This window comes from Carettochelys insculpta, chromosome 8 (genome assembly GCF_033958435.1).
Source record: "Carettochelys insculpta isolate YL-2023 chromosome 8, ASM3395843v1, whole genome shotgun sequence".
NCBI lineage: Eukaryota > Metazoa > Chordata > Testudines > Carettochelyidae > Carettochelys > Carettochelys insculpta.
In genome coordinates this window covers 9,978,169-10,122,347 of record NC_134144.1, presented here as the reverse complement: position 1 = coordinate 10,122,347, position 144,179 = coordinate 9,978,169, and the positions used below count along the sequence as shown (strand labels likewise).

Genomic DNA, 144,179 nt, shown 5'->3' with positions numbered 1-144,179 from the left:
ATGGGGAGGAAACTGTTTGCAATGGAAAATTTTCAAGTTTTCATTGAAAAGAAAAAGGCTTTGGAAGAAAAGAGAAAATTTTCATTTTTTTTCCACTTTTTATTTAAAAAAAAATTCCAGTAAAGAAAACCCAAATTTCTCCTCATCTTCAGAGCTTAGTCTTGTACAAACACACTGTAAGAAAGAGCTTCTATGTCAAGTGTTTACAGTGGAAACAAAGGATGGGAGAATGGGAATAATACTACAGTAGTCACATCTTACGGGTGTGTAAATGAGGCCCAGAGAAACGTCTTGTCCAAGGTGACCCAAGAAATTTGGCGGCAGAACCAACAGTATTCAGAACTCTTGAGTCCTCACTCTCCAGCACCAAACCATTCTGACTCTTTTAAGCACAACAACCAATCAGCAATATCTCAGGGCCTCCCCCATCACCGCATCACATTCTCAATGGGTTTTAAAATTGGCCTTTGCTACCCTTTTTCCAGCTCACATCCATGTAATTTTATTGTAAGTTTGTCTTCATCACCAGCCAGTCAATCCTCGCTCCTGTGTTTGGTTGATGAAGCTCAGCCCCAAAAGGTGTCAGAATGACTGACGCCCAGGGTTTCCCTAGAGCACAGCCCTTCCAGGATCAGGCATTAATTTACAGTGAGACACATCTGTCATCAGCTCGGCAGCAGAAGGTGGAACTAATTAACGCTAATTAGGAATGCGACTCCCCAAACTTACACTTGCTTTCAGGTGTAACTTGTAAGTCTTTGCCTTTCGTTTGTAAACTGTCTTTGGAACACTCAGGGTCAGGAGCAGCCACATACAGCCCATCATCACAATGGGGCCTCAAACCACCAAGGCTTGATCATAAACAATGTGTAGCCTTTCATATGCCAGATTTATCCCCGTTCCAAACGCATCCAGTGCGGTTGCCCCTGCAGATGGCGCTGCACCACAGGAAGAGATACCTCTGTGAGCTGTAAGAAGCGTATTTTAAAATGAACCCATGGCAATAGCACGAGTACTTAGATGTTCCCAGCAAATGCTTCTTTTCAGATTCAGAGTTGCTGTAAGGTCCTGAAAACGTAAGGAGGAATTTGAGCTGCTGACGTTTAGGGTCTTTCCAGATGTAAGAGTCAGAGGTGTGTTAACCAGCAATTCACTTTAAAAGATGCAAAAATAGACGAGTTGTCCAATATCAGAGAGGTAGCCTTGTTAGTCTGTAGCTTTGAGAACAACAAGAAGTCTTGTGACACCTTATAGACAAACACATATTTTGGAGCATAAGCTTTCGTGGGCAAAGATGCATCTGATGAAGTGGGTCTTTGCCCATGGAAGCTTTTGCTCCAAAATATCTGTTAGTCTATAAGGTGCCACAGGACTTCTTGTTGTTCTCGAATTGTCCAATGTTTAATTAGCAGGTTTCTTGGTAGCCACTCAAGGTCCTTCGTTAACCTTTATATTAAAACCAGTGCTGGGCTATGAGGCTATATCCCTGCCATTGCATTCCTGTCATAACGGTGTCTTTCTTCTGTTGTTACATTGATGCCTCACCTGCTGTGCCGGGTACAAAGACCATTGAAGGCTATGGGGAAGCGGTCCCATGCCGCGCTCCGAAGCAGACCCTTTGCCCAAGTGCTCTCAGTGCATTTAGGCTCATCCTGGCAAGAGTCAACCATGGGCCCTAAAAGCCAGGGCCGCAGGAAATTGATTGGCAATTGTGTTATGCAGAGGTTTTTGTTTCCTCTCCAGCTGTGCTTACGGATCTTTTTTCATTTATTTCCTGTGCCTGCCAGAGAATCCTTACGTACATTGGAGCACTGCACTGACGACTGTATTAGGCAAGAGCTACTAAGTCAACCACAGTCTACCGATGGAATTGTAAAGGAAACCCAACTCCCTAACCTTAACATCTCTCTTCCAATGCCCCTCCTCCATTTGGTTCCAGAACCCTTTACATGGCTTTGTCTTGTATTCCTTTGTTGCATTTTCTTTGATTCTGTTGAGTTCTCAGTGGCATGGGGATATATTTTGATCTCATTTACGGTGGTGTAAGCCAGGTATAATGCCATTGAAACTGGTGGGGTTGCTTTTGATTTACATCTGTGTAAGTGAATCAAAATTGGGCCTAGTGTCCCCAGCTTAATTTAAATATAGAAGATTGAGATTTCTTTATTTTTCTTTTGGTCCCTAAGATAAATGTGACACTCAGGTTCTTTCTTTTCGACAGGTTTCAGAGCCAAATTTTGCTCATCTTACGTACGCACTGAAGTCATTTATTTGTCATTTGTAATTATGATCACTTTGTTATAACAGAGTGACCAAAATTTGACCGATGGAATTTGACAATATAGTCCATCATAGGCCATTGTGAATACATAAGTGGCATGAACAAACTACAGGCCCAAGCATATTATACTCCATTTTTATCCAAGAAGCCTCATTTTAATGCTCCATGCTATATGAATTGGTACAGCCCAGAGGCTACCAACAAGTTCCCAATATGGCCCTTGTTGAGTACATATAAGCTGTTGGCACAGTACACAATCATACAATGTGCAGCCCATTTACAGAAAATGGAAAAAAATCATTTCTCGAGAGTTAAGGTTACCATATTTGAACTTTCAGACGAGGGGATGCCCCTGAAAGCCGTATCAGTATCTACCAACTCACGTTGCATGAATGTACAAGAAATATTATAGCACACTAATACAACGGGAGTTGGTAGGTATGATACAGAGACACTCTCTCTCAGGGCATCCTCTTTTTTGAAAGTTCAAATGTGGTAACTCTGTTGAGAGTTTGTGGAAAAACATCTCTCTCCATTCTCCAGAGCTGGTCAACAGCTAATTCCTATGAAACCAGTTGGTCAACAAAGTCCACTCATCTCTTATTTATTTGCATAACCCAGTAGTCCCCCCCGCAAGTGAAAAGCTGAGGTTGCGCCTCCTCCAGTGCCCTGGATCTGAACACGTCAGGCTTTGGATCCAGACTTTGCACAGAGCATCAGCTGTTGGAAACCAGCGGAGCTGCATTGCTTTCAGTGGAGTGATGTGGTTTTACATGAGCGGAGGATCTGGCTCTTTGTGACTCAGGCCCATCTGGTTCAAACTCCCGCTTTGCTCAGCTGCTTGTGAGACCTGCTCTTGGAAGTTGGGCCAGAATAGCGAAGGGCTGAAAGGATCTGGGGACTAAACTGCCCTGAGTCAATTTTGGGTTCTCCAGCTTGTGTGGTGCTCCAAGGCAGTAGCGCAATTTAGGAGTGTGCTCTCACCTCCGAACTTCTGCTCAGTGGTGTTGACAGCCACCGCGGGCCCCGGGGCAAGGTGGGAGGGGAGATTCGGCTCTCCAACCCCTGGAAGGGGCGGGGCCAAGAGTGAAGAGGCGGGGCTTCAGGCAGTCAGCCCTTCCCTACCCACTGCATACAGAGCAGTAGCACAGCGCTCCGCAGTGTGTCAAAGGGGTCTGGAGCTCCGGCTTCTTCCACTGCTACTGAAGCAGCAGCTGGTGTAAGGGCTGGGGCTGGGGCTGGGGCTGGAAGCCGTGGTCTGATGTGTACGCATGTGCGCACACATACACACACACACACACACAAACCCACTGGGACAGGAGAGGGCCTGGGAGTCGCAGGCCAGACCACCCTGCCCTTGGAGGATAGGTGGGGAGGACGGGGGTGCTGGGAGCTGTGGCCCTAACTGACGCCTTCCCCAGGGACAGGCTGAGGAGCCAGGAGCTGCAGACCAAGCAGTCCCTACCCCACTCCCCGGGGACAGGTGGGGTGGGTGAGAGCCTTGGCCCAACCTCCCCGCCCAGGGACAGGCAGAGGACTGGGAGCTATAGCCCAAAACACCCACCTCGGACGACAGGTGCAGGGGTTGGAGCCATGGCCTGACCCGCTCCCCCACCCCCAGGGACAGGCAGAGGAACCAGGAGCTTTGACTCTACCTCTGTCCCCAAGGCCACCATGGGAGTCCCCAGCAAGCCCCTCCATGCCTCCCAGCCCCATGCCCTGAGCTCTCTACCCCCTCCCACACCCCACTCTAAGCCCCATCACATACCCAACCCACACCCACTATCATTTCCCCTCACTCCTTGCTCAGTCCTCCACCCCTTACCTCTGCCCCCACAACTCTCACAGCCTCTGCCATCACACCTGCACCCCACTCCCTGGCTATGGCCCCCCCACACCTAATCCCCTGCCCCGAGTCCCCCCATAACCCACCTCCTCCACCCCACTCCCTTCCCTGAGGCCCGCCACTTAAATAAAACCTGAGGCTGCTCTTAAAATAAACACAAACATTGCCCTTTTAATGTAAAAATAAGATGACTTCAATTAAGGCCCCAAACAAGGCCTGGTACAGCTGCTGGTGCAGGTTGGTAACTGCCTGGTCCAGCCTGAGGGGTCAGGGTGCAGATATGTTCAAACGGTGATTTTTTTTATACAGCTGTCCTGGGTCTACAATTCCCGCTAATATTGCCAAGATGTCGAAGAACAGATGGGGAATGTGAGCGCGTTCTGGCTGGCGGGGAGAGGGACTGAAGGAAGGAATGGGACACGGGAGTCAGAGGTTGAATATGAGGAGACTCACCCAGCATCAAGAGTGGGTTTGGGTGACAGCCCTGGTGATTATTAGCTCTAAGAGACCAGTGTACAGCTCCGTGTGACAGAAAAGCCTCTACAACTGGGCATCCTGCCCCTTTAAGGGCCAGGAGGTCTTGGGCCAGCCAGCTCTGCTCAATTAGCTCTGCCCTGTTGCACTTGGGCAGGGTGTGGGACTTAAAAGGAGGAAGAAGCTGGGGGAGGCCTGAGGGGGCAAGAGCTGGAATTTGGGTGAGGGAGGGAGTCTAGGTTTGTTGAGAAAATGAGCTGGAGGAGGCCTATTCTGGGGCTGCCTTGGGGAGAGGCAGCAAGAGAGAGGTGGAGGGAAGTTTAGCATGAGTGCTGGCTGAGGCCTGCTGAAAGGCTATGATAGGAGACAGAGCTGACCAAGAGGGGAAGGAATTGGGGGGTAGACAATGAAGTGGGTTGTTGCTGCTGAGAGCCCACCAGTGAGGAAGGCAGCTGAACGTAGTAGGACTGAGAACTCATGTGTGAGGATGTTGTGTTAAACTTGGACTCTGTTGGCCTGAAGCAGGCAGCGCTATTTAAAATGGGTTGGGTGTAGCATATACTTATGGGGAAACTGAGGCCATAATTAGCAAGCTGGTATCACAATCCTCCTCTTTGCTCTATTTGCTGACTGCACAGAGTTCAGGCTTTCAAGATTTTTAAGGCACTGTCTCAGTGTGAGGCAGCTAGGGCATTTTTTCTAGAACTCCTACAACTTAGCAAGAGTCTGCAGTTTAATTAATGTAAAAGCTGTCTCCTCCTACACTAATCCTGACCTGCATCCATGCAAAGTAATGAAATGGGATTCACTACTGAATACAGCCTTACTTTCTTCAGCAACTGCTCATGATACTGATCTGGGATAATTAAAGCATGCTTGCATGCCTATTTTAAAGGGAGATTGAATTATTAGCATTAACATGAGCTATTGCTGCTCATTGGGAAGTGAACGCCTGGGCAGGCCAGTTCCCTCTTACACGTCTAATTAAAAAGCTCTGTGAATAGGTCCCAGGTAACAAACCCTAGTGCTAGCAGGATATGAGTCCATGGAGTAAATGGTTGCATGATAGCTTTGCCACAGAACTGCATAATTTAGCATTGCATCTCTCTCACCAGGCAGGTATCAGATTAGTCACACAACAGAAATCAAGCCAATTTCCTTTTGCCTTGTATACTTACAGAATCCCATAAATTTTACAAACTCTTGTTAGTACTTTTAATCTCCAAAACGTGACCTAAAGATATGCCTTATATGTAAGCAACAGGAAATCAATAAGGGCTCTGGCAAGGGGGCAAACACAGTAAGAGTTAATAGCAATTATTCATGAAAAGTAATCCAAATATTTAAATTGAAGTCCAGTATTTGTGGGCTTGTGAATGCTCAACCCTGTCTTATTGAGTAAGACCAGAATATTACTCATTTTTTGTGACCCTGAATTATCAAAGACATGCCAGGCAAACAGCCAAGGTAAAACAAGTTCAATAATAATCTATACTTAAAGTTAATCTGATGGTTATTACACCACATCCAGGATGACTGGGGGAAGGTTAGATTCTCTAGCCCTGGTAACTGCTTGAGTTAGTGACTTGTTTTAGTGCGTGAAAAACATTATAAAATAAAACGTGTTATCTTGCAGGCAGGAACAAGGTATGAACTATTAGCAGTTGTAAAATTGTAAGGAATGGCCAAATATAGGGAAGAGTGTTAATGTGGAATATGGAACCCAAAGACTGTACTTGTTAAAACAGGCAGTAAAAAGTATCTGGTGCCAGGAAAGCAGCAGATTGCCATTGTGCATTCTATGAGACTAGGACCTCTGTTCTAGTCAAAGGACTCCAAGGGATGCAGAATCCTAAACATGGGGGATAAGGGAGAGACTTATCAATAGCCCACCTACTCCAGTATTTCTCCTATGGCATATTTAATGTGCAGTTGAGTCACAAAAGCCCCAGGTTGAGGGGTTTCTTCTTCCACAATCTCCCACAGTGAGTGGCTGTTCTTACAGCTCAGTCTATGGGCTCTCAGTCTAGAGGGTAGGACTGTGCCTGCAGTGGCGGGGGGCTGAGCCTTCTTCCCTTTCCTTGTGGCTGGATCGATAAGAACTGGGAGATCCCAGAACTTTCTTCTCTTATAACCAGCGAACCTGGTACGTGAAAAGCTGCAAAACACTGGCTTAATCCACTTCACAGTAAGGGTGTTTTCCTTGATAGTTATCTTAAATGTTCTGATTGCACAAGCTGGGGCTTTGGCTCTTCAAGTCTGTACAGTGCTTCAAAAATTGGAAGCACCTCCTTGGACCTGACACCCAGTAGCACGACTGAGGCTAAGCTGGCATTGTCTTTCCCTCCTAGCCTGTGCTCAGGAATCAATGGGGTAGAATGCTGTGAGATTTACACATCTTGCTGATCTGGCCATTTCATGCCTGGGTAGATCATGCATAAGGGCCTGTGCTCAGGGGCCATTTAGATGCATTGTAGCTGGGATGGCTGATACCCTCTGTGCCCTAGAAAGGAAGACAGCCGAGTAGTTTCTTAGTCTGTAAACTCTTTGGGGCATGAGCATCATTTTCTCTTGCTTTTGTACAGCACCTAGCACATAGTTCATGCATAGGGATCTTAGCCCTGAAATCAGGAATAACAGCTTTGAAACATGTCAGCTGTCTACCATTGATTTCAAGCACAAGAAGCTATTTCTATATTTTCTAGTACATATTATGGATCACCAATTGTATTATTTGCATTACAAGGGCACATAGATTGGGGCAGTCTTGGGCTGGGCATTGTGCCAACACATAGCACAAGAAAGTCCCTGCTTTTAGAAGAGCTTATCAAACTGCACAAGGCAGACAATGGATGAGAGGGAAAACAAACAAGGAAACTGACTTGCCCAGAGGTGACTGTCCAAGGTTGGATTAACCCATGGGTCTCCCGAGTCTTGATCCAGGAGTCTACTTTTTAGACAACTCCACCTGCCTGTCATTAATAGCAAGTTTTTAAATGCAGTCACAAATAAAGCATAAGATCTTTACAACCAGATGTTTATGACAGTTTTTAGGAGCAACTAATAGTACCGGTGGTGTGGAGAGCTTTTGGAATATCTTGGTATCCCCATATGAATCTCTCTTTTTGGAGGTCTTTGTGTTTAACAGTTCTCTCACTTAGTATTTTTAGCCCCTTCTCATATCATTGTTACACAAGAAAACCATGACAAGCTCTTGCAATAGCCATGAGAGGGGAGTGTAGTAAATAAACACTATTTAAAAGGCACATTTCCAACTCAGGAGCTTAGACTTCCAGACAGAAAGTGCGGGAGGTCTTATACTCAAACTTGTGTGTAGCATTGTTCAACATAGCTTTTGCCTTAGTCTCAGGATTCAGAAAAAGATGTCTTGTCATAGTGCTGTGTGAAATCCTGCACCACTCTATGTAAAATCTGCCCTGACACTTAAACCACGTTTTAAACCACACAGAGTTCAGCATAACCCACAATGAACTTTATCATCATCCTGGGCCAGGAACAGACTGTAACAAGCCAGCTAGCAGGTTTGGCATCCTCCAGGACTGGTGCCTTCTTGGGGGCTCTTCCCTGAAGAACAGTGATTTCTAAACACACCAAGATGAGCTCTAAAATAGAAACTGCTTAAGTTTAAGATGAAAATTCAGGTTGAGAAAGAAAGACAGCCCGTTTTTTATTAAATTGATTTTAATTCCATTTTAATTTAACTCAGACATTATTGAGCAAAACTTCTGATATTTATCAAACCGGACAACTTTATAAATGTGACTATATTTTTTAAATGGACAGGAGCACTTGGTTTTGTTTATGGGTGGGCTTTTTGCAGGCAAATGTACTTTGAATATTGAGGAAGTGGTAACAAAATAGCTAATTCTAGACTTTGTTTTTAAATAGTGAAAGCAGGGTAGTGCTTGTACCGAGAACAGGCAGCGTGGTGATGTTAAACCTGGTATAACAACAAACTCAGAATGTTAATCTACTGCTCACAGGGCTGAGTTTGGTTCCGAGTAACTCGTGACCCCATGTCTCAGTGCGGTGTGAGCTGGGGGCTCCATGGGAACCCACCAATCAAACTACCATTTGAGGGAGAGCGCCTTCTATCCTTAGTTAATCCCCTGATTAAAGGAACTAGGACAACGGAGTGACAGGAAGCTCTTTCCATACTAACAGAGAGGAAGCCGTGCTAGTCTATACACTATCAAAACAAAAAGCAGTCACGTAGCACTTTATAACCTATTTTGCTAGTCTTTAAAGTGCTACTTGACTGCTTTTTCTCCTTCCATATGTTTCTCAGAGGAATGGCTGTCACACATGCCAGTTTAGGGGGAATGGAACAGGGCACTCAAGACCTGACCAGTACCCACAGAAGTCCAGGGAAGCCTTCTACTCATTAGAGTGGGCCCTCATTGATTCTCCACAGGTCCGTGGCATGGCTCTAAAGGAACCAAGGACAAATAAATTGTAACCTGAATATTGTTTGATGTCACCCCCACATAAATGTCCCATGCAGGTAAATTGCTCTAACTCCTTTCAAGAAAGTGAGACAGTATCCAAAATGTTGATTCCCATTTAGCAATGAAAAAGACAGCATCTGCTGTCCTGCACAAAGCTTTCTTACCTCACACCATAGGCTCTCTGTCCTCCAAAGCAAAACTATCTAAAATATCATCCAGCAACGTGTCTCCCTTGGAAAGCAGCAGACACAAAAACGTAATGATAGAAACACTGTGTACACTGGGGTGTTCCTGATAGCTGTTCCATACAGTCACTCAGCTACTAACATAATGACCCACCTGCAGTTTCTGTTCATAGAAACTTAACACTCGCATGATGTTTGTTCCATTTTTACATTATGCAATAGGCCTCCAGCCAGAGGCATTATTCCTCTGTGTAATAAATAAGTGTTCCCCTGCCCAAGAGCCTACAATATGAGGGGAAAGAGACAACAGGGAACAATAACAAACAGACAGGGGGCAATAAACCAAAGGCTGCTGCAATTATAGAATGACTAAAACCTTGTAGCCCTGGTTTTGACCTTGTTTATATCCACTGTAAAGCAGAAATAAGGCTGCAAATGTGACTGTCCTTCAAGTGACTAGCTCAGACTTGATTCTGATTTTACACTGCAGTACCTGCCAGCCCTAAAACCAGAGCCATGACATTGCCTTGTGTTCACAGCAAATTGCAGGTGAAACCATTAGAGGGTTTCTTAAACTTTTTGAGACCATGGGGAAAAAAAAACATATTTGCAGCAAAACCAAAATGAAATAATTTAATCCGGCATCAGAGCAATGAAGAAGTAATATTGTATCTAGTTTCCATAACAGAAAATATGTACTATTGGTGTATGATTAAAAACAATGTCAGCTGCTCGCGGCAGGCCTGCGAGTTGTTCACGGAACACCTGTGTTCTCTGCAGAACACAGTTTAAGAAACACTGTCCTTTAGAACCATGGAGAGCCGCACCAGTCATACATGCTAGGCAAACAGTAGGTTACAGGATGAGATGTGATCTGCTTATTTGGTTGAGTAAGTATTGGAAGGCTTAAGGGGATAGAAAAGTCCCTTTCTGATAATGACTCACGCAGGGATTTCCCCTTGTTTTAGTACTTGCTAACTGAGTTTTTTCCTTCTTTCCCGATCTGCTTTGCTGCTAAGAGATTGCTTGTTATAACCCAGAATCAAAAAAAGGCCCAGTCCTCTCAGCATGGAGCTGAGTCATGAAGTGCTGAGCACTCTGGGGGGAGGCGAGAGCACTCAGCACTGCCTACAAACCAGCCTTTTGGAAAGAAAATCCCTTGTTACAGTGCAGAGCTGCACGCAGGAGCCATTTGCTGTGTGTAACAAATATATCAGTCTACAAAATCCAGGAACTACACCACATATTCAGGAGTGCCGTCTTTTAGCAGTTTGTTAAAAATTTGTGTGTATATGTACAGCTACTGCTGTCTCATAACAGTGTCACTACTTACAGACCTAGGGCCAAATTCAGAGCCGACCTCTAAGTTAAACACCCAGAAGATAATGTAGACTCTCTTTCTCATAGCGTGACTCCCTTAGACCTATTGAGAGCCATTCTAGCCAGAGTAACGTACTCTGAACTGCAGAAGATAAGCAATTCTAGCTACTGCAATTGCATAACTGGAATCGACTTATCTAAAATTGACTTAACCTGGCCGTCCTCACAGATGGAGGCTGATGGGAGAAACTCTCTCATTGATCTCCCTTACTCCTCATGATATTGAAAACTACAGGGGTCAACTGTTGACCCCGGATAGTTCTCTTTCACATGTGCCTAGTCAGTGCGTGAAATGGAACTCCAAAAGTTTGACCCTCACCAGGTCGATCTTCTGGGTAGTGAAGACCTACCCTTAGAGGCAGAGAGGAGTTAGAGGAAGGTGTGGGTTATGGTGGGATGGAGCCTAGCTTAATTTACGGTTTCTTTTGGCAGCTTGGCTTGTAACTTAACATCAACTTAGAGCCACTCACACCCACTGCTGATGTCAAAGGGTGTGTAAAGAGGGTCCAAATTTACTGTATGGGGGAGAATAGCATGACTCTAACCTACCCATATTCACCACTACCAAATATAAAGGACTACTTAATACGTAATACCCAACTCTTCCATCAGCGCTTTCAGCGGCAGATCTGAAAGTGCTTTACAAAGCACCTTAGTACAGCGATCCTTGTTTTAGAGATGGGGAAGCCGAGACAAAAAGGTGCCCTGTCTTGGCCAAGCTTACCCAGTAATAGTCCACCTCCAGAGCTGGGAATATAACTTCTGAGTCCCAGCCTGTTGCTCTGTTCACTGGGTTACGCTTCTCTGAAGAGAAACCAAAAGTAAAATGGAGAAATTATTGGAAACACAAAGCCAAGCATTATGCAGCATAAAAAATAACCCAGTCCCCCATCATTTGAAGCTTCCTTCTCTGTAGTGATTGTATTTCTTACTGAGGCCTGATTGCTCCAAAAGGCCCAGGCACAATGGGACTTCAATGGGAACTCGTGGGTGTTTGGCACTTCTGAAAATCAGGTGGCTTACTTATGCAGCTTGCTAAGATTTAGGTGTCTAATTTTAACCCTCGCTTCTGTGTTTCAAGTTCTTGGCTTGTTGCTCCCTATCTCATACACAATGGTTGGAGTCTTGGGGGCAGCCTGAGAATAAGGGAGCAGATTTTAAGAACAATAAACATGACATTAGGAAGTAGAACATCTTTTAAAAACGTTGGCCACCAGACCAAATAATTCAGTAAAGCGACATCTGTGATTTTGATAACAGCACAAAATGGACAATTTCCTCCATGGTCAAAATAAACATGCCCACTACATTTCCAATTAATAGCTATAACATAATTCACCAGCCTCACTTTCCAGACTTAACAAAGCCATGAAGAAACACAATAATGCACAAACATCACAACTATGCTGTATAGGTATGTTTTATGGTCTTGGTCCTGCCCTCATTATAGACCGTGTCAAACCCCACAATGACTTCAAGGGAAGCAGGATTGGTCCCACTATATCTTTCCCTAATTTCCTGCTTTCCCTGCAAATCTATCACTACCATCTTTTGCCACCAGTGATTGTTCTTTTTTATTTCCTCTCTCCAGGCAGACTGTGTCTGCTTATTGATCTGCTAAAGGCAGCACAGAAGTCTCTGTGGCTTTTTATCTTCAGTTACCCTTCATAGAACATCTGCTTACAGTCCTGTAGTCATCTGCATCTTTGAAAACAACTAACAACACTTCTACAGATTTGTCTGAATCACGTTTAAAATAGTGACTGCTGCACTTCTCAAAATGCTCCTGTCCCATTGGTAGAAAGCACACTAAAACAGTAGTTATCCAACCATACGCTCAAGCAAACGCAGGAAGAGAGAACACCCTTTCCAACAGGGCGAGAGCACATAATGGTGTATTGAAAACACAGCTGTGTGTTTCATCCTGGATTGTCAACCGTATGTTGTGTGTAAGTATTGTAAGGTTGTGACTTCCCTGCCATTCTCCTCTTTTTAAATGGAAATCTGGTGGGTTCTGGGATGGCTAGATTCCAGGGGGAAGGGAGGGGAGCGTATTTATTTATTTCTGTTGACGTAGCTCCTGAGAGCTCTCCACTGAAGTGAGGGCCCAATTGTACAAGGCACCTACATACATGTACCACACAACCAGTCCATGACCCAGAGAGCTCATGGCTGAGGGTACAGATGATATGTAGCTGGAGAATAAGCTGACCTGTGGTGGAGAGAGGATGGGAAGGCAAGACGCTAGCTGAGACAGGTGCATTGACCAGAGTCAGAGTCCTACTGAGCTACATAGTCAGTCACCAATGGAGGATACCAGTTTTTTATTTGCGTGTGCATGTTCTAAGAGCTAAAAAGGCCATACTGGCTAGTTCTGCATATGGCATGGAAGAGTGCGCCTTCCGAACTCAGTCCTGCTTCCACGGGATGTGTGAAGCTAGTGCTGACAAAAGAGGGAAACAAGTAGCAGAGGCTGGTGTTCCTCTGGGTGCAGGCACAATTCCAGGTTTTCTTTTTTGCGTTGCTCCCAGACGCCCAGAAATTAGACATGGATATGGAGACTTAGTCACCTAATGCAGCTGACGTCACAGAAGAAGCCAGCGGTGGAGCCAGGTATAGAGCTTGGGCCTCCCAGTCCAGTGTTACACCTGCTAAACGGTGTGGCCTCCCTTTACTATGCTATGATCTTTCCAGTGGTACTTTGACCTCTCACTGGTTCATGTGTTCCTAACATACTGTGTCTCATGGTTAGCCTGCCAACTCATTGGGGCAGGGCCTGGCTTTTTAATGTAAAGTATTGCATTTATACAGCCCCGATCCCTAACTGCAGTACAGCAATGGAGGGCAGTCAGCCTTTAGCCCCACCCCAGCTGTGGTACTCCCCCACCCATTCCCCCAGCCCTCAGAGCCATGCAGAACAGCACTCTGGTGATACTGGAAAGCGTCTCAGAGTCTGGCCCCCACCACTGCTACTGTGGCAGCGGCTGGAGCCCAGGCCCATTTGTATTACTGAGCCCTGGGGCAACTGAGCCCTTTACCCTCCTCCCTATTGATGGGCCTGCTGCAGTACAAACAAATAATATGATTTTAGACTCATAAACTTCTTTCTTGCTTCTGTTTTGTGAGAAGAGCAATGTGAGGGGGTCATATCTGAGCATCCTACAATTTGATTTGGAAGGTTTTTGAAATACATCAATCACCTCCATTCCACAGGAAGGCTGAAAGGTGTCCTATGGATGCTTGTATCCGCCAAGTTGTTGTTGCTAAGTTAAACCCAACATGTTAAAAGTGCAGGGAAGAGAATTAGAGCTTGTATTAAAATTGCCTGAGGGGTTTTGGACTGGTTCATAAAAATAGCTGCTTCCAAAATCTGACAAACAAATTCAATACCAAATAGTTTCTAGCACCCCCATCTATTTGAACCAATGTGATATTAATAGAACGCACACCAGCAGGGAGTGGGAGAAATCAATGTGTTCTCAGTCACATAAGGGACTGACTAAATGACTCACAAATGCAAAAATAAATAAATGGCTCCCCAAGATCATCTGAAACTATATTACACGGGCTGAAACAACTTGGAGTTTTAACTGTAAGCCAACATGTTAAATTCAATCCGTTCTCTCCAAGGCCATAGATAGACTGAGTGATCAATCTTTATTACATAGAGTCTTCCCCCCTCATCTTTGTGTTACCATTTTTCTTGTTACTAAACACCTTTGTTCATTTTCCTGAGCCTCCTTCACCCGAATAGCTGAATTTCAGATTTAACAATAAACATTTAGAGAAGTAAGTGGGTGTGTGAACGAGCAATGGAAATCTTAAAATAATAGAGGCTCGTTAATACTTTCTGCTCTTCTGTCAGTGGATAAATATTGTATTTTAGTTTTCACAAATGGTGTTGTATAGCTGGCTTCAGACCATTAAAAGTCTCCCTCTGCCCTTATATATTTGGCAAACAGGTATTCTCCCTTCCTCCCAGGAGAAATGTCAGGAGGACATAGCAATTAACTTTCCAGTTCCTGCAATCAGAATGCTAATCACATCCTTAGCAACTGCTCGGTCACCAGGACACTAGCACCATCCCTACCTCAAATCCTTTCTTAATCCATTCTCATAGTTACTTTGGCCAGAGCAGAGGTCGTGTACACTTGTGATATGCTGCCAAACAATTCCATCAATCTCCCATTCTGCAAAGTCAGACCCCCATTGCAAAGGAAAGCAAGCTGGAAGGCTTAAAAGGCAGCCATTAACTGAGAACACAGGCTGTTTGCTTCCCAGACGCTGTGTGTAAATGACAGCCTGAATGTTACACTACAGCCTCTCTGCTCTAATAGCCTTAAATGTGATGCTAATGAACTTTGTCTTTCAACTCCATTGAACTTCATTATACTGTAAATACCGCTTGTGTAAGATCTTCTAGTGAAATAGCTCCAAAAACAATAACAATGCAATCAATAAAGAACTATGATCTGAAAAACAACCCAACTGGATTCATTTCTCAGTAATGTTTGCCCTGTGAAGAGTAGAGACAAACCACAGAAGATATAGTAGAAGAATTATAGGTGCCACGATACACAAGGGTACCAAACAATCCATCTGCAACGTGCTGTCAAGGGACCAAAATTTTAGTCCTGTTGAAGTTCGGTGAGTGTTGCCCTTGGCTTTTGTGTCACTAAGATATGAGCTGGCAGCTTTACAAAGGGTTCAGGTTCACTCAGCAGTTCTCATTGGGCCACAGTTTGCCCTCAGATGGGCTGCTGTCAATCCAGAGAACGACAAGAAGTCCTGTGGCACCTTAAAGACTAACAGATATTTTGGAGCATAAATTTTCATGGGCAAAGACCCGCTGCATCTGATGAAGTGGGTCTTTGGCCACGAAATCTTATGCTTCAAAATCTGTTAGTCTATAAGGTGCCACAGGACTTCTTGTTCTTCTCGAGGATACAGACTAACACGGCTACCTCTCTGATACTTATCAATCCAGAGTAACTAGTAGAAGCAGTCTCAGAAGGGTGGTGATGTTAGTCTGTAGCTTCACAAAAAAACTCAAAACAAAACAAACAAACAGTCCTGTAGGACCTTAAAGCTGAACAATTTCATTTGTCAGTTCATGAGCTTTGGTGGGTGAGACCCACTTCATCAGATTTTTACTCCAAAAATCTGAAGTGGGCCTTACCCGCAAAAGCTCATTACCTATCAGATAAAATTGTTAGCCTTTAACGTGCTACAGAACTGCTTTGTATGTTTTGTAATATACGCAGGTGAAACTGAATGGAGTTTGAACCTCTTCTCAGCCTGTAACGAACAATCTGCCAGACCTGGTGGACGTACTGTAACGAGGATTCATTCATTGGCTATTTGGAGTCAAATTCACCACTTTGCTCTAGCAGCTTTGAGCCACCCAGCAACACAAAGCATTCCGTTCAAGAGAGATTGTGAGTGATGACTTTGCATTGACAGAGCACTATAAAACAGCCAGGGGTTGTTCATGCATTTAGTTTTTTAAATGGCAAAACTACAGTCCTGCCATGGATCCTTTTCCCAATGGTCAGCAAGTATAAAGAGAGGGAAATTATAGTCAGGAGGAGGCGAATGTATCTGGCCTATTCAGAGGATGTGAGAGCCATTTCATGTGTCTACCTCCAGCTACTGGAGATACAAGGAGACACTGGGGAGCAGGTGATTCCAAATCTCCCTCTGGAGAAGCTGGTATTGGCCCCAGTTGGAGACAGCTTACCGAACGAGCAGGTTTGGCCCAGTATAGCAATTTCTGTGCTCAGATTTGGAGAGCACAGATGAGACAGATCTGCGTGGTAATGACTAAGCATCAGATAAATGCCAGGCTTCAAAACGAGCTGCAGAGTGGACACTTTCTGTAATGGCAGCATTTACTCTATCTTTCTAATTGGAGGATATAAATTCTCCATTTTCCTAATTGATTCTTCTAACAAAGATGCACTGAGTGCTGTATACAGCTCGCCGATTGCTGGGCAAACATTATTGCAGTGTCAATATTTGCTCTTTTTCCTAGAGCTATCACTGTCTGAGAGGCTATAATCCATTTGGGATAATGCTACAGTAGTTTTGTGTCTAATATATACGCAAAGCATCTGGGAAATCAACTTACCATTGCATATACCTTGCTGGAGATACCCTAAAGGCGTCTGAATTTTCAGAGGGTGAGGGCTTAGAATTCATACTCACTTTAAGGCCCCTTTACCCTGCCAGAGAGAGGCTACAAAATCACTATCATCTTCTCATGCCCCATTTCCATCTGCTCTGACTGTTCCATCCACTTGAGGTATTTTGTCGTGATTTTGGTAAACTCTTTAGAGCAGGGACTGTCTCTGACTATAGTCTCAGAGAGGTAGTCGTATTAATCTCTAACGGAGATCTCCACCTTCATTTGTCTCTCTTGGCACTACTGTAACATAAACAGATGATGAATGTACCCCAAATCTTTAGTCAGATGTACAGGTTCATTTGCCTGGGAGACAAGGGGAATAAGCAATACACCCAAACCCAGTCTGGTTACATTGCAGAGGGAATTAAGATGATAGTGGATGGAAGTTTCCTATTAAACAGGATGAGGATGAAGCTACGTTCTGCTTCAGCCATGGTTAAATGAGACGTACCAGTTCCTAAAGGTTTTTTAAAAAAAAATACATGGCAGAACCATGCAACTCTAGCGCATGAGCAGTAAACATCCTGCTGCTGCTGGTGGTCTTCCCAAGGCATGGAAAATTCTTATGATTGCAAGTTTGGCCAGGTTGTTTAAATTTGATCCTAAACTTCACACAAACCACAGCATGAGATCTCCATGAATTTATCCTACCTGTAATAGAGTATTTTTGATATGTTGTCTTGGACACACCCCTTTGGAGTAATACGTCTGGATTGTTTCACTGGTTCCTTGCATACACATAATTGTGCTTCAGATGATGCTACAGGTTCACATCACATCTCATAGAGCTGGAAGGGACCTGGAGAGGTCATCAAATCCAGTCCCCTGCCCTCACAGCAGGACCTATCACCATCCCTGGCAGATTTTTTTTGAATCTAACTTTCCCCAGACCTTTGAAAGGCCCCTTCAAGGATTGAACTCACAACCGTGTGCTTATGAGGCCACTCCTCGAACCACTGAGTCCAGCACCCTCTCATCCAGCACCATCCATGGTCTGGCATGATTTAGTTATCTGGATGTCCCCTTATCATAGGTGTGGCCAAATTTCCTGTGGCCCCATAATGTTTGTGTACAGCCACCAGTCCTGGCTCTCAGAGTTCTGTGCTGTTCTTTAGATCTAACCTTTAAATGTCTTCTCAGAGCCCAGTAAGCAGTAGAAGTGTTGGTAATGCTGCTAGACAATATTGACCTCCTGTGGTCTGGCAAAATCTCTTGTCTGGAACCAGTCAGGAATGCTGGAGTAGAGAGGTTCAACCTGAATGCCCCATTTGCCAGATAATTGCTGTAATTTATGGTAACAAAATGGGTAGGGAGTCCCTGCTGTGTCTGGAAGGAAGCCAGAACTAAAGCACATTCCAAGAAGCAAATGTTAGACCCAAATATAGGAGTAGACGTTGTTTGAACAGTGATCATTTGTTACAGATGTACAGTGCAAGAGAGACATTCATACCGGGGTCTTTGCACAGCTCGCTCTGAACTTAGAAGCTGCAGTACTGAAAATATAGGGCCATTTGGCAAAGTGTGTGTGTGTGTGCGGGGGGGCTCCGTGCTCCCGGAAGGGGCAGGGGTTTGGGTGGAAGGGGCACGGCTGGGGGCAGTCAGCCCTCAGCGTTGCCTGCAGAGCACTGTGCCACGCACCCTGGCCCCCTGCCAGCCCTTAGAGATGCCCAAGACACGGCAAGTAGTGCTTCTATGGTGATTTAAAGGGCCCGGGGGCTCCAGCCTTGGGCTCTTTTGAATTGTCGGGCCCCAAGGTAACTGTCCCTCTCCCTCCCCTACTCCATTGGCAGGCTTGGATTCACCTCAGATTATTCACAATTGCTGCTTTACAAACTGTTATGGTTTTTTTTCAGCCTCTTCTTTGTTCCAAAGGGGAGAATTCGGCCTTCTGTGTGCAAAAGGGAAAAAAGGAAGAAAAAGCATTTTCCCCTGGGCAGCTGAAATGGGTCAGTCTTCTCTGCAATCCCATTGGAGCGGAAACCCTCTATCCCATATCCATTTCTCCTGACACACGTGAAAATCTAAGTTGCGTGAGTGAAACCCCACCCAGAAGGGCTGGGTCAAAATCCAAAGTGTGGATCTGAGTTTTGCCAAATCTCTGCAAAAATTCATATTTTTACATGAAAAGGTGCCAAGATCCTGCTACCTGAGAACTCGCCTTGCCAATTAAAATAATTGTGATGCAGTGGTCAGTGTGGGCTACAAGTCCTTCTCATTGTCCAATCTGCTGTAGCTATGAGTCTTATATACCCCCAGCCCCTCACAGCTGGAGTACATTAATTTATGCTATAACCACTCTAGAGTGTTGGCAAAGATGATGGCCATCATAGTGGAACCAGGCAACTTTCGTTTGTTCTTTGCTTCTGCCAAATCTTCCTCTTACAGTAAACTGATGGTCTAGTAGTAACCAAGAAAATAATATGAATTGCAAATAAAGACCGTTAGCCAGTCGATAAGCTCTTTTTGAGTCATTAAATATTCTCTTTTGCAGCCCTCTTCCCTATCAGGTCATTTTCCGCTATGTGTTCATCTAGGTCTTGCTGCAGTTGATTATGCTTCTAGGAGCAACCCTCGCAGATCTGTCTCTGGGACAAATTCTGATCGGACACCAGTTTTACACTACTGTAGCTACATGGAATTCCAGGGGTTGCTTCCTGGTTTACACCAGGATAAATGAGCTCAGAATAAGGCCCAGATGGATGGTTGACTTTTCTCTCATCTCAGACTTGAATAATGAAGAAATTGCAAAGAATTTGAGAGCTAAACTAGAATCCTGCATCACCATTATTGTTTTAATGTGCTTTCCTTTAACTCTGGAAGCCCTAATATAAGAGATTCACAGCCTGCTTATCTTTGCTACTAAGGCCCCTTTACATCACTCTGTAATTTGAAGCAATTGGTAAATTGATGTAATTTGTCATTTATACCCATTTTAAAGCCCTTTATGCTGCCAGAGCAATGTGAAAAAGGCCTTTGTGTAAATGAGAATCAGGCCCTTAATGACTATTTTGTAGCACCAAATGCTTGTAAGCAAAAATGAGTGCATAAAATTATGGTCTGCTCTGAATCGCTTTCATTGACTTTGTAAAGTCAGAAACATAAGTACCAGCTCTTGTGCAACAGACACTGCCTGCTGAATTCCTCAGTGGCATGGGGAAATCGCAGCAAAATGCTACCCAGCTGCAAGAAAGATTAGAATCATAGAACACTAGAACTGGAAGGGACCTCAAGAGGTCATCGAGTCCAGTTCCCTGCCTTCTTGGCATGGACAAAACACCATATAGACCATCCCTGATATGTATCTGTCTAACCTGCTTTTAAATATCTCCAGGGATGGAGATTCCACAACCTCCCTAGGTAACTTACTCCTGTGTTTCACCTTCCTGACGGTTAGGAAGGTTTTCCTAATGTCTAATCTAAACCTCCCTTACTTCAATTTAAGCCCACTGCTCCTTGTCCTACCCTCAGCTGTCATGTAGGAGCCCAACTGGAGCATGCTCCATGCAAACAGAATCAGAGAATTTAGATGTAAAACTCGTACTGAGTTCATCTGAACTGTAATTTGAGAAGCTTATACTGTGGCCCCTAGAGTGTCCACAAAGTGCATGTTGGTGATAGCAGTTACCTGAGGGATCCCAGCCTATCTTGCTCTGGAAGGGAGGACATCACCCTTCTGCTAAACATATGCTGGCACCTGGGCTTCCTAGTAAATGACAAAAAGTCAACCTTAGTCCCAGTGTAGAGGATTGAATTCATCAGTGCAATGATAGATTCAACCACAGCTTGGGCATCATTCCCTCAGGACGGGTTTGAGGTTCTAACAGCCCTCGTAACACAGGTCTCTGCCACTTTGCTGGCCATGGCCAGGGCCTGTCTCCACATCCTGGGCCACATGGCAGCATGCACATATGTGAACAAAAAGCAGTCAAGTAGCACTTTAAAGACTAGCAAAATGGTTTATTAGGTGAGCTTTCGTGGGACAGACCCACTTCTTCAGACCATAGCCAGACCAGAAGTCCCACGAAAGCTCACCTAATAAACCATTTTGCTAGTCTTTAAAGTGCTACTTGACTGCTTTTTGTTTTGATGGTGTATAGACTAGCACGGCTTCCTCTTTGTTACTATTGCACATATGTGGTGCACCTTACCAGGTTCAGAATATTCCTCTGGCTGCTGTGGCTAGCTTCATTCTAGTTGCCAGTCACACACTTCTTGGAGCAGGTAGTTACCATCCTGGCACATGTTCTCCAATCCCTGACCTGGTAGATTGCACTGGAGAACGTCTTGTCAGGCATAGCCTTTTGGTTGGCATGGCTCTCCATCAATCTGGTATCCAATGCCTCAGACTGGGGCTGGAGAGCGCCTTTTGGCATGCTTCAAAAGCAGGGAGAGAGGGCTCCACTCGAAGCAAGCTTTCATATAAATATCAAGGAGCTTAAAGCAGTACAAAGGAGGTGTTCCTCCCTCACCTGTCAGGCAGAGTGGTCAGAGTCCTCAGGAACATCTCGGCCATTATGTTCTACAACAACAGGCAGGAGAGCAGGGGCCTTCCGTGGCCCTGTGCCAGGAGGTGATCTAGCTCGGGGACTTCTGTGTTCATCACAACACTTCCTTGGAGGCTCAGCATCTGCTGGAAGTCAGGAACACCACTGCAGATCACCTGATCCCGTCTCATGAGTGGGCTCTTTGCCTGAAGGTGGCTTCTGCTCTCTTTTGAGAGTTCAGCTCCATGGCTGACTTCTGAGAGACAATCCTCTTCTCCTCAGGTGAGACAGGTTCTCTCAGAAAGCTGAAAACACTCCACCAGGTCTCTCACCCTTCCATTCACCAATTCATGGTCATTCGGTGTTTTCACAGGACATGACAGCTTGAGTCCTGAAAGGTCCTGAGAGGGTCCCAGCCTTCTACCTCGGGACCTTAGCTTGGTCCTTTCTAGGCTGATAGGGCCTCTCTTCAAGCTGATGGACTTCTGCCTCCTCTGGTGCCTATGGGCTAAGGTGGCTTTCTTAGGGGCAATTACAGGAAGGATTTTTTATTTTATTCAGCATTTTTAATTCAAAAAGTTGACTATCAAAAGCGTGTATGTTGCGGGGCGGGGGTAGACTCTTTATCACCTCTCTCTTCTCCTTTTTCCACTGACAAGGTAGAGAGGGAACATTATCTTCTCATCCCTGCGCTTCTCTTCTCATTTTCTAAGCTGCATCTACGTGACCATGTGGGTGAAACTGGAAGCGTTTCAGAGAAAGCTACCCTGTCAGTCTTGAGCTGAAGCTGACATTCAAACATTTTCAAAATAAATTATTTTAACCCGAAACAATTTTCAGAAACAATTTTTTTTCGGGTTTCGGTTTTGATTTTTTAATTTGACACCAGCATGGCAGTTTCCTTAGTTCCATTAACAACTAATTGAATAGCCCCATTCCCTCAGTTCTTGAATGTGCATGCACTCCAAACTCCCTTGAGGTGATTCTCTCAGTGCCTCACTCCGCTTGAGAATCTACATGAAACCTGAATTCCAGGACAGCATCACACGGCTTCAGGTTTTGCTGGAAAGATTTCACACATCTTCACTGCAGGGGGCATTAGTGACCCACAAGCGGAGAGGAAAAGCACTCAGAGTCAAGTGAATTCAAAAACACACCACAGACATTGTGATGCTCGGAAGAAAAATCTCCGTCACTATTGCCACACGGAAATATGTGGAATAAAAGTATGTTCCGCAGCATGCTAGAGCATTTACTATACATAAACTGGGAAGGATTCGCTTTTCATCCGTAAATGTTGACAAACGTCCATTTCCTAATACACACCCAATGAGATGAAAAGATAGGTCTACTGATGGTGATTGAAATGTGCAGAGAGGCAAAATAAGAAAAATGCTGCTTGAGATGGTCATTAAATAATTGTCTGATGCCCTCCTGGCTTCTTGCAAATATGAAAATGTAAATTGAAAACATTTTTGGGGGGTGGGGAATGTTTAAAAAACAAATTTTATGCAATTGAAAATGTAAAGCAATAAAAGTAGGAAAAAATGCCTAATATAAACATCAATATTATCCACTGAAAGTATTTTAAAAAATGAATTATGCCAACTCTAGCCATAAGACATAATTTTTGGAGGAAATTCAGCATACTAGGTCACTGTCACCCAAAGGAAAAGTACTTGGACGATGAAGTTAATTTGTTACATTATTAATGCTGAGCCCTGGTGCAGTCCCCGAAGACAATACCGCTTGCTGTCTCCAGCTGTTCTTATTAAAAATCAGAATCATGCAGAAGAGTGGAGTCCTCATAAGAACATACTGCTTTTGGGACCAGAATCATGGCTGCAGAGATTTGAGTTGTATTATCTGTTCTTTGTTGTTATTTTATGACCAAAAAAAAAAAAAATCTGGAAGAGCTTAGCATGGAGCGGGAAAGTCTCAATATTCAGCACCAAGAATTGAGGGCCTGGTTTAAAAATCAATTGAAATAAGTTGAAGATTTTCTATAGATTTTTTTTTCAGCGGGCTTTGGATCAGATGCAAGGTTAGCAACATTTCTTAGACAGAAGCTCTGCATCTGATTTGCACCTGACAACTGCGTGCTGTGTCGAGCAGGACATTAATTGAGCTTCTCTCCCCTTCTCCTTGGAGATGGTTTCGCTGTCCCTCCCCATCCCACTCTCGCCCCCTAAAAAAGCTCAACAGAGTAATAGCAGCCAAAGTATTCTGCCTCCCACTGCCTCTCTCATACCTATGTGGAATGCCTATGTGACGTATTGCTGCCCAGCATGCTCTAGGAAAGAGAAGGATTGAAGCACATAGTGATGTGCTCAAGCACTCCCAAGGCAAGGATTTTAGCACCCACATGTTGCTGAAAGCGACTCCTCACAGATGCACCTTCTTTACTGCCAAGACAAGAGGCATTACTGTGGCTAAAACTTTGCATGGAAGCAGAGTTCATCATTTGTTTCCGGTGCAGACTGAGATGCGTGAAGGCTGTAAAAACTTTGTTAAAGGTTACAGCTACACAGGGACATCAAAGCTAGGCTAAGGAAACATGATTATACATTTGTAAAGAATTATAAAGGTGTTGTTTTGACATTCAAAATTAATTCTTAAAATACCTTGGTTAAACGGATACTGATCCCCATGTTGTACCTGCCAAGGCTGCGTAGCAGATGGGTGACAGGAGTCGGGCTTGAAACCCAAGAGCCACAATATCAGTCGACTGCTCCCGGCTGTTGGCAGCTTTTGCGTGGCAAGGCGAGTGGGACTGTCTGTACAGCTTGGGACAGCGTGCTAGGCACTCGTGAAACACCCTGCCCAGCAAAGCTTTTCGATGGGCTGTAACAAGTGATGGTAATAAACAATAGAGAGCATGAAATGGGGAAGGATCAGGGTTACTGAGCTACAGTATTTGCCTTGCCTGATGGTTCCATTAAAGTTAATCTTATTTTATGGTAAATTAACTTGCTTCTCTAGTCAACAAAGAAGTGGGTGATTAAGAGGGACATGAAGGAAGCCATGGCTTGTGGAAGGGTGTTGCATGCATGGAAGAACTCTTAGGTGAGTGGGGTGTCACTCTCCTCTGTGTATTTATATGGCCCTCATCTCGATAGCATGTGAACCCCTCAGGTTATGCCATGTGATACCTCTGTGAGATAAGAGAGATTATCTCCATTTTCCCAGGGGGAAACTGAGGCAGATGAATTTCCCAAGGTCATACAGGAAGTCTCTGGCATAGCAGAAAATTGTTTCTAACTCATAAATCCTAAACTAGGGAGGATGGTCTGGCTGGTTTTTACGTTAGTCAGCAAGAAGGAGTGGGAGAATGAGACTGGAAACAAGGCTAGAGACGGTGTTGCCCTCTTACCTGGATTAATGTCTTCCAGGATGACATTTTGATGCTGTGAGCTTGCTCTGTGAAACCATAAGATTTTCATCTGTCCTGCCCTGTAAATGTTAGGGCAGGTGGCTGTCTCAGAGGAAAGCCATTATAAGGACTTGCATGACCACTTCACCAGACTGAATGTAGACTAAGAAGGTAGTGGCCACCTATAAACTGATAGCTGATTGGTGTCCTACCTCACATCAAATGGATTGGTAACTCCAGTCTATGTCTTAGGCCAGGTCTATAGTAGACCTTAAAGTCGATTATAGATATGGAATTCCAGCTATGGCAATGGCGTACTTGGAACTGACTTATCTACGATCAACCTACCTGACCTCATTGAAGGAGGTCGAAGGGAGAAACTCTCTGGTCAACCTCCCCGACTCCTTGTGTGATTGAGGAGTACAGAGGTCGGCTGTCAACCCCAGCTAGCTCGATTTCGCACATCTCTACTAGGCTCACGAAAACAAACTCCAGATCAACCCTGGCCAGGTCGATCTAGCAGGCAGTGTAGATGAACCCTTAGACCTTGTTTCTGTCCACCTCCGACTGTGGTAGTGTTTAAGGTGCACTTAACTACATGCCATGGCAAAAGATAGGCTGTGGCCATGCTCATGGCTTTGCTGTCATGCTAGTGAAAGGCTCTTGCTCAGGGAGGCAGAGCAGAAAATCAATGGCAGCTTTCTGCAGCCAGAGCCTTTCCTTGCTGGCAAGAAAACCCTGTGCGTGATCTTTCATCTTTAATTTTTGCTTCGTTCCTCGACTTGGATGAACAAGTGTAAAAAAATCCAGAAGTCGTTATAATCAGCGCTGTGTCTATTTTGCTATGAAAATAGCATGTCCTGTGTTGAAAACATTCTGGACAGCCTGCTTTGGCACAAACTCATATGCAATTTACATGTAGCTGTTGACTTCTTTTAATCTATTCCTGTCAGCTTCCTCCTGGTTTCTTTACCAACTCAAAATTAAGCCATTTAGAAACGGGGAGGGGAACCCTTTTGACACATGGCCTTGCTGCCAGCAATTTACTGATTAATTAGGGATATGTTTGCCCCTTGGTACGTGCATGATTCCTGCTAACATCAAAGGGAGAACAGCCCCCTTAGGCTGACAGAGCAGCAAGGGCCCTGGGGCTGCTTCTGCCTCTGGACAACATATTGCGTTGCCTCCGGATGTTTTGTTCGCCCGCCCATTGTTGATCATTTCTCACACTTCCTCCTGCTCCTCTCTCCTCATTGCCTCTTAACTTAAAGCTGAAGGCAAAGAAAGAGGCAGTCCTAGGCCTGAACCTGTGGCCTGGCACAGCAATCTGACAGCGGGTCCATGGCATGGATGCATAAGCAGCATTGCTGGGTAGTGTGCCAGGCTGCATAAGGAGCACGACAACCCTGGCAGGACAGGTACTTAGGGCAATAGCTACTCCCTGTGGTTCTGCTCCCCACTCCCGCCCCTGGTGTGCTCCCTCTCACACAATGTTCACCAGCAAAAGGCCAACGCATTATTGTCACTTCTACAAATAACCACAAGCCCGAAGCCAGGTCTGTGCAGGCTGCTCGTGTCGGTGCATGTCAGTCTCTTCGGTGGGGACTACTTTAACTGGTGTGCCAGGCTGCACTGCTGCATAGACCAACTCTGGCCTTTTGTAAAGAGCTTCTGCCCAATGCGGAAGGTCAGCATACAGCAGCACCGACAGCTGCTGCGGGCCCAGGGGCAAGGGGGGATGGGGAGCCAGCTCCCCGGGGCCAGAAGGACGGAGTTTAGAGGTGCCCCCCATTCAATCAGAGCCGCGCCGCTCTGTGGCTTTTTGAAGGGCCTGGGGGCAACTGGGCTTTTTGCCCCATCCTCATCGGCTGGACTCTGTGTGTCAGCGAGAACTCCCTCCTCTTGTCCAGCAGAAACCGTCAGCTCAGGCCCAAGGAGACTATTTCCTGGCATGTTTATGAGTATTTAGTAACAGCCCCTACACACACACACACCTACCTTATTGTACTCAGGTCTCCAGAACTGAAGACAGTTGTGTTTCTACTCAAGTAACTCTTTTGGGTACTTTTTCCACCTCTGCCTCTCCCACCTCGTCTTTGATTGTCTGAGGGGAGCGATTTAGCATGTCATTTTATCTGCCTTTTGCACAGGCTCTGCTACATGAGGTTCTGCCAAATGGTGCCCTTAACTGGCACTCTAGGTGCCGTCCAGTCAGGAACACACAAAAAATCCTTCCAGCCGTAGTGGGGGAAGGGGATGCAAATGAGCCGTCTCTCTTAATCACTGGCTTACGCTGTGCCAAGCTTCCTGCCTCCTCTTCCTGCCCCTACTCTCCAAGAATCACAGGAAATTAGATTTCTAACATGGAAACTCCCCCTCTTCCCACAAACCCCCCACCCCCACCCCCAGTCCTTAGCAAAGAAAATTGTAAACATTTCCACCCAGGAGAGGCAGCGCCACTTGGCTCGTTCGGAAAGCAAGTGTCTTCATCGAGAAGGGATTTCTGAGCAACTGAAGTATTTAACTCACTACTCTGAACTCTAGTTATTGTGAGAACGAAGGAAAAGGTGAGCACTTCAGCATGGTGAGCGAGAGACAGAGAGAGAGAGAAATGTTCAGGAGGAAGGGAGAGAATATTGACAGTTGTATCACCAACCCCATAGCGGGAGCAAGGCTGGTCAAACGGTTAAAATATCAGACCGGTCCCAGGGTTCAGTTTTTAGCACTACCTTAGATTTCCTGTCAGGCCTCAAGCAGTCCCCTTAATCCACACTGTGCCTCAGTTTCCCATTGAATGGAGAGGGATGCATTCCCTTTCTCAAATGGGTGTTGTGTGGGCCATGTCAATTAGTGACTGTGAGGTACTTAGATCCTGTGATGATGATGAGGGCCATGTTTAGGCACAGCTGGATAGTGTAGCTGAGTCTTGATAAGGAAGTTCCTGCCAGTTATGTCTGGTTACCCAGGCTCTTAGAAGAACTCACCATTCATTAACGGCCCATTGATGTGCACTCCAGATCTCTTCATGCTGACTCACCAATGCATCATTATCTTCAGTAAGCTGTGGAGACTGAGGGGACAGCTCCACTTGTGGGAGATAGGTCCGGTCAGGGTTAACCTTCCTGGGTTCAATTTTATGCACTTAGTAGGGACACGCAAAATAGAACGATCAGGGGTCGGCCCCTGTACTCCTCATTAGCGTGAGAAGTAATGGAGAGTTTCTTCTCAGTGAGCACAGCCAGATAAGTCGATCCTAGGTAAGTGGATTCCAGCTACACAATTGTTGTAGCTGCAAATGTGTATCTAGGATCGACTTTCAGGTCTAGTGTAGACCAGGTCACTGTGCCCATTGTTTCTTGGTACCCCATCTCCTCCCTGTACTTTTAAACTTGAAGAAAACAGCCTAGTCAGCTTGTTCTTTCTCCTGGCAATATAAAACCCCGAACAAAGAAAAGTCTTGTGGTGTCTTAAAGACTAACAAATTTAGCTGTGATGAGGTTTTGTAGGCTGGAACCCACTTGTTCAGATGCACCTGATGTTGTTTTAGCTGAAGCAGACTACATGGCTAAAATTCACTCAACAACAGCAAAGAATGAGTGGTTTTATATTGAGATGAATTCAAGAGATAAGTTGGGTGAGTTACTATCAGTTACTGGGCCAACTTCTGCTAGTAAAAGTGACAAGCTTTCAAGCTGTCCAGAGCTTTGTGGATCTCCAATGCTTGTTTCTCTCACCAATAGATGTGGTCCAATAAGTGGTAGGATCTCACCTACTTTGTCTCTCAAATATCCTGAGACCTACATGACCACAACAGAGCAAACAAGAAAAACAGAAGACCGAGCAAATCATTATACTCTGTTCACCTTAGAGTACAATGATGACTGAGCTTATCTGAGTCTTGTATGCAGATGGAGTTGTTTGGGAGCCATCAGCTTGAATTTGTATGGAAAAACAAAAGGAACACTACCTCCTCTTGAGTGCCTACAGCGAGATGAGTCTGGGTTATATTCCAGCAGCATGGTTTTCCCACAGTGCTGTTTTGTTTTTCTGATTACTAGGACATCTTTATCTTCCCTTTTGCAGATTAGCTCGGGTATAGCAAGACCTCTTCCTGTGTCCTCTGCTAGCCCTCTCATCACCGGGTCAGAGGAAGGCATTGGTGAGAAATTTGTATTTGGCCTTTCAGAGAGATTCTGTTACTCAAGACCCTTTTTACAAAGATTTTTTTGACTCTCACCTCTGCCCAGGTTTTCTACTTCCATAACAGGTCACAGTTTTTGGAGCATAGGAAGCCACCTATTTTCAGATAGCCTTCGCGGGCATCCAAAAATACATTTACCTCAGTTTTGAAATAGTGCTTCATTTAGCACCCTCCAGCTCCAGTACTCATGTGCCCCTATTATCTGAGTGGCTGAGCATCTCACAGTCTTAACTGAATTGGTCCTCACAATATCTTTTGAGGAAGGGCAGTGCTAGTATCACCATTTTCCTGGAGGGAAACTGAGTCACAGAAAGACTTAAATGACGTTCCAAGGTCCCAGAGGGAGTGTCTAATGTGGGGAAGGGGGGCGCTGACTGAATGTTGGTTTTCTGATTTCAAGGCTCCTACTCTAACCACTGGACTATACATCCCTTTGAGTGTGTACACTGCACTGGACTGTGGGTTAGTCTAGTAAGGCCTAGGTAAAAAAATCACCACAGCTGTCTTCTTCACCTTACGCTGCATGTATACCGCTGTAGCACCACAGACTTAAAGGTGTTTCCCTTGATTTACACCAGCATGTTTCACAGGTAATTGTGCCACCACATGTTGGCTTTGTCATTAAAGTGATTTCCAACAATGTCCTTTTTTTTGGGGAGAGCTTTTCCTAATGTATCTGAATTGTTCCTCTCAGACCCCTGGGATAGTTAGGTGGTGCTGTATCCTGAGTAGCAAGGGCCAGTACTAAAGTTCAGAAACTTTATAATGAGCCCCAGAGCAGGTGAGACCTGCCTGGTTTGAACTTTCAGCCTGGAGTCAACATTCTGTGTAGCTCTGGGAATGTACTCTGAGTCTGAGGCTACACCTCCACACGCCACAGGAATAGGGAGTGATTTAAGGCTTGGGATAGGCTCCACCGACAACCCAGGTGCAATGCAGCAGCTTCTGGTGTGTGTCATCCTGTTTCTGAGTGCATTTTTGAGGAAGAAAAACAAACCTTGAGGAGCTGTGAATTCAAGTTAAACAAAAAGGTTAATTACACCCACTACAACCTGCGCCACTATAATTTGGCTGCTCCCAACCAGTGTAAGCAATAAAAGAATTTGAGGCCATGTGTTTGGGTACTAAAGAAGGCTCTTTGCAAAGAGGAACCCAACTACAGGTTGAACCTCTCTAGTCTGGCAGTTTCTCATCTGGCAACATCCATAATCTGGTATGGTTTTAGTTCGCTGGCTGTCCACTTAGCATGGGTGTGGCCAAGTTTCCTGTGGGCCCATAAAGTTTGTTTCCAGCCACCATTCCTGGTGTTCAGTCCTGTTCTGTGCTGTTATTTAGCTGTAATTTAACCCGAAATGTCTGCTAAGAGCCCAGTAAGCAGTGGAAGTGTTGGTAACATGCTAGACAATATTGACCTCCTGTGCTCTGGCAAATTCTCTCATTTGGCACCGGTGAGGTCCTGAGGGTGCCAGACTAGAGAGGTTCAACCTGCACCTGGCTTGTGACAAAAGCGCGTTACAGGGAAATGACGCAAATGCACAACCCCCATGACTTCTCCCTGCAGTGTGGTCTGTTCCTGTCTCTGCCATACATGCTAATGCTGGGTCAGCAGATTTGGCTGGAAAGAGAACTGACTTCAGTGTGAAAGGCCTTTGGAAAGCCAGGGGAAGGGTGGTCAAATTTTCATTCAAAAATTTTTTATTTTCTCTTTTTAAATCTTCATTTTTGCCAATGGTTTAAAAACTGGGTTAAAACATTTGAATTGCTCCAAAACATTTTGTTTCGGTGGGAAAGCCTCTGACTGGAAAACGGTAGAAAAAAGTGATGGAAAAGGGTAGCAGCTCACTGTTTCCCATTTTTAGTTTCTTGTTTTCTTTTGTAAAAAAAAATCTAATTTTCCCCCACCAGCTCTAGACTAATTTCTGTCTAGAAAACAAAAGCAAACTGGCAGCCTTCTATGACATGGCCTATTCTTACACTATTGGACTGATGGCTTGGAAGAAGCTGAGGCTAGTTCTACATTAACTCTGAAGATTGACCCGCTCAGGATCAATCTTCTGGGGCTCGATTTTGCATGTCTGGTAGGGACATGAAAAATTGACCCCTCAGGGGTTGCCGTTGACTCCTGTACTCCTCGCAAGACGCAAGGAGCAAGAAATTCTCCCGTCGACTTCGTTCAGAAAGGACAGCCAAGTAAGCCGAGCACAGATATGTTGATTCTAGTTATGTAATTCCTAGTTCTATAATTGCCATCAATTTTCTTTTGCCTAGTGTAGACACAGCCTGAACTGATTCAGGAGATTAGATTCCTTTAGCCTACAGGAGAGGGCCAGCCTTACCACTTCTCCTCTCTCCACATCCCATTCCAGCTGATGTGCCTTGGAGGAGTATTTGGCAGGAGGGTATCACTTCTCCCCAGGCGTGGGGCAAGGGAAGACTGTCCCCAGCATCAATGGATGCAGATTTTTGTTTTACATTACCAGAAGCCAATACTGATATTTGCCCCTCTGCAGGAGGAGCACTGGCAGCCAAAGCTGTTGAAGGAGCTTGTTCTTTTTCTGCTGGTTGAGCAGTTTGAGGGGGAAGATGTTTCTTTATATGATCAACTTTCCTGGCCTTAAGCCCAGGGGAGCATGTGACTGCTATTCTTGTAGCCTCTTAAGAGGAAACAAAACATGATAAGGGAAAGGTTAGAATTTTTTGACATTTCCTAGAGAACAAAAAGATTAAAATGTTTACCTGTAAGTGAGAATTCTGTGTCTAGTCAAAGGGTTGGCTCAGCCCTTTACCACAGGCTAGGCAGGCAGAAGTCAGTCAAATTCACTAAAGGTTTTAGTTTGGTGATGATGGTTGCACTTATCCCAAACCTTCCACAGCCTCCATGGAGAGAGAGTGATTAAGGGTGTAAAATTTGTATGAAAGATGCTATAAAATGTCTATTATGTGGTTCCATGTGAAATAGTCTTAAGTTTGACATCATGCCAAAAATACCTGGCTGAAAAGCTTGTCCAGTTATAATAAGGTAGAGATATTTATTAGGTTATAATTCTAGCACTATACATAATTATTTCAAATACGTATATGGAATGTTAACCACATAGTAAACGGTGTGAAGAAAAATTGGTTTCTGTTGCTGCAGAAGGCAGAACAGGAGACCATGGGTTAAAACTATGGCACAGTAGATTTAGATTAAATCTCAGGGAAAACTTCCTAGCTGTGAGAACAGCAAGACAATGGAACAGCTGCCTGGGGAAGTCATGGAATCTCCTTCACCTGAGACTTTCAAAAAAGAGGCTAGATAGCCATCTGTCTTGGATAATTTAGACACAACAAATCGTGTATCATAGAAGGAGGTCAGATTATGTGACTCTTACTGTCCCTTCTTGCCCTGTGTTTCTATGATTGTGTGTGTTTGCGGTCGTAGTATATAAAGCTACACTTAATAATGTTCCAGACAAAACGACCATTTTCAGGCCAAACACATTCTACTGTTTATTACACATATTACATTCTTAAATAAAAATGCATCACATAACATTTTTGCATAGATATCTTACAATATACCAATTTAAAAAAGAATTATGAAACAGACCAGTAACAAAAATAAATTTTTCTTCATTAATAATTTTGTAACATTAACATACCACCATCATATAATACAAATAATATTTTTTAAATCTTAAGACTTTTTGTACAGCAAAAAAACTGACAAAGTAATATATTTATATATTTATATATATATTTATAAAAAGCTTAAAAAAAATAAAAATGTCAAAAAAAGGCAGAACCGAGGGCTACAAGATTGGGTACTTCTGTGATATATTAGAAATACCAGAGTAGGCCTGAGAGAATGTGACCGAGGGCATCTTCAAATGCACTTGTTACACACATCTGGCTAAAGAAAAATTATAGTGCAAAATGAATGTCCTTCAAGCTATGTTGTTTGCAGGTTGTTTTTGTTTCAAATGGGGAACACTCAGATTTGTTTGTTGAAGGAAAGACTGAGCTAGCTGCAAGCAAACAAGCACTTCAACAAAGGAGAACAGAAAAGTAAACTTAGCTATAAAAGAAAAAGTATCTTGGCCTTATTCTCTTTCCCGTTGAAATGAGCAGGCTTTGTTTTAAGTGAGAAGTTACAGCAGTTCACCGGGACTGATTTTCAAAATCAATCTAGTTAAATTGGAGGCAGCCTCAAACATAAATGCACCTGAAATAGCTTACCTATTTCTTACATTGGTTAAGCTCAATCAGTTAGAAGTTACCAGTGCAAACTAAACAGAGGCTAAGTGCACCAGGGTGGGGGCTTTTTTTCAAAATACTTTAACTAGCTTGATTTAATAAAACTGATGGAACTTCTCTGGTAGAAACAAGGTCTCAGCAATAAAGTAGTGTTTAAACCAGTGTTTTAAGCTACTCTCTGTGCCTGTAGGGCTCATGCTGCAAACTACAGGAGAGATGTGTTACAATATAAACTAAGGAGCATTACCCTCAACCCCCAAATCTTTCCCCCCAGCTAACAGGCCTTTCTGGGACTGTTAGTTTTTATTTTTCTCTGCAGTCCAAAGATAAAAACTACAAATGTCATCTCTCTCCATTCTGTGTCACTCTCCGGATGTAGTCTGCAACCTATTAGCTCTTAATACACAGCAACATACACGGTTGAAAATTTCCTATGCAAGCCCAGGCTATTTCTAAAATGCACTGGCAATGGTCAGTGCTCTCCCCAAATCAAAGGCCACAGTTGGCTACCACACTGAAAAAGTGAGTAGCTCCGTTTATCCTTTCACATAGATATGTGCTCTACACACACATCTAGAGAGAAGGGGGTAAAACCTGTTTTCTGGCAGTATGCAGAAGATGGAATCAAAAACCACTTAAATGCTTTTCCATTTGAAAATTATGAACAGTCCACCTTTTATTTTTTACATAACATATGCTATTAATCTGTTTTAAGGAAAACAGAAAACACAAAAGTCCTGTTTGAAAATATCTGCTGCTTAATGTTTAGGTAAGTTCACTTTTGATATGGTACAGAAGGCAGCCAGTCTCCACATTTTTGAGTATAACTGACCTCTTTCTCGAAGAAAGGAGAAGAGTTTCACTACATGAAAGAGATCTGTGGGCAGCTCCTGCAGTTCTTACATGGGCAAAACATGAGATGTGGCTAAGAAAGGTCGCAGAATTTGTCATGTTATTGTTGATGTAGTTGGAAGAGTAACCACAATAGCTTGATTGTGAAATCATCATTCTGAGAGACCAGAAATAATGCTAGTCAGGGAAGACAAGACTCCTCGGTAAATGGGTATGAAATTTTATGATGAAGATTTTAATGCTTGGTTTTTTTCAAGCCAGTACGGAATAGAATTATTTTCATATTCTTTTTCAAATATATGTTCTACCGGAAACCACCACCATTTATTTTAAGGGACTGGTGGGTTAGAGGTTTTGCCCACAAACATGAAGACTTAAAAGTACAAAATTATATTGCCTGGGGATGCCAAAACATGTTGTGGCACGAATAAAAGCGTGATTTTAAAAGCCCTTAGGCTTTGGGGTGGTTAGCCTTGTGAAAGTGGAATTATTTACACGCTTTTTCTCCTCCATATGTTTTTATACTTTGACGCATGTAAGGTGGAGGGGAAAAAGGAAGCAGTTGAACAAGCTTGATTTGTTTCTTAAATTGCAAAGCACGGTTATGCTCCCTTCAGTACATAGAGAAGCCATGTTCCCAACATGGGGACAACCTTTGCGTTAAAATCTGCTAAAGGAATGAAAATTGCCCAAACCAGGGCACAATGAGAGAGAGTGAGAGCACCTCAGAGTTCACCCATAGTGATCAAGTCACGGAGAAGACGCATTTAGTCACTAACCACCGTACTCATCCATTGATTTTAGGCAGGACAGCAACAGTTCAGTGTTGCTTGTAATTGAAACACAGCATCCTGAAAGCAGAGAACTGACGCCTGCTTTTACATTCCAATTCACCCTTTTCATTCCTATCTGGGTGTCAAGCAAAATGTTGCTTTCCTTGGGGGAAAAAAAAGGTCAGATTCCAGTGAAGCCTTCAGCCAGTGAGAAAAAAAAACAACAGTATTCTCAAGTGCATGCGCACAGTGACGTAAGTGACATTAGTTCTATGGCAATTTAATTCCAGCGTGTCAGGCAAGGTACCAAGGCACAGGGACGGGCCGCATGGTACAGTAATGTCTGTTGATGGACCTGGCAGGAGGTTGGGGCTAAGGGGGAGCCCCTCAGAGATAAAGCCATAATTACATACTCATTGGTCACCAACCCAATTGCAATTGACTGGCTGATCCTGGCACCTCTGCCAACCAATCACAATCTCCCCGGCTGCTAAAAGTCCAGTGGCGCAGCAGGGCTCGGGCAGGCTGCCTGCACGCCATGGCCCCTCTCAGCCCCTGGAAGCGGCCAACTGCTGGCACATCTCTGAGCGCCTGGGAGAGGGAGGGTGCAGCAGTGGCTCTGTGTGCTGCCTGCCTCCCCAGCCCCAACACTGTCTCCACAGCTCCCCTTGACCGATTTCCAGGAGCAATGCTGTCTCCTTCACTCTAGGGGCATGCAGAGAAGAGCCAGCACCACGGGACCACAGCATGTAGGCAGCCTGCCCGAGCCCTCCTGTGCCACCACTGCTGAGCTGCCTGGGGTAAGTGCCTCTGGGCCAGGGCCAACACCTCACAGCCTCTCCTGAACTCCAGCCTCCTGCGGCAGGTCAGAATCCCTTCCTGCACCAAACCCCCTCGCACAGAGAAACTAATATCACAGCTGTTCTATGATAAGAAGTTGGGCATTTTGAATTAACTGTAGCCTCCGTGTATTAAGCGTGACAGGTAACCACAGAATGACTTTCTGGTATAGTGTTGCTAGGCTCCATGCCATACTGGTGATCGTTTTGCTTCAAACTAGGGGAAAGACTTGCATACCGGGTCCCCACACAACCCAAGAGCCCCAGGCCCCAGGCGGACGTCATCCAGTGCTGCTGACCGCCTTACAGGACTTCAGAACTTTCTTCTTTTCCAAGAGCTCTCTCCTGATGGGAAAGTCCCTTGGAATTTAATAAAGGGGAACCAACAGAGGTCTGTAGGACACTTCGTGGCCTGACTCTGTATCCTGTTACACAAAGCTAAGTGTGTGAAGGATCAATCGCACAGAGCGAAATGCTGGGCACCCGTAAAGACTGGGAGTCTTGGCACTGAGCTAGGAGCTCATCAATGGAATGTAAGAGCCAATCATCTCTCTCTTTTGTTTTCTGAACATTCTGTAGTAGGGGATGTAATTCTCTAGGTCAGCTGACAGAATGCTGGTCCCTGGAGTAAAGCCCCTCTGGGGTAGTGAACTGGAGCATATGCTAGGCGCTCCCTCGAACTACTGGAAGTTGCTGGCATTCTGTATATTATATGTATACTTTTGGGGGTTATCTCTATTACAAAAAAGAAGTGAGGGCCTACACTGTAAAGTGACTGAAAAAATGGCACTGTGGACCTCCATGCTTGATATGGGAACAGTAGGTGCTGGGGCTGCAGCTCACAAAGGAGACCCTTAAGAAGGAAGGAAACCAACTTGCACGTCAGATGTCCAGCTGAATTATGAAACAACTGGTTTTTACATCTTCACCAAGAAAAATGGCTATGGAATTACTGAGACACTAAACAGAGCCAGGTTATGAAACTTTAACACACTTTTTGAAGCAGAACCCCCTTAAGGTGTAGGTGCTGCTTTGTTACCCCAGGGAAAGTCCAGAATAACTCAGGTACCCCAGTATCCTAGTGTATGAAATGCATCCTGATTGCTCTTCACCAGGCTAATGCTACATCATGATACAGAGCAACCCAGGTCTGCCTCCTCTATGCCCTTTTTCTACCAGTCGGTAGGCATCAGTTTGTGTGGGACTTTTCTCAATTTGTTCCCACAACACAGTTTTCCCAATGATCTTGGAAGCTATGTCTGGTCATTTTCTATAGTTTCTGTTCTGCAAAAGGGCACAGATTTATCCTGATGGGAAACATGAAAGCCTTCCCTTTAGGGCTCTTTTGTAAAATGGCTAGATACCTTGGTTCCCAGTGACAGCACTTTCATGGCTGGCATACCAAAGCAGCCTTACAGAGAGGATCAGCCCTTTCCCATTTTTCACAGGTCCCAGGTAGTTTCTTTACAAGGTGGATGAAGTGAATGCACATGTAGCAGAAAAAAAACCATGGGCTAAGACCTTTACAAGTGCTTAATGAATTTAAGTGCTTCAGATTTTGAGTGCTCAACTTAAAAGGGGAGCCGTTTTTTTCTACAAAGTGCTGAGCACCAATGCATGGAAATCAGACCCAATTAAAGTTGTCTCAGGCTGAGCAACCAAAATCCCTAGTCACTTTTGAAAAATCTTAACAATGACCAAACAATTCACTTTATGCATTGTCCTCTATGATACCAGAGCAAGTACAATTAAATGCTATTAAATGACTGACAGTGCACCGATCTGAGACACAATATGCGCAGATTACAAATGTCCGTGACAAACGTCAGTGATAGTCCTGAAAAACAAAATTTCTCTTTCAAAGTTAGAGGCCCATTATAGAAAGGACTCAACTGAGAAACTGTGGTCTTGATTTGGATTCTAAATCCATTTCCTGTGGGTCCGGGGAGTTTTGATCCAGGATTTTGCTTAACACCTGTCTGCAGAAATAGGAGTTTCCAAATATTTTGGAAACTTGTGATAGTTATCAAAAGGGCTCTTGTTTGCTATATATCAAGTGAAAAGTCAACAAGACCTCAAGTGACACGAGGAAGCACATATTTTTCTCTTTTCAATTTTTTTCCTTCATTTTTAAAATACTGCCTTACACTTAAATGGCCTTAATATTAAAGTCTTCTGGACTATTAGTAGCATTTACAGAGGTGGCAGTCCCTAGAGTTTTGAACAGAACTTTTAGGCAGGTTCATTGCCAATGACTCCTGTAGTGACAGGCATGTGTGCTCATACTGTAGGATTGCACGGGAATGAAGTTTTAAGCTTTTCTGTATTTTTATCTAATGCACCGAATGGACGTTCTACAGTTTCACGCAGCTGAGCTACAACTATCCTCGAACTCCCATGAGGCATCCTGGTCAGATGTCCCACAGATTCAAACACAAGTTGGGTTGAAGGCCCTCAGAACCCAGTTGAACTCCTGGATGGAATTGCCATAAGATGTATTCATATACAGAAGTAGAGAACTATGAGATTGTCAGCAAGCAGTGCTCCAGTAAATTATTTTTAATAGTATAGTTAGTTTTAAATCTTTGGACTAAAACTCAATTTTTCTCCACTGTTACATTATTGCCCCCCCCCAAAAGATGGTCAGATTTTGGTCCGTATCGCATGCCATATGGGCCAGATATCATATTCCTCTTTCCCCCAAAGTGTCCAACTGACAGTCATTGTAACAAACTATGAGCAAAATAAGCATCTTTCAGGTAGGTTCAATCTCTGACTGGAACAAAGGTTACACGAAAGCTGAAAAGGTAAGGGCCTATGACTCCAGCGGCTGCCCTTACATTCACAGCTATGGATTTTCCTTAAGAGTTCAGTTTTGCATCCCAAAAGGGAAATATTTAACAGTCAATGAGTCAAAACAGTCAAAAGAGGGCAGTTGGCTAGTACAGTATAAAAGAGCAGCAACCATTTGTGGACCACAAATCATTTTGTTTCACTTCTAGATTTGTCGTACAGGGAGGGTCCCAGAATATACAAAATACACAATCTGTCCTAATGACCGCCCCACCTGCTTGCATAGGCCATTTTATATGGTCCTAAAGGCAGTCTTTGGAGTTAGGGCCAGTGCTAACTTGCTATAAATGCAAGTTGTATTTATATATATATTATGTTTTTTTTACAGGAAATTTAGTTCACTTTGAGCCAAAATGGTCAAGTTATCTACAGGATTCAAGGTGAGTGGAAGGACTCCATTGATCCTTGATGGTATAGACTGGAGGTCAAATTGGACCTATGCTACCAATACTTTAGATCAATCTAGACATGGAAAATCTTCAGTGCTCTGCATAAAAGCCAACCCTTCATTCACCCTTTAAATATTCTTACAATTTTAATAGGAATGGCCTATACAATCACCTTGGTGAATGGGAAAGGAGGACCAGGATCTTTCCTTTAAAAGATTAATGCAGAATGAAGCCACTTTATTTGGAAGAGGTTCCCACTTTCCCACTGCGGTACTAGAGGAGTATTTTTGGCTTTTTTATTTATTTATTTATTTATTTTTTGTAAGATGCTTAACCAAAAGTTGGGTTTTAAAATTAAATGTTTGCAAGTAAGTGTTCTTTTGACAAATAAAAGTCAATGTTTTAAATTGGTCAATAGAACAACAAGAACACGCAACACAATTTGTCAATCACTGTGGGTTGTAGCCAACATGCTTACGTGGTGCTGAAAGAAAGCTGTAGTCATGGCTGATTGGCCAGTCCAAGACAGGTAAGCAGGTGAAGAACATGAGTTCTGAAGATCACTTGTTCATGGAGAAAAGATAAAATGTCTAAGCTACCACATGAGCTTTTCAAGTTTTCATCAGACAAACAAGAAGTCCCAGCTATAGAAATAAGATGATGGCTATGGAGATATAGCATGGTGTTCTTAGGGAGTCTGTTTGGCTGCTTAACAGTCATGTCTGCTGCTTCCATAGTGCCTACCAGTGCATATGGCGTGCAATAGCCAGAAAAATAGTAATATAAAAAATCCCAAACAAAAATATTGTCCATCATGAAGTCTACATAAACTCAGGCCAAACAGATGATGTATGTGTCACAGGTGTTACTCCACAGTCAACTGCCATTAAGGCCATTGGTATTGACTTAAAAGGATCTTAATAGCTCAGTTCTAGGAAGAACCAAAACCAGGATAGATCAGTGTTAGAGAAGTTTGATGTGTTGAGCATTAGGAACTCTCAGATAAAGAAAAAAAAGGAACCAAGAGGTTAATTTTGGCTACCAAACTGGGATTTGGTTTTCTAGGTCATTATTCCCCCACGCTATCCATTAAAAAAGAAAAGTTAGTGCTACAAATAGGCAACTTCAAGACGACATATTCTTCTACGGAGTTGCATTGAGAAGCAAGTTAAATAAGCCCCTCCTACTTGCTGTCCACTTGCAGAGAAGTCACTTCCGTTTTACTTTGATTTCCACTGGCAGTAGCAGGAAACAAATCCAAGAGCAATGAAGCACTGTAAGCAATTATTCTATCTTACTCACTTCACCTCCACCCCGTTTCCTCTCCTGCATCTTCTTGCATCCAGCTGGGGCAAGGCATAAAGAAGAGACATATGTATTTAAGTACAATTGGGTGCATGACAGTGTGAGTGTGTGGTGGTCTGTGTACAGAGGTTTACAGATGATGTTCTCTTCTTCTGCAAGGCAGCAGCTTGCAACTGAGTTCCACCCTTCGTGTCACATCTTTTAGCTCAACGCTCATCAATACCAAGCTGACTGATTTTAGGTATTCATATGTGTCTCTTCATGTGGAGGGCAAGATGGTCAGACCTGGAAAAACATCTGCAAAAAAAACCAAAAAAAAAAACACCAAAAAAAAAAGAGTTTTAGCAAAAAGGACCATCTGCTCCTCTACCATCCTGTACAAGAACAATGTTCACACATTTACAGCAGCTCTTTGGACCATGCCATATGTGGCCACAAAGCCAAGATAACTTCTCTTCCACCATTCAAAATAAACAGCTATGTTGGCTCAGCCATTACCAGGCTATTCTCCCCTCACCCCAACCAAACCAGAGTTCTACAATTAGAAACTGGTGAATGGGCAAGATAACTCATTAACCAAGTAGTTGTACCGGCTGAACCTCTCTAATCCAGAACTCTCTGGTCTGGCAACATCCGTAATCCAACATGATTTTAGTTAGCCAGATGAACACTTATCATGGGTGTAGCCAAGCTTCCTGCAGTTCCATAAAATTTGTTTACAGCCACCAGTCCTGGCTCTCAGTGTTCTGTGCTGTTATTAGGTATAATTTATTCCTAATGTATTCTAAGAGCCCAGTAAGGAGTGGAAGTGTTAGTAATGTGCTAGATAATATTGCTCTCCCGGGGTCTGGCAAATTCTCTTGTTCAGCACCAATCAGGTCCTGAGGGTTCTGGACCAGAGAGGTTCAACCTGTAGTAATAAAATTAAATTTTACATATTATGTAGGTACGATCAGATTTCTCAAGTGCTCAGCACTCCTAAGTATGGCCAGATATACAAAAGACCTCAGCACTGACACTTGGGTATCAAAATAAGAGTCCAGATATGAGGGTTGAGTGACTCATTTTGGTGTATGAATGGAAGCAGAGCTTTGCTGAAAATCTGGCCCATAAACCCTTCTGTTTACAAGGAGTGCTCTGCTAATACTGATGAAGTTTAGTCTCATAACATTCCTGAGAGGAAGCCAGGTTTCATCCCCTTGAGGACACTGAGGCACATTGAGATATGGAATTTGCTCGAGTTCCCACAAGAAATTTGTCAAATCACACTACAGAATCTGGGTCTTGGGATTCCCAGTTCTAGGTTTTATCACCAAGGCCATCTTATTTTTATTCCACTCTGGGTCAACAAAACTTGTTGGAACTGGAGTTTTGTTGGCACTGGTACAAATATAGATGCATGTTAGTGCTGATGAACGTTTCTTACAATTAGAGCCCTAGAGGATGAAAACTTCTCTCCAATCGCAACATTAACACAACACTTTGCTCCACCAAAGTGTATTCATTGTGACAGAACTTTTGAAAACAATGGGCAGCTTTTTCTTCATGGCCATTTGACCCTTCTGATACAATTTCCAATGAAGAGAGACCACTAGTGGCAAATGTGATATGAACCTACAAGGAACTGGAATGAGCGCCACAGCTCATTTCACACAGGCCCCCTAAATGGCACATTATACAAAGCAGCCATAGGCCAAGATTTGCAGAAGTGATTCATTTTAAAGAGGACTGCTTCCCTATCTTCTGAAAAATGAAGCCCCTTTAAGATGTGGCCGGTTGGGAATTCAAAACCTGAAGTGCCCAAAACTGCTCAGAACCTTTGAAAATCCCGGCCTTCACTCTTGTCACCCTACCCTGTGAGACACTTGCTTAGGTATAGTTAGCAATAATAAAAAGAATCCACCACAAATCACATTGGTTGCTTGTTGCCAGAACTCCCAGCTCTTCATGATCTTAGCCCCACGTACAGGCCACTTCCAGAATTAACGTGTCTTTGATGCTTTGAAACTTCATCCCCTGCCGTACAAAGCTACTTTACAAATAAACAATGGGACACACCTTTTATTTAAAAAAAAAAGGAAAAGCATGTTGTTAGACTGCGCACAGATTTATGCTGAATAAATGATGATTAGTAGTTGAATTGTTTGCCTTTCCCAATAAGAAGCAGGTAAGAAGAGTCAGAGATTGTTTTTTTAAAAACGTTGAAAGAAAAACATCCAGATTAATGGGTCCCATATGCACCATGAGCACAAAGCAAAGAAAGAATAATCAAAATCAGAGGAGAAAGGCTTGGCAGTGCACAGAGCCTGCCCTTTTGCCATTATTCTCTGAGTCTAGGTGTGCCTAGCACTACTTTAATGTGGGAGTGAGCAAATATGATGAATATTTGTAAGACCCCCCTTCCCGTATGGAGCCAGATCTTCAGCTGGCGCAAATCAGTACAGCTCCAGTGTAACGAGGGATGCTGTGTTGATTCATACAAGCTGAGGATCTCGTCTGTGTGTGTTTACAAAACAGAGTAGGAAAAAATATTAAAAGAACAGGTTCAGAATGGAATGATGCTGGAATCCAGCATTCCTTTAGTTCCACGGTGAAGTATGTGTGCAGTAAACCTGGAGAGAGAGAGGAAAATTTTACAACAGGCCGTGGGCTTCTCACCAGACCCGGTATTGTCCAGCTGCAGCCAGAGGTGCCCACAAGGTGGGAGGGGCCCCAGCTTCCCACCCCTCAGAGCCACATACAGAATGGCATCACAACGCTCTGCAGTGTTTCAAATGGGCCCAGGGATAACGCCCCCCCACCCCCGTGGGCCAGGCTGCAGCATACCAAATATGACCTAGAACAACTATCCCTCTCATGGGGATAACTGAGAAAACAGCATGCTATGGATATGATGGAAGCCAAAACCAGGCACCAGCTTTTTCATTTTAGATTATGACCAGCCACAAGATGACTACTGGCCCATGCTGCGCTTCTCGGGTGCCTGCTAATAACCAGCGGATGCTGATCAAAAGTCTGCTGAATGACTGACATGGTAAGATTTGTTACTGTTAATTAGGGAACCAGACAAGATTGAGGAGGATTTGATAGCAGCTTTCAACTACTCGAAGGGGAGTCCCAAAAGGGTCGGAAACAGGCTATTCTCAGTGGTGGCAGATGACAGAACAAGGAGCAATGGTCTCAAGTTGCAGAGGATATTAGGAAAATCTGTTTCATTAGGCAGGAGGTGAAGCACTGGAATGGGTTGACTAAGGTGGTGGTGGAATCTCCATTCTTAGGTGTTTTTAAGGTGGGGCTCGACAAAGCCCTGGCTGGACTGATTTAGGTGGGGTTGGTCTTGCATTGAGCAGGAGACTAGACCAGATGACCTCCTGAGGTCTCTTCCAGCCCTAATTTTCTTTGTTTCTATGACAAAGTTGGAGCGTTCTACTCCACATTTTCCCCAGTTGAACATACTTGACAATTGTGGCCTGGGTGTTCTGGCTTAGGGTATGTCAAGTCAACCATGGTTCTGAAAAGCTTCTCAACTAATTCTTCGGGCATACTAACAACCGACACATTGATGGTGCCTCAGGCACACTGGGCAGTCTTCTCTCCTGTGCCACGTCCTTTCCCTCTGCTTTCTCCTCCGCCGCCTCCAGAGCGTACCTCACTCTCTGTACATTGGCTGCTCCTCCTCCAGCCAGTGGTAGTTTGCCAACTAAAACTAACAATGCAATCTGTGTCCTGTAAGGCATGGGGGGCAAAACAAAATGCTTCATTCGAAAGGATCCTGTTTTCGCAGAAGGAGGTTCAGCTCTTAATCCCCTTTCATGAGCACATGCACTCTTGGGGAGAGAGATTTCTAGCTTCCTGTTTCCCGTCCCCACACCCATACACACACATGCACACGCTCTTCCTATGTGCGTTGTCTTTAAAATTATCCTCCAGGCTGACAGCAGGAATATCAGGTTGCCATCCAAAAAGCTAGCTGTGTATACCCACATCCCCGAAGCTGGGATTTTCTAGGGCCTTGTTGATAGATCATGTATGTAAATGCTCCCCCCACTGCTCCTGGGATCCCCAATTTCCTACTCTGATTGCCAAAGTTACTTGTCTTCCTTTCTAAAAACTGCTGTGCAGCTGGTCTTCCCCACATCAGTGCTGAGGAAAGGCAGACCTAAAGGCTACCTACAGCGCAGAAAACAAGGATGTTTACAGAAGCCCCTTGTGTCATTAGAGGAGGGTGAAAAAAGAAATGTGAAAGGAAGCAGCTTAGAGATGGAGAAATGAGATTCTCCTTATCAGACTGTGCAATTCAGGAAAGCACCTGTTCAACTGGGCACTCCGGCTTCAGTGCTTTCTTGAACATACACTTCAGGGCGTGCCTGTATGCAGCCTGCAGGAGAGGACAGTGAGCACACTTAGGAAGAAGGAAAGAAGAAGAGAAATGAAACAGTGTGAAGTCAAAGCAGACCCCACAAAGCAAAGGCAGTGTCAGACTGAACGACTTCCAGGTCACTGAGTTTCTGAGCTCCCCTCACTAGAGCTAGTGAAAGGATGCTGGGGAATAGATGGCCATCTTGTACCACATATGATCAGTTTCAACTGGCCAGTGTTTTTCATCTGTCCACAGATTTGGCCAAATGGGCAGAATTTAAAAGGAACCAACATGTCATTGACTAAAACAGTAAATAGAGATTGTGACAGTGGCTGCGACAGAAGAACACTCGGTTAAAAAGACAGGTATTATCCTCCCAGCTTGAGATGTCAGAAATGGCTAAGGGTGCTGGTGGCATTAGCAAGGAGTCGTGAGATCTCCCTGGATCTGGATGCTCACAACCTGGTCTATTTGCTACAGAAACTGAAGTGGGGAAGGTTAAGTTTATTGAGGGGGCAGGGAGGTTGGTTGGCTCTTAAAAAAAGCAAAGATGAGCAGAAAGCAGCCTCTGACAGTAGAAATAAAGAACTCCAAGCACCAATGTTCTCCTCATTCACAGAGATGCTTATAAAAGGCAAGACTCCAAAGGGTCCGTGCTTGGTTTATCCCAGGGGCTGGCAATCTGCGGCTCCAGAGCCGCATGCAGCTCTTTAAGGGCTTCTTTGTGGCTCCCAATGCTATAATTACAAAGTGAAAAAACCCCTACTGATTATTTAATAAATGGTGAATGTCTAAAATGAACAACTCATATCTAAATAGCAGATGATACGTGATCTTGAAACATTGGATAACTCCCACTTTAATATGGGCAGTGCATTGTGGGATATGATATCATATCTGTGTTTTGATCATGTTCCTAATAGAGTCTAGATTTGAAAAGGCAAAGGAAGCTAGCAGCATTCCTGCTGTGAAGGGCAACATATATCTGAAAAAAGAAAACTGAAATTAAACGCGAAGTAAAACTGGCCTAACTGGAATAAGTTTGGGGTGAAAGTCGGGAAGACAGCGGTACAAACACTCTTGTGAAGTGTGAAGAAATAGAATATGTAAAAAGTTTGTGAACGTCCTGCATTAAACATGTATTGCATGACAAGTCATTGTGTGTGTGCTGTTCTTAACATAGGGGTTACAAAAAGTACGGTTTGATGTCATTTATTAAGGACTGTCTCGCATTCACATGCACTGCGGCTCTTGAATTACTGAGTTTTCTACAGAATTTGAAAAAAAATGGCTCTCCTTGCTATTTTGGTTGCCAATCCCTGGTTCATCCTTTACCGTTCTGAGCAAACAAAAGATAATCCATGGATAAAAGACAGAAAAAGCCCGTGGTTAGGGGGTGGGAGGGAGAGAGGAGGATGAGGATCTTGGAAAGACAGGATGTGCAAATGATCAAATTTCCTTCCCTTCAAAGACTACGTCCTCTGTTTATCCTCTATATATCTTTTTTCTATGCATGTTTTTGGCCAGTCTGGTGTGTCCAGAGGCTTTATATACTCTATATTGTATTATAAACCTTTTTCTTATCACAACAGAGAACCTCAGTGCTGCATTAAAAAGATGGGTAATTTTCTTAAGCCTCTTAAATTATATATAAATAGGATTAACTGGATAACATGTTCAGATGCAAGTACATTATTTGATTATGTCTACACTGCATCCAGCTTGCACCATGGGCACTGCCAGCCTCGTCTGGGGGCAGGATGGGGTTTTATCTGATAAGGTCAGTACTGTCCAATGTAATTACTTGGGTAGTTCCTCTCTTGTGCCACCTAGATTATAGACAGACAGACAGATAGACAGACTTAAAGAGCCAGGTTTTCAAAAATGCTCAGCAACTGCAATTGGGACGAAACTCTCCAAAGAGCTCGGCTTCCATTCAGGCTCCTAAACAAAGAGGCCACACTTTCAAGAGGACTCAGCCACCAGCAGCTCCCATCGTTCTGGGTGACAGCTGCTGACCAGGCAGAGTTCTCTCTCGGCAAACAGCCAACTCATTGCTAGGTGCCCAAGCGAGAGCTGTTGGAGGGGGCGTGCTTTGGAAAACTTGGCTTTGGGTGACCCATCCCTGGACTCAGGCTCTTAAAAAGGCAGATGACAAAATATCAAAGCTACAGCATCACATAAAATAGAGGCCATCAAGCGTGTGAGTTAGAGACAAGGGGCTTAGATTTTCCATCAGTGTGACTGGTCATGGCTTCTTGATTTCACCCAAAAACCTTGTGGTAAAAGTTTCACAAGTGCTTAAATTACTCAGGCACCTTTGAAAATGTTGCCCTTTGTTTCCCCAGGAACTGTCCTTCCAACTGCGCACGGGAAGAGAGGCAAACAAAGGGCTCAGTTAACCAAAACAATGGATCAATGATAGATTTACTGTGCAAAAGAGAGACATCAGCTGTCAGCCCCTCTTCAAGTTAATTCTAGATCTTAGGTACCTTTGCTATTCCCTGCAAATGCTCCACACTCACCCTCTTAGGCTGTGTTGACCTCCTCCCACCCCAGGTCTGAGAGATTTGACAGCCCTCTGGTGGCTTCTTTTCCAGGGAAGCCAAGAGGAAAAGTCAAACTATAGTTCTGTAAGGGAGGAAAGGCAGCTGGAAATTCAGCCTTTTGCAGCTGCCCAAGTCACAGGGGATCACAGAGAGGAAAAACCAAGATGTTGGTGTGGCTCGTGGGTTGGATACGGCTTCTGGATATTAAAGCAAGATTTTGCTGAACAACAAAGCTGTGGATTGGGCAAAATCCTGCTCCGGTCTGAGCAAAACTTCCATTGCCGTCACGGGGCCTGCAGGCTGAGCCTGAGTCACTGCTTTTGCTTTAGGCATCTGTCACAAAAACCGGTGCAAAAACGAGTTGCAGGTCCCAGCCCCACTGCTGGGGGACAAACTTCTTTTCCCGCCCTATCCCCTGGCCCCTCCCTCCCCACCAAGCCTGGCAATCCTGCTGAGTAGTTCGGAAGAGACCAGCAAAAGGGCAAAAGCAAGCCAGAGGCTTGGCTCCCTGGGGGCTGGCCACGTGCTGTCTTTCTCCATCGTTCCTTTTGCTTGAACCCTGTATTGAAGAGGCTGCATTACCTGTCACAATGGTTGCACTTAAAGGGTTTCGCCCCCGTGTGTTTCCTGTAGTGCCTGGTGAGCTCGTCGCTACGTGCAAAACGCCACTCGCACCCTTCCCACGAGCACTTGTACGGCTTCTCGCCTGCAGAGGGATGAGAGATCAATCAGTGAAATTATTGCTGCCTCAACCTGCCAGCCTTTTGCCCCACCTCTGGCCAGCCAGCCCCACTCTCCATATCAAGCTGCACTTAACCCCAGCACCCAGGCCTTTGTGATAGCCACCCACCAGGCCTGACTTCCAGCTGGTCACACAATACACACACCCCACTCAAGGTGCCCACATGCACGCTTTTGTCCTGCGTCTGGCTGCAGAGCCTGCAAGTACCAGTGACTTACAGTCACTCCAACTCTTCAAACCTATGGCAGGCTCCCAACTGCTGCTGTCCATTCTGAACCCATTCCAAAGTCACCGGGGGCGGGGGGTGTCTACACTACCGAGTTACTCCAGAATAGCTTATTCTGGACGTATTACTCTGAAATAAGCTATTCAAGAATAACACATCCCAGGGAAGCCCCAGAATAAGCAAAACTTATTTCAAAATAGCACATCCACACACAATAGAGCCTATTTCGGATTAGAGCCTCTGGAAACACTGAGGCTATGTCTACACAGCAGTGTTATTTTGGAATAAGTGCTATTCCCTGGCCATACAAACTCTATTCCGAAATATCTATTTCAGAATAAGCACCATTCCTCATAGAATGAGGTTTACATAATCTGAAATAGGCCATCTGCTATTTCAAAATAACTTCAGAATAGTGGTTTTGCTGTGTAGACACTTGCAAAGTTATTTTGGAAGAGCAGCCATTATTGCAAAATAACTTTGCTGCGTAGATACACCCTAGCAGATTTTTCCAGGGACTTGAATGGAATTTGAATTGGGCCCTAACTTCATTATATCTTAAACTGCGGCATTATCTTGGCAAAAGATATATTCCATTTTTTTAAAAAACAAAATAAACCAGTCAACCCACCCACCCGTTGGTTGGCCAGAATCTCGTTTTCAATTCCTTGAGTTGACGAGACACAGATCTGACTCCTGCTCATGCAAGTGGCTATTCCTGTGCATAGACTGGCTGATATGCCTGGGCATGCATGAAAACAGGGGCATAATTGTCCCTGTAATGAAACTCCCAGTGCTTAAAATGCTGTTTAAGTAAAGCTGTCAGTCTGCCTACACACCACCCCATAACAGCACTCATATCTGCTCCTGCCCCGTGTCTTGTATCCCCACTTAGATGCACCTGCTTAGTTGATTATAAAGTAAAAATGCCATTTTGGTGCTGCAAGTGCGAGAGGCGACGCAGTCTCTTTAAATCGGTTAACATAAGAACATAACATAAGAACATAAAAACGGCCATACTGGGTCAGACCAAAGGTCCATCTAGCCCAGTATCCTGTCTGCCAACAGTAGCCAGTGCCAGGTGCCCCAGAGAAGGTGAACCGAAGACAATGGTCAAGGTCCTGCCATCCATCTCCCGCCTTCGACAAAAGGCTCGGCACCATACCTTACCCCTCGCTAACAGCCATCCATGGACCTGGCCTCCAAATATTTATCGAGCTCTTTTTTAACCTCTGTTAGAGTCCTGGCCTTCACAGCGTCCTCTGGTAAGGAGTTCTACAGGTGACTGTAACTGATTAGCCAGCTGGTACCCTGCAGGAGACGCGCTCTCTCTTCTACAATTCCCTTGCAGTCAGTGGGGCTGCAAAGGTTGGAAATCAATGCAGCGCCTGGTCCATTGTCTTCATTTTCCCTATTTGATATGACAAACCTGGTGCTGGGGGCCAAATGCAGCTCACGACCTCCCAGGTTTTACTCCAAGGCCATTAATATGTGAGAATGGACACTGCCAAAGTCCAAATCTTCCTTCCTTCCTTCTTTCCACATGGTCCCTTTCTCTCTAGGATTGCAAAGTAAGTGTGTGTGTGGGCGTACACACAGGCAAACACACACTTAACCACATCTCCTCAGAACAAGTGTGTGAATGCCCTTCTCCTATACAGCAGCTATGTCACTGTGCCCAACCCCCCTGCACAGCACAGCAATAAAAGGAGGGTAGATGCAGGAGGGAAGGTGCGTATGAGAGAGAACATAATAGTAAAACCAATTTTACTGTTAAATTTCAAAGGGGGAACAGTAAGCAGGGAGGGGAAGGGTTTTAATTCTGAAAAAAACTGCTACGAAGGCGCTTCTTTCAATGTCTCTCACTTTCTCACTGGGTTACAGCAGTTTTAAATACCAAATACAGTGCGACAGGTCTCTCCATGTAATGTACAGCCTGAACCTCTCTAGTCTGGCACTCTCTCCTCTGGCAACATCGGTAATGATTTTAGTTAGCCGGACAATCACTTATCATGGGAGTGGCCAAGTTTCCAGTGTTCCCATTAAGTTTGCTTGCAGCCCCCCGTCCTGGCTCTCAGGGTTCTGTGCTGTTATTTAGGTGTAATTAAATGTCTTCTAAGAGCGCAGTAAGCAGTGGAAGTGTTGGTAATGCTGCTAGACAATATTGACCGCCTGTGGTCCAGCAAATTCTCTCGTTCAGCCCTGGCTAGGTCCTGAGGGTGATGGATTAGAGAGGTTCAACCTGTATTTACCGCAGAGTATATTCAGCAAGTACTTGAGAAAGCTTTGAATACTTCATAGTGCCAAAAGTCTCAGGAAAGGCAATCAGGATAAGTCAGAAGAGGGTGAAGACCAAATTAATTGCTGGTGTAACTCAACTCACTGCAACAGTTACCCCAAGAACTGATTTGCCCCAGTTGGAAGAGCTTCTCTGTTAGGAGCCATTTACCAAACGTTATTGATTACAGGCGGGGCTCTGCTGCTCTCGAAGATAAAGTGGAAATCTGGCACTGAGAGGAGAGGAGATTGGGTTGGGATTTCTACCAGAGGTCAGCAATTCGAACCTTTTATCTTCAACTCAGGTCTGAAAAGCAGAATCCATAAAGAGATACATGGCAGTGTTCCTGTTAGAAAAGGAAACCTGCCATAAGGCTGCAGCAGGTGGAGAAATGCCAGAACATAGATGGGTCCATTAAACCAAGCAATCGCCGCCAACAGGTATTAAGGAACAAAAGGTAGAGCTCAGGGCGGGCTCGAGAAAACAACAACAAAAAAAGAAGAGGTAGGAGGATTTTCATTTCATATCATATTTCCCCTGTTGCTCAAATCTGGGCAGTTGCTGTTGTCAATCCTACGCTCCGCAGCCGTATGAGACTGGATAAAACAGAGCCCACGTATTTTAAGCTAATTGTGAGCACTCACCACACTGTACAGGTAACATTCCTCGACAGTAGGGGTGGGCCAATTGGGGAATGCACCCCCGGGGAGGTGATATTTCATAAGCGGGGGCACAGCACAATCAGCTGCTGAGTCTCCAGCTCATCCAGCTCATTAAAAATGTTGAAATATGTTACCATTTTTAGGTCTTCATATTCACATTTATACACCGATTCATAAAGTTTTTACATTCTACAGACTTCTTTCCTTCCATCTGCCAAAAGGATTTTTTTTTTTTCATATGAACATAACTAAAATGTCTATCGGTTTGTATTATGTTAGATGGGTTGCGGGGGCCCTGCTAATTGCATGGACAAAAATTGGGGCCCCACATAAAATGTTTGCTTACCCCTGCTCTACACATCTAAATCAGAGGACCTTAGAACACCAGCCCCTTAAGTCCTGCAACCCCTAGGAAAAACAGGCCAATGAAAGATGCCGCCATTTATATATGCAGTAATATTTATTGGGCTGCCCTAATTCTTTTCTTCTCAGTGTGTTCGGCCCAGTCAGTTTTGGGTGAGACTTTAAAAATAAAAGAAAACCTAAAGAAACTGATGGCTGGTGACAATGAGAAAACAGACTAAACCTAGCATAGCCCAGGTTGGAACAAGCTGGGCACATCCATGGTTAAATGGCTTAAATTGGTTAAAAGACATTTTCTGCTCAAAAAGCCATTAAAAGTTTTCATTTCCATCAGGCCCCAGAGCAAGAGCAAGGGGGTGCTTCCCTACTCCAGTCTCAGCTGTGGGCTCCGACGCTGCTGCCTCCCCCAAAAACTGTCCCCGAGTAGATCAAGGTCAATATTTACATGCTGCCTTCAGTCTCTGGCATAGAAAGTGGACGCTAAGAAACGACTCCCCATATTTTGGGCTCGTGCCTGAGGGTGGCACATGCAGCTTCTGAGGCTGCTGTTTGACAACAAGCATGTTGCTTTAAAAGCGGTATGTCATCGTAACAAATGGGGCGGGGGTACAATCACTGAGCGTGCTTGGTGGCAGGAGCAGAAATGCCTCGATTGAGATGGAGATGGTGAGGCAGAGTTTTTTTCTGCATGGCTGTGCATTTGCTGCATATGCTATGGAGTGCATGAGAGATGCTGGTGCTTATTCAACACTGGCAGATACAGACAGGCTAATGCACACTCTCCTGCCAACACGGAAAGATTTGCCTAATTAACATTAGTCAAGTGCTTTCAGGATGCAGAGAGCCCTATTTAGATCATTAGAGCCCAGCATTAATTCTGTTAGGCCCATCTAAAATACATGACTGGGCGGGGGCATACTACAGATCTGTTTGTGCTCCAGGGGTGCTTTCTCTCAGAGGTCCCTGATTTGGCTTTGCACGGAATATTTTCAGATTCTCTTCCGCCGTAACGTAAGTCACCTTCTGCCCTATGTCAGACAGCGCTCCTTTGTGCTGCCAGACAGCGTGCTTGCTTTCAGTCATCCATGTGGTATAACAGACAGGCAAACGAGCCTGTGACCTTTAACCTCCCATGTCCAAAAGGGCTCACTGACCCACAGACAAGAAAAGATTAGCTTCCCCCTGCCATGCCTCCATTTAGCCATGTTAAAAATGAGAGGGCGGGGGAATGAGAGAGATTTGCACAAGCATCTCTGTGCACAAAGGATAAGAACTAACTCGCTTGTCATTGTTGCTTTACTTTTCCCTTTTGTGGATAAAATTAAAAGCTTCCCTTAGCTACTGGTCTGGGAGGGGGAGTAATGGGGGAAACAGACTGGGGAGGGATGAATACCGTGTGTGCTTTTGTTTTAAGAGAGGACACGCGTGAATAAGAAGATACATGGTGAACTAGCAGCTGTATTGATGTCAATGGCAAAACTCCTGATGGGCCCGGTTTTCACTGAAAAGTAATAATACATGAGGAGCGACTGTGCACCCACCTGACCACCAAACACTGCAGCAATCAAAATATGCCAGTTGAAACGTATTTTGTGAAATCATGATGTTTAAGCTGAAGTAGTATTTGACCCTGATCCTGCAATAAGCTCTATACGGGAAGATCCTTGCTTTCCTTGTGTCCACATGCACATCGAGCTCTTTGCAACAGCTGAGCGTAAGTATCTTATCATTTCCCTCAATTCTTCTCTGTGAGACAATAAAGAAACTCTCTTCAAGTGTTGCTGAGTCAGCCAAAATATTTTACGTATGGCGGGGGATGGCAGGGGAGAAGAGGAAATAGACCCTTAATGACATGGACAGGTTGAACATCATTTAAATTTAAGAAAAATAATTAAGTCACTTTCATTTTTCAACATTATGTACGTAATGTAAAGGTACCTGTTTAAAAAACAAAATTAGAATACCTCTGTGACACTGTGTCCCCATATTTTTATAGAAATGGGTTTTGAATGGGTTATGAATATACCTAACTCAAATATGCTTTATATTAAACAGGCAAATAACAAAATTTTAAAGAGTTTATAGTTCCTGAATGTGTATATTCTATTTGTGTTGTGTGGGTGTAGTTCTTGTAAGTGAAGTTAGAAATAAAGTGTAAACCTGTTTTTTAAACTAGGTCTTCAAGTGAAAGCCATTATGGTACCTAATGGACTTAATGGTGCAGTGCTCAAGACAAGAATCTATGAATAGTCTTGGTACTCCTATAAATGTGAACTGTGGTTGGTCCTATAAAGACATGCAACCATGTCATTTGGTACTGCAATCCATTTTGAATTTGGTATTTTCCACATGGGTAGGGGGAATGTGACAAAAACTTCCTGCCATGGGGAAATTCCATCTTAGGAATGGAAAGCAAATGACAATGGTCTTCAGCTGGCTTCACAACTGCTCCCCATCCTGAGAGGACACATGAAAGCACCTGGAAACAAAAGTATTCTAACAACAGAGGTTCAGATGAACTGCTGGACCCAGGTCAGAAAGACCAGCTCTGGCCTTCATCTGAAAAAAATACTTTATCTGAAAGGAGAACTAGGCTGAGAAAATACGATTTGTAACAATTTCTCTTAGGCTGTGGCCACACTTGGCCAAAACTTCAAAATGGCCATGCTAATGGCCAAATCGAAGAATACTAATGAGGCATTGAATTGAATATTCAGTGCCTCATTAGCATTCGCATGCTGCTGGCCGTGGCACTCCAAAAGCGCTGCTTTCAAATGCACACGGCTCAGCCCAGCTACATGGGGGTCCTTTTGAAAAGGACCCTGCACATTTCAAAATCCCCTTATTCCTCTCAGCTGAGTTTTCGGAGAGTGTTTTCATAGTTCTCCTTCCAGCCTGTCTGCAGATCCCCTTTAGTTTCACACAGAGTAGCCCAGAATGGCTCATCACACCCAACAGCCATATCAGTGTCACTTAAACCCATGCACTCGAAGGTAAGATCACAGAATAAAACATTCTGATTGCTTTAGTGAACAGGAAGTAGCAAGAGAATCCAGATGGAGATGGGGTGATGTTGGGATTTCAATGGTGAATGGCTCCTGACCCACACTGCTCTGAGGAGATGTGCAAATCACGAGTTTGGATTTGCTCCCAGTTTGTCATAACAACAAAAGCCTGCTCTATTATAATAAGAAGCCTGATATGGCAATCAGATTTATACCTCTCTTATAATCGCTTCTATCCGAGAGTACTTTACAAAGTATATATACGTAGTGTACAGGGGTAGCAATAAGTCTGAATACCCAGCACTCTGCACAACAGGAAACACTGCTGGTCAAGGACACAAGGTCAAACCTTTATCTCTGTGAAAAATGCTAAGTGATCTTCAGCCTCAGCATGTTGCAGAAAGGATGCCAGATTTCAAGGACTCCTCCAAAAGACCCATCCCTGAATAATAATAAGCCTATCAGTGCCCAATGCCCCACCATTACCTACCTCTCATGGAGCATGGGCTTTTGGGAGCCCCAGGCTATCGAGAGACAGATTTGGACTAGTGCTAGATTCTTTGCTGGCTGCCCAGCCACAATTTCAGGCAAGAAACACAAGTTACAATGGCTCACACAGCTGAGCTGGAACAGTCTCTTGAAAAGACACACCCAGTGGAGGTCAAACTTACAGCCTGTGTGTCCTGAAACCAGTGTGCCTCTTTTTTTTTTTTTAAACCAACAAAAGTGAAACGGTTTTAAAGTCAATTTCAGCTTATTTTAAGGCTCTTTGACTCCTACATACGCTTCTAATTGACTTTTACTAAGAACAGGAAGATGACTTTTTTATTTAAATACACAAAGAACTAGTGGGTAGTAGATAGCATTTAACTCTTGCATCATTCTCTTCTGCCTATAGAAGAAAAGCTGTATTCACCACAGTTTCAGCACCAGCCAGAAAGATAGCTACCATCTCAAAAGTAACAGTACAAAGCAAAGGGACAGTAGGCAGACTGTGGTAGGAGACGGAAATACACAATGAAACAAAACATACTCTAATAAGCTTAGCCAAGAAAGATGCTCTGGGATTCTGATGTATGCTCAGAGCAGAAGGATTTAGTTTAAAGAACAGGACTGGAGACACAGGTGCCAGACAGCATGTAGGTTTTGCACTTATGCTCCATTAATTGCCAACATATCCTCCCCCACCGCAGACCCCTCGAGAGAACAGCAGAGCAGCAGGCCCAGACTGGTACCCAGCAGCAACACCAGCAGCAAAAGTAGCCAATTAGCTTCTACAATATGAGTGTGTGTTCCAAGGGGGGGGATGGAGTTGCCTAGCAACCAGGGAGCAGAAACAGCTGTGTAGTAGGCCCAGACTGGTACCCTGGCAATGACTGCCAGCCAATTAGCACACTGCATTTAATGCTGATGTGGTTTCTTAGTAACAGGCTGTACAAATCTGTCTGTTGCACTTTCCTCCTCCTCTCCTCATGTTTTCCCCCAGTCATGCTAGGCATTACTGTTGTCCTAATTACTGATTCTCTGCTGCTTCAAGCTGCCATTATTTTTGTCCCCAGAGAGACTGGAAGAACATGAAAAAGAATCTCCTCTAATAAGAGCTTTTAGTTTCAAATTCAGTTTAGCTCTAAAAGCTAAAGAGGAGAGATAAGGCGATCAAAACAAAACAAATATGAAAGGAGGGACCAAAATCTCAAAGATTTCAATTGATGGTGAAGGATGTTTTCAGGACCCACAATAGACATTTTTTTCCAGATTACACTGAGAAGCAAGTAATGAAAAGGGCTGTTTACAATATGCATCATCAATTTCCACAATGCACACCTCTGGGGCAAAGATCTATTGTTTATGGGCTTTTATTCTGTGCATGTAACATCTCTGAGAAATTCCAGACAACGTAGGAAGCCTTAACCATAATTACAGCTGGTGGGGAAAACAGTTAAATTTTTTTTATCAAAATTGTCCACCGTTTTAAATTCTTTTTTTGTTGTTGTTTTTCAGGTTTTGAAAAAGTGACATACTTTTGTTTGATATTTTTATTCATTTTTATCCCCTCACACCCCTGCCTGCTTTTTTCCCTTTTTGCCTCTGAAAAGTAGGGAGAAAAAAGAAAGGCGGGGATAAAGAAGATGAGAGAAAATGAAGAGCTCCCTCAAATTTCTCACTTTCCGTTTCTTTTTTAATCTGATTTTGAAAAAACACATAGACCATTTTTGAATGAACAAAAAACCTCTGGTTCCAAAAAAAAAAGCTCTACTATGATACCATGCTGTAGTCTTTTGTTACAGGGTACCGTGGAAGCCAATGTGGATGCGTTAATTCAACAGGCATGAACTATTGGCTGGTAAGTTTATATCAGGAACTGCATTATTTCATCTGGATTTTGGAAAACAGGCCTGGCTAAATCTCTTCCGTTCAAAGGGAGAGAAGAACACCAGCTCATAAATCATCTGGCATAATTAACTCCATCAAGTGTCGTTAACTACATTGTGATAAATAGGGACACAAATGCATGAAGAACATGTATCTTGACTTCGAAACGTTACCAGGTTATTGATCTTAAAATATGTGGGAAGAGGAGCATTATTTAGCTGGACCTGACCCAAAGGTCACAAAGTCAATGAAAAGACTGCCATTCGATGTATTCTCAACACTCAAAAGTGTTAACAAAATTGTATTCTTTATATTGTACCTTTGTAAAGAGCCTATCCAAACCAGTTTTCACCAGGTATGCTCAAAAGTCTGTCTTTTATACAAGACCTAGTTGCGCAATCAATACAGGGTGAATCTCTCTAATCTGGAACTCTCTCATCTGACAACATCCATAATCCAGCATGATTTTAGTTAGCCAGACAACCGCTTATCATGGGTGTGGCCAAGTTTCCCGTGGTCCCATAAAGTTTGTTTACAGCCACCAGTCCTGGCTCTCAGTGCTCTGTGCTGTTGTTTGGCTGTAATTTACCACTTCTCAGAGCTCAGTAAGCAGTGAAAGTATTGGTAATGTGCTAGACAATATTGGCCTCCCGTGGTCCGGCAAATTCTCTCATCCAGCACCTTAAGGTGCTGGATGAGAGGGGTTCAGCCTGTACTAACTTTCCAACCCCAGTCCTCACACTGTTACACTTTTTAAAAACTGTTTTCTAATAGGAAAGTATTTTCCTGCTCCTCCCCCCCCCAATACTCCTGCCACATTTTACAGAAAACAATTTTAGCAAAAACTTTAAAACAAAACAACCAACCAACCTCAGTGGGTAAAGGCCAGTCACCTGAAAAGGTGAATGTTTTGCAAACCGAAACGTGACTGAAAACCAATGAAAAGCTTATGCAAGCAGCCATAGCATCTACTGCTAGTTCAACATATACTATACTAAACAAAAATATACACTGTCAAGAATACATGAGCATTCAGATAAACTCATCCCTCTTTAAATAACATTTTGGCTCCAGAAGTTTCTAGTGCATTAGTAATTATGTATGGATATGGGAATTGGTCTACTAAGACTTCTTAGCTGTTCAGCTAGCTGAATGTGCTGCTTGTGTCAGAAATAAAGGAGCAGATGCTTCAGAGGAAGGTGTAAAATCCCTTGTTATGCTCCTAATTGCGTAATATTTTACCGTAGGGGGCTGTTCATTCTGTGCCCAGCTGGTGATCAGCTTTTATCCTGAAACACGAGCCCTTATAATGTTTCTCTTAGCTAGCGGAACTGCAGATGTTTTCCATTGCGGGCCCAGTCTTCAAATACAAGTTCAATAGTTAGCTGCCTACCTAAGGTTTAGCTATCTAAAGCAGTACATGAATGCCTAGCTCCAGATTTAGACAACCAAAGGTTAGGTCTACACAGAGAAGTTATTTAGAAATAACAGCTGTTATTTCAAAATAACTATCCTAGTGTCGACATAACACAACCGCTATTTCTAAATAATTCTGAAAGAATGGTAAGCTTGTTTCTAAATTGCTAAACCTCATTCTACAAGGAACAGCGCCTATTTTGAAACAGGTGCTGTTTAAACAGGGAATAGAGCCTATTTTGAAATAAGCCAAAATGCTCTGTTTCAAAATGGGCTCTTTGGCCGTGTCTACACATGCCCCAAACTTCGAAATGGCCATGCAAATGGCCATTTCGAAGTTTACTAATGAAGCGCTGAAATGCATATTCAGCGCTTCATTAGCATGCGGGCGGCAGCGGCGCTTCGAAATTGACGCGCCTTGCCGCCGCGCGGCGCGTCCAGACGGGGCTCCTTTTCGAAAGGGCCCCACCTACTTCGAAGTCCCCTTATTCCCATGAGCTCATGGGAATAAGGGGACTTCGAAGTAGGTGGCGTCCTTTCGAAAAGGAGCCCCGTCTGGACGCGCCGCGCGGCGGCAAGGCGCGTCAATTTCGAAGCGCCGCTGCCGCCCGCATGCTAATGAAGCGCTGAATATGCATTTCAGCGCTTCATTAGTAAACTTCGAAATGGCCATTTGCATGGCCATTTCGAAGTTTGGGGCACGTGTAGACGTAGCCTTTGAGTGTAGACGTCCTATTTTGAAATAGCTAAGTGAGGCAGAGTGGGTAGGATCGGGAGAGGCAGGGATGCAGTGAGGGGGCAGGGGTGCAGCCCCATTCCCAGCACTTGAGATGGGGATACACACAAGTTGAATGCCTGAGTGCTTGCAAGGGGGTGACAGACTGTGTGCGCTACATGCCAGGCTTCACCACGGGGGGACGGCGAGGAGGGGGCCACCTCTAGACAGCAGCAGGAGAGGTGTGAGCCACTGCCACCACGCAACCCCCTCAACAGCCACCTGCTGCATGCTTGAGTGGTACTCCTCCCTGCCCTGACCCAGCCAATGGGCGCTGTGCCTACAGGTGGGGGAAAAGGACAGCCCACAGCCCACTTCCATGGCAGTCTCTCGGACTAGTAGCTGGACGTGCTGGCTAAGCTGCTTCCCTGCAGGCCACACTGAGGCTAACATGGAGCAAGCCAGCCCCACTGTGGCTATGGACTGGACATTTGATGGCCCAGTCAGTGGTGCTGACAGGAGCCTCCAGGATTCCTTTTGACCAGGTGTTCTGCTCCAAAATTGGACACCTGGTCCCCCTTCTGCCAAAGGATGTCAGGATTTGATCCTACCAGAATGAACGTGTGTTTCAAAGAAGTCACTGGCTCAGGTCTACACTAGACCTTAAAATCGATCCTAGATACACAATTCTAGCTATGGCAATTGCCTAGCTGGAATCGACATTTCTATGATCAACTTATCTGGCCTTCCTCGCTGACGGAGGTTGATGGGAGAAACTCTCCCGTCAACCTTACTTATTCCTCATAAGATTGAGGAGTACAGGGGTTGACTGTTGACCCCAGATAGTCTGATTTTGCACATCCCCACCAGGTGAAATTGAACCCTGGAAGATCGACTCTGAACAGGCCGCTCTCCCGGTAAGCGTAGATGTGCCTTTCACTCTCTGAGCCACCATTTCTAATCCAGCTTAGGTCAGCAGTGACCAACAGATATTATTAGACAATGGTCCCAGAGAGATCTATGTGAAATGAGACAAGGGTCTCATTACAAGGGCTCAGTTTGCTTATGTAGTACCCAGAGGCACTGAGACCTCATCTGGGGTGAGTGAAGTCTCTGGCCTACAGCCTCAGCTGAGAGCCAGCTGGCCTTTAGCTCATGTGGTCGAGTGCCGGGCTTCAGACCCTATGCTTACAGGTTCCCTCCCTGGGGCCAGCAACCTGGGTCTGTCGGCGTTACACTTACTTGAGAAATATTGTCCACATAATTGTCACCTTTGTCCACTCTGCCTCAGGAGAGGCTAAGTACTGAGTGGGCGAGGAGATAGCTACCCAGGGACACTAGAGGTGACCTCATATCCTGAAGTAGTCTGGTATAGGACTTGGCATACTGATGCAGCTGGTCAGTAGATCCAGTTTTAAAACCTACATACTATCTGTTGGTAATTTAGGTTCATATAGACAGTCTCCTATGATTTAGTCCCTTTGAAGGGCTACAGACACAACCCCCACTGGCATAAGGAATAAGGCTTTGGCACTTTGAAAAGAGAAACGGTAAAACTTTCCCAAAACTAGCTGAACAATAAGCAGATTTAAGGAGAGAACAACCAGACTAGGCTCATTTAAATCAAGTTAGATGAACTCTAGATTACAAAAACGACACAAACAAAAAAAGCCCTGAAAGTTTAGCAATGCAATAGTACAGCCAACCACCTCAAAATACATATAACCAAGAGAGAATTTCTTCCTGCTACTCCTGTTGTCAGCGCTGAGAAGCTTGGGATGATCTGTGACCAAGGACTTTTTTTCAACCCTCCCACTTCTCATGTTGCTCAGCCCTGCAGATTATGTTCTAAACATTGCATAAAGCTGTGAATCTTTCTTTTGACACGGCAGTAATCCTGGGCCAAAGGCAGATGATCCTGCATCTTGATTTCTTCCATGCAGTCTAGGGCTACGTCTACACGTGAAGCCTACATCGAAATAGCTTATTTTGATGTAGCAACATCGAAATAGGGTATTTCGATGAATAACGTCTACACTTCCTCCAGGGCTGGCAACGTCGATGTTCAACTTCGACGTTGCGCGGCACCACATCAAAATAGGTGCTGCGAGGGAACGTCTACATGCCAAAGTAGCACACATTGAAATAAGGGTGCCAGGCACAGCTGCAGACAGGGTCACAGGGCGGACTCAACAGCAAGCCGCTCCCTTAAAGGGCCCCTCCCAGACACAGTTGCACTAAACAACACAAAATACACAGAGCCGACAACTGGTTGCAGACCCTGTGCCTGCAGCATGGATCCCCAGCTGCCGCAGCAGCAGCCAGAAACCCTGGGCTAAGGGCTGCTGCCCACAGTGACCATAGAGCCCCGCAGGGGCTCGAGAGAGAGCGTCTCTCAACCCCTCAGCTGATGGTCGCCATGGCAGACCCTGCTATTTCGAAGTTGCGGGACGCGCAATGACTACACGGTCCCTACTTCGACGTTGAACGTCGAAGTAGGGCGCTATTCCTATCCCCTCATGGGGTTAGCGACTTCGACGTCTCGCCGCCTAACGTTGAAGTTAACTTCGAAATAGCGCCCGGCGCGTGTAGCCGTGACGGGCGCTATTTCGAAGTTAGTGCCACTACTTCGAAGTAGCGTGCACATGTAGACACGGCTTATGTGGCTCTTCCAAATTCCTTTCTCCAGCTTGCTGTGCTTGGCTAGTTGTCTCTTTCTCTCTCTCCCTCTCTCTTCACTTGGCTGGTTTCTACCCACTTGCACAATCACATTAATACAATTTAGGTATAATGTCACACACTAATGCTATCACTGGTCTTGCTGTCTAATGCTATCAAATCATTTTACTTTGCTGGTTATTCCCTGACTTCCTCTTCCTTCCCTTTATCTCCCATTCCTTTTACCACTATTCCTTCTTTTCTCACCATTTCTAAATCCTACATTTTTCCTCTTCTATCCCCTATTCCGCAGAAACCTCTTCTTCACTTTAAATCCTCCTCTGAACCCTACCCCCACCTCAACTCATGCATCTGACGGAGCAGGTTTTTGCTCACAAAAGCTTATGCTCCAAAGTATCTGATAGTCTATAAGGTGCCACGGGACTTCTTGTTTTTGAAGATACAGACTAACTCGGCTACCTCTCTGATACTCTTCTCCAGTGTTATCTTAAGTCCCATCTCAAAACTTTTCGCCCTTCCTATTGTTAATGCTGCTTCTAATGATCTGATGTTTCCTTTTTCTTCCTCATGTAACTCTAACGATTCGTTCTCACACAGGACTCCCAGAGGTTGATTTGTTTGGAGTTGTTATTCTGAGCCAGTGCTTTGGATAACAAAGACATTATGTAGTGAAATATAAAATAGGAAGACAATGTGAGTCAGGCTTGAAGCCCTTAAGATACCTAGGGAAATAAAGCACTGGGAAGCTAGATTTTAGCAAAGCTTAATTTTAAACCGATTAAAATATCCCACAATCTCCAGAACATCGCCAAAGACATGCAAATGAGTTCCCAAGAAGGACCTATCATAGAATCCTAGGGCTGGAAGATACCTCAGGAGATCATCAAGTCCAGCCCCCTGCCTAAAGCAGGAGCAACCTTAACTACATCATCCCAGTCAGGGCTTTGTTAATCCGGGACTTAAAAACCTCTAGGGATGGAGATTCCACCACCTCTCTACGTAATCTATTCCAGTGCTTCATCACCCTCCTAGTGAAATAATTTTTCCTAATATCCAACCTACACCTCACCAACTGCACCTTGAGAACATTTCTCCTTTTTCTGCCATCTGTCTCTACTAAGAACAGCCTCTCTCCATCCTCTTTAGAGCCTCCACTCAGGTAGTTGAAGGATACTATCAAATCCTCCCTCACTCTTCTCTTCTGCAAACTAAATAATCCCAGATCCCTCAGCAGCTCCTCATAGCTCATGTGCTCCAGCCCCGTAATCATTTTCACTTCCCTCCGCTGGACCCTCTCTAAAGCATCCACACCCCTAACAGAGGGTCATCTTGAATATAATCCCCTATTTAAAGGCCTACCATGCAAGTCCATCTTTGGTGGTTAATTTTGGCCAGAAAGTCGTCATCCCATCATTATATTCCCTCCTTCAGCCCACATTAGTACAATGAAGTCTAATGCGCCAAGGCCCAACAGAAAACATAGCTCTGTCCCACTGGCTTTTTTCTTAAGGCTGAGCTAAAAATCTCTGGGTCTCCTGAAGAGACAAACTATCGTTTCTTGGGCCAATGATTGCTGGTGATTTGAGCATGAGTGAATTTCTTTAGGCTGGATAGTATCTGCAGCCAGCCCGACTCCATTTATTCCATGTAGATTCCACACCTGGCTTCCGCATTAGCTGCTTGGCTTTCCTTGACCACAGCTCACGTTTTCCTGCCATTCAAAGTTCTCTGTCACTTATGTTTTCCCACCCATTGCTTGGCTTCCCCCTTTTCAGTCTGCACAACCTCTGTTTTCATTTCCCTATTTACTCCATAGTCCCCAGTTCCTTCAGTTTTGTTCAGATTGTTCTGTCCCTTCCAAATTAAATTCTCTCCCATATGGATACAGGCATTCATAACTCTTCGAAGGCTGATGGTTTCATTGTGAAAATGTTGCATCAAGCAAACCCTATAATAAACTCCCAGATCTCTTACAGATGGAGCAGCAGAATAGAAGTTTGCATTGCACTTTGCCCCAATTCTGAACAATTCTCTAATCATTACTGCTGGTACAAACAGATTATAAAAGAAAAAAATCAGATCTAGCATTTTGCTGTCATTCTGGAGCATGCTCAGCTCAGTTTGTATCATGACACTCTAAAGAGAGACAGCCAAGTGTCCGGTCAGCCTTGCATCTGAGCACAAAGGAATGTAAGCCTTCCTCCCAACAACATGGCTTTAATTTTCATGGAAAAAAGTGCATTGGTCTGATCTGATACATTGTCTTCTCCTGCTCCATCACTCGGCCTGAGCCCCACAGTGAAAGCTCTTTGTAATGGCCATCCTGCGCTTTCTGCGCAGAGCCATTGGCAATGGGCTCTTCTATTACACATGAGCAAGCTACCAGCCAACGTAAAATATCTTGCAATCATCTCAGAGCCCCCGCTTGAACTACTGACTGAGCCAAATGGCTACATTATTCTCACGAGGGTTCCAAGCAGGCTCTATGTGAAACCAAGCACCAACTGAGATGAGTGCTCCTCATGTATAGTCTTGCGTTTGGGAGCTGAGAGGCGACAGCCTGAGCCATTTACAAATACATAGCCCAGAATTTCCCTGTCTGTGTTTTGGAGGTAATTTGAATCTCTCCTTGTATTAGAACCACTAGCGTTGCTATTCAGAGTGATCAGATCTAAGCTCCTGATCACATGCAGTGGTGGAAGGAGATCCTGTTACGATACACCAAAGGTCAAATCATGCCCAAGGCTTTTAAGCAGCTCTTAAAATGAAGTGGGGGATCCTGTTTGCTTGGCACAACAGAACTGTGTTTTAAAATTGCTCCAAGAGACAGCTATGATGTATCTCTGTTCACCACTAGGGATGTATCTGTAGTTGAGAAAGGACATTGGAGGAGAAAGTTCCATAGCTGGGACTTCTTCATGCTTTCAGAACTGCCTCTGTCATTAGTTTTTCCAAAAGCCAAGAAATAATCGGTGGTCTTATTCTGATACCTTTACTTTCCCTGACTAGCACGTTAATCCATGTGTAGACCCACTGAAGCCAACAGGATTGTTTGTGAGCTAGGACCTCTATTCCAAGGTATCAGAATCAAAGAATCATCAAACACTAGAACTGGAAGGGACATCAAGAGGTCACTGAGTCCAGTCCCCTGCCCTCATGGCAGAACCAAACACTGTCCAGACTATCCTTGATACGTGTCTGTCTAACCTGCTCTTAAATATCCCCAGTGATGGAGATTCCACAACCTCCCTAGGCAATTTATTCCAGTTTTAACCACCCTGACAGTTAGGATGTTTTTCCTAATGTCTAACCTAAAACTTCCTTGGTACAATTTAAGCCCATTGCACCTTGTCCTATCCTCAGAGACCACGGAGAACAATTTTTCTACACAAAAATAAGACTCTACAGTTTTGTAGTGTACAGATTCTACAGGACCATGGTGCAAAACACTTCTTACCACCTATAAACTATAAAACATTGAATATGCAGATGGGCCAATGGCATTAAGACACGTTTGGAGTTCAAAAACATGGTGGGCTGATCATGCAAGATTTTAACTCTGAACAGCAGAATCAGAAGTTTTGCGAGCTTCTCCACCGCTCCCCAAGTCTTGATAATAAATATTATCATAAAATCAGCCTTTCTTGTGCAACGTGTCATTCTCTGCCACCTCGTGTGACATCTGAAGTGGATCCAGACAGTATGGCACTTCTGGCTTTTGACCAGAAGCTCCAGCGAGATCAGGGTTTCCAATATGAAACACACATGCTCAGCATTTGTAGTTCTGGTGGAGGCACTCTCTCCCGTTTCGGCGTTTTGACCGAAACGTGTAGTCTGACAGTGGTGGCAGCGGCATCTGTCTTACTGCAAAGTTATCTTCAAAATGGAGCCTCACACCAAAGACAGTAACACATTTATCCTGCTTCAATGCAAAATGATGGAGCTACACCCTCATTGGCTGGGTCACAAGGGCGGCCACTTTTGGCAAGATGAGTCCCATGGCTGCGAGTATTCAGAATTCTCTAATGACAAAACACAATTCCATTTTTACATTACAGTTTATGTTTTATGCCATGTAACTTCTTAAATGCATCTGGGATCAAGGTAGATGCATCTTTCTTAACAACCTGCAGATTTGTAAGATCTACTGCACTGGTCCAATGTGCTGTTTTCACGTTGCAGGATCAACCTATTGTCTACGAATCTGCTTGAATGATAAGGTCATCACTGAAATGCTGTTAGAGTAAGAGACCACACATTTTAACATAAAATTGAAGAAAGTGATTACAGCAAACCCTAGGGAAACCCAGAATAATTGTATGATAAGATAGCGCTAATGGAAATTTATCATCTCCTATCACACACGACACTTAGAACAAAGCAGTGGCTCTAGTCAGTTTCATAGCTATTATTGTCAATGAACACTCCAACCAAAAAGCTATTCGGGACTATAAAAGAATGACAGGGGATAGGGGGTTTCAAACTGCCAAATCTAAGCCAGTGCTTAGGGAGTGAAGTAGCTGGAAGTATCTTAGTGAGTGAAACTCACACATAATATTATTAAATATTATCCCAAACAACAACCTGCAAGGTCCATGCAGCCTAATTTCCTATCCTCCTTTCTCCATACCCACACACAAAGCTAAGAGAGAATCACTGCTGTCGTGGCCAAATGGAGCCAGAATTCGAGGTGTATCCAGCTAGTTTTATTTCTAAGGCTTGGTCTACACGAGGGAGGTAAGTCGATTGCAGCTATGCAATTGCTTAGCTAGAATCAACTTATCTGCAATCGATTTTACCTGGTCGTCTGCGCAGAGGAGGTTGAAGGGAGAAACTCTAAAATTGACCTTCCTTACTACTTGTGTTATCAAGGAGTACAGGGTTGATTGTTGACCCCAGATATTTTGATTTTGTGTCTCTACCAGGCATGCAAAATCAAACAGTGGAAGATCGACCTTGACCGGCTGTCCTGACTGGGCTGATCTTCCCAGTAGCATACACATACCCTAATATTCACAGCCACCCCCATATATATTTCAAATTTAAATACAATCTTTTGATTTTTTTTAAAGTTACCTCCAGTATTTTCCATTTCAACCAAATAAGATTTGACCAAAATTAAAATTTTAAATGACCATCGGTGGGAGCAGAAATCCCATATTTCAGTAACAACCATTTGAATGGAAATTGGGTGCCCTGTTCCCTGGGCAACTTGCCTTGCTTCGGTTGCAAAACCTGGTAAGCCAATCCCTGCAACATGTAAGACAAGAAATAGACTATGGATTTCACCTTCCCTTCAGAGACAGAGGCAAACCCACAACATTTTTCCACCTCAGCCCCCATTTCATAGCTGGAGGCTTTGGCTTTTGGGAAGAGAAGAAGCCTGTTAAAAAAGAGAAATGAAAGGAGACCGTAATGGCAAGGTGGCAGGAGAATCTTATGGCAGTACCTGTGTGAGTCCTCTGATGAGCCTTTAGGTGGGAGCTCTTTGTGTAAACCTTCCGGCACCCGTTAAACTGACAGCGATGAACCCTCTTCTTGTTTTCAGGGGATGCCTCGGCCCCAGACCCTCCTTGCTCACTGTCATTCGCCTCGCTCCGTGTCATGCCTCCTGCTGCCACAGCCGCCGCCACGCCCACCTTGACTGAGCTGAGTGAGGCCTTCTTGGCCACCAGTTTCAATGTCACCGTGCCATCCATGGCAGAGAGAGTTTGTGGGGTTTTGACCAGATGGCGGCTGAGCTCAGGAGAAGAAGGGGGCGTTAGTGAGGTCACTGCGTTGAGTTGGGCCTGGTTGACAGCGGCGTAACCCTCTGTGGAAGAGCCGGTGGGCTGCAAACTGAGGCATGTCTCAGAGAGCAGCTTGTCCCGTGAGAGGATAAGGTCCATGTTGGTGCTTTTGTCACACGTATTGGTCTCCAATGGCAAGAGGATGGGGTCCAGCCGTCGGAGGCTGTCCTCTGAGCCTGGAGGAGAGGAGGTGTGAAGAAAACAGTCCCACTCCTCGCCAAAGTTCTCTGAGATCTTCCTTGGCTCTGTCTGAAGATAACGTTCCAACTCAAGGCATGTCTGCAGGAGGGATGGGAAGGGAGGGAAAGAAGCCATCATTAGAAAACAATCTTATTATTTGTGAATCAGGACCCGCTGATGCTAAACAATTTAAAACCTAATGGTTGAAAATAACATCTTCCAAAGGGAATCTCTTTACGGCCCTGCCTGTATCAGGCAACTTAACAACAAAATATAACAACAGGTTTTGGCACCGACAGGACTTTCTAGCCCTAATGAGGCTCTTATAGCTGGACACATTTCTGGTCAACATCCCCATTAAGCTGAACTCGCCTTAAAGTCTAGATAAGAATGATGATAAATCAGAGGCCAGCCGCCAGGGCCTTGCCCTCCGTCAGGTTCGCACCAATAGCCCTGATGGGAACTGGTTTGTAATTAGGCCTAGCATAGACACAGTCACTGAATTTACAAATAGAAATGCTGAGCCAGCTCCTCAGCTGACCCCGATCGGTGTAATGCCGCTGCAGTCAACGGATATGCACTGATCTATGTGACCTAAGAACCTGGCTCAAGTGCTGTACTCTCACCGGGATGCTGACTCCAGTCCCTGTTCAAATAGCTATATTGCAAAGTGTTTCATTGCTAATTGCAGACAGGCCTAGCTAATCACATGTGAAACTTGAGTAGAGCACACCATGGCCCCAAACCACATTGTGGACCCGAGAAAATGTCTGGTCCCAGAGGATGCTCCAAAAAGAGCACACGTTATAGTCACAGATAGGACTCAGCTTCTACTGACTTGGTGGCACCAGGTTGGATGGTCAGAAGCCCAGCAACAGAAGAGGACAATGCAGTTATTCAGAAAGCTCACTTGGGCCTTGTCTGTGGGAATCAGCACCCATCCAGGCAACTATTGCAATTGCAGTCCCACAAGTAATTTTATGTACTCATGCGCATCATTATGCCCATGCAAAGGCTATCTTCATCTCGATGTTGAAACTGGGGCTAATTCATCATCATCATCATCAATAACCATGGGCTCAGCGCCCATTGGTGTCTGACGCCTCTCTCGCTATTTCCTTCCATCTTTCCCTGTCCAGGGGGCTAATTCCCTGTAAAAATATTTCTACATGTCTACCTACCTGCTCGCTTGGCCTGCATTACACAAGGACAGAAGTGCCTCACAATCTGCAATGTGTTTTTCCTCACAATTATCCCCTTTTAGGGAAGCACTATTTTCCCTATTTATCCCATATGCAACTGAGACAGAGCCTCCAAATGACTTGCCCAAGGCCACACGTGGAGGTTGGAGGTGCCGCAGGAAACTGAGCCTAAATTTCCCAAGTCCCAGGCTACTGCCCTGACCTCAGGGTGCCTGTCCTAGAAGAGACTGAAACAGTAGCTCCTGGCATGCCCTTGGGGGATCTGCCCTTGGAGGAGCCACATCGCCCAAGGAACTGAAGAGATGCAACCAGTTGATCACCTCTCCTTCATTCTTCAGTTAGTATTTCAAGCACAGTGTCCAGCTCTGCAGGCTTCCTCCCACCTTGATCATTTTCAAACTCCAACCATAACGTTGTGAGAGCGACACTGGTGCAAGACAGGTGCTAAGAACCTGAGACTCCCATCAGGATCCCTCTGACATGTTCCTCCTCTGACACTCCTGTTTCAGGAGGCAAGAGAAACCGCTTCTCTGTCCCTTCCTCCCACTTTAGGGCAGGTCCACACTAGACATTGAAGTCAATTGTAGATACGCAATCCTAGCTATGGCAACTGTGCAGCTAGAATCGAGTTATCTGCAATCGACTTACCTGGCTGTCCTCACACAGGGAGGTCGACGGGAGAAAATCTGTTGACCTCCCATACTCCTCGCAATGCTGAGGAGTACAGGTGTTGACGGCTAACCCCAGATAGGTCACTCTTCCATATAGTCTAGATGTACCTAGTCTCTTTAGAAGGGTTCCCAACTTCCTGCTGCACAATGCAAATCAGCCCCCAACCCTCCGCCCATTTCGTCCTCTGTGGTTTCCCTGCATGCTGCACAGAAGAGGAAGTGTGAACCTCCTGGAGTCAGCATTAGCTACTCGGGCAAGTTGGAACTGCATCACAGGTTACCACTGCCTCACTTCACTGGCTGCATGTGATTGTCAGAGAAGCTTTTCGCTTTGGCCTTCCCCCTTTAAATGAGCGCCGAGAATTTCTTTTGCGGGAAAGTCCCTCTCCGTCAACATTCACCTCCCCTTCCCTTCCCCCATCCCTGACAAACCATCCGAGCAGAAGCAGAAATGCACGTGACCAGTGAAGGAGCACTGTGCCGATCCCCTGAACGACGAACAACCACTTCCTGAGCCAGTTACACAGCGGCTGGCTATTGCTAGTGTGGGCACCGGTCACAGTTTTACCAGCCTGGCGTTCGCAGTCCTACTCGGCCGCTTCTCTCAGCCTACTGAAATCGGGGCACCCGGCAACACGTGGCAGCATCTGCAGCAGTGGCTCACAAAAGCTGCTGGCCCTGCTCTATGTGCGTGTTTGCTAGCTAATAAGAAGGCAGGGCACCCTTCAGAAAGTGGATCCAACTTGGGATACCAAGTCTCTCCAGGGGGAGCATGACAGACAGGTAGGATTTCAAAAGGCACATATGGGAGACAGGCACCCCATTCCCACTGGCTCTGAAGGAGCAGGTGCTTTAAAATATCCTCCCTTTAGAAAAAGTAAACAAGTTTGCCAGCTCTTTTGCTGCTTGTTTCCTTTTCTCTTTCTCTTCCAGCTACCCACTGTCCTTTGGGAGAGCAACAGATTTGGGGGTTAATAAACAAAAAGCTCCCGAGAGAGTGAGAGAAAGAGAGAGAGAGATGGAGCATAATCTTAGGTTACAGCCAAGAGCCCCAGACAGAGACACAGGCCATTAAATCTGGTGACAGTCACAGGAAATTTCAATTGTGCTGACATTAGAAAGGCGGTGTCCTCTCTCCTCACTTCCCACTGAAGGAACAGGGAGGCACTGTCCCTTTAAGGCAGGCCTACCCCCCCTCCATCCCCCCCCATGACAACAATAGCCATCCTGACAGTTTTTCAGCTTCACCATTAATTTTCCATAAAGAGCAGTTTCTCAGCGAGCCCTTTTCAGGCAAGGCCTGATGCTTCAGAAACCCGTAATTATCCTTGGCTCGCCCGCTCCCCGCTGTCTTTGCACCTGTGTCAGTTCAAGACACCAGCTGGTCACATCTTGCCTTCTGCCTCTGAAATCCAAAACCAGCCCACGGAGCCCATGTCCCCGCAGAGGGAGAGAAAATAACCGAAGAAAAAGAAACAATATAACAGGGGCAAAAGGGGAGAACTCAACCCCAACTCTGGTCCCTCCACCAAGGCGTGGCCTCTATCTAATCAGCATCAGAGACAAAGCCATTAACTCTTGTCAGACAGCCCGCTCCTCATAGCACAGTCCCGCCTGCTCAGAGCTGGGGTTTGGCGACAGAAACAAAGTGCCTTTACCCCTTGCATGCCCATTGCTACACATGGTGAATAGTTTCCCTGCCTTTCCTCTACACCCCAATGCTCTGGGGGAGGCAGGTCTCTGGCTGCTGGGCTTACTTGTGGTGTTAAACTAATCACTTTCCCTCATCACCTCCCTCCTCCACAATGCAGTGTTATGGCTCTGAATTGCTTGTCTCACCAAGTACGGCCTCTGCCTTTGGCCCTGAGCCGGAGAAACACAGTGGGGCTGTCAGAAAGACTGAAGGGAGTCAGAGGCCCAGCTCCCATCCTACTGACCTGCTTGCAAGGTACGAAGGCACCTTTGTCTCTGTTCCCGCTGACTCCTTGGATGCCCTGGCAGCAAATGTATCTATGGCTGTCATTTGCAGTGATAGCTGGTGTGATATTGAGCATGGGATTTACTGCCGGATTCATGTTTCGAAGAGCCACCAGAGTGCAGCTTCGATTCACTCTCAAGCTGGGCTGATTTTGAAACATGGTTGGACAGGATACAGGTGAAATGCCTCTGGGAAATCAGGCATTGGCCTCTGTCGGAAGACCGGATACAGGACTAGATGGACCTTTGGTCTAACCCTGCGTGGCCGTTCTTATGTGTCCTCTCTCTGATGGCCTCTGAATGGCAAAAATATGCTTTTATAGGACAGAGGGGAATTTGGCTTCTAAATGAACAACTCGGTTGATAATCAAAGTCCATTGAGATGGTTGCCTAGTACAATGTTCCTTCAACTTTTTGAGAGCATGGAACACCAAACAATAATGTTTTTTTTATGGAGAACGCCTATGAAAATTTTCTTCCAAAAAAATTGTCAGACCAAAAAGGAAAAAAACAAAAAACAAACAGCAACCTATACAGAAAAAACGAAGTGAAGTAATTTAATCAGGTATCAAAACAATGAAGAAGTAACATACATCTGGTTTTAATTACAGAAAATATAGACCTTCACTGTATTTTTCCAAACGCTTAGGGCACACCTGCGAGCTGTTCACGGAACACTAATGTTCTGAGGAACATAGTTTAAGAAACACTGGTCTAATGTACTTCTGGTTTCCAAAGTGCAGGAAATGCACTGGCCCTCCGCACCGAACATCGGCACGTGTGTGCGTGATTACAGCGGTAAAGCCTGGAGATTCCCACTCCAGGAGGAAAATGGCTCCCATCAGATATGTGACACAGACAGGCAGGAGACCAGGGGTTGTTACCAGAGTGATTTTTTTTTTCAGAATAGGGATAAAAAAGTGCCCTCAGGCTCCAATCTGCATGCCCCCAATAAACTACAGGTCATTCTCTTTCCACCTTGCTTCACAATTCAGTCAGCTCCAAGGAAGGTGGAGTCATGGCTGACAAATGGAACATGACTACATGAGGCTTCCTACCCACACCAGAAGCTGGGTAACAGACGGCAACCTTACATGTGGCCATTTCCTATAATACCTCAGCCCAGTTTCTCCACAGAAATACAGTTGCCAAGAGAGGTACTTTCTGGACATCACTTGCTAGGAACCCTCACGGAACTGGAACCTTGCCCAACCCCCACAGATGCCTACCAGAGCCCAATGTCTTCTTAAATTGCTGCATATCCTAAAATACTATGCTGCCTGGTGGTTGAGCGTGGCATGTGGCCCACCTGGGTTCTGTAGATGGTCTAAGAGAAATTTTGTTTACTGCTGCCCATGTGCAAGGTTGCCCTATTCCATGGGTTAGAGCATTGGCCTTGTAAACCCAGGACTGTGAGTTGAATCTTTGAGGGGCCTTTCAAAGGTCTGGGGCAGGTTAGATTTAAAAAAAAAAAAGCCAGAAATGGTGAAAGGTCCTGCTGTGAGGGCAGGGAACTGGACTTGATGACCTCTCAAGGTCCCTTCTAGTTCTATGAGATACGTATGTATTGGTTTCTGTTCACTTCGATTTTTTTTTCTACCAGTATTGCTAAAGTGACATGCACCTAAAGCAAGGGCGTGGGAAGAGAGGTGCAGGCTAATTGCACATAGCACTGACCATGAGAGCCATGCACTCCCTCTGCATCCAGTCCAAGTGCTGCCATAGCTAGAGCCCTGCAAATCCGTGGTGATCTGCTGTATACCTCTGGGTATCAATATCTGCATAAAGGATACGTGGATATCCACCTCCATGTTGGCGGATACGGATGCCCATGGTTCTAAAGTGGATGTCGGTGGATTTGCAGTGCTCTAGCTATGGGCCAGGCAGCACACCCTGTAAATCTAGGTAGGCAAGTGCAGTTAGCAAAGTTAGCCCATCCTGGGGACCATCTTGGTTAGGAAAATCTTGCAGCCCATCGAGATGAAGGAAGGCCACTCACACAGCTCCATCACTAGCCTAGGTTTCCCATCACTGATGTCCTACACAGCACCCAAGTGAAAGCAGGTGTTGTATATTTTGTATTCAACTTAAATGTGTAAGGCTAGATCCTTACATGGTATAAATGAGTGCAGCTCCAGTTACTTCGCTATATTTACATCAGCTGAGAAGCTGGCCTTTATTTTGTGATTCTTCCTGAAGATGCTGTCTTAGCACTGATTTAATATCAATCCAGAAACATATGATGTCTAGGCTATGTGCTGCCTTATCTCTATCTCTTATTCAATGCAGATAAATTATTGTTTATTGAAACACAACAGTATGCTCTGCTCTGTACAGCTCAGAATTGATGGGAGTTTTACCCTGACATCAGTGGCAAAGCAAACTCATCTTACACTTTCAAATCCCACACTATTGCCCCAACAGAACTCTATGGGCTTGTCTACAAGGACAACTATTCTGGAAGAGTTATTCTTGATTGACTTCATGTGTGGACATCTTTATTCCATAATAAGAGCGACCATACCTGGAGTTAAATTAGGGGTAGTTAGTTTACTTTAAATTTGAACTCTATCTTATTCTGGATTCTCTGTCATGGATAAACATGGCCTCTGGGAAAAAAGCATATATCTCAGATAATCTCAATGAAGGCAATGGAGTTGTTCCACATTTGTAGCCAGGTAGCACATGAGAATTCGGCCTAGACATGTGAGCCCTCCAAAAAAGTGAGTTCACTTCAGACGCATCTAGCTTCCCTGTAGAGCGCTCATAATACTTCAGCATTTCTGAGCTGTTTTGGGAGTCGGTAGCATGAAGGAGATTGGGTAGATAAAGGTCTGTGCTTGTTTTGACAAAAGCCCAGATACCTACAAGGAATTCAGTACAGAAACTCCCATAAGGACTTGCTCGCTCTGTTCAGCTGATTCCTGTTTTACTGACACTATGATATTTTATTGCATCTTGATTTTGAATTTTTCTAGGCAGTTCTCTCATCTGGAATGTGCTACTTACTGATAAGTGCCATTTTACTGCAGATATAATGGCACATCAAGCATTGAAGCTGGAAGTCATCCAAAACCTAATTAAGAATTGGTACTTGGATTAGGCAGTGACAGAAAATGAAAATACTGAACATGTTTTATATGCAGGTCTGAATGACAGACTCCATTTACACTAGTTAAAAGGAGTCTTCTTGGAGGGGAGCTTATTAGAACACTTTCAGGTAGCACCTGCTCTAGTTAAGGTTAACTTCCAACTCTCTTTCTAATTGCTGTTTTCCAGATGCATGTAAGAAAGGACTTGTTTACACTGTAAACTAACTACAGGTTGAATCTCTCTAATCCAGCACTCCTGGGACCTGAACAGTGCCAGACGAGAGAATCTGCAGACCATGGGAGGTCAATATTGTCTAGCAGCATTACCACCGATTCCACTGCTTACTGGGCTCTTAGAAAACATTTAGGGGTTAATTATACTAAATAACAGCCCAGAACACTGAGAGCCAGGACTGGTGGCTGGAAACAAACTTTATCAGACCACAGGAAACTTGGCCACACCCATGAATAGCGGTCGCCTGGTTAACTAAAATCATGGCAGATTATGGATGTTGCCAGACGAGAGAGTTCCAGATTAGAAAAGTCCCACCTGTACCCAAGTCCCATGATTCCAAAGGAAGCCTTCAGCACGTGAAAACCAAGACATCTGCCTGAATCTGCAGACCAGCATGAAACAATAATTTGGAGATATGTGAATTCCATCTTCTCCCTGGCAGGCTGTTCAAGTGCGTCACATTCACTACTTTGCTGCTGATCAGATGGGCAGTACCATCAAATTAATGTAGCTGTTTCATTTTTGGTCCCTACAACTAATATTGGGATGGAGGACAGTAAGGCAGCCAGAGAGTTGAAGTATTCAAAGCAAAACCAAGCACCTCTCTTGCAATTGTGAAGGCTGAGGTATTCCAAGAAAAACCTTCATTTCAACAGTGCAAAGGTCCCTCTGATCTGTCCCAAAGAGGGAGGTGAAAAGATACATCTCCTGCCTACTACCAAAAGGCTAAACCACCTCCTGAATAACCTAAGCCAACACCAGCCCTCATGACTTCCCAGGTTCCAAAACCCATCATCTGTCCCTCACCCAGATGCCAAAATCTTCAGCATTTCTTGGCAGCTCCTAAAGTGCAGTTATTTATCAATACAAAAACCTGAAGCTCACTGAAAGCTTAAGGCATAAAATAAATCGAATTTAAAATCCAAATAAATTACCCAGAGCACATGACACTGACTGGACTGGACTAGAATGCAACAAATTGTGCAGAATTCTGTCATCTCTGCTGCACAGGTTAGCTCTGATGTGCCAGACATGATACAGGGCTTATTGCTCCCAAGTAATTCCTACTGTGTTGAAAATTTTCCCTGTATTGTCTCCACCCCAACAGCAAACTTTCAAGGAAACAATTTGGAAAAAACAGACACTGTAATTCAACCACAAAACCACATGCTTTATGGGTCTGTTTTCATCCTAAATAAAATGCTATACTTTCCCCTAGATGTCCCAAACACAAGTTTTGGAATCTATGAGAACATTAAAAAGGTTGAAACTGGCATCTTCAAGCTTGGCTTGTTTTGTAGATCTCCTTGAGAAATAATGCAATCAAGCTAGAGCTTCATAAAACCAATTCTGCAGCTTTAATTAATACACAGAGAGACACCATTTTACACCTGCACAATATAATTTTTCTGTCTTGGTCAGGGGACATAATTTCAGGGTGTAACCAAGGATATTCCAGTTCCCAAGCATTCTAATAAATTCAGAGGACCAGATTTCCTTCTGTCATAAACTAACAACGTTTCATTGACAGAACCACACTGACTTACATCACGGGAGATTCTGACCCAATGAGTCCTAAACCCAGGATGTTCCTAATGTCTCAACTGGAAACCAGTAAGAACCTAGATCCTATCAAGTGCAGACCATTCCAAATCAAGTCAGATCAAAACTGGATCATTGTTAACTCAGTCCAACAAACCTTGTCGCAAATAGCTAGGCAAGTCTTTCTCGTTAATGTTAGAGATGTGATCAACATAGAAGATGTATGAGAAACCAAAAGGGGCTTTGGTTAAGGATGGCTGGATTCCAAAGGTGTCTACTTAAACAGCTTTGCACTAAGGAAATGGACAGACTCAAACCGTGGTGCCCAAAACACTATTTAGTAGCCATATGTGGCTATTTGACCAGTTCAGTGTGGATAGTTGGCTTGAAGCATAAATATATTTTCAGAATTATGTGGCTAGTTTGCTATAGTGGCTACTACTTCAGAACTGGTTAGACACCACAGCCCTAACAGAACAGCCAGGGATTTTCTGTTTTGTTTTTTTTTTTTGCAGCTATTTTTAACGAAATCAAAAAAAATTCCATGCAAATCCAACCACGCAAAAACAACAATATTGGTAATGTTAATACAATTCATATTCAGAAGTAAAGACATTCAAAAGGCTACACCCAAGCAGTCAATCTTTACTCTATCCTTCTGCATAAGCCACAAAAAGCATCACAGAGCCACATAACAATATCAGACAATGCAAACCAGAGTTTCTTCTGCAATGTTACATGGCACCACCACTGGCTAATACAGATTGCAGGGAACAAGATAAGGATAATGTAAGAGATGGAAAATACCATGTTAGACTTTTTCAGAATATCTCTGAAGAGACGTCCTCTTAATGTAACTAACCAGAATGGTTTGGAGTCAGTGGAAGACATGGACTTCAACTGCAAAGTCATACAAGCCTTCCCCTAGGTTTGTGAACTGTTTAATTTCAATGTTGGGTCCAAGCAGGAACCAACATCTCTCACGTAGATTATAAAGCGTAAGAAGAGACAGTTACCTTTTAACTATTGCTCAGTCCATTTTCTGCGGTACTCAGCGGATCAGGTTGCCGGACCTCCACAGAGCATGGTGAAAATGCCACACACAAAGTGGAATTTCAGATAAATAAAAATGGTGCTGAGGCCAAGAACTCAAGAAAGTAAAGCGGTATTCCAGGATGAGATCCTGCAAGAAGATTTGCCCACATAGCACATGACAACGGGGCAAGTATCCATGCCGGCTCAAAGACTGAAAATGCATTATTTAGACCTAGTTAATTAAAATCTAAGAGTAGCTAAAATGTCTTCCCCACCAACACACATCTATGAATTAAGATTTCACTCTGGACTGTTTTCAAAATTGGGAATGGTCACACTGAAGCCATGAACTAACAACTCAAGATGGTTGATGAAGAAATCCAAAATATGAGGTGTCATTGAAATAAGTTATTTATTATGAACTATTTTCTCTGCTCTAGTTTAAGGCGTATAAACAAGGAGCAGCATTAAGTTGAAATTCCAAAGCCAAAGGTTGGGTGGGGGGGGATGTCTCTGTACTGTGCACAGTTCCATTGTGCAGGTAGTATTAAGCCCCCTGAGGTAAGGGGGATAAGGAGGATTCAGAGCTGGAAGAAAGGCTGCAGCCAGAGTCAGGGGCTGGAGATCTGACGTGAGGTCTTGTGGGATTTGTTTGGCCTTTCTGTTACCATGAATGGGGTGTGGAATTGAAACGTGACTCAGCTGGAGGACTGTCAAAAAATGAGGCAACCCATTGTCAGCAGGGGGCACTAGAAAAGACAGAGAGGCTACACCAACTTAACCACCGGGTGAGTTCTTTCTTCTACCATGCCTTCTATTCACTGTTGAATCTCACGGCTCCCCACATTGTTCACGTCTACATTGTTTTTGGCTGCTGAGAGGAAGACGCACGTGGACTGCCTGGGAAACTGAAGCGGGGGAAGGAGACGAACGTGCTGTGGAACAGAGTCAGGACCAATAGAACGTAGAGCATTTATACCATGTCTAAATCATAGCAAACACGGGCGCCAAACAATGGCCCCAATTACACTAAGATCAATGATCTGAATTCAGCTTAGAGTTTAAAACAGCCCAACAACTCTTAGCTCAAAAATCAATAAAAAAAGCTAACTCTTTGCCTTTTTTTATCTATTGGGTAATTTGTGGTGGTAATGTTTTAAAGCTGTTTGCTATCTCACCAAGGCAAGACAATCTGCATTCCACAGGGGTAAACACAAATCTCAGTGACGAGAAAGCAGACTGCAGTGTCAAGCTTCCAACTGCTTACATGGAGGGACAAAAAATCAGATTTATTTTAAAGGATGGAAAATGTAGCCACATCCTTAGCTGGCATCACTGGGCAACAAGCCATTACCTCCAGTTTCCCCACCTACACCAACAAAGCATTTGGCTTCTTGTCAGTGCAAACCAGATCTTCCCTTGGTGAGACCCATAAAACTCATGCAAAGTCACTGAGGTTGGGTAGAGCTAAGTGAGGACAGAATTTGGCATGTCCTGTAAAAGAACAAATGATTCTTGGGTATTATAAGGAGGAGGGAGAAAAATTATTCTCCTTAGCCTCTAAGGATAGGGCAAGAAGCAATGGGCTTAAATTGCAGCAAGAGAGATTTAGGTTAGACATTAGGAAAGCTTCCTGTCAAGGTGGTCTGGTCCTGCAATAAATTGGCTAGGGAGGTTGTAGAACCTCCATCACTGGAGATATTTAAGAACAAGTTAGATAAATATCTAACAGGAATTACATAGATCAGTGGTTCCCAACCTGCGGTTTGCAGACTCTCTGGGGATCCTGGAGAGTATTGTAGGGGGTCCATGAAAAAGCAAAAGATAAAAATGATCATAGAGAATAGAACTGACTTTGATGGAGGCTTGTGAACAGTTTCAAGGGCAGATAATTGGTGGTCCACACTCGTGAAAAGGTTGGGAACCACGGATCTAGAACGTGCCAGGTTCTGCCACGTGGGCAGGGTCCTGGACCCGACGACCACTTGGGGTCCCTTCCAGTTCTAGTGTTCTATGATTCTAACTGATGGTAAACCTCCCGTATTTTACTAACGTTGGCGTTACCAAAAAGAGAAAACAGGAAATACACAAAAGCAGCAGCACACTGGTTTTGAATGTTATGGCTGCCTTCTCCTCCCCTCCCCCCCAACTGCAGGCACAGAGGCCAGTCCGCACATGGTGATTTCCCAAGGTCACCTGCCCTCACACATCACCTGCTGACACTTGCCTGTCATAGATTTCATCACTTGTGCGTTGCTACTAACCGATGCTTCCTTCTCTTTGCATGGCACGGGATGCTGGTCATTTTTCAAGCAGTTCTCCTGTAAAACTGCGTTATAAAAGAATTTACTTCTGCATTCCTGCCATCGTTGAGTTGAGCCCAGTTATTAAACCCTGGCGATGGCGCACGCGCAATTCAGAACCGGTCTGCCAAGCAGCTGACCAGGAACTGCTTAATTCTCAGGTGTGCCTCATTGCTATTCTGCAAACGTACTGTCTAGCAGGCTTTGCAGCCAGTGGCCAAGGCATGAGACTTCGAGTCAGGAGACTGGCTGACTCCAGGTCCCATTTGCCAGCTCTGTCACTCATTTCCGGGGTGACTTTGAACAAGCCACTTCGGAAGTCTGGAGCAAATAATCAGCTAATGTAAATTAATGCAGGGCCATATGCCCTTTCATGTTGCTCTTGGTGAAATGATCTCAGGGGACTGACCCACGTTTATAAAGCATCTTGAGAGCTACGAATGAGAGAGTGCCATTTAAGTGTGAAGCGAATAGCAGCAGGCAGTAATAACAGCCAGCAATTCACAGTGCCCATGTTGTATACCCAACCAAGATGTCTTGATGCGCTGGTGTTCTCCTAGGTCATATAATTATGTAATATATCCCTTATTATGTCATCAGCCTTCCCCAAAAATGTTCCCCACTTTCTCTGCCCCTACCAGAAATACCATACAACAGGCAGGATGGTGAAAACTTGGTCTATACTAGTTAGGTAAGTTGATTGCAGATACCCAATTCTAGCTACGGAAATTGCATAGCTCGAATCAGCTTATGGCATTTGACTTGCCCAGCCCGTATCACTGAGGAGGGTTGTTAGGAGAGTTTCTCTGACAGCAAGGAGTACAGGGATTGACAGCTGACCCCAGATAATTCGATTTCACGTGTCCATACCAGGCACGCAAAAATCGAACTCCAGAAGATCAATGCTGAATGGGTATCTCCTCGTAAGTATAGACAAACCCTAAGAGGGGAGCCTGGGAAAGTAGGGCACGTTGCCGGTATGGAGACAGCCTAGTCAATGAAGGGGCCTGTTAGTCTCCAAGTCACAAGTGTTTTCACGACCTCCCAGAAGTCTTGCTCCGTTCTCAGGTTTTCTTTTCCACTGCCTTCTCCTGCTTCCCACCCACAGCTCCCATCATTTCTAGGAATTACTGTCCAAGGCGCTCCCTCGCCACTCCCCAGAAAGCAATAAACCAAATGCACTTCTCTTACTTATGATCAAGGAAAAGAGGGAGAGTCTTGTATAAGTACATCATACTCCATATAACTCTAGTCTTTGCAATTGTTTCAAACTTCCTATCCAAATTCTGCATTTTCACTTGGTGTTCATTTACCTCTATTTCAGTATAACCTTTTATACTTTTGCTGCTTTTCTCTTTTAGTTTTGCCTACCTCTCCCCTCTTCAGCTGTGTCTCCACTACAGAGTTCTGTCAACAGATATTTCCTGAGAGAAACTCTTGTCTACAGAACACTTTCACATCTTAGAGGGGCTGCCCCTGTCAACACCCTCTGTTGACAGAGAACAGCCTGCCCGCCCAGCTGTCTGTCACCCCAACAGCCAACTGGAAGCTCTGCAAACAGGGCTGCCCAGTGAACTGGAAGCTCCCTCTGACGACAGAGGGTCCCCCTCGAGCGACTACACCATTTTTCTGTTGACAGAATCTGTCTACAGAGGAGCTATGCCTCAAAAGTTCAAGACATAACTCTGCCAGAGAAAGATTGAATTCTGTCAACAGAGTCTAGACAGAATTCATTAGTAGTGTGGATGTTCCCTGGTTTTGTCAACAGAAGGCCTCTTCTGTGGGCAAAACTTTGTCGTGTAGACACAGCTTTAGTCTTTCAGGATCTGTCTACCCAGCAAAGTTATTTCGAAAAAGCAGCTACTATTCTGAAACAACCATGCGAGCGTCCACACAACGCAACTGCTATTTCAAAATAGTTTTGAAATAGCAGTTGCCTTATTTCGAAATAGGTACACCTCATTTAATGAGGGATAGTGCCTATTTCAGAATAGCTATCTGGAAATAGGGGCCGTGTAGACAGATAATAGAGCCTATTTTGAAGTAAGCCATAGTGCATCCAGTATTTTGAAACAGGCTCTGTTGTGCGTAGATGCTCTAATTCGAAATGGCTGAGCGCTATTTCGAAATGCATTTTGTGTATTCCAGTGCTATTTCAGAATAAACTATTCTGGAATACATCTTCTGGAATATCTTATTCAGGCATAAAGCTGTGGAGTAGATATAGCCTCAGAGGCTATGTCTATATTACAGCGATCTTTCAAAAGAAATTCTTCCAGAAGATCTCTTTCACAAAAACTTCTTTTGAAAGATCGCATCCACACCCAAAAAAAAGAAGATTAAAAGACTGAGCCGCTCTTTCAGTTTATAATGTCCGCACAGCCCATTCTTTCAAAAAGAACGGGCCAAGGATCGAAAAATCCGATGTCATGAGGACTGTTTTTTAAAAAAAAACAAACAGGGCCTGAGGAGCATTCTATATGTGCTATTTTTCAAAAGAAGCTTTCAAAAGGAGGCACTCTTCCTGATCCCAGAGTAGAAGACGATTTCCAGAAGAAAAGTTGCATTCTTTCGATTTCAAATCAAAAGAGCGTATTTTGTGTGTGGACTCTCTGCGCGTTCTTTCAAAAAACAGCCTGATTGTCCAAAAGAACTTGCGAGTGCAGGCACAGCCAGAGAGAGGGCTGAAGGCCCCGATGTAGTCGTGGATAGGAATATTTGCAATGTGTGTGTGTGTGTGTGTGTGTGTGCATGAGAAGTAATATTGTGCTTGTGTGTGTGTGTGTTTTACAAGCAGGTTAAGTCTTTTTTGGGGGGTGGGTGAGAGAGATACCTCTTTGTCAAGGTGCAATCGCTTCTACATTTCTGTCACACTCTGTTGATCACCAGTACTGTCCAATTAAAGCTGTTTTTATTACTCCCCAAAGCAGACTCTGTTGCCATCACAAACCTTTTCAGACTCATGGTAACATGTTCTTGTGTAAGCACTGCAAGTTACCAAATACGAACATTATGTTCCCCAAGTACAAACTGCAGCTTTTAAGAGCTGTGGTTTTATTTTGGATATAAACACACAAAAGTTACCTTGACTCTGGCAATGCAGCACAGAGACCATAGGACAATACTTATCCTCTGATGTAAAATTTCATGCGTGCCCTTAATGCTTTAAAGTAGCGGAGCTCAGCTTCCAAAAATATTATTACAAAGTCAGAGTACTCGGAAAGAATTAAAGTTCTTAAATATTCAACTCCCCAGGTATGGGTGAAGTAACCAAATTGGGCACAGGAGGTGTGGAAAGCCCCAGAATCACAATGAAATGAAGGCACTTTTAAATAAAACTGAAAGGCCCAGATCTGAGTTCATGGATCCTTGTTTCCCAACCTATCGTTGTCCTGCAAGCTCAGGCCAAGGTTTTCAAGGGGGATGAGTGACTTTGGGTGCCCAGCATGGGACACCTTAAAAACAGAGCCTCCCACTGCCACCTGCCACTGCTGAAAATTTTGGCTTCATGCCGATCCACCTACTTAATCCCTGTAGGGTGCCAATTATTATTAGTTATTGGTGTTGCTGCAGCATGCTGCTTGAGGCCCTGCACCTTCTGGTGTGGGGAGGGGCAGAGACATCCCCATTGCTCTAGACCAGGGATGGGCAAAACCAGCCCCAGGCACTGGATCCAGCCCCCCCCCAAGCATTTCACTCTGGCTTACCCAGCAGCATGTGTTCAGCTACCCCTCCCCCATCTTGTTTGGTCTGCAGCTGAGCTGCTCCTAGGATTCTCCTGCTAGCTGGGAGGGCGTGGGAGGGTAGTGCCGAAGTCAGGGTGTTCTCCTGCTTCTGTACCCCATCTCTGCAGAGCAGGGGAGAGGGAGACACACAGCGGCGCTGCTCCAGTCTGCGGCATGTATGTTAAGTGACTTAACTCAGGAGTTCAGAGCAGAGGAGGAGAGACAAGACAGCCGGGCAGATTTCCCTTAAAGAGACAGACGGTGGCTTCTCTTACCCAGCAGCAGCCACCACGCACGCTGTGTGTGACTGTCACACATACCCAGTCTGCGGCACACACGCATAGTTGCCGTCATCTACACATGGCAGCACACGCTCGATCTGTGTCTCAAAGTCTGTCTCTCACACGCCAAGTGTTTCTCTTTCGCACGCACACGCACGCTTCGTCTCGCTCTGTAACCCCCAACCTCGCCCCTTCTACCCGAGGCTCCACCCCTTCCGATGGGCCCAGAGCTGGCCCACGACCAGTACCACAATCCACAGAGCGAGCCCTCTGTGAAAATTATTGCCCTTCCAATTTCATGAATCCTAACCTGTACTTAGCAAGGGGTGTGGAAGCCACAGAGAGCCTTGGAGTTGCATTGTGAGGGTGAACAGCATCATGGTGCATTTAGCTAAGGCAACGCCCACTAAAACACAATTATGAATATATAAGCAAGGGAGGACTACAGTCCCTTGCTGGGATGTTACATATCATTTACAGGCAGGAAACAGGTAGTCTGGGGGCGGCTTTTGGCCAAAGGGTAGGAGAGCAAACATCTGCTCAGATGAGGAGCGCCATGGGATCTCTAATCCGCATGCCGAGCACACGGCCTCAGCCCTGCGTTCCCTTCCACGCCCACCCCTCACTCTGTCTACCAAAGCAGCATCAGGAGCTGGCCTGACCCCACCCTCCCTTTACAAATTCCTCCATTCCTGGAAGCAAGATCCTGGCTGGGGATGCAAATCTGCACGACAGCTATTTTTATGTGAGCGCTAGGAACTTGAATTCTCATGCCATTTTCCCCCATAAAAACCCCCCTCAAGGTGACCGTGCTCTCCAGAGACAACTCAAAATGTCCTGTAAGTAAAACCCAGCAACTGGCAATTTGTCAAAGGGAAAAACAAAAGCCACTTTTGGTTTTCTCCATACGCTTAAAATCACCACTTAAACTGTCTGCGGTCGACCCCATCTGCTTAAGAAGGTCACACATAGCAGCGTTGGGACAGGAGGGAAAGCCCCACCCAGAGCATGTTTTTCTCACACACTGCTTGGTTGGAGGTTGTTTTGCTCCCTTTCTAAGCAAAGAGGAAACCTCTCCTGTTCCCGTAACTCACTGTTTATCCACATTCCAGCAGCTGACAGTTCTCTTACTAACAGGCTCCTTGAGGAGCTTCTCAAGGGCACAAAATCCAAACTGGTCTTAAAGCCTTCTTCAGGTTGAGCCCTGGCCAATTCAGGTGAGAGCAGCCTCAGGAGTTACCTGAGAAAAACCTCCTCAAAATCCCCTTTGACCAAGCAAAAGCTCCTGAACGCATTTGAAGAAGTAGAAGTCTGAGACAAAAGCAATCTGCTCAACAGTCCCCAGTGGCAGCCGAGCCTGACTCAATCAATGCAGCAGCAGCATTACCACTGCAGCACTGGGAGAGAGGACAGGCACACTTGCTGGTTTCTGGGAGGAGGGGAAGAAAACTGCTGTGGCTGTTCTGCAAGTGAAACGTCTTTACGTTGTCAGGTTCCCATAATGACCTTTTCCTTCCCACCTCCGTACCGAGGTTCCATTTTGGAAGCGCCCAATTCTGCCAAGACAGCTAAGTCCCAACGGTTCCAAAACCACAGGCCAGGTCCAACATTCCCTCTGATATTTTCCATCCATTTCCAGAATAATTTTTGTTAAGTGAACCAAGGCATGTGCGGCCGTGCACCATGAATAGAAATGTGGTGCTTGCTGTGGCCACTCAGCTGGCTGGCACCCGAACTCATCTAACAGGGAACATTGGTCAGGTCCATGAAATATCACAATATTGGCTTAAAAAAATCACCAGAGCTTTAAAATTTGTATTGTGAGAAAGACGGGAGGGTGAAGAAATATCTTTTATTGGATCGACTTCTGTTGGTGAGGGAGAAGCTTTTGAGTCACACAGAACTTTTCTCCAGGGTGGGGATGGGTTAAATAATAGGTAGTCCTGCTATGTGTGCAGAGGACCGAACTAGATGACCACTGGAGGTCCCTTTACATCCTATGGTTTCAATGTCAAGGTAAAACGGACTGTTTAGTATAAGGAGATAACACATGCTGCAAAAGACATTCAGGGTGGACTGGGCAGCTTACCCCTCTGCAGTTGTTGGACAAAAATGAAGGGAGGAGAGATTAGTGGGCTATAGATGGTTTGTAATATGCCATAAATCCAGTGTCTGAGTACCAGATTTTGAATGTCTAGTAAAATTATGAATTTAAGTACCTAGGCTCACTCTCAAAGGCGTTTCACAGGTTTGTGGTAAGGGATTGATAATCGCTTGTGAAGACGGTTTGTGCCGAGGTGGCGTGCTATTCTTTTCTTTATTTCTCCGTGAGTTCATTTGAGAGTGTTGTCTGCTTTCACCCACGTAGTCATTTGGGCATTGAGTGCATCGGATGAGGTATGCCACCCATGCTGGGCAGGTGTGGGACCCGGTTATATTGAACGGTGTGTAGGGGAGGGGACGGTGCAGAAATATCGGCGGGTTTTGCATAGTATGGCAGAGACTGGTGCTGCTCTAACTCAGTTGTGGCTTGGGTAGTGGAGCGTTACATCTGATAAAGGCACGGGGGGAGCTGTTTGAAGGGCAGAGTGGAAAAGAATTATTTCAGGATGTGGCCCCCACTGATTACGGGTTGTAACTATTTGGAGATATCCCAGAGTGTGGAATGGCAGGCGGCAGCTAGGGGTGTGGAATCAGAGGGTTTTTTTTCTGTATTGAAGCTGATTCTCTGAGTCTGTGGGGAATCAACCTGGTTATCACAACAATGCAAATAAGAACATTGTGGGATTTTTAATTTGCCTTTTGAGGTTTGAGGGACCAAGTTTGCAAGTTATTTTTTTCTGCAGTCATGAAAGCCAAGAACTTACTGTTTGTAGGTGTGGAGGAAATGTGAAAGCTGAGAGGCTGGAGGAATCACGATTCCAGCAGCTGGAGCTTTACAGAACACGAAATATCACGAGACTCACAATCAGATCGTGACAGTTGGCAACAACGTCCATTAGGCTCAAGAGAAATGGGGATCACTGTTAGCAGTAAGCCTATTATGGCAGCTCAAGTGTAGCCAGCCTGGACTGTGGTGGGCACTGCACAAAGCAAAAATAAGACATAGTCCCCATCCAAGAGGTCTTACAGCCTAAAAGACCCAAAACAGCTGATAGGAGCATCAGAAAGGAAACGAATATGGTGAAAAACAGCCCTGTCTTGCAAGTTACATGTCTTGTTTTCTGTACATTTCCTAATTGAGGCTAGTGGTAGGGAGAGGGACGCAGGATTCAGTATGGCAAGAGAAGAGGGACAATCACTGTCATAATCAACGGCAGGCAAGAGGGATGTGTAAGCATCAGGGCCCTGGGCAGTCTCTGGAAGACAAATGTGAAGAAGGCTGTGCAGATTATACCAGGAAATCCCCCTTCTCTGGCCCCTTCCCCAAAACACAAGGGTCGGTGTCGGCAGACACACGAAAAATGTTCAAAGGAGAAGCTAACTGGTGGATGGTGAATACTGGGATCCCTAGTGGAGGGAAGGTAAGGGTTGGGGTCAGGGTGTGTTATCAGAAAGGTATTTCATACATGCTGGAAGGGGGTACCTATTGGGGGGTTAAGATACAGGAGAAGGCAACGCCTTCCCAAACTGGCTGGCTGGCCCCACCCACATTCCACTCCCAGTTCCCCACCTTTTGGCTCAACTTCCCCAGTGTCCTAGGGCTGCCTGGGCTTCAGCCCTGCTGAGACTGGGGCCATACCACCAACCCTCTGGGGCCTGGCAAGGCTGGGGCCAGGTGCTGCCCATGTTCCAGGGTAAGGGGGAAGCTTTGAGCCATGCACACGTGCTAGAGGAGTGGCCTGACCCTACAGTGGATGGGAGGGCTTGGCTCCCATGAGGCCCCTGAGTGGCATGGATGGGGCCTTGGGCAGAAGGGGCAGGGTGGGAGGCTTGCCTCCCCCAGCCCTGTGTTCACCCACCATCCATGAGGGCATCACAGCAGAAGTCAGAAATCTCTAGCCCTGCACCAGCCCTTTTCGCTTCAGACATCCTTAAATAACAATAACTACAAAGGGGTAGTGATATTCTTTGGTTCCTGTAGGGAGCTGGTTCTTACCAAGGGAGCTATCCCCAGAAAAATCTTTCAGAACCCAAATGAGAAAATAAAAAGCCTAATGTGCATGCACACATAGGCCCAGGCCTGCCTCTCAGCACCATTCATTAAGCATCTTCCACCAAACACTCATGGTGCTTCCATGCAGCTGCTGGCAGAGTTACTCCAGCCCTGGAGGCTTCAGGAGTTTCTAGACGGAGATAGCCGTCACTGGTCCTGGGAAGTTTGATTCCAAAACTGAAAGCAAGAGCATTTCAGCTAAGCTTGACGTGCAAGATTACAGGGTAAAAGGTGCTCTCTGTGGTAACCAGGTACCAGACTGTTACCTGAGGTCATTGCATGATTTCACTGCTTTGCATTGTTGGACCAAACTATGAATCTAATGGAACAGCAATGAAGAAAGTCTGATTTACTACGGGTCTTTAACTGCAGTAAACTGAGCTATTCATCTATCTTAACCTGCAGCTTAAATTTCAACCACAATTCTGAGGTGGATTTCTTTTTTGTTTTTGGATGTGTTTTACCTATGGACCTGTCTTTTCCTAGTACAGGTTGAACCTCTCTAATCCAGAACTCTCTTGTCCGGCAACATCTCATAATCCAGCATGATTTTAGTTAGCTGGATGACCACTTATCATGGATGTGGCCAAGTGTCCCGTGGTCCTATAAAGTTTGTTTCCAGCCGCCAGTCCTGGCTCTCACTTTTCTGAGCTGTTACTGAGCTGTAGGGTACCCCTAAGTGTCTTCTAAGGACCCAGTAAGCAGCGGGGGTGTTGGTAATGCTCCTAGACAATATTGAGCTCCTATGGTCCAGCAAATTCTCTCATCTGGCACTGGTCAGGTCCCCAGGGTGCCGGATTAGGGAGATTCAACCTGTAGTGAATGGCAGGCTGGATTATTGGTCCTGTAGCATCTTCTTGTGTCTTCAGTCCTCTCAGTCAGTAGTTAAATAATAAGAAACACCCAGTGTGTGGACCAGGGCACTCATGTCAGTCAGTTATCAGGATGACACATGCTCCCTCTGTGTTTAAGCCACCCTTTCCTTCTTTTGCATCCTGGGCACTAACAACATCATTCAGCATTATTGTTTGCACAACAGTCCTGGGCTACACAAATCAGAGTTTTGACTGTCTGATAATTCCTACACATTGCATGTCTTTCACAAATTGTATTCACTGATAAAAATACAGCCCAGATGCTTCATGGGATTACAAGATCATTCACTGAAAGAGCTTTCTGTTAGATTAACATCTCAAGGATTACACCTGCACTGATTTACTCTCATCTCCAGGAGACCCAGTGCAGAGAGCTGAAGTTTGCAGGTTGGTAGGGGAATGCAAACGAAACACACCCACAAGGACAATCCATCACAGGATGTACTTTGCCAATTGCATTTTAGCTTTGATTCTGATAATACTTCTCAATTTACCAGTATCCCCTTGATAAAGAGCTCTTCCTAGAATGGAAGTGTCATGCTCAACTTTCCAGCAGACCTGCAGAAGTTATTATTCCCTTCTATTCAGGACTGCTGAGGCCACATCTGGAGTATTGTGTCCAGTTGTAACCTCTCTCCCTCTACTCTCCCCCGCCCCCAGTACAGAAAGAATGTGGATGCATTGGAGAGGACACAGAGAAGGGCAACCAAAATGGTCAGGGGGCTGCAGCACGTAACCTACAAGGAGAGGCCGAGGGATTTGGGTTTATTTAGTTTGCAGAAGAGATAAGTGAGGGGTGATTTGAAAGCAGCCTTCAGCTTCCTGAAAGGTGGGGGGACTCTAAGAGGATGGAGAGAGGCTGTTCTCAGTGGTGACAGATGGCAGAATAAGGAGCAAGGGTCTCAAGTTGCAGTGGGGGAGCTCTAGGTTGAGTATTAGGAAAAACTGTTTCACCAGGAGGGTGGTGAAGCCCTGGAATGCATTACCTAGAGAGGTGGTGCAATATCCATCCTCAGAGGTTTTTAAATCCCAGCTTGACAAAGCCCTAGCTGGGATGATTTAGTTGGTGTTGGTCCTGCTTTAGGCAGAGGGCTGGAATCAATGACCTCCTGAGGTCCCTTCCAGCCCTAGGATTCCATCATTCTAAGAAGAGACAGACCACAGTTTGTGTGTCCAAATTATACAGGACCAGACCCTTAGGTAATGTAGATCAACTTAACTCTGCTGATCTAGCCAAAGGTGTGCACGGATTCTTCAGTGAGGACTTGCTAGTTTGTTACAGACATTAGATACCCAACCCTGCGTTATGTGGTTGCACCTCACGCAGCATAGATGGGTACTGTACAGCTTCAGAAGAGGGAAAATCTTTTGGAAGCCTCCACAGCAACCAGCCCAAATACCAGATTCTATGGCCTGCAGTCAGTAGCCTCAACAAAGAGTAGCTCAAAAGAAAAACATCTGGCTCTTTATTCGGTCAATGGACTCAGGCATCTCTGTAGGACCACTGCATCAGGCTTAGTCCCATCGCTGTCAGGCTAATCCACAGAGCCCTGCAAATCTGCAGGTAACCATTTTATAGCTGCAGATATCCACAGCTCATTTTTGCAAACATGGATGTGGATACAAATTCTGTATCTGGAACTCTGCAAATCTGCACATACCCACTTTACAGGGACGGGTATCCGCATCCGTGGATATGCACATGGATAGCTGCAGCTCATTTAGATGGATGAAGATACAAGTTTTGTATCTGTGCAGGGTTTTGTTAATCCAAAACCCACAATGTCCACTGGCTTCATTAGCCTCTGGATCAGGCACATAGTGTCTACCCCAGCAAGGCCAACCAAAACACTGCAGGTTGAACCTCTCTTATCCGAACTCTCTCGTCCAGCAACATCCATAATCCAGCGTGTTTTTAGTTAGCCAGATGACCACTAACCAGGGATGCAAACAAGTTTCCTTTGGTCCCATAAAATTTGTTTACAGCCACCAGACCTGGCTCTCAGTGATCTGTTCTCTTAAACTATCCTCTAAGTGTCTCCTAAGAGCTCAGTAAGCAGTGAAGGTGTTGGTAACGTGCTAGATAATATTAAGCTCCCCCCGTCTGACAAATTCCCTCATCTGGCAAGAGTCAGATCCCCAGAGCGCCAGATGAGAGAGGTTCAACCTGAAGCTTTAAAAGAAGAGTTTCTGCAGTATTCTGTTTGCATCATACAGTCTTCTAGGGTTAGCAGTGTCATGGGAGGAACCTTTAGGGGGCCATACAGGAGCTGCACTCTAAGAAACAACAGTTGTCCAATGCTTTCCAGGACCTTGCTGGTCTAGGACTCTGCAGTCTTCATCTTCATGCAAAGGGCACACAACATCCTCACCACTTGGGTTTGGATATTTTGGTAATTCCAGCCATCAGATACCACCTATGTATTGGCATCTCTCCCCTACCCTGTGTTCAGATAAGAACAGTGTAGCACAATTAAAAACTGCACACCATGTCCACCCTCCAGATCAGGGGTCAGCAACTTCTGGCATTGGGCACCAAGAGCGGCACACAAGCTGATTTTCATAGGCGTGCGAGATGGGAGCTCATCCCCACCCATCTTCCCCCATGCAGCCAGGAGCTTGCTCAAAGCCATGCCGCCTGTGGGTTAACAAAAGACCATCTAATGCTACCAACCACCACCTAAACGGTAAAGCTCTGCATCTTATTCATTTATTTATTTATTCATGAAGCTGTTGTAAGTAGGACTATCAGAGACTTTAAAAAGCATCACCGGCACTCAGACTGTACATAGAGGTCAAAAGGTCAACGTTCAGCACTCCGCCTTGGAAAGGTTGCTGACCCTTGCTCTAGAAAAAAGGCAGCTCCACTCAATCCTGGACTCAATGGTTTACATATTGACCTAGATATAGATGTAGCTGTTGCACCTGTCCAAAGGCCAACAAGAAACATGCAAAGCAGGAGCACAGGTCCAATGTCAACATGGTGACGTTGGTGTGGGAGGAACAAAATTGTAATGTCAGGAACCCTTTTCCTCTACACACTAAATGACTGGGACTGTCAGCCAGACACGTCACACTTTTCAGCCCTGCGATTTTCCAGTATCTGCAGCAGGAAGCATGCAGAATTGCCTACTTGCAAGGATGTTACAATTGATAGCATCTGTACTAGGTCTGACTTTGCCCTTCTTTTGATCTTTTCTGTCTCAAAGAAGGGGAGAAAAAGGCAATTGACATTTTTTTAAAAAATTCAGTTACTTCAGCTGTCCCCATCACTAAACTTAAACAACAGAGGACATAGGTGCATCTAATGCTCAGTACGAATTAAAAAAAAACAAAACAAGGAAGCTCCTACCAAGCTCCCTGACAAAGGAATCAGAGAAGGGGCTTAAAAGGAAGTTTTGTCTTTAAACGGTGCCAATGAGGGGTTTATATAAAAGGCTCCACCGAGCAAGCAGAAACATGAATGGAAAATAAATAGGTGAGATTCAGTTAGGGAAAACAGAGACCAATGCATCGAGGGGAGGATCTGAGGCAGATATACTCAAGGGGAGGGAGACAGCCGGAGAGAAGTAATGCTGAAAGAAACCTAAAACCAGAGATGTAAAATGACAATGGGAGGTGGCAATAGAAAGCCCAGTGTAAGTTTTAGATTGTATTGTCCAATGGTGCCAACAGCCGCTGGGTGGCGAGAGGGGGGAGAAGCCCATCTCCCCTCCGCCCTGAAGGGGCAGGGCCAAAGGGAAAAGGAGTGGGTCTTAGGGGCAGTCAGCCCTGCCCCCCTTTCCCCCACTCCCTTAGAACCATAGGTAGAGCGGCGGAATAGCGCTCCGCAGTGTTTCCAAGAGGTCTGGAACACCAGCCTCCAACACTTCAGAAGTAGCAGTGGTGGCAGCCAGAGCTCCAAGCCCCTTTGAAATGCTGGGCCCCATGGCAACTGCCTCTCTGGCTGCCCCGTCCCCCAACGCGGTCAGCAGGCCTGCGATTGTAGAGATGGATTGCCCAATCAGGTGCATGATAATGTCACCGGGAAATACTACATTCACTTCTTTGAAGCTCAGTACAAAACAGTGACACAAGGCAAACTGCAGGGAGCCCTGAGAAGTACAGTGCAACAGGAATTATTAGGAAGCTGAAAGGAACACTTTATTCTTTGTACTGCAACAGCAACTGAAGTCATTATTCGGGGATCCTGCTCCCAACCGTGCTAAAAACTGTGCACACATTTAGATGGTCTCGAGAAAGCGAATTAATGTATAGCAACAGGTTGCAGTCACAAGGCTATAAAGATTTGAACGGTGTGACCGCTGAGGAGTTGTGGAATTATTTGGCGAAGTAAAAGGAAATAGAAATAGAAATCTGATTCAGTGAAGGAAAGGGCTAGGGTCTTGTCTGATATTCAGCCTGTAACAGTGAAGTGGATGGGACTGGCTGAAGTACCGTCAGTGTACTGTAAGGAATGGCACAATTTCAGGCGGACTAGATAATTTTAACTGTCATTTTTCCTTCTCAATGTTTATGACCTGAATAAAAAATTATACTTGTGAACCCCAGTTTTGGGCCAATCCTGCAGCCCTGACACACGTGACCTATGGATGGGTATACAGCTTACTATTTTTGGCTGAAGGCAGTGGACAATAGGGCCTGCAGATTGTGTGCTCTCTGCTCATTTGCATTCAGAATCAGCCAGGCGGATTCTTGGGCTGAATCTTTACCCCCTGCAGGTGCTTATCAATCTTCTGAGCCAAATGCTAACTGTAAACAGACCAGGCTTTCAGCAGGCTGAACCAAACCCACTGAGATCAATGGCAGAACTCCCTACTGACTTTAAATAATTAGGAGTTAATCCAAAACCCATTGTGGATAAACAGAGGTTTCACTTAAAAGGTTTTCTTGTAGATCCACTTCAGATGCAATATATAATATACTCTCAACACTGATTTTATAAATGAAACATGCACACACACACAATCCACTGTCTTCTGAGAATAAATGCAAACCCTGACTGTCATTTACACTAAATGACACCATCGCACCACTCACACAATGCAGAGAGGCCTCCACATGTCCTGACTCATCTACTGTCTTGCATGTCTTGCAGGAGAAGTGCAGTAAGCCCACCATGTAGAGTGTACCAACAGAGGCAAGGGAAAAGGGTGAGGTGGGCTTGGTTGTTCTACTAAGCTGCATCTGTGGACAATGGACCAAGTTTAAATAAAGGTGGGTCCCAGCTGGGGAAGGAGCTGACTGATGATTGTAACACAGCAAGCATGGAGCAGGACATGCTTATGTTGTATGTATACTCCCCCACTCCCCCCGTGTCTCCTTCACAGGAAGAAAAACAAAGTACTGTAGATTATTTGTTTTATAGTGGAAAATTCAAACCCTATCACCTTTCTCTGTATGAAAATTCCTTGTACGATTATCTTCCCACTACCTGTTACTGAAAAGGTTTGAATAACGTTTATAGAATTCCTCAGGCCACAATCAGAAGAAATATGCCAAAAAGCCAAGAGAGACTTAAAGGTCAATGGGCAATATGAACTTAGACTCTCAATATCTATTTCACTAGAAGACCAGGAATTGTTATATTCTTTATTAGCAATCATTAAAAAGAGCATATTGTTTTTTTCCTGTTTTCATTTACGCAGAGTCTTGTATATGTTGTAGGATAAAGGCATCTACTGGCTGTGGTGTGGTTAATTATACTTTGCTTTTCTATTGAACCTTCAACATGGAGGTCTCAAATGACATTAAAGCCAGATCTTTAACTCATGTAAGTCACTCCAGGGAAAGGATGTAGAGCCACAGAAGTCGATGATAAGGGCTTGCCTACCTGGGGCAGCAGCAAGCATGGTTCATGTGGACCAGCTAATCTGCAGCATCTGGGTGCACTTTAAAAGTCTCACCCCTCTAGTGAGAAGAAGCTCCTACCTGAGGAACGCATGGAGTCCACGATAGGTACACCTAAAAACGTATATTTAATCAGAGTCTCCTACAACCTATGCAACATCAAAAAAGACCAATACAGGGCTCCCTCTTCAGAAGCACAAAGCCATCTTGTGAAAAGTGCATACAGATAATCAGTCACGCCAGCCAAAGGAGAACTAGACAGCATTGTTGTAGAATGGCCAAGAATGAATTTGAGGCCATTAGAACCACGGAAGGAAGCGGTGCTCTGCAGATAGAATTCTTTAACCAGGACGTACCATAATTTCTAGGGCCCCAAATCAGGGAAATATCTCCATTCAGGAAAGTACTTAAGCCCGAGTTTCATTCCTGATGAAGTTAAGTGAAGGCATAAATGTTTTACTGAACTGGGACCTACCTATTTGATCCTATGTTCACTGAGGTCAGTGGCAAAGCTCCCACTAACTTCAAATGTGCAGGAGCAGCGCTCAACAGACTAACTTGGTATGAAAGGTCCCATAGAACCACACACACAGGTGAAACCCTGTAAGGTTCTGTAAATAGTACTCCAAATCACCTTAAAAAACACTTCTAGAAAAGGAACAGGACACTTGAATAACAACATGGTTTAAAGAGAACCCATAGACAGCCTATTCTAGAGGACTTTGTCATGTACGCTATTTTTTCATAGGAAAATAGATTCCTCTTTTAGATTTAGTTTGTGCCATATCATGTGTCATCCACTTATCCCCAATGTTCCCAGCCGCAGAAGCTGTTAAAAGGACTTTTATGAGCTATTTCAGTCAGCACGTACATCACTGTCATACTAACTCGTACCCATCCACCTCTTCCCCATAGACACAGGTGACCTCTAAGCCGTGTCACTTCCTCTTTGCTCTCAGAATGATCAGATGTGCAGTATTGCCAGCTCTGGCAATTTTAGTGCCAATCACACAGTGTTTGATATCTTCCTTAAAACACCGACTCCTAGAGGTATGTGGGTATGTGAAAATCTCTGTTTCATGTTTCTTAAAAAATGAACACAGCTCAAGCTTTCATGGCTGTGCATAAAAGCAAGCAAGCATGACCTAGTTATACACACAAAGATGTCGAAATCAGATGAACCTCCGATCTTTAATCTCATGATACAGTATCGGAGTAGGAGGTAAGTTTCTTGTAGGTGTTGAGGGTTACAGAGTTAATGAAAAACAGTTATTGAGAAAGGTACAGGCTGAACTTCTCAAATCCGGCACTTTCTTGTCCGGCAACGTCCATAATCTGGCATGGTTTTAGCGAGCTGGATAACCAGTTATCATGAGTGTGGCCAAGTTTCCTGTTGTCCCATAATGTTTGCTTACAGCCAGTTAGTCTTGGCTGTCAGTGTTCTGTGCTGTTATTTAGCAATAATTTACCCCAGATGTCTTCTAAGAGCTCAGTAAGCAGTGAAAGTGTTGGTAATGTGCTATGCACTATTGACCTCCCATGGTCCAGCAAATTCTCTCATCCAGCAATGTTCAGGTCCCAAGAGTGCTGCACAAGAGAGGTTCAGCCTGTATTCAATCTCTCTGTCCTAGGCCCTAGAAAAGGGCCTTAGTGTAACCAACCTTGCTCAATTCTTACAGCCCCTGAAGCAAGCTTATGCTCTCAGGTTATCCATTGACTTGTCTTCAAGTGCACAAAAAGAGAATAAAGCTGCCAACAAATAACACCGCAGCTTTCTGCCCAGCCAATCCACACAACAATGCAAAAAGTTTCTCCTAACGGACCCTACATAAGAATTCCATTGTATACTTAATACAGCCTCTCCACTGGCAACATGTTACAGATCAAGCGCTTTCTGGGTTGATGCTTTCCATCTGAAGCACCCAGAAATATCTTTCTTCTCCCATCCCCAACCACACTTTTCCATACTTTGTCCATCTAGGGGAGCTCTTAGGAGTGAAGTTGAGGGGAACGTTTTGTTTTTTTTTTTTTTTCCAGCCCAACACAGAAGGCCAAATACCAAATATGGAAAAGTTTAAAGCAGTTCTTCGGCTGAATTAAGTCTTGTAATGGCAGCTACACTTTGGCCCATGCATTGGTAAAACCATTGTGCAATTGCTGGAGATCAAAAACAGGGAGATTTTCACCTCCCCCATATACAGCTGAAAGAGAACCCACATGAAGGAAATCTAAGTCACCTCAAACCATTCCAGGACAGTAGGGACCGACGTCTGGCGCCAGTTCCATCTGGTCCCCAAGCAGAAGCCTCCTGCAGAACCAAGCTTTACACTTCAAAGGGCAATAGACATTAAATGGTTGATTGTACTTGGGAAGGGACACTGTCCATTTAAAGGTCACATTGTTAAAAACAAATGACTAACTGCGCATTAACTTGGCAGAAGCAAAAGGATTTTTGAAATCTAATTTACTTGTCATGTTCAATGCAGCTTTCCCAGCAGGGCAACCAAAACCAACAGAGGCAGTTTCACTTTCATTACTAGTTACTTTCACTTTCAGTTAACATGGCTGGAATGCTGCAGACTTGGCTTTGGGAAAACAGTGGCTGGCCGGCATTTTTTGTTTTGGTTTAAAGGCTGGTTTCCATGGACATGTTTCTCTTCATAGTAAACTTGGAAGAGCTGTATTTCTTTGCAAAATCTACCCATGGTTAAACAGACTTGACGGCACTGCACCTATGAGAAGGCCAACTTTGAGATACTTGTAGACAAGCGAAGAATTTATAAATGGGGATTGTTATTGGACCATCTTGGAACAAACTGCCTGGTGCCAATGTCCTTATTGTTCACATCACTCCCGAAAATCCCCTTTGTCCACAGTGCGTTCCTATGATCTGCCACATTCCTTCTTCGTCTTCCCCCTCTGTATCCTATTTATATGATTTTTTTTCTGGCCACAGTTCCCCAGTTGGATCCACACCAGGCCAGAGCCTTGGTGATTCAGCTGCAGCATTTGAGTTTTAAACTCTAAATCAAGATTAGATTTTTTTTTCTGAGAGAGAAACTGTAATTCAAATAAAAACTATTTCAGGGACGTTCCATGGCCTGTGTTAGGCAGGCCGGCAGTCCACAGTGATTCCTTCTGGCCTTGGAATCTATGATTTTGGATAAATATGTGGGTGATTTTTTTAAGTCCAATTTTAAAAAGTGACTTTGGCATGTAAATGTTTAGTTACCATTGATTTTCAATGAATGTTAGGTGCCTCCATAACTTAATATTTTTAAAAGTTGCATCTTTTACCTTTTTGTGTGCTTTAGACCACTGTTTCTTAAACTTTTTGAGACCACAGAACAGCAAACAGTAATATTTTTATGTGGAACACCCATAAAAATCTTCTTCTTCAAAAAAAAAATTTTCGACAGACCCCCCCCCCAAAAAAAACCACCCAAACAGCAACATATACAGCTAAAACAAAATGAAGTAATTGAATGCGTTATCACAGAAATGAGGAAGTAACACTGTATCTGGTTTTCATAACAGAAAATAGAGTCTTATTGTAAAACATTGATGTATTTTACAAACTTTCATGGCGCACCTACGAGTTGTTCATACAATACCAGTGTTCCCTGGAACACAGTTTAAGAAACACTGCTTTCGAGAATGCCTTATGCATCCTTATGGCTCACTCTCTGCAACATATGCCCAGCACAAGCAATTGCATATAAGAGTGTGGAAGAGTGGAACTGTTCTGGATTAGAAGGGGGAGTATCTTAGATTTACAGAAAAGTGGAGAAGTGAACACCCGTCCCCATAAAAAACTTTAAATGCTACAGGATGTTTAAAGATCAATAAATTGTTTTCTTTCTGGGTCTGATATAAGCTTCCTCCTCACCACCTTCTTTTATAGCTCTATCACTCTTCCAAATTTAAGTCATGTTAGCTCTACCTGCTGTTTGCTCCAAGCTGTCATCAGCTAATTGCACAGATTCTGACCAGCGGAGGTGTTTTTTTAACCAGGGGCAAGACTGTCAGCACTGCTGAGTGCTGTTAGAGATGGGGAGCTGTCCCACAGTTTCAGCAGCTCTCCCTCCAACCTCCATCCAATGTGTGAAAATAAACCCCACGTATATAGTGTCGTAAGTCTCTGAAGAGACTTAAATCAGCATCACTGCCCTGTCTCTAGCCTCACAACGCCCATAGGCGGCAGAGCAGTGCTGTTATCTCCATTGTACAGATGGAAAACTGATGCACAGGAAAAAAAAAAAAAAAAAAAGAGTGACTTACCCAATTCTCACACACCGCCTGTGGTAGATCAGAAACTGAACACAGGTCTCACACCATACAGGCTCTGACGCTATCCTTCTTTACAAGCTCACGTAGGGCATATAATGGATGACAAGCTATATAAGGGCTGATTTGATACGTAGGTGGATGCACTGCCCAAGAGCCTTACAACCTGTCTCGCCAGCCCTGGTGACTCCACTGAGTCGCAGAACAGCTGGTGGTGTTCTTGAATCACGCAGTTATCTGAGGATCTCAGCTTGCCAATAATATATTGAGGTATTAAGCCCATTACAAAAGTGCAGCTAATTTCAGGTCCTAGCGCACCTTTACAAAACATTTGGGTTAAACACACATTCTCCAACAAGTCAAAATGTGGGTAGAAGGAGCTCTCACCCTGACAGATTTGTTACTGGGCCAGCTGAGCTCCTCAGTCTTGATCCCAAATACACACTCGCCCCAAGCAAGATGACAACGGATGCCATTAGCACGTTTGTAGTTATGGGAAGTGGAGGGGGAAGCATTTGAAATTTGATGGTATGGGGTAGAAATCACAGAAATTATGCTGGTAGCTCCTAGGCCAGGCATGCCCACTCCCATTAGAAAGGAGTGAAGTGGTAAGGTTCGCAGGTGAACAGAAGAAGCTGTCGAGTAGGACGATAATCATAAGGCACATTAAAACACCAGGGAAAGGCGGGTGGGCGGGGGGGAGATAACGGAGCTCTGTAAGATTGGGGTCACATTATCACCCACTTGGTTCGGCTTCATAGCCCTGATCTTAGTCCATTGACTGCAGTGGGCACTGGATCAGCTCCCAGTGACTCCAACGGGCTTTGAATAACACTCGTTGTGGGTGAAGGTCGACTGTTCAAACGCAATAGACTTGACCTGGCATAATACCTATATCAGTTAATTTTCTGAACCCTCACTGCCCATATGCTCCTGAGAAGACTGACAAACTGCCTTCTTCTCTATAACACAGAGTGGGGATGGATAGCTTAGTGGTTTGACTACTGGCCTGCTAAACCGGGGGTTGAAAGGTCAATCCTTGTGGAGGCCACTTAGAGATTGGGGCAAATAGTATTTCTCCAATTATATTTTTTTTTTAAAAAAAGGAATTTAAAACAACTTTACACAGTTACAGCTGCTTCCTTCCCATGCCCCTGTGAAATACGTACTAATAAAGAGTAGGGCTCCCCTAAACAGACAACCATGTAATAAGGCCTCAACAAATTCCACAATACACAAAAATCTATTAAGGACAATTCACCTACATCCTGAACAGTCAAAATATGAAGCCATGACTGTATGGCACTGAAAATCTTCTGCTATTTCAAATTGATAGTGGTTCCATACAGTCTGTGCATGTGTTGAGAGAGTGAGGAAAAAGAGAGGATTATGTATCTGAGGTGCATGTGTATACACTCGTGTGTGCATCCACACCTACACAATCTCACATTACAATAGGTTACACACACACACACACACACACACACACATACAGACTACATCATTTTTAAAAGCAAAAATATTCACTTGATTTCATGATCATGGGCTTCCATTGTTAAAAAAATTAACATTTGGCAACTATCTTTTTAACTACAATAAATAATAAAGATTATCTGCTAATTTAGTCCCTACACTATTAAAATAAATACATTTACCCAGTCTGAAGCTCACACACCAGTCACACATTAAATCAGCTATTTTATGCTTCTAATAGGATTTGTAGATCTCCTTTGTGTCTGTACATTGACACCACCAATACTACATGCCAAGAAGTGGTAACATAAAGGCCGTGTCTACACGAGCCCCAAACTTCGAAACGGCCACACAAATGGCCATTTTAAAGTTTACTAATGAAGCGCTGAAATGCATATTCAGCGCTTCATTAGCATGCGGGAGGCCGCGGCACTTTGAAATTTACGCGCCTCGCCGCCGCATGTCTCGTCCCGACGGGACTCCTTTTCGAAAGGACCCCACCTACTTCAAAGTCCCCTTATTCCCATCAGCTCATGGGAATAAGGGGACTTCAAAATTGACGCGCCTCGCCGCCGCATGTCTCATCCCGACGGGGCTCCTTTTCGAAAGGACCCCGCCTACTTCGAAGTCCCCTTATTCCCATCAGCTCATGGGAATAAGGGGACTTCAAAGTAGGCGGGGTCCTTTCGAAAAGGAGCCCCGTCGGGACAAGATGCACGGCGGCGAGGCGTGTCAATTTCGAAGTGCCGCAGCCGCCCACATGCTAATGAAGCGCTGAATATGCATTTCAGCACTTCATTAGTAAACTTCGAAATGGCCATTTGCATGGCCATTTCGAAGTTTGGGGCTCATGTAGACATAGCCAAAATGAGATTTTCTGTAACACTAAGGATCCCAAAAATGATATGAGCAGAGCGTCCGGGTTGCTGATTTGATTTTGTGGAGGGGGTGGAGACAGGAGCCTGCTTTCAGGTATTTAGAAGGCAGAAACCCCGTATGCAGGTACTGTACATGACTCACAGTCCAAATACATTGATTGCATCACACATGTGGCTGTTCTTGAAAGTCAAACATTTCTGTGAGTTATCCTCAAGAGACCCGCTGTGCTCTAAGCACTTAGAAATACGTTTCACTGTGACTGGAAGCAAGACAAAACAGCAATATTAGAAGAGATGATTCAGTTTATGAAGTGGCCAAGTATGCCATTAAATTAGAACAATGCAGACAGTGGGGAGGCAGAAATGTTCTACCATGTAAATTATTCCTTTCCAGTAGCCATGGAACTCTTTCCTCCAGGCCTGAAACTGACCCCATAGGCCAAATATAAAACAGAATTAACAACTCGCAGAGATCTGCTAGATTAGTCAACTCATAACAACAGGCGTCACTTAACATTGCACAAGGATCTCAAAGCACTGACGGGTCATTATTCCACTGCACAGACACCACACCCCCTTGCAGTGATTATTATTAAGTATTATCGCTCATTTAATAGAGAGGAAAACGCAGGCACAACGAGTTGCTCAAGGACACACGGGGGTCAGAGGAAGGGTATTTACAGCACAGCCAAAAAGACCCACAGATCTCTCAATTCCCAGATCCATGCCTCAGCTCGTGCTCTCTTCCTGTTCTAGTAGAAAAGGAACCAGAGCATCATTCATAAGAACTAATGAATCATCCCAGAAAGAAGGAATTCAGATCAGGCTGTAAGCACCAGCCCTTGTGTTTGCAATGACATTTTTTTTCTTTTTTCTTTTTTAAAAGAAGAGAAGCTGTTTCCAGTCCTCCCTTGACAAAGCCTTCAGAGTTCCCGGGAAGACATAAGGTCATAAGCATGGAGACCCTGTGCCTCAGCCTACCCTCCAGGCTACTCTGCCCCAACAGCAGGCATCCACTATAGTCTCACTCCCACAGTCTCCCACAGCAGAGGGACCTTACAGAAAAAGGAATGAAGCCCTGGGCTGCTCCCTGACCTTCTCCCCACTGGTGGATCCTGTTCCGTGGGAACTCCTGCAGAAGGCCCGAAGGGCAATGCTCCTCACAGGGCAACAGATGCCTCCTCCTATGGAGATGCACATCTGCAAGGGGAGGACCACCACTGCACACAACTCACAGGATCGGACAGGTCCCTCCAAACCCCTTCCTGTCACTGGGCAAGAGGGAGACATGCCGTGGACCAAAGGCACCTCCCGGGCTTTTGTTGTTTGAAACCCACTTCTCACACCCGCTAGAGGTCTCGTGAAAATATTCTGCAAGTGCCCCATCGCCATGCATGTGAACCCAATATCCTTTACAGTATAGGACAGGGACAACTTGCACTGGCTTGGACAAATGGGAGCCACAAGGACACATGGGAGGGCCTTTTACGGAATTCGTCTGAGAGACCAGGCAGTTACAATACCCCACAGGCCTAATTTTTTAAGCATTCTGAGCTTCTACCACATCTATTGATTTCATTAGGATTTTGGCCGAGCAACATCGTGGGGGTGGGGAGAAAAGGAAATGGGAGATAGTCAGGCCTCTATTGTTGAAGAAATAGCAATATCATGGCGAACTGTGGTCCAGATCCTGCATTTCTCGCTCAGGTCATATTTCTATAGGGTAGTGTTGCCTGACAAAAAAAAAAAAATCAAGCCTTAAGAAGCTGCAACATCAGTGCCTAATTCTTGCTAACGAAAAATTACACTCTCACATAAAAATAATCTAAACAGAGGGAAGTGTCAGGTTCCATCTGAAATTTCAAACACACGAGCCTTCCCGTGTTTACCGTTTCAGCTGTGTTCTCCCCTCCTCAGAAACCCACACATGTAGATACATTTTTAATCCCCTCCTACCAAAAATCTGTTCTCTTTGCGCTCACAGTTTGGGCTGTCTAATGATTGTCCTATTTTAACTTCCAGCACTAATTAAGAGAAGCACAGATACTAAACTTCCTCTCTCTTCTGGTGCGGGGGTGGGGGAGATCAGTTGAGTGCAGGCAAGTAGTTAGCAACCAGCCTGAGCTGTCACTGCAATTAGGGATGCACATTTCATAATCGGAAACATTAGCAGTTTCATGCAACTACTCACTTCACCCAGCAGCCATAAAACAGTAGGCCAAACTGGGGACAAAAAGAAGAAGGTGGTGTCAACATTTTCATGTCGCTTTAGGGTAAAACGTTCAACAGCACAGATGTGTCTTTATGGTATGAAATGAGACACCATGCACAGGATTTTTTAAACTGGCACACGCTAACGTCTCCACCACCGGCGCTATTAAACAAGACACAACTTCTACTGACAACATGAGAGCAAGGAGGAAGCTTCTTTATCACCGTTTTACTGTTGCCCCTTTAAAAGATACTAGCTCAATCTTCCAAAACCCTGCTGCCTTGCTGGTAGAAGAGGTGGTATTCAGGATCATTACTCTAGTATTTATATTACATTGTGTTGTCACTTGAGATGTTGGAATGATCAGTTTAAGCACTGTCACTTACAAATTAAGGCTGTTACTTTACATTCTTGAGGGACTTTATGGGACTGATTATTGCCTGGGAAGACAACAGGAAGAGGCAGACGTTGCTAGTTAGCGGTCTCTCAAACGCATGGTCTCCGCACCACCACTCTTAAAGGGAAACATGGGAAAATGGACGTACACACTTGAAAGCTTTCTACTGCAAGCCTGTGACAACTGGAAGAGACTGAGTTATAAACCACTGTTCTTTTTGCATGGGTTTACTTTGTACGTTTGGCAACAGACCTTGCGTACAACCCAGTTTCACCCTTCCCTTTGTCAGGCTGTTTGCCTCCCAGTTGCTTGCCTGGAGACTTCACACAGCAACAGGAGAGGGAAAACGTTATAAAAATTGGATACACTATAAAACAACAGGAACTGGTCAGGGGGCTGAGGGGAAGAGGTAGCATATGGAACTGGCTTTACCTCCTTTTCTAAATATTAGCTGGATTTTTGAAATGATGGTGTTCCTTGCAAAGGTATCTGTTTTAAAGCGATGATGTTCCTTTAACATGTAGCTATTACAATGTGATTGCTTTGATACACTTCAGCATAAAGTAAACTGCTTCCCTGCCCTGTATGAAAGGCAGTTAGCAGTAGACAAAGTATCGCATACAGTATCTCCCTTAGGCATGCAGGCTATGTCAACAGATTATCTCACATTGAGCAGTCTAGACTGTTATTAATATGCAACTGATTCAACAGCCAGGACAATGCAGAATTAAATGGGGTTTCTAAAATGAAATCATATTAACTGCTTCAGTTTAATTTAGCATGTGAAAAGTATAAAGGAAGCCAAATGCGATCGTCACCGAGGTGCAGACTGAATATTAAGAATAAAAAGTGTTTCCACTTTTGGAGAATTAAGCAAAGTTGGACTGTTTCAGTTGCAAATGAAAACGTTTGCCCTGTGGTTGCCAGTAAGCCTTTTACAAGAGTAAGTTAAAGAAAAAAATAATTTTTGTAGGTAAATCTCCATGTATCCTGCCACAGTCCAAGTAGGTAACAATGCCACAGTAAGCAGATAGGACACCAGAACAATCATCCACCCCAAAACATTCTACTGCTCTCTCTCAGGAGAACTAATACGCACCAGCCTCGTGCTGGCAAATTTTGCAATGGATCAATGCAAAATTAAATCCAGCCCTCCTTAGCCTTAAGCAGCTTCTGTCAGGGGGTAGGCAAGTTACCTTCACACACACACCCCCCACCATAGTCACACCTGACTATTCTTACAGACTTGTCAATTTTTTTAAGAGACACTAATTTACAGAATGTTGACAATCTGACCAACCTGTAATCACATCAAACAAGACAGAAGCTTAGCTCTCCAGCCCCCTCTTATTTGTATCCCAATTGCTAGGTATTTATGGCCAGTTTGCATATGAGCTGGTCCTGATTTTTGCACTTCTCAGTCATTTCTCCCTGAACTGCTCTTCCCCTTGATAGTGTTTAGTCATGTCACCCATCGTTTTCAATGCAACCATAATACCAGATTTCCACCTTTAGAAGTACTCAGCTTCGTTCTGCAGATTAACCCTAGTGGTTGAAATCAGCCTGAAGGGCCATTGTTTTAAGCCAGTTTAAGATACCAAAAGAAGTTTCATCTGCCCAGAACATTTCAAAAATAAATCATCATTCTTTTTCCAGATTTTACCCCCGTCTTCTGCCACTAATTCCATTTCCTCCCCCACAAAATCTCTAAATTAAGCTACAATTTTTATTGACACCTCCTAATTACCCGAAAGGGGGGGGGGGGAACTATCCCATTTCCACCAGCTGCTAGTTGTCAACACTGGCAGGAACAAGTGATCAACCTTGTTTCAAATAATCAAACAAAAAATCACATATAAGAATAAACACGAACCCCAAAGAACTACACCGGGTCTCAGACACTACCTGGTGTGTTTACATGGTTGAAAGCAGATAGCTTTGAATAGACTACCCTGTTTGCAACTGAAAAAAAAAATTAAGGTGATAGCCTCGCACATAAAACACCTCCAAATTAAGTATTACAGAAAAATAAAAGAAAAGGCAGAAACGCAGGCTCCATGCACCGACTGTGTGCTCGGAAAATGTTTACAGGAGTAATTTTAAATGGTTCACCTGCTGCCAGTTTTCCTCCAAGGATGGCAAAGCTGAGAAGTAGCCGGTGTCGTGGACAAGCTGTAGTTCCTGGAATATACTATAACTAGCCAACACATCCATGCTGCTGCTGAGCAAAGCCCTTTTGTTTTGTTTTGTGTTTGTTTGTGGTAGGGTTTTGGTTTTGATCATAAAAAAAACAATAGATCCAATATCCCCTTTTTTTGATTTGTATTGTTTCTGTCACACTGTTAAAAAAAAATCAATGCAGGAGAGAAAAGAAAAGAGAAAAAAAAACAGTGAGAATGGCTAGATGCACCCAATATGTACTGTGCAAACAGCAGCCAGCAAAAGAGGGGGGACGCTTCCACTTGTAGTAAATGCAATTCCCTTCCAGGGCTCTAATCACTCCACGTCTTGGACCAGGAAGGGGGGATGCAGCTCAGGGACACGGAACTGCCATCTCTTTCTGCATTGCTGCTCGCTGCTCAGTGCAATCTTTCCTCTTTATTTTTGGGACGTTGCATTTTTTTCTCGCGATCGCTTTTTTCTCACTCCCCATTGTCCCCCCTCCTTCCAAAGCTCCTCTTCCCCCCCCCTCCCCGCTTCGATCCTGCAAGCTCCGCGCCCCCTCCCCTCCTCGCTCCGCGCAGCCGCCCGCTCGGGAAGGAAGCTGTCCATTAAGACAGCGCGTGACCATGTAAGGCCAAGAGGGGGCTGGTGGGGGGAAGCCCATGAAGTCACTCCCGCCCAATGAGGGCCAAAGAGAAGGGGCCGGAGGCGGAGCCTGGCACGGAAGAGCCCTGCGGATTGGCTGGGGCTTGATCGCCCCGCTGCCTTACAAGGCAGTGTAAGGCGAGCTATTTTTAGAGGGCTATAAAAGGGGCGCGCGGCGGCGCGCGGCCGCCTGGGGCAGGGAGCGCTGGAGAGGCGCGGGCCGTGGGCGAGCAGAGAGAGGGCCCGGGGTTGGGAGGTTTGCAAAGGGAGCCCCGCGCGCTGCGGGCAGTCCGTAAAGAGACGGGCCCCGGAAGGTAGGAGCGGCTCCCCGCGCCGAGCACCCGAGGGTGCCGGGCAGGCAGGGCGAGCAGCGGGCTCAGGCGCAGACCCACCCGGGGTGCTGCGCCCCGGGGCCGTGCAGCCTGGCCCCGGCACTGCACCGCAAAGCGACCGCTCCCCGGGAGCCGCGCCTGCGGCAGGAGAGTCCGAGGCTTGACGTCCAGGGCTGCCTGGCACGGGCGGGCGGCGAAGGCAGTCAGCTGTGGGGGGGGGGGGGTGCTTTTCTTTAGCTCCGGGGCGGAGGGGGCCCCCAGGTCTTCCCTGGCAGCTGCCACCGAGCAAACACAAAGGTTTTTCAGGAACTAGGGAGGTCCGGGGCTGGGGAGTGAGAGAATGACCTGGAGTGGAATCAGAAGAAAAGTAGAGATGGGAAAAGTACCCCCAAAGTTACTTGAGTAAAAGTGGCAGGTGTGGGTGTTAAGTGAAAGTCATGGTGTTTCCTTTGAAAAGTTACTCAAGTAAAAGTACACCTGTCGCATCTTTATTGTACTCAGGTATCCAGAGGTGAAAACCCGCTGTGTTTTTTACTCAAGTAACTTTTGGAGTACTTTCTCCACCTCTGAAGAAGAAGAAAACTGGTGATTAAATCCAGCTTCCTGATGAACCACATTCTTCAAACTTGTTAGCTACATCTCCTGCTCTGCTCAGGGTGTCCCTGACTCAGGTCTGCACTCAGTACCACCTGAGCGGCCCAGGTTGATCACTGTAGGGTGGTGGAGAATTTGCAGAAAAAAAAATCTAATTCCCTGTCAGCAGTTAACTGAGAGAGGCCTTTCAAACTGATGGTAAAATAAGGAGGCGAAACCTAAGTGGAGTTCTAGCAGGCATCTGTGCAAAACTTAGAAGTGTGTTTTAGACACATACTTGGTGGCTATGTAGCCCAGACAAGAAGAGCACTGCATCTGAGAAGCAGAGGAGGGCTGAACATTATGCTGGAAGACCTCCATAAATGTACACATAGTTAAGTCAAGAGAAATTCATCAAAGCATTTAAACAGCGTTAGCTGATCCGTCTCTTCCTGCACACTAGTTTGGGTTAGCTAATAAACCATTTGGCCTTAAATGGCTAGAGTAGTGGCAGCTTCCCCAATTTGCTCCTGGAGCTGGGCAGAGTTGCATTTCTGCTTTTGGAATGATTGCAGAAGTGCGACTGTGCTAATTTAAAAATGATGGCTTTGTTGTTTTTTTTTCCTCCTGGTAATAGAAGAAATATGTTCTCTTTTTGTCTCTCTCAAATTCAGAGGGCCCATGAGACCCATCAGATGCAAGGCAGGGCCATATTCTGCCATGACTCAGTGCACAGAGCTCCCTCCAGTGTCCTTGTGCTAGAGACCCTTGACTGAGAGCTGGAGTGGTTATAAACATGAACAAATTTTGCCACAAAACATGCTCTCAGGCCATCTGGCTTTGCAACAGTTATGCCACCACTGGTCTTGCCCCTACATGGCTGTGTCTACACTATCCCAAAACGTTGAAATGGCCATGCAGATTTACTAATTTGCTAGTTTACTAATGAAGTTTACTAATGAAGCGCTGAAATATGTATCAGAGCCTCATTAGAATGCCAGCGGCCACAGCACTTCGAAATTGCCACGGCTCATCCAGACAGGGCTCCTGTTTGAAAGGACCCCAGGAACTTTGAAATCCCCTTATTCCTATGAGCAGACAGGAATAAGGGGATTTCGAAGTTCCTGGGGTCCTTTCGAAAAGCCATGGCAATTTCAAAGTGCTGTGGCTGCAGGCATTCTAATGAGGCGCTGAATATGTATTTCAGTGCTTCGTTAGTAAACTGTGAAATGGCCATTTTGAAGTTTTGGGATAGTGTAGACCTAGCCCATGAGTAGGAGGAACACATTAAGCCACCATCTACTTCTCTAACCCAACATCATTCCTGGGCCAGATTCTTACCTGGTGTAAATTGGAATAGCTCTGCTGACTTTGGTGGAGATATGCTAATGTCCACCATTTGAGGATCTGGCCCCTTAAGGATAACGCTCAGTAATTTGTAGGTATGAAGTAATCTGGTTGGCAGTAAGGAATTTTGGGTGCATTTTGTGTCCTTCAGTGATTTTTGACAATCAGAGCCCAGTTACGGGATGTGCTGTCTTCTCGCCCTGATTTCACATTAAATCCAATCGTTCTGTTGCTCAAATTTATATTTGGACGAGCTGTAACTTTGCACTCTTTACATCATCGGGGAGGTGGTGGGAAGGGACTATGTAAAAAATCTTCGGCACGGGAAAAAGACACTCTGCTTTTAGATTGTGGGTTTGCTTGGAAAGGTGGTTGTGGAGCTGATAAAGTCATACTCTGTCTTTCACCTCTATGGTGCCTCTCTCAGTGCTGCCTGTGCAGCTCGCTGGTGGTGATGAGTTACTGTTTGATGGCAGTTCACAAATAGGAGGGTGACGTGAAGACGTTCTGCTCATTATTGAGTGACCACCAAGAGAGAAGAAGGAGTTCAAAGGCCTGTGTGGACAGCAGTGCCGTTCCCTCTCCATTCACTAGTGAAAAGGGTCCATTATAGAAGAACCACGACAGATTGGACCTCTCTAGTCCAGCACCCTTGAGACGTGACCTGAACAAGAGAATTTGCCAGGCCATGGGAGGTCAATATTGGCTAGCAGCATTACCAACACCTCCACTGCTTTCTGGGCTCTTGGGAGACATTTAAATACAGTAAATTCTTTCGTATCCGGCATTCTGTTATCTGGAACTCTCAAGTAACTGCCATTTTAACCATAAGTAAATTTTAGTTACGTTTTCTGTAAGTACAGTCTAGTGGAGGTAAATACAAATGAATACAGCAAATATAGTATAAGAACACAGAGAGCCCAGACTGGTGGCTGTAAAGAAACTTCATGGGACCATGGGAAACTTGGACGCAGCCACGCAAAGTGGTCCTCCAGCTAATTAACATCATGCCGGATTATGGATGTTTCAGGATGAGAGAATGCCAGATTAGAGAGGTTCATTTGGCACTTTTTAATGGCAGGCTTAGCCAGAGTGCTGTGGATAGAATAGTTGAGAAGACTTAGCTATCTAGCTATCTGTCTATAATTTACACGTGTATGTGTGTGTACATAATTTTCACTGTATACAATCTGCCTTCCAGAAAGCTGGTGAATGGGCATTAGCAGGCAGGGGATATGAAAAGGGGAGGTCAGGTTAAAAGCCCCATGAAAAGGACAAGGGGAAAAAAATCAGGAAGAAAGAGGATCAAGTATGATGAGAACTGAGACAATGCAATTGTTAGTGACCAGACCAGCCCCCCTCCCCCACCCAAACTGCTCCAGAAAAAGCTTTCAGTGAGCATTTGTCCTTCACAGATTGTCTTTGGAAAACAATGTCAGAGCGAGAAGCGTGTAAGGAGGCTGTCCTTGGCCTGGTGGGGTAGATGGAAGATGTCCCAGTTTGCAGAGTGTGGACTATTTAAGTCTTCATATCTATTCATTTCAGAGTGTCCATGGCTGAAAAAGCATTTTCATCTGTGCCTGTAGCCTTGAGCTGGGGGTGGCCTTTTAATAATGATGTGCACCTACAATTTTAATAGCGTGCAAGTCACTCAGCATTTGCCCTCCCAAAGCTGAGACTTCCCCTTTCACAATGACTATCCTGTGGTTTTGTTTCAGCACTTTCCATTTCTAAAAGGAAGAGAGGATCTTTTCTGCATTCCAGGCCTATGTTTAGACCAGTTCCAGCTTTCACAGGTGCCCGGGCCCATCTGGCGTAATACCATTGATTTCAGAAAGGGATGATTCCTGTTCTCACTTACACCAGTGTACATCTGTAATGGAGTTACTCCAGGTTTGGCCTGGTGTAAGTGAGAGCAGAATTTGGCCCTTGCAGTTTGGGATCTATTGCTCTTAAGGTGCAGTTTGTCAGTCTCTGCTGAGACAACCTTACAGAAGTGTCCTGTTGCAGGCTGATGATCAATTTCACCTCCTTGCCCTACCTGTCCTCAGCGATTTCTGCTTTACCATCATTAGTTTTGATTTTATTTCTTTCAGACTTCTCTGGCTAACGTTGCACGCAGAGAAATAACTCTCCGTCATCCTGGGAAAGGCTGTCCTCAGATAGGGGCAGCAGCTACGAATCTAACCTGCAGTCTTGTCAGGCTGTGCACTTAGTAAAGGCCAGGCTTTGGCCAGCAGATCCAGGCATGCAGCTTCCCCCTTAGTTTCAGGAGTGCATGCTTGCAGCTGATGGCAGAATTTGGCCTTACGCCGTGAAGTGAGGATCTGTAGGAAGATTCTGGCCACTTGCCTAGAAATGATTCAAAGGGCATCACTCCACAATTTCCAGGAAGGTGTTTAATTTTTATTGTCGGCAGCATTGTGGATATTCTGCCTAGACATTAATTCAGAAAGCGCGCTCTGCCGTCCTCTCAAAGCTGGCAGGGGATTATCGTTTGACAGCGTTGGGAAGGGCTGAACCAGGAACTAATGCTGTTTCATTTAGCCTGCAGCGTCTCCCTGGTGTAAAATGTGCCATACAGCTGTGCTGACTCAGGAGCAGTGAAGGACAGAGTCATCAAAAAGCCATAAGTCCCTTCCTGCTCCATCTGAGCTCTAGGGGTGGTAATCTACTACAGGACACTACCATTACTAGAATAACAAGAAGTCCTGTGGCACTTTATAGACTAACAGATATTTTGGATGTTAGTCTATAAGGTCCCATGGGACTCCTTGCTGTTTTTGAAGATACAGACTAACTTGGCTACCTCTCTGATACTTGTTACCCTTACTAGGGCACAACTCTTTCTGCCATGGCCCATCAGGCTGAGCGATACCTAACTCTAACAGCCTAGTTTTAGCGGTAGATCACAAATTGCTTCACAAAGGGCAGTAGGTTTAAAACCAACAAAAGGAAGATTTTCTTCACCCAGCTTACAGCAGGCCTGCGGAGCTCCTTGCCCGAGGAGGCTGTGAAAACCAAGACTTTAACAGGGTTGAAAAAGGAGCTAGATAAATTCATGGAGGTTAGGTCCATCAGTGTCTGTTAGCCAGGATGGGTAGGAACCGTGTCCCTAGCCTCTGTTTGTCAGGGGTTGGAAAAGGGTGACAGGAGAGGGATCACTGTGGTGATTACCTGTTCTGTTCACTCCTTCTGGGGCATCGGGTACTGGCCTCTCTTCATTGGAAGACAGAATACTGGGCTAGATGGACCTTTGGCCTGCCCCACCATGGCCGTTCTTATGTTTTCACTGCCTCCACTAAGCCTTGCTTCTGGCTGTTGAATTAGTGGGCTCAAAGGCCCAGATCCCCGAAGATATTTAGGTGCCTGACTCCCATGGGGGGCACTATGTCCTAGATCCTGAAAGGAGTTTAGGGAATAAGGTACCTTAAATACTTTTGAGCATCTGGACCACAGTACCTCCACACCCTTATGGAGACCCAAGGTGCAGAGAGACAGCTCAGGAGTATGGTCTGGGCCTTTACGTGCTGCTGTAACACCAATAATAATGATAATTTCTGTAGCTCTGTGCAGGTTCCAGTTGTGTTCAGAACAGCCTTTGGGGCACATTGTGCCTGACATTGCTGAGTTCTGGGGTGGTGACGGAGTATATTTCCACGGGCTGCTGTGAAATTCCAGTTTGTGTGAAGTGTTTCCATTTGTGCCTCTATGATGTTACTCTGGATTAGCAAGGATGCAATGTGGTTTGGTTTGTGAGGGTGAAAAGCTGGGACGTTGTGCTGAATACAGTATAAACTCCTCGATGGATATATTGGTTTTGTTATCGGTTCAGTTTTCCGTTCAGGGTTTCTCAGAAATCAGACACATGGAGATGGCGCTTTTTAATCTTGGCGCCTGTCACTTAGCTGCACCTCACTGGTTGGAAATAAACTTAATTCTGTGCAGTTGCTCAGTGTGCGTTTTAATGATGCGATTTTATAGCTAAGATTTCAGCTGCTCCACATGGTCAGAAATCAGCCAATGGCACTTTCCACACATGTAAGAATTGACTCAGGTGTCTTCTCACGGCTTCTGTCTGCATCCGTAGTCTGCCTCATTGGCCCCCTCTGTCTCAAAATAGCTGCAGTTCAGCGCTGCTGTGTGTCTGTACAGGCCCTGTTACTGCAAAGGGACCACAAGTGCTTATTCCCTGGAATCTTATTCCCTGAGTCTTCACGTGGGCCTGCACTTGAGGGTCCTCTCCCAGAATTCCACTAACATAGGTTTCTGCATATACTGTGGGCTTGATTCTCTACTGGTGCATTCACTTCCGGTAATTCAAAGCCGATTAAGACGCCGCTATCAGTCTGTGAGTGGAGAATGCTAACCTGGGAGCTGCTTACAGCCTCTTTGCACAGGTAAAAGTGGCTGCCCAAGGTGCTGGAGAGATGGAGGGGAAGGGTGATCAGATGCTGGGGAGGCATTGATGATCTGGGTAAGTGCTCTCTGATTCCAGCCTGTGTGCTTTCCACATCTCACGATCGGATCTGAGCACCTGCAGTTTTTAGCAAAATCCTAATAAACAGTCAAGACACAATTTCCTTTCCCAGAACCAACCATTTCTCTTCAGGCCTTTGAAGTCCCTAATTTCCTCTCTGTTTTGATACCTCACCCTTTCGGCTTTTCCCCCCTTCTCAGGAGCACTTTATTTATGGACTTGATAGTTCCTCCCACCACCTCACTGTAGCATTTCACTAAACAGGAGGATAGTTCAGTACATCCGGCTTCTTAACATATTCTCTCATCTGCTGATTTGAATGTCTGCACAGCCAAGCTAGACCAGACCGAGAGGGAATTAGCAATGTTGTGCTCTGGGCTAGCATTCACGCTTCTCCCTTCTACACCTTGTGTCTGGGGTGGAAGCAGAGCTGGCCCAGTGAGACGTCTGGTTTTTTAGAGCAGGGAAATCCTGGCTGGCCCATAATTTTTAACCTTCTGATTTTAAAGGAAGGTATTTCTCCTTTGGACAGCTCCTCTGAGGCACGAAGCATGCAGGCTGGGTCTGTGTTTCTGGGTGCCTGTGTTGTCTCGTCTGTAACCCAGGAGTACTGATTTCATAACCCTGAGGGGCAAGCGTCTCAAATGAACATCAGCGGGAATTTTGCCTAATCAGAGGAAAATTAGGAAAAAGTGCGGCCGTGGGAATTGTGAGACCTACGTTCTAGTCCTAGCTCTGACCTGCTGTGTGATTTGGCGAGCTCACAGTTTCCCCTCCTGCCCTTTGTCTTGTCTGTCTATGCAGATTGTAATCTCTTTGGAGCAGAGACTGTCTCTTATTACATACTTCATTCCAGGAGTCCTGAGCTTGTCCAGGAGTCCTGAGCTTGTCAAAGAGGCTTTGGGTATTATTAATAATAATAGTATAGACTAGGATTATGGGGCACACATGCATTATTTCATCCAGAATATGTCGTATGTGGAGGGTTTATATGATGAAGTAGCAGTTCTGCAGAAAAGGATGTGGAATTACAGTGGATGAGAAGCTGGATATGGGCCAGGAGTTTGCCCTTGTAGCCATGAAGGCTAATGGCATTGTGATCTGCATTAGCAAGAGTATTGCCAGCAGATGGAAGGAGGGGACACTACATTTGCAGTGGATCAAAAAAGTAGAGAAAAAGAACTTGTGGAGAATGCAGGCAGGGGCCAGTTACATGCCTAGATAGCTGAGGGAATGTTAAAGTTTACCGACTTTGGCACTGGTTGAGGCCACCTCTGGAGTACTGCATCCAGGTTTGGGTTCCTGGCTACTGAAGGGATGTGGACAAATTGGAGGAGGTCCAGTGGAGGGCAACTAAAATGACTAAGAGGCTGGAGGGAGCACATGACTTACGACTAGAGGCCGCAGGGACTGGGTTTATTTAGTCTGGAGAAGAGAAGAAGAAGTGGGGATTTAGTAGCAGCCTTCAGCTACCTGAAGCAGGGTTTCAGAGAGGATGGAACCAGGCTATTCTCTGTGGTGGCAGATGCAACTTCAAACCGTTGTTCCTCATTCTGTCAATGGGGGAGATCTAGGTTGGATAGTAAGGAAACTATTTCTCTAGGTACTTTAAAGACTAACAAAATAATTTATTAGGTGGTGAGCTTTCATGGCATAGACCCACTTCTTCAGACCACAGCCATACCAGAGGTTCTGTCCCACGAAAGCTCACATAATAAATGATTTTGTTAGTCTTTAAAGTGCTACTGGACTGCTTTTTTGTTTTGACAGTATATAGACTAGCACCGCTATGTCTCTGTTACTATTTCTCTAGGTGATAGTGAAGCACCAGAATGGGTTACCTAGGGAGGTGGTAGAATCTTCATCCTTGGAGTTTTTTGTTTTTTTTTTGTTTTTTTTTAAAGCCAGGCTTTACAAAGCCCTGGCTGGAATGATTTAGTTGGGGCTGGTCCTGCTGTGAGCACAGGGTTGAGGTGGCCTCCTGAGGTTCCTTCCAACCCTAATCTTTGATTCTATCTGCTAGCTGTGATTAGAAAACCAGGGCTTGCAGAAGCAGAACATTTTCAGCTGGAAGGGATACCTTTCGGAGCTCACAACCCCCAGTAGAGCCCCAGGCTGTTTGGTTTAATCAAGCTTTCGACTAGTACCTGGGTGTTATCAGCTGGGGTGGAGGGGTAGCTTAGCTGGTTTTAATGGAAAAATGTCAGACTGTTTTAACTAAGGGCAGGACGCTTCGAACATGAGTTCTCTCCCATGAGATTTGGGACTGGATTCCTATTGGCCACTTGTTTTTCTCATTTGCACTGCCTTGCCACCAGCTTCACTTACTGCTACTGGGCGTTTGCATTAACGATCTCTTTCAAGTCCAAGCTGGTTTCTGTGGCTACTGGCTGTCTCATATCTTCCTGGCCCCTAGGAGCCATAAATGAAGGTGTTTTTGCAGCATTGAGGGAAATGTTGCGTCTTCTTTGTATGGTGCATCCAGCCTCAATCACCACACCCTGCCAGTGTTTCACTTTGCAAATGGGCATGGATTTGATGGGATGAGAGCCTGCACTTCCTTCTTTCCTCTTTGGAAGAAGCTTTTTTCTTTTGTGTAGTTTTTGGCTAGAAAGGGGATGCTTCAGTTCTAGGAGTTCGGTTGCTTTCATGTGTTTGTGTGTCTTCCATGTACCTTGGCTTAAAAAAAACCAGTTTCATCCACGGAATTGTTCTGTGGATATAGAGATGTTTATCTCGCCATCTTGCACGGTCTGGGATTCTTTTCCAAAGGGTGTATTTGGGACCCTTTTGCTTCCGTCTTTGCTAAATTCCCTGTACAGTACCCCCTGTAAAAGGATTAGTCTGCACCCTGGAGTACAACCTTTCAATAGCACACACTCTCCGCCTTACATAAGCTCATCTTTGCCAGCCCCTGATTTTGCTAACCGAATGTACGTCTTCTGACCCAGGGCAGGTACGGCTGTTTTGCCTTTTCGCTCTCCCACAGAGAAAAGAGCCTGCTCAGCGGCTCAGAGCAAAGGTGGAGATAGGGAAGGGAGACAGTGAGGTTGAAATCCTGATGGGTCAACCCGTTCTACTTGGTTGAAAGATCAGGTCCCGGTTGGAGGCTTGTTAATAAAACTGCGGCTGAGACTGTGTCCTGCCCATCAGGCAAAGGAGTTATAAGTTCTTTCTTAGTTTAGGCAGGAGCTGAATTTGAGGAGCTGCTTTTGCTACCCCGGTGTCTTGGCAGCTCCCCAAATTCCAGCTCAGGTAATGGTGTTCCTGCACCCTAAGATTTCCCCCTCCTCACTGCAGCTGATATAAGTAATCTTCATGTTGCATCCGTCTGTAGCAGGGCTTTGCCCTGTATTGGTAAATCACGTTCAACAAACATTGCACTCGTATTTAAATGATCAATTCAGCTGAAACACTTTGGCCTGGAACCGCTGCTGATCCTGCTCTAGCTCTCTAGTCACTGTTGAAACCGGGGGGGAAACAGATCAGCTCCCCTGGCAGCTCTCCTTGTCCTTCCTTGTCGTGTTGCAAAGATGATGGAAAATAATGCATCAGGAGGTACCACTCAGTCGTTATCAAAGAAGTGAATTTGTTTATGTGGTACATGCCTGTGATTTCACACACAAATGTCAAAGTCAGTTGAGGCACAGATAATTTGCAGGCAACGTTGCAACAAAATGGAGGAACTTTGGCAGGAATCAGTGGATGGCATCATGGGACTTGCCTCTGGTGGATCACACATATTTTCAGCATCAGCATCAATCCAGTTCTTACGTAAAGTTGGGGGCCTCAGTCCGTAGATAGAACACACAGCGACCAATGTTTATTGTGTGGTGCTCCCGCCAGGGTGAGACAAAGAGCATTTGGGTCCTGCTCATGGCCTGCTGAAAGGCTGGAATTCACCAGGAAGCAGAGGTTAAAATGATGCTGTTGGTTATTTTCTAAACAACGTGCAGCTGAAGGCAATGCAAAGTATTCAGAAGAAAACCTGCCTTCCAGTCTGGAGCTGCTAGGCCCTATAACTGAGCCGTTCCCACACCCTCTGGGGGTTTCTCCTCTCTGCTGTCCCTTACAGCAAGCTTCTGAAGACACAGTTCTCACCGTGTGGGATGGATGTGTGAATTAATGAGGAGATTTTTCAGTGTGACCGAGAAAACAGAGGCTTCCAGTTGTCTGTCAGAGCAAGTCAAGCTGGATGCAGGCAGGTTTAATAGACAGGCTCAGTGGGCTAGGAGCACTTCCTGATAGAGATGTACGGGGAGTAAGATACCCAACACGGCTGAAAATGTGCACTTGACGAGTCTTTCTGGGTTGGGATTCCAGCGGGAGGCGAGTCGGGAGGACAAGGGAAATCCCATCATGCCAGGGGCTGCTCTGATGTCAGCTGAGGGCCTGGAAGCTTGTGTTGTGGGGTAACCATGGGGCGCGGCTCAGAGCGCCGGCTTGCCCTGGCAATGGCAGCATTCTGGAGGTGCTGTTCCAAGTGGAACAAGCAAGCTGCGTTCTGGCCCTTGTACGGAGCAGGCTGCGCTCAGGTGGCTGGTTCCAAGCATTGAAGGGGGGTGGAGCTGGGGGCTATCAGCTGGGACTCCCCTCCTGGGCTGGAATGTGAGGGGGTTCAAGTGTTAATTTTGCTCTGATTTTGTCCCATCTGTAGGGTCAGAACATCAGAACTGGGTCAGACCAAAGGTCCGTCCAGCCCAGTGTCCCGTCTTCCGACCTAGGCCAGTGCCAGGCAGGGGTGAGGGGACGTGGGGCCGGAGCTGGAAGCAGGCGTCCCTGCCCCTGCACTCAAGAGCAGCAGCGGGGAAGCTGCAGTGTGGCGGGAGACGGGGTGAGCTGCAGCTGCCTTGCTGCTCCGTCCCTGCCATTGCCAGAGAGTGGGATGGGGAGGAAACCAGTGCAGACTCCTGCCGCCTGGCCCGCCCCACTAGCCCCCCAGGCTGCCTCAGCTGAGGAAAGAGGTGAGGTGGGGGTGGGGAGACGCTGGCGTGAAAGGAGGTTGTCCCGGCTGCCAGAGACACTCCCTCACCCATCGCCTCCGATGCCGCCTGCATCAGAAGAATGAACAGAACAGGCAGCCATTGAATGATCCATCCCCTGCTACTGGCAGTCAGTGCCCAGGGTGATCCAGGGCATGGGGTTGCATCTCACCATCCTGGCCAGGGCTGGGCAATAATTTTTGATGTGGGTGGGGGCACTCCAAGAGTTTGGTAAGTGGTTAAGGGCTCATGTGCTTTCCTGATGTAAAGGCAGGAGGTGCAGGGTCTGGGATGGAGGTTGGGGAAGGGGACTGGCATGCAGGACATGGAGTGGGGCCTGGGAGCGGGTGTGGATGCAGAAGAGGATTCAAACCTGGAGGAAGGGTATAGGAGGGGTGCAGTTTCTGGGAGGGGATTGTGGCCTGTGGTGGGAGTGCAGAGAGGTAAAGGCTGGATATAAGACAGTGTGCCCTTGTAGCCAAGAAGGCTAATGGCATATTGGGGTGCATTAGGAGAAGCATTTCCAACAGATCTAGAGAAGTTGTAATTCCCCCGTTCGGCACTGGTGAGACCACATCTGGAGTACTGTGTCCAGTTTTGGGCCCCCAGTACAGAAAGGATGTGGATGCATTGCAGACGGTCCGGCAGAGAGCAGTGAAAATGATTCGGGGGTTGGAACACGACTTATGAGGAGAGGGATTTGGGGTTATTTAGTTTGCAGAAGAGAAGAGTGAGGGGCGATTTGACAGCAGCCTTCAGCTTCCTGAAGGGGGGCTCTAAAGAGGATGGAGAGAGGCTGTTCTCAGTACTGACAGATGGCAGAACAAGGAGCAATGGATTGAAGTTACAGAAGGGGAGGGGGAGGGGAGGTTGGATATTAGGAAAAACTATTTCACTAGGAGAGTGGTGAAGCACTGAAATGGATTAACTAGGGAGGTGGCGGCATCTCCATCCCTAGAGGTCTTTAAGTCCCGGCTCGACAAAGCCCTGGCTGGGATGATTTAGTTGGGGTTGGTCCTGCTTGAAGCAGGGGTTGGACTTGATGACCTCCTGAGGTCCCTTCCAGGCCTAGGACTCTAGGATTTATGACTGGGGGAAGGGAGTTGAGGAACAGAGGGAAGTGAGGTGCCATGTTTAGGTTTTGGCTCGGGAAGGTGTTTATCTAGACAGCTCCCAGACAACACCCCAGTGGGAGCCTCAGGCAGGGTCCCTGCCTACCATACCCTGGCAAGCTGTTCAAAGCAGCAGGCAGCAGGGGCCATGTGCCCTCTGTGCACCTTGTGCCACTTGGTGGGGGCAGGGTTCTCCACACACTGCCCATGCCTCAAGCATGGTGCAAGCAGCTCCCACTGACCAGTTCCCACATCCCCAAGTGCAATGTCCAGCAAGCTCGTGCATTGAGTGTCTTGTTTTTCCATCCCCTGCATCTGCAGGCAGAAACTCTGCCTTGAGCACAAACCCCTCTCCAGGGGATGGATAGCCCCTCTTTCAGCCTTACAGCGGTGGGTTGGGGCTGTTGGAGGCCTTATTATTAGAAGCCTGACAGTAGTGGCTAGATGCTTTGCTAAGACTGGGGCCTTGTGCCGAGCACCGTACAAACACAGAAGAGCTGACAAGCCCCAAAGAGCATACACCCAAATCCTTGGAAGCACTTAGGACCCTAATTTCCATGGCAGTGACTGGGAGCCGAATGCCTGCCTGCCCTGGGGGATCAGGCTTTGCAATCTACATAGATAAAGCTGAGGGAAGAAATGGAGCTTCACCCAGATTGCTGGTAGAGCCAGCGATGCCACCGTGCTCTGTCAAGTCCTAACCAGAGCCCCATCCATCGGACTACACCTGTTTCACTCCCTCCCCCTCTGCCTTGAGCCCTGAGCTCCCATGCACACTGATGGTGGCAGGCTCTTGACCTCTAGTGTTAATTTGCTGGTTGGTGGAGCTCTGAGTTGTCATTTCCTCTGGGGCGATGCTCAGCAGGGTAACTTGCCGGTTGTCATCCCTGCCCTTTCTCCCAGTAGCGACTGCTGCCATCAGTGAGTAATCGGTTATTACTATTAAAGCCGCAGGGAATGCTACAATATTATTTTACAAGGCTGGGGAGGAAAATCATTTTGAAGGTCATCAGCTTCCCTCCTGCTCTTTATTAGGTGGTAAATACCTTAGCCTGATGCTTGTTTTTTCCCAAGGAAAGGAGACCAAAAGGCAATGGAAGTGATAGGTAGTAGCCATGATCTGATTCTTGCTCTGCATTTCCCTGACTTGAGCGTAACTTTACAGTTTTTCATGCATTCTTTGTTTTTGTTTTGGAAAAGCTATTCTCAAGGCTGGCATTTTCATAGCCCCAGTGGTCTGGCTCCTGCAGAGACAGTGTGTGACGCTCGTTCTTGGAGTAATTTTCCTTCAGCTCACCAGTTGCACGCCACTGGCATCGATCATACGTGGAACCAGTCAAGGAGAATTTGCTTCAGTGACCCTCCATCCATCAACAGCGTGTCAAGGGCATCTCCCCTGTGTCTCAAAGACTATAACACTGTCTATCCCATAGTCAAACCCACCGTCCTGTTGCAATCCTCATTAAAAGAGCATCTAATAGTTTCCCAAACATGCAAGGAATTATTTCTCTGGGCTCTAGACTGCATTGATTAAGTTACACAGATTCAGACATATGTTAGTATTACCATCTCTAAACAGCCAGCATCAAAACTCTTTTCACTCGCTTCCACTGTCCATTATTCCACAGAAAGGAAAAAATTCCATGGGTTTCTCCTTCCACACTGTCAGTTCAAAATGATATTTTCTATGAATGTAAAATGGAGCTGCCCGCAGAAGGAAAATGCAAAAACACAGCCTTCCTCTAGCCTTCAGAACAGAGGAGACAGCTAATAAAATTACACTGACATTATTCCAGTAGATTGGCGCTTAGTGACTGACTCTCTAGAAGTACCTTGGGCAGGGAGATAGATTAGGTTTTACTGTATGCTTTTGCCTCTACTTGAGTACACAAAGCTAAGTACAAAAAGCTCCCTGTTCAGCATATGAGGGTTTTTTTCAGTATCTTGCCCAAGCCTGAAAATTACAAACTGTACTGTAGGATTGTCAATCAATGTTGGTTTATCCCCATTGGTCTGTAAGTGACGAACATAGATCTCAATCACACATCTACTGGGGAGTGTGTGAGTTCAGGATACTTAAATAGTGGATTGGGAAAGACTCCCAGACAGACAGAAAGTCTTTGCTTTTACATCTCGGAGCATAAAGCGCTTTCTGTCAGGGCATAATATGAGTTATCTTGATTTGCCAGTAGGCAGTTCAGGTTTCTAGCTCAGACCGATTCCTCCGAGTATTTGTCTTAATGAAAAGGAAAGGCAGTGATGACCAGGTTTCTAAGAACAGCTGCCGTCAAACACGCAGGCTACTGTCCGTACAGCTTTTGTGTATCGCATGGACTGCGCATGATTTGCATACAACGATTATGTGCATCTCTCATAGCATTTTTCATCAGAGCATACAGGAAGGTTGGTGTGATCATCGCTGTATGACTGACGGGGAAACTGAGGTGCAGACTAGGTAACTGTCTTGCCCAGAGTCACGGAGTAGGCCAGTGCTGGACCCCTGAGACCCAGTTCAGTGCTCCATCTAGCTGGCCATGTTGCCTCAGTTTCTAAGGTAACCACCAGACCCACTTTGAACGAGCAACCGGTACGGTTGATCCTTAGGGGTATGTGCTGATGAATGAGACCATGGGAGTCAAAAGATCTGTCCTTCTTCTTGTTTTAACCTGGCCTCCTGGGAAGAGGAAGCATTTGTGGAGTGCAACATTAACATATATGTGCATATATTTACATGTTCAGATCTTAGGAGCTGGCTGTGGCATCGTGCACTGTTATTGGCAGCCCAGATGGAACTCCAAGAGAGATGTGCGTTGCCCCTTCCATCTCAAGGGGCTCTTGATGTTAAGTCACTTTAAATAGTAATACTGGTTGCTGCCAAAGGCCTCGTGTACCCTGGGGATTTGCTCAGATTCCAGCCAGAAACCCGGGTGTGTGCACCAGTGCAAATCTGTGGTGTTGGCCGGCACAGCTGCTCTTTGCACTAGTGGAACTGCGATTTGCACGAGTGACTTTGCTGTGTTCATTCAGTAGGGGTTTGCCTGGGTGCAGCTACACCAGTAACGAATGGGAGGAATTGAGGCAAATCCCCAACATTGGCACGTCCTGGGTGCTGATTACATCCTGCTAACGTGCTTATCCCAGGGGGTGGGAAGCAGCCGTGCGTAGATACCTGGAGTGGCTGCTTGCCATCCCTGTCCAATTAAGGAAGTTCCCTTCTCCAAACCCTGCAGTGCTGCTTTGTCTGGTCCTGTCTTCTGCATGCCAGCAGGAGCCCAAGAAGGATAAACGAGACACTGCTGGGCTTCCCCCACTCCTGTGCTCAGGACGGGTGGTTGGGAGGGAAAGGAAGAGCTGATTTTGCTGTGTTTTTCACGGAGGGCTACTAGATGCCTCGCCCAGTTCTTCATCCATGTGGTTTTTTGCCACTCGGTGCATAGAATCATAGAACCCTCGGGTTGGAAGAGACCTCAGGAGGTCATCTAGTCCAACCCCCTGCTCAAAGCAGAACCAACCCCGGCTAAATCATCCAGCCAGGGCTTTGTCAAGCTGGGACTTAAAAACCTCTAAGGATGGAGATTCCTCCACTTCCCTGGGTAGCCCATTCCATTGCTTCACTGCTCTCCTAGTGAAACAGTCTTCCCTAATATCCAACTTAGACCTCTCCCACTCCAGCCTGAGACCATTGCTCCTCAGTCTGCCATCTGTCATCACTGAAAACAGCCTCTCTCCATCCTTGTTGGAAAACCCCTTCTGGTAGTTGAAAGCTGCAATCAAATCTTCCCCCCACCCCCACACTCTTCTGTAGACTAAATAAACCTAAATCCCTCAGCCTCTCCTTATAAGTCATGTGCTCCAGCCCCCTAATCATTTTTGTCGCCCTCCTCTGGACTCTCTCCAGTGTGTCCACATCCTTTTTGTGATGGGGGCCTTAGAACTGGGATGCAGTACTCCAGGTGCAGCCTCACCAGTGCCAAATAAAGGGGAATAGTTGTTTCCTTAGATCCACTGGCAGTGCTCCTACTAATGCAGCCCCGTGTGCCATTAGCCTTGTTGGCTACTGTGTTGACTCATGGAGCTGGGTGGGAGGCGCAGCAGAACAGGCAGTGGTGTACATTAGTGGCCAGAGTGGAGCAAGGTGCTCTACTTCCTGATGTCCTTGAAGGGGACTGAACTTGGGTGCTGGCACAGAGTGAAGAGAGAGAATGGGGCAAGTGGCAGCAAAGTTAGAGCGCAGAAGGAGTCCAGGCCCCACAGTGATATGCCATCAGTTATGACATCAACTCCGCCTTTGGAAGGAGCAGACAGACAAGAACAATGGACGAAAACGATCCCGGAAAAGAGACGCGTAAAGAGAAGAAAGGATGAGAGATGCCCAGAAAAAGGGGAACTGACTAATTCTAGGAATAAGGGGCTTTCAAAATCCAGTGGGGCCTTTTGAAAGGCCCCCATCTACATGAGCAGCGTGCATTTCAAAAGCAGCACTTTCGAAATGCGCGTGGCTGCCACTATGTTAATGAGGCGCTGCATATTCATGATAGCACCTTATTAGCATCTGCCGAAGTGACTCGTTAGCATACCCCTTTCAAAAGGTGGGGGCTATCATATCCATGGCCTTTGACACTATCAAAAGGAATGGTTTGACATTATTGAAACAAAAAGGTTTTGTGTTTGAACCTGGTTGTTGTTGTTTTGTTTTGTTTTGACGAATTTCCATTTGATGGTAAATTTGACTCTTTATCCCCATTTGGAATGAAAACAAATTTTAAAATGGTGAAATTTCCCCCACAATGGTGATTCAGTTTCCTCACCACGTCTTCTCTCAGGCACTCGAGTTAAATTGATGCTAACAATAAAAAAATTTAAATAGTGTGAACATAAATCACTTTCCCCCTCAGTTGATTAGCCTTCATTTGTTCAGTGACGAGAAACTAGTTCTCTAAATTATAGTCTCTCCAGTTATGTCTGCACTTGACTGAAAAAGTTGACTGCAGATATACAATTATAGTGACATCGATTCCGTAGCTAAAATCAACATATCTGCACTCTGCTAACTTGTCTGTTTCTCCCGTCAACGTCCCTTACTCCTTGTGTCTCATGAGGAGTACGGGGTTGACTGTGGCCCTTGAGAGGTCGATTTCATGTGTCCTTGTTAGAAGTGCGAAATCAAACCCTGGAAGATTGACCCTAAGTGGGTTGTTCTTCCGTGGTAGCACAGATGTAGAGCGTAGACAAGACCAACATTGCTAATGTGAGACAAAATCTCTTCTGAAGAACCGTCCGTCATAAAGAAGTAAAATAGGACACAGGCCCTATTTTTTTGCTTCTTTGCAGGTTATCTTTAACCATCTTTGTATTGGCTGTATCTCCCCTTTACTTCTTGCTAGCCTCTTCGCTGCCTTTCAGAGCCTTTAGTTAATGCGCTACACCCACACTGCTCACTGCCTCCTCTCACACAGCTGTTTCCTCACCCAAAGAAATTCTGCAACTTGCAAAACACACAGGCTGGAGTGTTGGCCCCTTGTGATGTCTATGCAGTCTGAACTTGGAAGCCTGATACATGCCTTTAATGACATGATCACACGCTTTTTCCCCTGCCACATCACCTATTTTTGAGGGCTCAAGTTGGCAATTTTAATGTAAAGTTGCAATTTTTTAAAAAATCTTGGAACATTTGGGGGGGAACCCTGCAACACTTAGAAGAACCTTGTTGCGCCTTCCCTCCCCCACCATTGGTCATCTGCAGAGTTGGAATTTTCCGCTCCACAATTCTCTCCCTCTTGAGTCAACAGAGTAACTGGTAGCAATAAAAGGCTGTTATCATCCACGTAAATCTGTGATGATGGGCATGTGGTTTCACAGCTATTTGCTACACAGCAAAGAATTGTTGAGAGTTGGAAACAATGGGTTTAAATCTGAGTTCTAGAGGAAATAAATATATGGAGATACCCATCTCATAGAACTGGAAGGGACCTGGGGAGGTCATCGAGTCCAGCCCCCTGCTCTCTTGGCAGGTCCAAGTGCCATTTTTTTTAAATCTATTTGCCCCGATTCCTAAATGCCCCCCGCCAAGGAGTAAGCTTGTGACCCTGGGTTTACCAGGCCACTGCTCAAACTACTGGTCTATCGCTCCCCTAAGAAGAGTGTTACAGATCCCTTTCTCCTATTCACCTCAGTCTCTCTCTCTCTCTCTCTCTCTCTTCTCTGTTGTCTTCTGCTTCTATTTCACACTCTCTGCTCTGGCCCTGTCCTCCATTTTAACTGGTTCCCTTCTCTATCACTAACTCCCAGCCAGGATTCTCCACCCCTGCTCCTACTGTTCCTCGCTCTGACTCCTGTTGGTTCCCTCTTGTTCCTGTCCCTCCTCCGCCACCACTATCCTCCTGCCTCTGACATGGCTTCTGCCCCTATGATAAAATCCTGTGGGCTTTTAGAGTAGTAGCCACAGAAACTCTCTGTATGTCTGTGGAACCCTCTGTTTATTCAATAGAACTGAGGACCTTTTTCGTCATTCCTGGATTCCAGTTGTGGAACTCAGGCCAGGTCTGCACTAGGCCTTGAAGTTGATTGTAGATACGCAGTTATATCTACAGCAATTTTATAGCTAGAATCAACTTACCTGACCGTCCTCATGGGGGGAGGGGGTTGATGGGAGAGTTTCTCCCATCGGTCCTAACTCCTCATGATATTGAGGTGTACAGGGGTCAACTGCCGAGCCCCGATAGTTTGTTTTGATGTGTCCCTACTAGGCTCATGAAATGAAACCTAGAAGATCGACCCTGACCGGGTTGATTGTTCGTCTAGTGAAGACCTACCCTCAGCCATTGTGGACATAAACTGAAACCCACTAGATGAAAATAAGAAATGTTACGTCTTGAGTAAGGCCGCATCTGTGAGTCCAATAAAGCATCAATCAAAGCAAAGAGAGAAGGACGGAAGGAAAGGCCCTGGGGTGAGCTGTAGTGTGGATATTGTTATCCATTTTGCACAGGAGAAGACTGAAGGAGTTTTACACCTGTTGAGGTTGCTCACAGGAATCACTTAGGTAACCTGTAAGTTGTGCATGTAAATACCATGCAGAAGTAACAGTGCCACAATTTTTGTAACAATGTTGATAATTCATTGGGCGATGCCATCACATTATGCCACGTTAATGGCTCTTATACATCACACTTTCAAGATGCTTTTTATTGACTTAATGGGAATAAGTCAATTGCCATCGTTTATTACTGAGAAGTGTCTTGTAGTAATTGAAATACAATAGGGTGCCATTAATCTCTCTGAATGCAAGATGTTAACTTTAAACTGTTTGTGACGTATTAAATGCTCTTCTAACCATAAAACAATTTGGTTTACAGGAGGATATTTTATAAATGGCTGATATTAGGTATCTAATAGGTCTGGTGTTTGTATTGCCGTGTTTGGTGTTTCTGTGTGTAAGGGTGACAATTTCCTTTTGGATTTCTATAAAATATGTGATAGTAAAAATTTTATTTGTGTATACATGTAACTACCTTTAAAGCTGAATGTATAGAAATTTACTGCTTCAGAGCATCTGAGATGATATGGCAAAATTCTAAATTGTACAGTAAACTGCATGCACTATGCTTACCTCCTAAAAAATTACAAGTTTTTAATTCCCAAGACGCTGCGTAAAAGACTGAAGTAATAAAGCAGCAGTAGAAAAGATAAGTAAAAGAGAAGAGAGATATGCCATTAGGGCGATCGTATTTATAGCTGGTTGAAAAACAGCAATTAGTTTTCGCAGGAAATGTTTTAACATTCGATTTTTTTCCTAAATTTCCTGCAACAAAATAAAATTTAACATGAAAAGCCAAAAAGGGATTTTTACCGATTTTGTAAATTGTCCTCCATGAAACAAAGTACAAACACAAAAAACTGAACAATTAAAATATTAACTGAAATTTTGTCCTGGAATTTATTTTCCATCAACAAAAAAGACAGTTATGGGCAATATAAAATTTTTCCTTTTTTTTGTTGCAAACCTGAGTTCAGCTGGGGAAAAAACTGTTTTGCTCTTCAGCCAGGTCTAACGATGGGCTGATAGGATTGACCCGAAAGAAGCAAAATTCACACTGATGTCAGGCGTTGTAGCCTGCATGATGGGTCCAGAATTGATACATATTGGTATGCGCACACTTGGGTTCCTGTTTTGAATGTTTGTTACAAGGTCCTCTTTTTGCTGTGTCAGCAGCCACAGAGGGCATGATCTTCCAAGGTGAACTGCAGTCTTGCAACCTGCTTCTTTTGGTTGCAGTAGCAGATGACTGAGCTCAGCGCTTTGCAGTAGGTGCTAAACACCAAGCAGGATCAAGCCCATCATGACTAAGATTTATTACTCAAATTATTCCTGTGCCTTGCATTTAGCCTACCTATGGCCTGATCCTGATCTGCTATGAAATCATAGAATCATAAAATCACAGAAAACTAGAACTGGAAGGGACCTTGAGAGGTCATCAAGTCCAGTCCTTGCCCTCACAGCAGCACCAAGTACCATCCCTGATAGATGTCTGTCTATCCTGCTTTAAATATCTCCAGTGATGGAGATTCTACAACCTCCCTAGGCAATTTATTCCAGTGTTTAACCACCCTGACAGTTAGGAAGCTTTTCCTAATGTCCAACCTAAACTTCTCTTGCAGCAGTTGAAGCCCATTGCTTCTTGTCCTATCCTCAGAGGCCAAGGAGAACAATTTTTCTCTCTCCTCCTTGTAACCTTCTTTTAAGTACTTGTAAACTGCTATCATGTCCCCTCTCAGTCTTCTCTTTTCCAAACTAAAGAAGCCAGTTCTTTCAGTCTTCCCTCATAGCCCATGTTCTCTAGGCCATTAATCATTCTTGTCTCTCTTCTCTGGACCTTTTCCAGTTACTCCACATCTTTCATGAAATGTGGTGCCCAGAACTGGACCCAATACTCTAACTGAGGTCTAATCTGCACAGAGTAGAGCAGAAGAATGACTTATCATGTCTTGCTCACCACATGGCTGTTAATGCATCCCAGAATCATGTCCGTTTTTTTTGCAACAGCATCACACTGTTGACTCATATTTAGTTTGTGGTCCACTATGACCCTTAGATCACTTTCCACAGTACTCCTTGCTAGACAGTTGCTTCCCAGTCAGTATGTGTGAAATAGATTATTCCTTCCTAAGTGGAGTACTTTGCATTTGTCCTCATTAAACTTCATCCTGTTTACCTCAGGCCATTTCTCCAGTTTATCCAGATCCTTTTGAATAATGACCCTATCCTCCAAAGCAGTTGCAACCCCTTCCAGCTTGGCATCATCTGCAAATTTTCTGAGCATACTGTCTGTGCCAATGTCTAAATCAGAGTAGCAATTGCTACAAAGTACAATATCTAATGACAAGAGTCACTTAAAACATGGGTGGAATTTGAGCTCAAACCTGTATTTAGCCTAATGCTTCCAAAGAAGTTCATGGGATTCTTGCCAAGGGGAGACTGCAAGATCAGGCTCCTAAATTATTTATGAAAAAAACCTATTTGTATAACCTGCGAGTAGCTGAGCACTGGGCCTTCCACTCCCATAGGGGCCATTGAGAGCGGTGGTCAATCCACACCAAACCATGACTTTTCATTTACTTCTGTCTCTGTGTGCCCAGTACATTGACAATATAGAAACCAAAAACAGTCCAGTAGCACTTTAAAGACTAGCAAAATGGTTTATTAGGTGAGCTTTCGTGGGACAGACCCACTTCTTCAGACCATAGCCAGACCAGAACAGACTCAATATTTAAGACACAGAGAACCAAAAACAGTAAGCAAGGAGGACAAATCAGAAAAAGATAATCAAGGTGAGCAAATCAGAGAGTGGAGGGGTGGGGGGGGAAGATCAAGAATTAGATTGAGCCAAGTACGCAGACGAGCCCCTATAGTGACTCAGAAAGTTCCCATCACGATTTAAACCATGTGTTAATGTGCCGAATTTGAATATAAAAGCCAGCTCAGCCGCTTCTCTTTCCAAAATGGTGTGATAATTTCTTTTCAGTAACACACATACCTTGAGGTCATTGACAGAATGCCCCATTCCATTAAAATGTTGACTAACTGGTTTGTGGATCTGGAGTGTTTTGATGTCTGTTTTGTGCCCGTTGACCCTTTGTCTAAGGGAGTTAGAAGTCTGTCCAATATACAAAGCACCTGGGCATTGTTGGCACATGATGGCATATATGATGTTAGTAGAGCAGCATGAGAAAGTGCCCGTGATTCTGTGAGTAACCTGGTTAGGTTCAGTGATGGTATTTCCAGAGAAGATATGTGGACAAAGCTGGCAGCGGGCTTTGTTGCAGGGGAAGGTTCCAGGACTGGTGTTCCTGGGGTATAGACCGTGGCTGCCAGCTTTGTCCACATATTTTCTCTGGAAATACCATCACTGGACCTAACCAGGTTACTCACAGAATCACGGGCACTTTCTCATGCTCCTCTACTAACATCATATATGCCATCATGTGCCAACAATGCCCAGATGCTTTGTATATTGGACAGACTTCTAACTCCCTTAGACAAAGGGTCAACGGGCACAAAACAGACATCAAACCACTCCAGATCCACAAACCAGTTAGTCAACATTTTAATGGAATGGGGCATTCTGTCAATGACCTAAAGGTATGTGTGTTAGTGAAGAGGAATTATCGCACCGTTTTGGAAAGAGAAGCAGCCAAGCTGGCTTTTATATTCAAATTCGGCACGTTAACACATGGTTTAAATCGTGATGGGAACTTTCTGAGTCACTATAGGGGCTCGTTTGCATACTTGGCTCAATCTAATTCTTGACCTTCCCTCCACCCCTCCACTCTCTGATTTGCTCACCTTGATTATCTTTTTCTGATTTGTCCTCCTTGCTTACTGTTTTTGGTTCTCTGTGTCTTAAATATTGAGTCTGGTCTGGTCTGGCTATGGTCTGAAGAAGTGGGTCTGTCCCACGAAAGCTCACCTAATAAACTATTCTTCTAGTCTTCAAAGTGCTACTTGAATGCTTTTTGTTTTGATAGTGTATAGACTAGCACGGCTTCCTCTCTGTTACTATTGACAATATAGATTTGCCTGGTGTAGTCATGACCTTGAAGGGCACAGCCATTCAGTTGAATGCAGGTGTATTATATATGCCACACAAAAGATATGGCCTGATCCAAATCATTGATGTCAATGGAAAGATTTTCCTTCCTTCTCTGCCCAATTGACTTCCATAGGCTTTGGCTTAATCCCGGTGGTGTTTTCTGTGTAACAAAGTTCCCCAGAAAGCTGAAAATGTATGTCAGTGAATTTAATAAATGCTGTTATTAAATATTGACAGAAATCCTCAATTTTTACTATGGTACTTAAAAGAAAAAAATGTAAATTCCATTTGCACAGTGTGAAAATACATATGACTTCAATTCTCTTGACAGATCTATAAAGATTTTCCAGAAGTACAGGATGGTGTCAGTGGGGCAGTGGGTTTTTTTTTTCTTTTTTTGAGTTTGAAGTATTTATTTGCAAGATGTATTTTTAATAAAAGGCCAATAATAGAAGTAGTAACATATGACTTAGCACTCTGCTGCTCAGCTGGTGACATTTATAAGGCAATGCCACTGCTTTTCAAAACAGAGTCTTCTTTGTAGTTACTGTATTGATATACACATTTATTTTAGCCCTGACGGCAATGAGATGAAAATGATAATGTATGAAAAATCCCACAAGGCAGAGATGCATGGATTTGAAATGCAGCTCACTTGCCTTTGGCATAATTTGGAGGATAAGGGTCAGAGATGAGTCATTATGAAACAGCACAAGGCTCTTCTTTCATACATACTCAATACTCTCTCGTTTTGCTTAGTTTCTGTTGACGCCAGCTGTGTATGTCTTAATCATCTCAGCCAGTTTACATTTCTTTTTCAATTATCTATAAACAAACCATAACAATTACATGGCAGGTGATGGCTAGTGAGAACTGGTCAAGTGTGAGATTATATAATGCACATGGCGACAGAAGAAAGAAAAAATAAATATACATGGGGCTGTACAAAGTTCCTGTAAAAATATATCAATATAGCTGATGTAACTCGCATCGCATAGGAACACAATATATGTACTGCACACAATCAATAGGAACGGTGGGCTAAATTAATCCCAGGTTTAATTCTATTGGTTTCGGCACCATGTGTTTCTATTATAGTCCCTTTAATACCACAGTTCAGAAAAATATCTAACCACGATGGCACTTGTGAATCTGCTTAAAATTAAGCATGTGCTTAAGTGCTTTCCCAAACTGGGGTCGAAGGGTATGTCGACACAGCAGCTTTAATTTGAAGTAAGCTCGTCCAGAAGAGCTATCCCAGAATGTCTTGTTTCAAAATAATGCTGCTACGCACGAAAATGCATTTTCAAATAGCACTTAGCTGATTCGAAGTACATTGTCTACATACAATGAGCCTATTTTGAAATAGAGCCACCGGACACGCTCTGGCTTTTTTTGAAATGGGCTGTATTCCCTGTCTACAGAGTTCCTATTTTGAAATAGCTAGGAGCTAGCTTCCCACATTTTTTTGGGAAGAAGGGTCCTTTCGAAATCAGGGCACCCCTTCAAAGGAACCCTGGCTACATGGATATTTCTATTTCAAAGTTAGCACCTTCAATGGGCCGGGTGGCCAGTATTATGCAAATGAGGCACTGAATATTCCTAGCAGCACCTAATTTGCATTTTCGAATAGCTGTATTTACATGCCCCTTCCAAAAGAGGGGGGATTAGTGTAGCCAGGGCCAGAATGTTTACCAGTTTTGAAATAAGCCAACTGCTATTTAGAAATTATTTCAAAATAGCAGCTGTGTTGTGTAGACACTGGGATTAGTTATTTTGAAATAACTTCGCTGTGTAAAGCTACACTCAATGAATGTCAAATAGACACAGAACGTTGGTCAGTGCTTAAAGACCCAACCCTCAAATCCTTCCCAAATGGTTTCGATCATTCAGATAGTTACACTGACATCTATAGGTTTAACTGTGTGATAAAGGATTGTTCCAATGAGAGGATTTTCAGGACCAATGAACTCAATACAGTAACATCCCAAACGTGTTTTTATTACCAGATGAAAAAATAATAAACAACAATGCCCATCTGTAGAGCTTATTTTAATATGCAAATTGCATCTCTTTAGCGTGTCCATGCTTTATGGCTACCTCTTTGTCCAGATGGGGCGGGATTTGTTTTTAAACCTGGGGGCAAATTCTGTCCTGTGTGTTTAAAATAGGATTTATCTGAATTATTGAATGTATCGATAAAAAAGCCCAGGAGGCAGGGGGAGAAAAATCCAGAGGGACTCAAGGATACCAACAGTGACCATGGGATATTACCATACTAATAATTTTAGAAAGGGAACAAAGGGTCCAAAGTGAACTTCTGTGTTGCCCTGGTTGTCTTTGGGTTTGATGACAGTTGCTGGCCAGGTATTTTTATTGTGCTTTTTTTTTTCTTTTTGGGCATTCCATCTGATGTCATGATGAAGGGACCGTAGCCAGGGGTAGCTAAATAGCCCACGTGAATGGAGTAAGGACAAAGTGGAATCACTTTCATCATTACCCATGGCTCTGCGGTGCAGGTTCTGGGAGCCTGGTGGGAGTGTTCCTTTCAGGTGTGGGTACCACAGGTGGTGATGACATTTCAGGTGAAGACTAGGGCAGGACAGATGCAAGGATACCGTAGGAAGCATGCTGCTGCATTTACATGCCATGTTGCAGTTTCTCTCCCCACCCCCCTGCCCCGCCCTTTAATACCCAATACACAAAACGGGGCGGGGGGGGGGAGGGAAAGGAAAGGAAAAGGAAAGGTCATCCCTCCAGAGAGACACTAACTCAATGGAGGATGTGACATTTCAGGCCATTGTTGCCATTTGCTTTGCAGTAACCCATAGCAACAGTCATTCTCATAGCAGATGTAAGGTATTGATTCAAATAGATAATCTAGGTGCTGGCCTTTAAAAATAACCCCTCAGATTTTTGCATGCGTAGGGATACTCTGGTAATTTTGCATGCAAGTTATGAAATTGCCAGTCCACAAAGTAGAACTGCTAATTAAGAAAGTAAGGCAATGACAATGTGATGCCATCAAAATTTTTGTATGGCAGAGAATGTTCTGCATAGGTTACATACGCTTTCATTTAAGCAAGAAAAGTATTCTTGTCTTATTGAGATCATATATAAAATAGAAAGGGATTTCCTTAACTTTGCATAGGAGAGAGGGGAGGGAAATTGTGTATAGGCTTATTGTGTACCACGCTTTTAAAAGCTTGCCAGATTTACAGCCACAGAAAATAAGCTGCCCTATTTAGCCACAGAATAGTACAGCAAAGCTGCTCAACCCCGACACGAACGCCATACTTAAACCTGAAGGGACCCCACCCAAGGCAAGACACCGATCAGACATGCATCTGATTGCGAATGTCATTTTTGGGCTATACAGCTTCTGAAAATGTCACAGAGGAGTGATACTTATCTGTCACTCACAGTCAGAATCATTAGGGAGGCGATAAATAATATATAGCCTCTTACAGCCCATTTGCCATCCTGTCCCAAAAATTAAGCCGCCCCTTACACTAGCTGTTAAGAGATTTTGCATGAGAAACAATTTAAATGAGTGTTACATTATTTACGAGTTTCATTATTATTAAATCTCTATTCCTTTTTTTTAAGATGGGGCTGTAATTTAAACAACACACTAATCAAGTCTGAAATTGTAGCAGCAATTATTTTGCCATTAATTTGCCCATTCAGCCTCCTTTACATCTGTTGATTTCTTCCGTACTGTCTAGAATCTTGAAATGTGTTCCATGAAAGCAACTACACAGAGAGGTTGAGCTGTTAAAGCAGCAAAATCACTACAAGGGATACAATGGGAGATGTTTAAGCCAGACGCAGCTGAGGCCCCCAAAAACAGTGCTGCAAAGTGGCAGTTAAATGTCGTTTTCAAAGGAAACACAGAATTGTATCTGAATATCCTTTATTTGCTTGCAAATAAGTAGTTGTGATCCATGCATCTTGTGAATATAATTGAACCACCTCTTTTCGTCTAGGCACAATACTGAAAGAAGCTGCACAGCTGTGGGAAATTCTGTCTGCAGATCTGTGCCTGTATGATACAAGTTAAAACAAAGGTTAAGCACAAGAATACACTTTGCACGTGATGACAATCTATCTCACGCTAAGGGCATATCAACACAGCAGCCTTATTTCAAAATAAGGGCTATTCCGGAATAGTTTATTTTGAAATAACACTGCTACGCACTAAATGCATTTGTTTCGAAATGCAGTGGCTACACACAATAGAGCCTATGTTGAAATAGAGCCATTGGCTGCACTATGCCTTATTTCAAAATAGGCACTAGTCTCTGTTTAAACAGACCCTATTTGGAAATAGGCGCTATTCCTTCCGCAATGTCTGTTTCTACACTAGCCCCCTTCTTTGAAGGGGTCATGGTAATCAGCCAGATTGGGGAATAGTAACGTGCTGCGATGAATATGCAGCACCTCATTAGGCTAATTCTCCTTGTGGCAACTTCAAAGTTGCAGACTTCGAAGCCCCGGCATGTCGTGTAGCTGCGGGCACTTTGAAGTACCCGTGCAACTTCGAAGCGCCCACCCTCCCAAAATTTTGCCGTGGGGAGAATTAGCCAAATGAGGTGCTGCATATTCATCACAGCACTTTATTAATATTCCCCGATCTGGCTGATTACCATGCCCCCTTTGAAGAAGGGGGCTAGTGAAGGCGCAGCCAGTGAGGTTCACCTATTTCAAAATAAACCAACTGTTATTTCAAAATTGTTTCAAAATAGTGGTTGCATTGTGTAGACGCTAGGATAGTTGTTTTGAAATAACTTTGCTGTGTAGACATACCCTAAGAGAGTTACAAAGAAGGTAATGATGACAATATTAGCAATCCTAACAAAGCTTCAGCTGTGTTGAAAACTAAGCCAGAGTCACTAAAAATCTGTCATTGTTTAATGCTGGTAGAGCGAGCTTTCCTGACGTGATCTCAGAGTCCTGAAATTTACTGCCTTTAGCTTGGAAAACAGCACCTAGAATCTTTTTTGTGTGTGCCTCTGCCATTTCTGGTCCATATTTGCAAAATGTCCTCATTCTGGCTTAATAGACCTTGATCTTGCAAATGTGTGCTTGAGTCATTGCGCACACGAAGTATGAGGAATGCCAAAAATTGAAACATTATGTGCTAGTCTTAACAAAATTGTGATTGGCTTAAACATGATAAGGGGGTGATTTCTTTTTTTAAATATACACAGTAGTGGTATTCTTTGTCATCTGGTTTCCGAGCATGTAACGTGCTTAAGCTTTCCTCTGCAACTATGAGAACTAGAAATTTACTGTTTAAAAAGTGAAAGTTGAGGTTCTCATATAATCTTATACAATTGCATCTGATGAATGGACCTTTGTCCACGAAAGCTTTTGCTCCAAAATAGCCATTAGTCTACAAGGTGCCACAGGACTTCTTATTTTTTTTTTCATATAATCACTGACCTCCAGGACAAAGGGCTAAGCAAGACACCAGAAAATATAAGAAAAAAAAATCCCAAGAGCTAGCCACTTTGAATAGTCCTATTGAATGCTCAAGGACTGCCCACACATGGTTGCAATACTGAAGCGCACAGTTTTAATGTTGCAAGATTCATTTTGTGTGTTTGCAATATTCAGCCATTTTCACACAAATAAAAATTCGGATGCCTTGTGTGAACACTGTTTGAATATGCAAATCAGGTCATTGAAAACAAAAACACACCACATCTCTTTTCGTTTATTTCACAAATATGAATCTTCAACTAGAAATAGCTTTTCATATTTCACAAAGGAATTAAAACTGACACCCCATTGCTCCAATTCAACTCTATCCCACTGTTGTTTCAGCAAATATCGTGCTGAATTTTTATCTTCAGCTAAATTGTCAATAAAAGGAAGAGTAAAAAATCGTCTTGCACCCTGATCCTGCAGCCAGTTCTGCTAACACAGGCCCTATGGCCATGTGAATCCCTGTTGAAATCAATGTTAAATCCCTGCTAACAGATCTGATAGCCTGATCTGGGTTTGATTTTTCAGGTGTCCTAGAGGATTCTGGAAAATGGACGCTTTTTGTAAGGGTCTAATTTACCACGCCATGACAGCAATGGGAGTTTTCTCTCCAGTGCATGGGCCCCACTGGTGCTATGTCACAGGGCACAGCTAAAATCATAATCAAATGCATAGAACAGCATGTGTGGGGAACAGCGGTGCTTCGGAAGATAATGAAATGTGCAAATGGAAAACCCTCAGCAAAGCCTCTCTAGATGCGCAGAAGCTCTGTTCATTAATCTGTGATAATCAGACGCATTTGCAGAGGTTAACAGCAGTGGCACGTGGTAATTAACCGTGCATTCCCTGCCAACGGGGTCATAAATCTTCTCCCATGTCACCTGTCCAGCGACAGATTTTCTTCACAGGACTCCTACTTCCAGACCTGCCTTCAGATTGAAGGTTCCTTTAACAAGCAATGGGGTTGATTTGTCCCTATAGGGCCGGATGACCGAAAGATTTAAGTTGTGACCAGTCTGGCTTGTGGCTAATAAAGGTGGAACAGTGATATGTAATCTGTTGGCATTGCTGGAAAGGAAACGTGGCCCCACCATGGGTACGTACTGTAATTGGGAGCTTTCAGAACTAGCTGTAGTAGGAACTTTCAGAGGACCTGGCATACGCTCCCTCTGTTCAGTGACAACTCTATCCGGCCCAATGAGAGCCACTCCCATATGGCACGACTAGCCTCAAATGGTGTTGACGCTGTTGGGCTACAAGCAGTAGGGTTGTGATTGGCGCTGGTGCAGAGAGGCAAGGGGAACAGGTGGCTTTTGAATTGCACCCGGAGGACTTTTGGTTTGAGGCTAGGGAAACACAGTGTGGTCCAGTAGGGAGAGGCCATGGCTCAGAATCAGCAGCCCTGTGCACTAGTCCCTTCACCACTCAGTGCCTCAGTTTCCCTGTCGGTAAAAGAGGATTAATCAGCTCTTTCCTCACCATGCAAAACATTTTGAGGTCTAGGGAAGAAAAAGAGCATGGTAGATCATACGATCGTCATTCAAAGGGCTAACTACATCTGCCGATCTGAGGGTTTGTTGTGAGGGAGATTTATTATTGTTGCAAACCAAGAGACTGAGAGAAGTTCACTGTGTTTGTAAGGCAACTTAGTCCCTGCCCAAAGGAAATTACCATCTGAATGGACAGTGAGGATACCTAGGTTGATGGTGGGGATAGAGTAAAAACCTGGGTTTGAGCAGTGGTGTTGAGCACTTTTCTTGCTAATTCCATGAGGGGCAGGGTTGGGGAGGTGGCTGATGTTACTGGTTTCTTCCTCTGCTGTTTTGCTATGGCTGAAACACTGGCCCCATTAAAGTCCATGGCGAGACTCTCATTGACTCACATGGAGTCAGGATTTCTCCTTCTGCGCTTTGCCAGACTGGGTGTTCAGAACGCGGTGTCAGGAAAGGCCACCTCCATAGCGCCGCACCAGGTGGGGGTCCGATTTATTAACCTTGCTGCCACTTCCTGTTGGTTTTGAGGAGCTCTCGGATGATGCTGTCAGTCAGCCTGGGCTGAGGATCCAAACGGGGCAAAAGGAGAGCCGTGCAATTGGTCTTGGTCAATTTTTGATAGCCAGGTGGTGTATAAATTAGCAACTCTCCTCTCTCTTACCTACCAGGGTGTGAAATTGGGCTGCACAAGACTTGCTTTCATAATCCTCTTCTTCTCCCTCCCCCAACCATTTTGCTTCTGAAAGACAAAGGTTGGCACATCCTGAGGAAAAATAAAATTCCTTGCAGTACTGAACTGTAAAAACCCAGCAGGATCTGAACCCACCTGAAAGGGCCAGTGATCTCACTGTCTCTCTTCAATGAACAGACATGCACCAGGCATGTCCATTAGGCTGTTAAGTACAGAAGGGAGGTCGGCTTGTTCTGAGCTATTATTGGCTTCTCCTCAGATCTCGCACCTCATGCGAGCACTGATCAAATATCCCCCCTAGATTTCTTCTTGTCCACATTTCACCACCTCTGACAGTGCTGCAGTGTCTGCATGGCTATTTCCAATGTGCTGTCTCAAGGGGTACGTCTAAACAGCAAACTTATTCCAGAGTAGCTTATTCTAGAGTTGTTATTCCAAAATAAACTATTCCAGAATAATATGTCTGCACTACAGGGAAGCCCCAGAATAAGCAAAATTTATTCTGAAATACTGTGTCTACACACAGTAGAGCCTGTTTTGTGCTTCCAGGAGCTCTAATCCAAAATATGATATCTACACAGCAGAATTATTTTCGAAAGAGCAGTTCTGGAATATCTTTTTTCAAAATAGCCCCATTCCCTGTCTACACAGCCCCTATTCCGAAACACACATTTCGGAATAGATGCTATTCCTCGTACCAGGAGGTTTACCCAATTCGAAATAAGCTGTCCGCTATTTTGAAATTATTTTGACAAAGCGGTTGTGTTGTGTAGAGGCCGGCAAAGTTCTCTTGAAACAATGGCTGTTCTTTTGAGATAACTTTGTTGCATAGACCTACCCAAAGAGTGCTAGCACAATTCTGTCTGACCAGGCTGGGAGGTTCACTACCTGCTGCAAAGGAGACACACCCTTTACCACTCACTATTGTAAGCCTCATGGTGTCGTCCACTGCGAAGCTTACAATTGTTGTAGCGGGCATGTCTGTAGAATTCCCGATTGTTCATTCTTCTGCCCCTGAGCTTTGGCTGGCTGTTTGTCCTTACATGTAAACTCGTGGCCAGGACCAACCCTTCTGGAATGCACCTAGCTTGTTGTTGTAAACAAACAATAAATAATCATCCGCACCAGAGCTGTGTACATGGGCAGTGTCAGCTCAGAATCTGGATTTGGAGACGAGGTTCCACGGGGTCAGTTTTGGGGCCGGTCCCGTTCAATCTCCTCATCAGTGGTTTCAATAGTGGCATGGAGGGTATGCTTATCAAGTTTGCAGATGATACCAAGCTGGGAGGGGTGGCAAATAACAGGGACAGAATTCAACACGATCTGGACAAACTGGAGAAATGGTCTGAGATAAAGAGGATGAAGTTCAATAAGGACAAATGCAAAGTACTCCACGGAGGGAGGAACAGGCAGTTTCACACATACCTTGGGAGTCCCTTCCCGTTTTGAAGGAGTATGGCAGAAAGGGATCTAGGGGGTCATAGTGGACCACACACAGAGTATGAGTCAACGGTGCAATGCTGTTGCAAAAAAACTATCCCCCGTGATTCTGGGGTGCATTAGCAGGAACGTTATGTGCAAGACATGAGAAGCAATTCTGCTCTGTTCTGTACTGATTGGGCCTCAGTTGGCGTACGGTGTCCAGTTCTGGGCATCACATTTCAAGAAAGATATGGTGGAATTGGAGACGGTCCAGAAAAGAGTAACTAAATACAGAGGTCAAAAAAATACCCAAAAGGTTACTTGAGTAAAATTGCAACTGCTTTCGCTTCTTGAGTACAAGCAAGATGTGATTCGTATGCATGTGTGTGTACATATTTAAGTAGTTTTCCAGGAGGACATCAGTGGGTTTTTCTGAGTACTGTTACCACCTCTGCTAAAATGGTTAAAGGCCTAAAAATAGGACTTACGAGAGGCAATTAAAATACTTGGGTTTGTTTAGTTTGGAAAAGAGAAGGTTGAGAGGGGACATGATCACAGCTTTCAAGTACCTAAAAGGGTGTTACAAGGAGGAGAGAGAAAAATTATTCCGCTTAGCCTCTGAAAATAGGGCAGGAAGCAGTGGGCGTAAATTGTAGCAAGGTTAGTTCAGGCGGGACATCAGGAAAAATTTCCTAACTCAGGGTGGTTAAGCACTGGACTGAATTTCCAAGGGTGATTGTAGAATCTCCATCGCTGGAGATATTTAAGAACAGGTTAGATAAATATCTAGCAGGGATGGTCTAGACAGTGCTTGGTCCTGCCATGAGGGCAGGGGGTTGGACTCAATGATCTCTCAAGGTCCCTTCCAGTTCTAGTGTTCTATGATTCAGCACACCCCTAGGACCAGATCTTTGCTGGTGTTCAGCCAGGTAGTGCTAAAATCAAAGGAGTTTCACCAGATGACCGCAGCTGCGAATCTGGCCCCTGAATTTTATTCTGGAGCCCCAGCTTGAGCAATGCCTTCCTCCAGAGGCTGGCCTCTCTGCCTCCACTGATTGAATCTCTAGGGTGGTGTCTCATTTCCATTCTGGTTTAATTCACAGTGAACGTAAAATTTCAAGAGTTAAAGGAACCTGTTGGTTGCTTAAACTCCTTCACTCCCCCCGCCCCCACAGCCTTTAACCTCACTAAAGCTCTGAAGATCATTACAGAGCAAGAGTAAGAACATTTCTCACACCAGAGCAGGAGTAAGTGAAAGCCCAGTGGAGTCATCTCAATGGTCTTTGGCTCCATCCCTAGTTCAGTCTTGTTCCATTGACTTCCGTGGTCCAGTGTTGGGTTTACTCCAGCTGCCAATCCTGCCCTGTGTGTGCAGGTGCCCGGGGTGGATTTTGGACCCCATCCCCCTTGTGAAAACAAGCTAATTAGCTGACTACATGAGATAAGGGCAGGCGGGAAGAAGCCCCGTTGTGTGTCCTATATTAGTAACTCATGTGGGAGTAACCAGATTGGAATGAGATTGAAAGAGAAAATTGCAGGTGCGCCTCCGATGATAAGTGGGCTAAGTAGCTTCCTCCCCCCACGCCTTCTTCCTGACATGAAAATGATGTCATCTTTCTCGGTGGCTGGGTCGCCATGATGCATCAGTCCCCTGCAGCGTGATGGCCGGTGGGAGATTGCTTAAGTGACTTCAGCCCTGTGAATAAATGATGACCCACTGGTTAGAGGGAGATACATTCAGGCTGCATTCAAGCAATTAGCCGGGGGGGTGGGGAGCAAGTGCACCATTTTCAATCTCAGAATCCATTGGACTAGGACCATCCCAGACATAACAAAAACAAAGTCACGCGAAAGCAAAATAACTATTGCGAGCGTGTGGTGTGCGGAGAAATACCGGCTACAACCCTCACCGCAGAGAGTTCATAAATGACCAGCTGTGCTTACCTGAGCTGCAGGGTTGCAAGCAAACCAGGTGGTACACCAGCATTTTTGTTGCGCTATTAAGTAGGTGCTGGACTTCAGCCATGTTTTTCTCCAGGCTTGTCACAAGTTTTGTATATGAAATCAGGAAGCTTTGACTACAGTTTCCTCCTACGCAGGGTGATGCACTTACGTCTAGATTTCCTTTGGACACTCACCCATGCCAAAATTAGAGAAATTCTCTCCCTGCACCCCTCTGTCAGTCCTTTCATGTTACGAGGCCTGATTCATGCTGGGTGTAGACCAGGGCAACATTCCACTGACACCAGTGAAGGAGATCCACTGGTGTGAAGCAAGTGCAAGGCAGAAATGAATCCTCAGCTTATATCAACTGACCCATGCTTATGTCTCTGTAAGGCTAGGTCTACACTAGACCTCAAAGTTGATTGTAGGTCCTCAATTCCAGCTACAGCAATTGTGTAGCTAAAATCGACTTATCTACAAGGGACTGACTTGGCCGTCCTCACTGGTGGAGGTGAATGGGAGAAACTCTCCTGCCAACCTCCCTTACTCCTCGCAAGACTGGGGAGTACAGGGGTCAACTGCTGACCCCTGGTAATTTGATTTTGCATATCCCAAGTAGGCATGTGACACTGAACCCCAGAATACTGGCGCTGACCGGGTCTGTCTTCCAGATAGTGAAGCCATACCCTGAGAACCTGATTCACCCTTACCCAACACCTTCACACCTGTGCAAAGTAGGTGTAAAATGCTGCTATTCAACTGAAGGATCTGTTGGTGTCATGCTCTTGAATTCAATGGACATTTGACAACACCTGAGGATCAGCCCCCAGTTCCTGGAGTGCTTCGTTTTCCTATTGCACCAGAGTCAGGGATGACACAAGGTGCAGGGCAACAGAGAAATAGGCCAGGTCCTCAATCTTGACCTTCCAGGATAGAGCTAGAATAATTTCACCTGTAGCCAGCTGTGCAGTAGCAGGATGACCATGTTCAGGAAGGAAGCAATGGCTGAATTTTTACCACAAAGAAGAGTTCAATCCTTTGAGGGGCTGAATGTTCTCAACAAACGCTGCTCAATACCTGGCAGAATCCAGCGCTAACCAGAGAGGTGAGGAGAGGCGGTATTGTTATACCACAGAGATTCCAACAGATACTTAGAGTGTAAGCCGCTAAAATGTGTTAATTCACCCCCACCCCTGCCCATATCTTCATTATAGAAGGTGGGATGTGCATTGAATGCAACTCATCTAAGGCTAGGAGCTTTTTACGGGGCTCTTACAGGTAGACTACAGAGCCAAACTACCACTCCACATTCAAGGATGCTTATAACATGCTCCTGCTGAGGGTAAGAACATAAGAACGGCCATGCGAAGTCAGACCAAAGGTCCATCTAGCCCAGTATCCTGTCTTCTGATAGTGGCCAATGCCAGGTGCCCCAGAGGGAATGAACAGAACAGGCAGTCATCAAGTGATCCCTCTCCTGTCGTCCATTTCCAGCCCCTGACAGACGCTAGGAACATCATTCTTAGGTGGCCTGGCGAACAGCCATCAATGGACCTAACCTCCATGAATTTTTCTGATTCTTTTTTGAGTCCTGTTAAAGTCCTGGTCTTCACAACCTCCCCTGGCCAGGAGTCCCACAGACCTACCGTGCGCTGCATGAAGAAAAACTTCCTTTGGCTAGTTTTAAACCTGCTACCCATAAATTTCATTTGGTGACCGCTAGTTCTTACATTACAGGAACAAGTAAATAACTTTTCCTTATTCCCTTTTTCCACACCTGGCATGATTTTACAGACCTCTATCATATTCCCTTTTACTCTCCTCTTTCCTAAGCTGAAAAGTCCCACGCTTTTTAATCTTCCTTCATATGGCACCGCTTCCAACCCCCTCATCGGTAGGTACCGGACTAGTAAGTAAATAATTCAGTGGCTGAAATGAGTCTGAATTAATCATGACTCTGCCAAGAAGGACTTGTCAGCCTGGAGATTTGGTGTGTCATTTGTCCCTCCGAGGAGAGTTGTTCCACGGGGGAAGGGCTGGGACAGCGTGCTAGCAGTGCCTCCGTCATTGAGCGCAGGTGGGAACCAATCAGTTGGGAAATTCCTGTCTGGGAGCCTTTCCCTGTGCCTTTAACCAGATAACCAGAGACAAAGGAGAGTTGTTCTGGGTGAAATGCCGCTCCCCCATTTCTCCTAGGATAGCAGCAAGCTTTGTATCTCCAGGAAGGGATTCTGGCAGCGGCCCACGAGAACTCGTCTTCTGAAACAGGAGTGGGGGGGGCCAAAGTTGTTCTGTGTATCCTTATGAGGCATTCTATGTCCTCCGATACAGCAGGTGGACCCTGGGTGAGTGGTGGAACAGCTCCTCATGCCTCATTTACACTCAGAACCCTGCCCAGCAGCTGTGCCCTTTCCAAGCTCAGCTGGTAGAGTGCTGGATTGTAATGGCCTTAAAAGAAGTCCTCAGGTGGTGGTTTGGCGCAATGCTCAGTTAATACTTGGCTATGTCTACACGTGCACGCTACATCGAAATAGCTTATTTCAATGTAGCGACATCGAAATAGTCTATTTCGATGAATAACGTCTACACGTCCTCCAGGGCTGGCAATGTCGACGTTCAACTTCGACGTTGGGCAGCACCACATCGAAATAGGCGCAGCGAGGGAACGTCTACGCGCCAAAGTAGCACACATTGAAATAAGGGTGCCAGGAACAGCTGCAGACAGGGTCACAGGGCGGACTCAACAGCAAGCCGCTC

The 144,179-nt window shown here is 45.0% G+C and overlaps 1 protein-coding gene across 1 annotated transcript; it reads right to left on the bottom strand.

The window, feature by feature from the left end:
• Positions 1 to 34,184: 34,184 nt before the first annotated feature.
• Positions 34,185 to 106,243, bottom strand: KLF7 (KLF transcription factor 7). The gene is made up of 4 exons (XM_075001672.1): positions 105,768 to 106,243; positions 66,945 to 67,563; positions 47,619 to 47,742; positions 34,185 to 40,424 (listed from the first exon to the last, which is right to left on the bottom strand). Exons 1-4 carry the CDS (start codon positions 105,936 to 105,938, stop codon positions 40,373 to 40,375), a joined length of 966 nt encoding a protein of 321 aa, XP_074857773.1. The 5' UTR covers positions 105,939 to 106,243; the 3' UTR covers positions 34,185 to 40,372.
• Positions 106,244 to 144,179: the final 37,936 nt, after the last annotated feature.

What these genes read in the sequence shown, in the direction of transcription:
- KLF7 (XM_075001672.1), bottom strand. Translation starts at nt 105,938, where the DNA reads ATGATCAAAACCAAAACCCTACCACAAACAAACACAAAACAAAACAAA. An exon ending in TGGAGGAAAACTGGCAGCAG is followed by an intron (nt 67,564 to 105,767) that starts GTGAACCATTTA and finishes TCCCTCCTGCAG; the next exon opens with ACATGCCTTGAGTTGGAACG. An exon ending in TCATCAGAGGACTCACACAG is followed by an intron (nt 47,743 to 66,944) that starts GTACTGCCATAA and finishes ATCCCTCTGCAG; the next exon opens with GCGAGAAGCCGTACAAGTGC.